This window comes from Nannobrachium achirus (assembly GCF_963921795.1).
Source record: "Nannobrachium achirus genome assembly, chromosome: 11".
NCBI lineage: Eukaryota > Metazoa > Chordata > Actinopteri > Myctophiformes > Myctophidae > Nannobrachium > Nannobrachium achirus.
In genome coordinates this window covers 46,744,411-46,888,589 of record NC_137820.1, presented here as the reverse complement: position 1 = coordinate 46,888,589, position 144,179 = coordinate 46,744,411, and the positions used below count along the sequence as shown (strand labels likewise).

General features: G+C 42.8%; 4 protein-coding genes across 11 annotated transcripts in view; 2 read left to right on the top strand and 2 right to left on the bottom strand.

The window, feature by feature from the left end:
- The window catches only part of agbl1 (AGBL carboxypeptidase 1), a gene marked incomplete at both ends in the record, with an annotated part of 227,131 nt that extends 223,777 nt beyond the window's left edge, over positions 1-3,354 (bottom strand). Inside the window, one exon of the mRNA XM_080737125.1 lies at positions 3,273-3,354. Coding sequence (XP_080593251.1) covers positions 3,273-3,354 — 82 coding nt within the window. The remainder of the gene's footprint in view (positions 1-3,272) is intronic.
- A 25,811-nt stretch (positions 3,355-29,165) lies between these two features.
- On the top strand, positions 29,166-36,017 carry ska1 (spindle and kinetochore associated complex subunit 1; the record flags this gene model as incomplete). Its single annotated transcript, XM_080736516.1, has 7 exons — positions 29,166-29,284; positions 32,417-32,505; positions 32,630-32,745; positions 33,572-33,663; positions 34,205-34,342; positions 34,893-35,062; positions 35,869-36,017. Coding segments are annotated over exons 1-7 (756 nt in total). The 5' UTR covers positions 29,166-29,282.
- A 9,516-nt stretch (positions 36,018-45,533) lies between these two features.
- enc2 (ectodermal-neural cortex 2) lies at positions 45,534-119,114 on the top strand. 5 transcript variants are annotated; one of them, XM_080736046.1, is made up of 13 exons: positions 45,549-45,651; positions 56,536-56,609; positions 65,255-65,486; positions 67,113-67,218; positions 70,163-70,408; positions 75,388-75,477; positions 76,346-76,509; positions 77,719-77,866; positions 78,770-78,966; positions 79,910-80,015; positions 81,912-82,055; positions 82,694-83,120; positions 114,839-119,114. In XM_080736046.1, the coding sequence occupies exons 2-12, from the start codon at positions 56,546-56,548 to the stop codon at positions 83,078-83,080; spliced, it is 1,884 nt and encodes a 627-aa protein (XP_080592172.1). In that variant the 5' UTR covers positions 45,549-45,651; positions 56,536-56,545; the 3' UTR covers positions 83,081-83,120; positions 114,839-119,114. The 5 variants fall into 5 exon arrangements, with proteins under 5 accessions (XP_080592175.1, XP_080592172.1, XP_080592174.1 ...); XM_080736048.1 differs by lacking the exon at positions 114,839-119,114 and adding an exon at positions 88,263-88,461; XM_080736047.1 differs by lacking the exon at positions 45,549-45,651 and adding an exon at positions 47,704-47,755.
- Positions 119,115-141,099: 21,985 nt separating this feature from the next.
- Positions 141,100-144,179, bottom strand: part of LOC308294721 (uncharacterized protein) — a 97,216-nt gene continuing 94,136 nt past the window's right edge. For all 4 annotated transcript variants that reach the window (XM_080737518.1, XM_080737519.1, XM_080737520.1 and 1 more), the window contains exon 38: positions 141,100-144,179. This exon is cut by the window's right edge. The gene's annotated coding sequence lies outside the window, so the exon portion shown is untranslated.

Genomic DNA, 144,179 nt, shown 5'->3' with positions numbered 1-144,179 from the left:
GTAGTGAAAAATGTGTGTTAACAATTGTGAAAAACTGTAACACGTCATCTTCACCAGTAAGGACATCACAACTTCACAAGCACAATGTTGGTGTGACGTGCTGGTTTGTGGTCATGCATAGTTTATCAATTTCAATGCAATTCTAATAAGTTGGCATTTCAGTCTGGAGCTTTGGGCTGTGGCAGCAAATTGAAAGCCTGCGACAGGCTAGTACCGGTGCATCCCATAAGGTGGAGTGACAGGAGCATTGTAATTGGGTAGTAAGTGGTTTGATCCCATAAGCCGGATGGGCAGGTGTCTAATCGGCTAACTCGTTAGCCAGGAGGGATGATTGCTCTGCTATTATTAATTCATGAAAATGACAGTTGTCGTTAGCCATTTAAAAAAATATATATTTGGGAATTGAGGGCTTTAGCCTGCCGTCAGTGTGCACAAGAAATATGACACTGATCGGCCTCGAAGTTTGCGAGATTAGCTGCAGACAGCCATATGGACAGACAGACAGACGCCCACAGCTGAATGCAATATCTCTGCCTGCCTGGCGGAGATAACGAGCAGATTGCCATGAAACCTGCTGAGTGCCTTCATGCTCCTTGGAAGACGAACCCCAAAGCCTAATTTATACTGTGTAAGACAACTCCTGTGAGCCAGGTTCTTTGGCTCCTGAACATAATTTGGAACATCTCGCAGGCTGCGAGCCACTTGGCTCATACTTCCTGTCTGAAATTTCTAGCAGATCACACCGCGTCATTAATGACTGGGAGCTTTAACAGTGAGCCCATCTATTGAGCATAAATGCCCAGAGCTATGAGCCATAGCTCTTATACAGTATAAACTAAGCTAGACAATATGAGTAACCCCATAACATATCCTCTAATGCCAACCCCAGGCCAAATTAACGACTTTTTCACACAATATATCTCGTAATCTACTGCCACCCTTCAGCCAATTTCCAGTTGGGTGTAACTCCTCGAGTCTGTCAGCGTCTGTCACAGTCTAGTGGCGGCCCCGTCTGTTGTTTATCACACGTTGCTATGGAAGCGGCAATCGATTGCAGCTCGGCACCTGGGTGTGGACTGTCCAGTTGCAAATGGTGTTGTGGTGGTTTCAAGTTGCATTGCTTATCATTGGTCATGAGGAAGCTGCGGGAGAAATATAGTTTGTACGACAGTCATCACAATTCGGGGGCTAAATCTGTGGGAGAAGTAGCAAAAAGTGTGTTTGAAGAAAAAGGCTAAATGGCGGGCACATATGGGCGAGGCGGCCGAGGCCTGGCGGAGAAAGTTATACTGAGCACGTGACTGACACATGAGTAGTACATGGAGTACGTGGAGAGAGATAGATAGATCGATCTTATGCATTAAAGATGGTGTGTGAAATAGGGATGGGACGATACGCGATATTATCGTTTATCGTGATAAAAAACACTCACGATAATCGCATCGTGGAGATTTCATTTATCGTGATATCGTCCTCCGTCATGCACTGGGATCAATTCAGCTTTTATTTGCCGAGCTGCATATCTGGTATCACTTAAACGCCTCTATAATTGGTAAAAGGTACTTGTTGATAGTCTTTTTTATTTTGTATCAACTGTTTTTGCCAAAAAATAGCCTATCTACTGTCTTTACCAAAAAATAGCACATCTACAAGCTCACAACGAGTCACGTTTGTGACGCGTTGTGAGCTTGTAGATCTGCTATTTTTTGGCAAATGTTCCGCCCCAGGATAATGGATTTTGATTATCGCGATAATATCGTAAATCGCGATTTCTTTTGTCACAATAATCGTGATATGACATTTTCATTACGTCCCATCCCTAGTGTGAAATACTATCTTTGAGTATATGGCTAGACTAAAGCTAAAGGCTAAAATATGACAGGTTTTAGTTGTGAGGGTCGCAGCCTATGGCAACACATGATACAACCATTGAGCAATCAAGTAGCACCTTACACAAGAACAAACACATGTATACACTCATGTAGGCTACTTGTGCTCACCTCACAGCTGCTCTGGTCACGTACGGTACAGTATTTACATTCACAGACTCAAACACATGTACCCAGTGTTGGGCAAGCTACTCTATAAGTGTAATAATAAGTAATAATTACTCTTTTCTTACCTTTAAAATGTAATTATATTACCTTACCTATTACTTGATATCAAAACTAAAGTAATTAGTTATGCTAATGTGTGTGTGTGTGTGTGTGTGTGTGTGTGTGTGTGTGTGTGTGTGTGTGTGTGTGTGTGTGTGTGTGTGTGTGTGTGTGTGTGTGTGTGTGTGTGTGTGTGTGTGTGTGCGCGCGCGTGTGTGCGTGCGTGTGTGTCGGATGCCAGCCAAAAGACGTTGGTGTGAAATTTCTCTTGGAATTTCTCTAGGCGTGCTATATCTTCATTGCATGCTGTGCTTCAAATGCATTTTTGGGAGTTTCGTCCATTCATAAATTGATACCAGATTACATTGTCTCCTCAAGTTCCTGTCTGTCGCTAATGTGTCTGTTTGCATTCACTCTACATAGAATGAATCGTTTACATTCCATGCTTTGCTTCTTTGCATGTATTGTAAATTAGCACATGCATCTAAATGTGCACGTGCTAAGCAGTCAAACTATATGTTGTTTGCATAACTGTGAAATTTCTAATTAATAAAGTTTGATATTTGCGTCCTATAATGCCAGGCTTCCTGATGCCACACTTCATTGAATAACAAGACCAGAGAATCCACTCTCACATTCAGGACATAACTCAGACACATAGCCGAGATAGCAACGGCACTAGACGGCGCGCTCCGGAGAAATTAGCCCCGGTTTCCAATCACGGGTGAAATAGGGTTTAATCTGATTGCCACTCCTGGGCCAAACACATATGGTAATCAGGTTTCAAATGTAAAATTAATGGATACTCCTATCCAGAATACAAAATGTGACTCTAAACAACCTTTTTGTGATTCCTTTTGCATCTTGGTACAGGGCTATTCAGCATTCAAGATGCTGGCTCAACTGATTGATTGACTGACTGACTCACTGTCTGTCTGTCTGTCTGTGACTCTCCTTCTTATTGTCTCTCTTGCTCTCTCACACAGACACACACACATGCACACGCACACAGACGCACATACAGACAGATACAATCTTTCTTAGTGCAGTTAAGACACACATCTCCCATTTTCATAACGTTTACACACACACACACACACACCCACATGTACAGTAGTATGTGGCTTCCTTCCTGCGTGCATGTGAGTGTGCGTGCATGCATGTGTGCGTGTCTACCTTTGCAGGATGGAGGGAAGCTGGTCGCCAGCTCTCGCAGTGTTCCATTCCAGGTGAAATTACTACGACCATAACTAAACATGGCTGCAGCTTAACACGTCTGGTATCTCCAAACTCGTTATATTAATGCACTGGTAGTACGATATGCGTGTCTCTCTACGGTATCTACCCTGTCTGTTAATCTGTCTGGAGGTCAGTCTGTCTGTTTGCCAGGGATTAATTTCTATAATTGCTAGGCAACCCCCTCATAATAAAAATAAAAATATGTAGATTGCTTCACCCTCTTCTGCCCCCCTTTCCTCGAGAGTGAGGGAGTTTTGAGTTGGGTAAGAAGGTAAGAGTCAGATGAGAGGGTGTGTGTGTGTGTGTGTGTGTGTGTGTGTGTGTGTGTGTGTGTGTGTGTGTGTGTGTGTGTGTGTGTGTGTGTGTGTGTGTGTGTGTGTGTTGCACCTGGCCGAGCTTTAAAAACTGCCCTTGTGCCTGACGCTTGCCCATTGGACGGACGGCCAAATGTCAAACAGCGATTCTTGTCTTGTGTTGTATACGACCTGCGTGTGTTGTGTGCGGGTGGGTCTGAGGGAGGGTAGAAGTGAATGTATACGTTTGTGTGTGTGTGTGTGTGGGGAGGGGGGGTATAAGTGCACAGTTAGCCGTGTGAGAGTGTAAATCACCTCTGTCAACAGCTTGAGTCCTAGGCACTGCTGAACCCTTCTGATACTCTGCTGTGAAAGGCATTAAACTGAAGGCTCTGTGTGTGTGTGTGTGTGTGTGTGTGTGTGTGTGTGTGTGTGTGTGTGTGTGTGTGTGTGTGTGTGTGTGTGTGTGTGTGTGTGTGTGTGTGTGTGTGTGTACGTGCGTGCGTGCGTGCGTGTGTGGAGGAGTGCCGAAGAGAGGATAAAGTAAGAGAAGAGTCAAGGGAAACACACACTGGACGCGGAGGCGGCGCGAAAGCGGCACGTCAAAACATACGGCCCCATTATTTTCAATGAACTAACCCACACCGGCGGCGTCAGACGCGCGCATCCGCGGGTCTGCCGCGCCGATATGCCGCTGTTCTATTTTTCCAGCGTTGCCGCACGGTGAACATGTTCTCCCATGGTTCTCCCCACCAGGAGAAATGGATGTGCTGTGTGGCCCGCCACATTCAGTTGGGGTTACCGCGCGGCACTTAACGTGCGTCGATACCGTGACGCGACGCTGTGCAGCCATCCGCGTTCAGTGTGTGCTCCCCTTAAGACAAAAAAGAAAAATAACTAGAAGCTAAAACTATTGTGGCCTCCTGGTGGCACTACAATAGGCCATTGTGAAAAGGGTGCCATGTCTTCTTCGGCCTTTCACAGCAATCGGGCGCTGCATGCATGATTTGAGGCATTTTGTCCCAAAAATGTCTTTTGCAAAAGTGGACCTGCTGGTGGTGCTTTGAAAATGCCCCTGTGCCTAACGCTAACCCAATGTCAAACAGCGATTCCGGCTTGTATACGACGTGGGTGTGTTCTGTGTGTGAGGGAGGGTAGAAGTGAACATATATAAGTGTGAAAAGGGTGGCATTCTTTCTTTGACCTATTGGGAAATACAAGCAAAAGTTCACAGAAATCACGTTCATGATTTGTTTTGTTCAAAACGGACCAATCCTGCAAAGTTATTATACTGTAGGTAAAAACATGAATCTGCCTTTTATAGCGCCATCATGAGGCTGATTTGTACATTTTTCAGTGGCATTTCTTCCTCTGCCTAGTGGGAATGCGTGCATTTCACCAAAATTGCACGCTTTGTTAATGATTTGAGGCATTTTGTTCAAAACGGACTAATCCTGCAAACAGATCCAAGTTGATCACATAACAGTAGAGATAGGCCTACTTTCTACACATTCGCGTGATTTTTGGAAGAGAAGAGTGAGTCGTGTGTGTGTGTGTGTGTGTGTGTGTGTGTGTGTGTGTGTGTGTGTGTGTGTGTGTGTGTGTGTGTGTGTGTGCGCAAAAGAGAGAGAGATAAAACGTAAGAGAGAGAGCGCACAAGGAGGGTGATCGAAGCGTGATTCATAATTTGTCACAATGCATGTAGTTCTGCTATGTTGACACACGACACCACCGTGCAACAGAGCATACATTAGACTCGAGACAGAAAGACTGGTCAAGCAACAAGAGGCAGAAAAAGAGTTGCTATGCGCAGAAAGCAGAGCTGCATGGCCCGGCGGCCGCTGCCTGCAACGCTGCTGTTTATTTGTCTTTGAAGAAGGCAGGAGTAGTGTTGCATGCCCCGGGCTTTCCCCCCCTCCTGCAGAGCGACATAAATAGTCCACAATTAAAATAGGCATACTGTACTTGGCCTGCAATACACACGCATGGTTCCATAAATATTCCCTTTGAAGTCAGATTGCCATTTGTGAGATGGAAAAAATACTGCTATCTATCCTGCTCTATCACCACCAGCGACATCGAACACACACACACACACACACACACACACACCCACACACCTGTGCGAAGTATATTTGCCACTGCTGCCAAGAGCCGTGGTGCATCCAACGTGCCACGCAGCATTAACGTGCATCTGGAACATTTAAGGTGGTGTAAGTGACATGTGGGTATGTGCTAGTGTCACAGTGACGCTGTACTGGGAGCCAACCCAGGGCACAGTCAGGAGGGGAGAGAGGCACACCACCTATGTAGACCAGGGGATTTCAAAGTGGGTGACGGGGCACCCTGGGGTGCCGCGACGGCAGTCCAGGGATGCCGCGAGATCATTTGATAGTGTTTGGAATTCATTTGAACACTTAAAAAAAGATTTAGTATTTTAGTATTTTAGTATTTAAACTTGAAGTACAAAGTTATTCTCAGTCAGTTCCAACCAAAATGGCTATTATCTCAATGTTTTCCTCGCAACATAATCACTAAAATATCGTCACTGTCGGGCAGAAACCTTGTATCTCCAAGTTTCAAATGTGTACGTCTTTTGGTAAACCAAAGCCCTGCTTCATCATACAAGACTGTCGCACAAAACTAGTGAAAACAGCCGATCTACAAGCACACAACTCTGCTGTTTTCACTAGTTTAGTACATTTTATAGATGATAAATACAAAACAAACGGTTTTGGACATACAAGGTTTCCACCCGACAACGACGATATGCTATAAATATAAGGTGCTGGGAGTGAAAATTATAATGTATGTAGGGGTGCCTCGGATTAAAAAGATATTTATGGGGTGCCCTGAGACAAAAAAATAAAAAAGGTTTGGGAACCCCTGATGTAGACACACTGCAGTGCGACAGCCACACTAAGTGGCACACCACCTACAGTAAAGTGCGACAGTGGAGCTAACAACAGAAGGGGAGAGAGGCACGCCACCTACACTGCTGTGCACACTGCTGTGTGACAGCGGCGCTAAGTGGCACACCACCTACACTACAGTAGGTAGACACACTGCGGTGCGACAGCAGAGATAACAGGAGGGGAAAAAAGGCACACCACCTACAGTATGTACACAGTAGGCCTGGGGTGGTATGGACATTTTGTTACCTCGATTACCGTCTTCCCATTTACCGTCGGTACTGCGGTAATTACCGCACCCCCGTATCTATTAATTAAGGTTCGGCGATAAGCCAAAATATTGCAAACATCTTCCCAAAAGTCGCCTCTCCACAGTGGAGAGGCGACACAGCCTGACTGCCCGAGTTATACTTCTCCGTACAGCACAGCGGGTCTGGCTTTCAAAGGAGCAGATCTACAAGCTCACAACACATCGCATCCGCGATGCGTTCTGAGCTTTTAGATCTGCACTGTCGGGTTACCATAGTAACGTAGGCTAGCTACTTGGGCTTTTCAGACACAAACAGCTGTGTGAACAAACCAGAAGAGGAAGGGTAGTCAGATCGTGTACAGTGATTCTGTAAACTCACGTCACGTCTCAACTCTCAAATCGCAGTGATTGAGTGCTGCTATATACAGGTTTTAGTTACAAGACTTGACAGAAAAGGTTATAAAATCGCTGACGCGCCGCTGGACGGAGCACAACGTGCGACGCGGTGGAGAAAGTAAAATAGTTTCATTTTCGGTTTTAGTCCACGCGGCCCGCGCTCCGCCAGTAATCCGTATGAATAAAAAAAGATATGCCACAACACAAGGTATGTATTAACATCCTTGTGTCGAGTGGATTACAGAGAAAGTTTATGCTGCTCCGTCATAGAGTTGTGCTCCGTACTCTACTGCCCTGCGTGCACTGTGCAGGTCTGTGTGTGAGTGACGTATGATGTGGCTTCCAACGTGTGGTACACGGCCCAGAGCAGAGTGGCATGGAGCGCATGCGGTCCTCGCTTCTCCCCCGTTTTAAAACTCGCTTGTTTTCCAATAAAAAATAGACCTTTTTTTGTCTTTTTACCGCGGTAAGCACAATGACACCGCGGTAGACCTCGGTATACCGCGGTACGGCGGTACGGCGGTTACCGCCTCCAACCCTAGTACACAGCGGAGCTAACAACAGCAGAGCTCAAGATCTTGATGCTAGACAGGAGGGTGTGGAAGGCAGCGATTCAGGAGTCCCGAGTCGGTGTTGTTGGTTGATGAGATTGCATCGCATCGTACATTTTTCAATTAAAGTATTTTTTTGATATAATCTCAATGGTATATTTTTTCAGAATTCACACAAATGTTTTCACACAAAGGGTTTTGTTAACACTTCCTGTGCCAATCTGTGCCAGTGTTAAGGGGGGGTGGGGCTGTGCCAAGGCCGCTTTATCTGTCCACAGACAAGTTATCCGTTACCATGGTTACCAGGTGAACAGGTGTCGCGATATCGGCTGGTGTGCGAAAACACTACATATCCCATGATGCAACTCGGCATCATGGAGCGTCTATTCTCCATAGGCTCCTATTCATTGCTGATGCAAACTAAAGAAATGGCTTTATCTCTTTTTCACCGCAACACTGCGACCGAATGTAAACAAACTGACGTCCATTTTAAAATCGTCATTTTCCACAACATGGACACGATCGTGGCTTCCGGGCTCTACAAAATAAAGCGTAAGTGAATAGTGGCAATCTACAGCCAAAATTAGCAAAATAATGGTATCCAATGTGTTGGTTAAAGCTCTACAGCTGGGTTTCTGTGCAGCTCAGTGGTTCTCAACCTTGTCTGGATCCCATCGTGGTTTTAAGGATGAATCAATTGATTGTGTTCTGGTTTGGATCAATGGAACTACACTAACATATACTTTAAGTTCTTATTTGTCAGTATCACAATGAAAACTATTTAAAAAATAGTTTTCATTGTGATAATGTGTGTAAAATACCACTTTTTTTTTTACTACACCCTCTTCTAGGGGTCCCTGGCACAAAACAGTTTCAGATGGGGGTTCGCAGCCAAATACATATCATTTTGGGGGTCCTTACAGAAAAGGTTTGAGAGCCAATGACTTGGACCACCTTTAAGCATGTCCTTAATGGAGGACCTTTCTGTCAAAGCATACGTATGACAGGTCATTCACACACACACGCACACTCACATGCGCGCGCACACACACACACACACACACACAGTAAATGTCACACACTATACATACATATTCTATATCACAGGTGTAGATGCCTAACCAATATCATAGCTATCATAAATCTTAGACCACACACACACACACACACACACACACACACACACACACACACACACACACACACACACACACACACACACACACACACACACACACACACACACACACACACACACACACACACACACACACACACACACACATCTTGGTGTTACAATTTTATTGCAAGAGCAGAAATGTCATCTATGAGGTGACAATGTCAACTTCAACAGCAAGCAGACAAGCTGACATTATGACAACCCTAACCCAAACGGGTCAATTTGGTTCCATTTGTACACTCTCTGAGTTACATACCCATAAGGGTCCATTTGGTTCCTAACTATCATTTAGCTGGGTCCCCGGACCCTATTTTGAGAACCAGTGATATAATGGACTATAGTTGTGTGTTGTTGTTGTTGGCTCAAGTATTGTCCATTAGCATTAGCATCATTATTAATTTATTTTTGATTCATTCTTTTTCATATTGAGAAGCCTGCAGATGTCACATGGAGATCCCTGTGTTCTTGGTTTATTCCAGACCCGTTGAAGAGAGAGTTACATCACTAGCACAGAGTACAGACTCCCATTGTAAGAATGGAAGGCGGAAATGCTCTGTCTATCTCAAAGAGGAAGTTCCAAATGCTTGGAAGGACATCAGTTGAGCAATTTCTAATTTATTGGTTTTCAAAGTGCCATGGATTGTAAAATATAAAAAATAAAAATATGTCATTGTTAAACCTTCAAACATTTAAAAAGATTTTCAGAAATAGCATGGCCGACCTAAAACAAAGCCGACCCAAACTCGTTTCCCAACGGGTCTGTGGCCTTAAGCTAGATGCAGAATAGACTAAAATCAAACCTTTGCTTCTGGGGGTCCCTGGAACAAAATATTTTGCGATGGGGGTCCGTGGCCAAATACATATCATCCTGGGGGTCCTTGACATGACAAAGTTTGAGAAAAAATGATAGCAACATAAGTTTATTTTCAGAAAACTGTTAGGATTTAGAAGACATTCGTAGAATGTGCTTATCAGTGGTTAAGGACCCCCAAAATGTGTTTTTGGCCGTGGACCCCCCATCTAGAAATATTTTGTTCCACGGATGGACCCCTATCGCAAAATATTTTGTTCCAGGGACCCCCAGAAGCAAAGATTAGATTTCGGTCTATTCTGCATCTAGCCACAGACCCGTTGGGAAACAAGTTTGGGGTCGACTTTGTTTTAGGTCGACCTTTCATGTATTCGGGAGGGGGGGGGGGGAGGGGGGGGGGTATCTACAAACCCACATCAGGTCACACTGCAACAGGGTGTTAGCTTGATGAAAGGCTATTTTGGTATTGTCGGATTGTCAGGGGTTTTTTCCGGCTGCATGCAGCCAGAGGTTGTGTCTATGTGGGTGTCCTTGGCATGGGAATGTCTGGGAACGCCCATCTTATATTGAAGAACCAACATGCAGTCTCTATGCATGATGGGATATGTTAGAGCAGTGTTTCTCAACCTTTTTTCTGCATGGGCACACTTTTCATGTCCCAAGAATCCATGGGCACACCAACATGATACGGGGGTGTAAAAATATCGTCACTGTCAGGAAGAAACCTTGTGTCTCCAAGTTTCAAATTTGTACGTTTCTTCGCAAAGTAAAGCCCTGCTTCATCATACAAGGCTGTCGCACAACAGTAGTGAAAACAGCAGATCTACAAGCACACAACGCCTCGCGGCGCGAGGCGTTGTGTGCTTGTAGATCGGCTGTTTTCACTAGATTAAATCATTTTTTAAATGATAAATACGACACTGGCTTTCAAGCAGTTTCAAGGGGCACACTTGACCATTCTCAGGGGCACACCAAAGGTCCCCAGGCACAGTGGTTGAGAAACACTGTGTTAGGGCCTTCACAACACCATTACCACATTTGACCTGACCATTCATTGTCGTACAAATAATTGCGATTAGATTTAATTGTGTTTCTGTCGTTAACGTTGGAACATTCTGAATACAAATTTCATTTGTTTGACTTTTGGGCTTCGTAAATCAAAAAATAGGACAGAAAAAAAATTAATATAATGAAATTACTGACCGGTACATACATTTATGCTTTTTTATAGCAGAAATAGCTGATCTACAAGCTTACAACGTGTCACAAATTGACGTGGTGTAAGCTCGTACATCTGCCATTTCTGCTATTTTGAAATTGTTTGAAAATGTAAGATCATTTTGCAACATGGAAATGATTACAATTATGCAAAAATAATTGTGATTTGGCGATTATGTAATGATTGTGACCGTCACAAATGTGATTTCAAGCACTCCCATCCGGGGAAGAAACTGTTTTTATAGAAAAGGAATCTGCTCAGGTTTTTTATTCCCCCGCCAGCAACAGCTAGCCTAGAGTAGAGCGAGGCATGCTCCTGGTCTGTCAATCAGTCCCAACCTTTGAAGGTGATATGTCGGGAACGTCTTGAGGGAATTTTCATGACATTTGGCACAGATGTCCGCTTGGACTCAAGGATGTTAACTTATTAGAAAGTTCAAAGGTCAAGGTCATTGTGAACCAGCTCCAGTTTGTCCCATGTTACATTGTCAACGCCATATCTCAGGCATGCCTTGAGGACATTTCCTGACGCATATCACTTTCTTCAAAGTCAGTGGTGGAAATAGTACTTCGTTTTTTTTTACTAAAGTAAAAGTATCAATACTGCAATGTAGAAAGTAGAAATACTTTGTTAGGAGTAAAAGTCCGGAACACACATGCACATGCACGTGCACACACACACACACTCGTCTCACACACACACACGCAGCTGTCCCACGTTTCCATCCAACCTTTTTGACACCTCTTGACACCAACAGACTGGCTAGCCATCCTTGTATGTGACAGTGACAGACAGAGAGCAAGAGTGCACCTTTATAAATGCCAGTCCACACTAATGCAACTACTTACAACTGCCATTTGGGATTGGGCTCCAATGCGAAGTGTGGACTGGTCTTAAGAGCTCACTGCGAGCTTGTAGATCTACTATTTTTGAAAAGTTGTGAAACTGTGCGCAAATCTTTACATTTGTAACTCAAACTTTGCATCTGGGGGGTCCCTGCCTGGGACGAAATATTTTGAGATGGGGGTCCGTGGTTAAATACATATCATTTTGGGGGTCCTTCACATAAATGAATAGCAGATCTACAAGCTCGCACTCGCACTCGGTGCCACACTGTGAGCTTGTAGATCTGCTATTTTTCAATAGTTAAAGCACAAAGTAATGCGTAATAATGTTTCCCCTAGTCTAAATGGGTTAAACCCCCTCCCCCTATGAGAACATTCATGGGGGCCCGCAGTGAATCCTTGTACCCAGGGCCCAGGATTTGGTGCGACACCCCTGGGTGTAGAACATCCCCTCTCAGTCCAAAGTCGATCAAAAAACAACCGTTTGACAAATGCTGCCAAGTGGAACACTGCAAATGAACATATAATGGCCCTGGCAGCTTATGAATACCCAGGTTTCCCACACATTTTAACCAATTCATTTCCAAAACTTTTCCAGAATATTTAACCCAATTTCCAGGACTATATAACAATTCAGCTCAATAACAAGTCGCTTAATCCTATGCCCAAAGACAGGTAGTGTATGCCAGTGGTTCTCAACCTTTTCAGGCTGTGACCCCCGAAATAATCATATTTTAACTGGGGACCCCCCACCCTGACGAGCACTAAGAGTTGAGGAATTTTGTATAACACGTTTCTATTGTGAAAATAGCAGATCTACATGCTCACAACGCCTCGCATTGTGAGCATGTAGGCTACTTAGTTACTTTACACCACTGAGAAGCGGTACAGTATGTCTTTTGTCTCCTGGAAGTGAGTTCATGTGACGCCAGGAGTCCTGGCGTCACATGAACTCACTTCCCAAACTCATTCTCAACACCTGCCTTGTCTCATTAGCGGTGGTATAAACGTACAGTAGCCTAGTATGCACTACTTAACAGGTGACAGTCACACACTGGACTACGGTATTCAGGGTTCCCACGGTCATGAAATTCCTGGAAATATTTTGAAATTAGAACAATATTTTTCCAGTACAGGAAAAGTTTTGGAATTGATCAAGGGTCCTGGAAGGTCCTGGAAAAAATAGCTATGCATTGTCTTTGGTTATTGATTTTGTTAATACCTCTGAAATTACAAATTAAACATTGGCCAAATTGTCAAATATTAGAGGCAGAAATTGTGAAAATAGCCGATCTACATGCTCACAATGCGAGGCGTGAGCATTTTCACAATAGAAACGTGTTATACAATATTCCTCAACTCTTAGTGCTCGTCAGGGTGGGGGGTCCCCAGTTAAAATATGATTATTTCGGGTGTCACAGCCTGAAAAGGTTGAGAACCACTGGCATACACTACCTGTCTTTGGGCATTGCGCATAGGATTAAGAGACTTGTTATTGAGCTGAATACCGTAGTCCAGTGTGTGACTGTCACCTGTTAAGTAGTGCATACTAGGCTACTGTACGTTTATACCACCGCTAATGAGACAAGGCAGGTGTTGAGAATGAGTTTGGGAAGTGAGTTCATGTGACGCCAGGACTCCTGGCGTCACATGAACTCACTTCCAGGAGACAAAAGACATACTGTACCGCTTCTCAGTGGTGTAAAGTAGATGTACAGTACTTAAATACATTTTCTTTATATATTTTTCTTCAGTATTTACAATTCTCAAACTTTAGTTACTTTTTAGATTTAGATTATTACAAAACACACAAACCACTTTATGTATATTTCAGCCTTCAAAAGATTTTGTATACGTTTTGAACTTGTGAAATGGTACATTCTGTACAATGAGTAATTTTGATGCATGGTACTTGATATTATACTATATATATATACATACCAGTAAGACTCCCTAATCGGGAGATAAGCGACCGTCATGTCGCATACACAAACTTTAGAAGGCAATCGTAGCCAATCAGGACGGAATATGGGAAATGGGACAGATCCATATAGGCTACTTGAGTACTCTTACTTGAGTCATTTCCTAGACTAGTACTTGTTCTATGAGCACATCTTCACTAAAGTAACAATACTTTTACTTGAGTAGGATTTTTCACCTCCACCTCTAGTGAGTACTACTTCCATCACTGGATATATGGCTATGGCTATATATGCTTTCGTCATGTTGAACGGAAAATCCATTTGTCTCATCAGTACCAGCTGCGTGCTCTGTTTTTAACGAGGCGTGTGCCACATTCTCAACAGACACAAGAAAGCATTTCGGGATGGCGATAAACTACAAGGAGTACCTGGACTGCTCCAGACTTCCTGAAGCAGTCCAACCACGCAGGATATGAACGTCATGATCACATGCCGGAATGATAGATTTGTGAATGACATGAACTGAATTTACAGCTGCACGGTCAATGTATAATTATTTTCAGTGTACAGATAACAGGACAACAATATACAATATCCCTATAATGCCAGTAGGCTATAAAGGGAGCAAAACATTTTAAAAAAGTGGAACCACCCTTACTTTTCCAGACCCGCGCATATTTTTCCAGGCACAAAACAAGGGCAGTAGATTGCTAAATTGCTACAATCAGGTGCTTTTTTGCTTGTAAATCTGCTATTTCAAAAAAAGGAAGGAAGGAAGAAAGTCATTTTGCAAATGTTTTAACCTTTACATGAACATGTTTGAGAACCACTGGTTTAAACAATACTCATACATTTGGAAGCAAGACCAATAAGCAAATACAGTTTAGAAACTAGAAAGATGCAATTCTGGGAAATTGCAAGTGTGGTTGCCCTGAGGAATCCACAGGGAAATGTATTCCGTCTTAGCATTTGTCCTTTTCATGCCCATGTATGGATCTCTCTGTATCTGTCAGTCCTTGTCCCTGTTTGAGTGGTACTAACCATTCCGTCCTTGTCCCTTTTATGCCCATATATGGAGATCCCTGCTGTCATCAATATTAAGCCCTTATCATGGAATTCCCATCATCATGTCAGTCATCTCCATATTTTGGAAAAGTTATTTTTTTGCATTTTCCCATTCAAGTCAATGGAGAAAATAAAGTGTATCCGGAAAGGAATGGATGGAAAGAAAAAAACACAAGCGATTTTACAGAAAAAAAACAAGCATAAAGTCGCTAAAATAAACAAACATGGCAACACTGACAACAATGACCTGCACACACCCTCATAGACCAAGAACAATGCAACAACACAGACAGAGGAGAGAAACAAGAGGGTGGAAGAGAGAGAGGACATACTTGTCATCCCCGGGGGCTTAACAGAACATCCTCTTGGTATGGAAACCACGCTCCAGCCACGTCTCGTGTTGCCTGCAGTTTACAACATCATTCAACAGATACAGGACCGCGGATTGGATTTCAACTTGAAAAATATACAGTTAAATCCAGAGTTAAATGTGGGACCGTTTACTGTAGCTGGGGGGGGGGGGGGGGGGTTAAGAGAAATGTTGCCAGTACAAAAGCAATTCCAAGGTAGGAGGGGATGAAGAGACTGGGAAAAGGTCACACTGAGACGTGCCAGGAAGATTAGCAGGCCATTTGCAGCAGCTATTAGGCAATATAGAGACATTTTGTTTGTTGATTTACAGCCTATAGTTTCTATGAAGCAAAACATAGTTCTCTTTCACTCTTTGCCGGAATAAGTAAATATAACATTTGGGCAAGTGGAGTTTGCTTTCAGTTTCAGGTTGCTCTTTTAGTTCGCTATAAACACAACTCAAGATGTCTGTGGAATTTAAAATAAGAGAGCACAGTTGACCTATAATATGCACGTTTCTTTTAAAGAATGGAGGGTTTTCACTGTTGCTAAACTACTTGTTAAAAAGAAAGATTGAGATATATGCCATAAATATTGAGGTATGTCCATACCGCGCAGCACCAGGATTTCGGAAGCAAAGTGAAAAATGAACTGTTAAAATGAACAGAAATTCAGATTTTACCTATCACGATTTACTTTTCAGGCAATTGGGCATGACATTTGGGCAAGTAAATCATGACCTGCATTTGCCTGACGAGCAAGTGCCTCTGAGACCTTAGTGTCAACCCCTGCTCTAGTTACTGTATGTGACTATTTACTCTGTTGTTTGTTGACTAGTAGGGTTCATACTATTATAGTCTTTTTGCCAGCCCTGGCTATCTAGGCTGGCTTGCCTACAGTATAGCTAGGGCTGTCATCATGGACTGCAGCTGTCAGGACGCAAGGAAGCTGTGAAGAGAAATAGCATTTCTACAACATACGGTGCAACTTCTCACGTTTGTGGTGACCCTATGGGCAGAGGTTAAAGTGCTTTTGGACGTGCGATTGTGCGTGCTATAGAAGCCCCTCAACATGCCATTCAAATTGAATTGCATTTGTAGCATTCAATGATTTTTGTAAGAAATATAGGCCCCTCACTCTCATTTATGGAATATCACGGTATCACGTCACGGTTTGGCAGTCATTGTCGAAAATCATAATCGCTCACGGCCTGGCGGACATACAGTAAATAGTGTAACTGATTTGTGGATCTGACCAGTACCTCATGAAATAGTATTAACCTAATTGCGATTGCATAACACAGAAGTCCAATCTACAGTAATCCTGAATGAATCATCAGATTGACAATGAACATTCAGATTGACAATGAACATTCATTCATTCATTTTATTTGTATAGCGCTTTTCCAAACCTAGTTCCAAAGTGCTTAAAACATAGGGGTAAATAAAAAAAAAAAAAGATAATTTTTTTAAACACAAAACATGTAAAACACCATATCCTTAGGAAAAACACTTTTAAAGGCAATTTAAAAGAGGACACTGACTCTGCTAGCCGATGATTATAGATACGTACAACAAACAGGATGGCTGGAAACATTCAGGGCACCTTAAGACTTAACGGTGACTCATGACCCGAGCCAAGGAATACATCGGAAAATGAATGTTGATTACACGACCAACCGTTCAAGGGTTAGAGGCCACAATGAGGCCCATTTGAAACATTTGGGGCAGAGTTTCTCCTAGTTCTTCTTAGGCCTACTGGGAGTGTGGGCGCAAAGTTTCACGACGTCCAAGAGATCAGCTTTTCACAAACACATACTGATAGAGTTGGGATCCTTAAGTATTTTAACGATTCCAGTTCCATAACGATTTGCTATTAAATATCCGATTCCTTAACAGTTCATTCGGTGACAAATAGACGGCCTCCGGCCTTTGCCCGTCTGTCCTGGCAAAGACAATTATACAATGCTGGGCATGAAAATGAGAGCTGCATTAGCTGTAAACTATAGCCATGACAATTGCACTGCACTTTGCACTTATTTATGCTGGGTGATTGGGATTTGCACAGTAAACACTGGCAAGAGAAGGATATCCATATCTAACCTGTCAAGAAAGAACTGAGAATGAGTGATGATCCATCATTAGCAAGTGAACAGTGGATTTCCACTTTTAAGCCCCCCGTATCTGTTGATAGAAAAGATCCACAGAGGCACGATTAAAAGCCTGGTGTTTAAATCCACCGCAACTGGAGCTGGTGTTGCGTATGTGCATGAAAAGCTTGGCAAGAAGAGTGTGCACTGAATGCACGACACGTGTGTGTGCGTTTTCCAAGGAAGAGAGTTAGGGTGAGAGGCTGACAGGAGACTGTGGTTATGTGTGCATGTATATGGGAGAATGTTGGGAAGGGGAGGCCGGGGGTAGAGGAAGGTTAAAGCAATATTTCACTTTGGCAGAACATTTTCACTTTTTAGAACACACACTCGCACCTCCCAGGAGCTCACTAAGAGCCATCCTCCACCACAGAGCCCAGATTTGCCCTTTGCCGAGTCAGCAAGCATGCAACCCAACTTGAAAATCAATCACGATGGCGGCATCGCTGTACTGCATCTTTGCACTGTGAAGCAGGGACATAATTGGCAATTATGTGTTTGTGGGACATCTCATCCTTCATTTAAAAGCATATATTTAATTGACTGGGGTCCCTCAGGGGTCTATCCATAGAGTTGTAATACATCAGGTTATCCAAAACTAGCGACCCCGCGTCTATCGAGTTCAATAGACAGGTGGTGTCATCTTATGAGCTATTACTTTCAAAGGTGTGATTCTATCAAATATAATTCTCTCCTTTGTCCCTTTGCACCAAATCTCGGACGAAAATAGCCGATCTACAAGCTCACAATGCATTTCAAACTTTATATCACGCCCACAATAAGGATGCTATAGCGTTCATGTGGATAATACTTTACTAATAACACCAACATATAGACAACATGCCTGGCCACGCCCCCTACTTCCGACCGGAAGCCCTTTTTTGGGCTTGATCGTAGCGCGATTTCCTGTTTACGTTCATCTGATCTGATTCTCCTCTTAACTAATGAGACGGGATTGTTTTACTTTGTAATTTTACTTTGTAACTTATGTTAACAATGTCACTTAATGGCAACACTCATCCACTCTGCTGATAAATAAATGAGTTGTGACGATACACACCTGTTCTGCCATCATTCAATGTTATGAGTTGGAGGAAAAAAAAAAGAGATCTCAATTGAAACAATTGCCATAGGCTTTCTTGGGCGTATGCTTTTAGTTGACCTTGTACTAGTGTACTGTCATGAAACTACCTTTTTTCATATGCAAACTTCTTAAAAAATAACGCTATTTAAATTGTTTCAAAAGCTTTATACCCTGTATATATATATATAAAATGTCACAATGCGACATAGCTTTTTACACAATGCTGTACTCCCTCCAACTGCATGTCATATTATATGTTCGCCATTTTAAACTGTTTTTATTTTATTTGACACTTGCTTTGGCAATATAAACATGTCTTCTCATGCCAATAAAGCTCCTTTGAATTGAATTGATATAGGCCTACAAATAAACAGATTTGTGTATTTGAAAGCAAGCATTGAACCTAATCAGTATTTCATGGAAGCGAATGTTGTATGATTTCTAGCTAGCAAACCTTTTCCCTTCAGAACGCTGGTTGATCATGTCAAACGTTGTCATCTCCATTCTCCTCTGTTCTGGGATGAAGTCACAGTTGGCTTGTGTTGTGTGATATGCATTAATGTTTTTACAAATAGGCCTGTCAACAACTCAACCCACTCCAGAATAGACATAATACACATTAGCCCACCTATTATGTGCATCCTATGCTGTGTTCATTTCACTATATCACTGTAAATCATCGATTTAATCCTAATCAAGGCAATATAAATATCCATTCATATTTAATGCTCATTTAATCATTAAATCCTAAACTGTCACGTCAAAACAATGAATACATTTGGCTTTAATAGATACAAAAACAAACTGGATTAATTGAAAATGACAAGTGTTTAAAAGCATTCCTTCAAAGCATCATTGGGAACATTCCTTATCTCAATAACACAATATACAGTACAACATTTGAAACCCTCAACAGTTAAAAAAAAAAGGCATGGACAAGTCAAAGAAAAGTGTGTATAAATATTTTATTGCAATAAATATGATGAGGAGACCCTCACATCTGGCTTCATTGGTCCTGGACGTACAGTACAGGTCTGAAAGACAGAAAACAATTGCATTCACAGATACAACACAACAGCGAAGAGCTTGTATTTCAATTATAATCAATGTTGTGTTGTCACAAGTGAAAATAACTTGTACTTAGTTGTAACAAGAGTAGTCCCCATACAGTAAAAGATCGTAGCTAACAAGGCTAATTAGCTAGCATGAGAGTTTTACCTTGTTGTTGTTGTTGTTGTTGTTGTGAGTCGTGCTGCTTCTCTGGGGAGTTTGCTGAGTTTAGGATATGTTAAGGATGTCATCAATACTATTAACTGGTGTAGATAGAATAAAAACATCGAAGATAGCGGTGCGCTTGCATATCAAGAGACCATGACCGCAGTCACCGCACCATCTGACAGCTGGAAAAAAAACCTCCGTTGGTTTAACCCTTTCAGTTCATTGTCATAATCTTTTACTGCAGCGCTGGGCAGTGTTGCCAAAATTTGTGAGAGAAATAAGCCAAACAAGCCAACTCTTGCAATATAAATAAGCAAAAAAAACAAGATAGTTTAGGTAAATAAATTGACTTGGCAACACGTTTATATGCATGCCTGACAGAGAGAACCCGGAAGTTCCCTTTCGACTTGGGGGCGGGGCGTCCCTCCTGCAATCGGCCAGGAATGTTGTCTATATGTGACAGGTATTTTTCTAACCATGGTGTCATGAATACATCCACACAGAACACAAATATTATGAGAGGATAAAGCTAAATCATTTAGATTTGTCATGGGAAATAAAGGCATCAACCTGTAGGAATCAGGCTATGTACTTGTATTTATTTTTGACAAAGAGATTTGATTAGATGATTAGATGGAGATAAGGAGCTGACCTAGTAGAGATCCCTGGGGGATCCCTTTATACAAAGCATAAATAAATAAGCGATTAACATTTTACCATTACATGACATTTCAACCATCCAGTCTTTTTTCGTGTGATTATTTCCCCCGGAAATATATTTTTTAACCGTTTGTCTATGTCTGATCATCATAGAATGTGAATATTCCGAGGCGATAAAGTGCTATTCAGGTCTATTTCAGTATTTTTCACTGGAAATAAAGGCATCAATCTCTGTGTCTGTGAATCAGCCATCATCAACTACAGTAGATGCTGTAGTGTGTGTGTGTGTGTGTGTGTGTGTGTGTGTGTGTGTGTGTGTGTGTGTGTGTGTGTGTGTGTGTGATCACTACAGTGAGGAAGAAAAACTATTTTGTAGAGTCACAGATGACCACAGATACCTTGACAATATCACAGGGCAACTGAAGACGGAACAGGAGCAGCGAGGTGGACGAGGAGAGGGACACCCGAGGGGGTTCAGGGCAGCTCTTCTGACGTGTGCAGCCATCAATCACAGGGTGTGAGTGTGTAATCCGAGCTACTGTTGGTAGCCCCTTTGCTTGGCATGCTACACATGACTGAAATAGCATTTTCCAAGAGGCCTGAAACCCAAGACCCTCTCTAGGCACACCGCCCAACCCTCTCTGACATAAATACACACACGCACGCACTCACACGCACACAGATCCCAAAACTACCTACTGTTATCTTCCCATCTACCTTTAGAATTTACAACAGAAATGTGCCCAAATGCCATCTCAAAACATCTCAAAACAGGAGAATAGAATACAAGAACGCTCGCCCCGGGTCTAATATCCGGCGACTTTGGAGCGGTCGCCACCAGGTATTCCTAAACGTAACCTCAGTAAAACGAATATGCCTAAACCTAACCTTATTCCTAAACCTAACCTCTGTAAAACTGTACCTAAACCTAACATTATTCCTAAATTTAACCTCAGTGAAACTATGCCAACACCCTAAGCGTATTCTTAACCTTAACCTCAGTAAAACGAATACCGCTGAGGGCGAGCAGTCCCCAAAAGAAATGGGGGGCGAGTGTGTCTTAGTGCGGTATGCTATGTCCAAAAAACAGCTCCCGTAGGATTTTTATGCTCAAATTTATTTTTGGTTGCAGATCTTGGTTCTTTCTATAGGGTCCCAAGTATCAGAAATTGATTTGGGGGGGGGGGGGGGGTCCATCAATTTTTGGACCTCCCAGAGCAGTACGCCAGCCAGTTAATGTCCAATTTTCATAATATTATAGTTATACTCTAATATATAGAGTAAGTTGATTTATTACTTTTAAAGCATACAGAAGAATATATATATATATATATATACATACATACATAGGTGTATATACACACACACACACACACACACACACACACACACACACACACACACACACACACACACACACACACACACACACACACACACACACACACACACACACACACACACACACACACACACACACACACACACAAAAAGAAAACAATGATTCTCTACGACCTCATGCACACCGGATCCGAATTGGCCGCGCGACGAGTGGCTGCGGCCGTGCGTCTTTTTCTCGATCGAACCCAGTTCGATTCGTGCGTCTTGTCGCATGCGGTAAAAAACTCATCACTCCTTCTATGACTCCTTTTGGGATCCGCAGCGCCGATTCCGCACAGCATTGCACACCAAATCCAATGCGTTTTATTCATGCAGCAAACGAAAAAAACGCAACTGTCCTGTGTGCAAAGGGCTTAACTCTGCATCTCAAAGGTTTCTGTTCTGATTTTCTAAGACTGGCCAGGTGCTGCCCCAACACTCCCCACATCCCAAACCTTCAGTCAAAAAAATACTTTTAATGTGGTTGTTAATCATTATTACACCTCATCTTACTGGTCTAGTCTACCTCAACAGCTTCCCAAAAGCTTCCAGATCGACAGAACGTAAAAAAGAGACAAGTGCTTTGAGGAGTTTGTTTCAGAACGTTTCATCTCCACAGCAAGACTCAGTTTGGGACAAAATGAAAAAAGAAAAGAAAAAAGACACAGTCATCAAAATGTGCGAGGAACGTGGCTGGCAAGATTTATAATCATCCAAGGCAGCCGACTAAGTTTTGTTCCTGAACTGGAAGAGATGTGAATGGTTCCCCTGTTCTCTGTGTGCTGTCGATTAAAACCTGTACATGCCCACAGACAAAGCCACTCTGATACAGTTGAAGATGCACAAGACAGAGTCCCTTGAAGTTGTCCCACAGATCTGGTAGGAAGATCCTCCAGGTGTCCTACTACAGCCTGACCTGATGGAGGAAGATCTTTCTGACAAAGTTCTAATAGTTGACATTCAACAAACACATCAAAACAATGATGGCTGTCATATTATGAGGGTTGAGTTGTCTTTGATCGACATTGAGTCAATATATGTAGAGCTTTTAAAAGAACAAGACTTGACAAAAAAGTCTTTAGAATATGAAATCCATCCAGAGCTTACTATGTCCATCAAGGAACTCCTATCTGCAGAAAAAGAAGAATCTGTCATGTGAAGAAGCTCTTTCCTGTCGTATGATACAGTACCTTCATCAAAGGACACACTCAATCACCTCCCTTGCTCTCCTCTCTGCAAATATTGTGGAGACTGTGCAAACGCTACAAGGGAGGACATTCTAGATGACAATGATGAATAGATCACCCAATGTATTTCTGAAATGACTGTCTTTAACAAAAACAAATGCTGTAAATAGATTGAGAATTCTAATAAACCTTCAAAAATTACACTCTCTGAATTCAATTGGACTATTAGTGGCATACATAGCTATAGTGTGTCTACAATGGATCCAATGGTGAGGAGGGTCTACAAGGGATCCAATGGTGAGGATAGAATGTAGCTTGTTCACTGAAATCAATAAAAGACACTTCCAGGAGCTTTGAAAGCACAGTAAACTAGGAGACAGGTCTCCACCAGGCTGGGTTGCCTACACTGGGCCCATTAACTTTGGACAGCTTGCATAGCCTATTTGAATAGACAAATCTGGCTGATACATCTTGATCACAACTAGAGATAATATGTACCGATTTATTTGAGTTTTGGGCAAACGTGTAGGAGTAGTAGCAAAACTGTGTTTTGAAGAAAATGCAAAATGAAAATTCTGGTCCAGATGACATGGGAGGGAGTAGTGCTATGATCCCAGGAATCAGGGGGAAAATATTTGGATTGTACAACCTATGGTTCAAGAGTTATGGGCCAAAATGTGAAGTGGCCTGTTATAGTCCCACCTTATCATCAAGTCACAGAAATAGATGCAAGAATCTTTTGAGAGGGTCAAAACTGAACTGAACCCAACAGAAAGTGAGGGAGGGGTCTGAAAATTTGAACCCTGTCATTTTCTGACAGTTCCCTATAAAAGCCAAAAATGAAGACAAAAAATATTATATATATATAATTATTAAAATGCTATTATGTTTCCAACATGGGGCATTTATATAAGCAAAAAGGCTTCAACAACATACTGTAATATTATTTAAATTAATTGGTAAATCTTGCATTTGTATAGTGCCTGCGCCCTGCGCCTTTATCCAAAGTGCATCATAATAGATTTCTCAAATTCTGCCCGAACCCGACCCAACATTTTCGGGCCGGGTAGTGCCTAAAATGTATTAGGGCCAAGTAGGGCCAGGCCTTAATTTTCAGGCCCGTTGAGAATTCTACTTCATAATGTGCTTACATTCCCTTATTTACACCCCGAATGGCAGAGTGTCCTTGCTCAAGGACACTTCGACACTAACCCAAGGGGAGCCAGGTATCTAACCTGGAATCTTCTGACTGCTCTACTATTGAACATATCTTTTATATAAACATTAATTTAAAGCAAGTCAAGTGAATTTCATTTGTTCTGCACATTTCATGCAGGTGCAAACTCAATGCTCTCAAAACGCTCATCCACACATGTGCAGAAAGCATTTAAAAACCCCACGCATCCACACGGTTCAGCATTAATTGCGACCGTCAGGGCGCAAGTTACTATGAAAAGCTCCACCGGCTGTCTGTCTGTCCGTCTGTCACGTCACACGTTTGCCCCTACTCTACCTCTGGCACTGTTGGCCCTATCAATGCCAAACTTTGCAGACACACTCCTTGGACGGCAAATCACAACCTCCAGCCCTGATTTCTCACCGATGATGGCCCTCTTCTAGCGCCACCATCAGGCCGATTTTTGCAAAACACATTTTTGGACACTGCTCCTACAGATTTTGGCCTAAAATCATGCAAAGCGGTACACAGTATCTCTAAAGTCATGTCATCAACATGGATCTGTCCCATTTCCCATATTCCCTCCTGATTGGCTACGATTGCCTTCAAAAGTTTGTGTATGCGATGTGACGGTTGCTATCTCAAGAATAGGGAGTCTTATTGGTGACTCTCCACACAAGCACACAAACAACTACCACATACACCCTCATAGTGTCTGGCAATGACAAATACAGTATTTTCTGGACTATAAGGCGCACCTGACTATAAGGCGCACTGTCAATGAATGGTCTATTTTCAAACTGTTTTAATATATAAGGCGCACCTGACTATAAGGCGCACATAATAGACGCTACCGTTGCGTTATGCATCCAACAGATGGAGCTGTGCTAAAGGGAATGTCAATGTCAATGAATGATCCATATATAAGGCGCACTGGATTATAAGACGCACTGTAGTTTTTTGAGAAAATTAAAGGCTTTTAAGTGCGCCTTATTCACGATATTCCTGGCCATTCTATGGAGGCTGCCATTTTCTTTTACAGAGGGTGTGTGCTTAAAAAAAACATCTTTTCACTTCCTCCCAAGTAAGGAAGTGACACGGAATTGTCTGTTGCCAGATTTTGCCAAAGAAATAAGCCTAACAGAAGCAACTAGGCTTTACTACTTTACATTTACAATTGAAAATAGCATATCAGCAAGCGCACAAATTGTGAGCTTGTATATTTGCTATTTAAAAAAAATATTGAGGGGAAAAAAAGAAATTTGAATATTTTTGAAAGATTTTAACAACATAAATCTGTGTGGAGGTCCCTGGCACCACATATTTTCAGATGGGGGTCTGCAACTGTGGACAAATATATTACACTGGGGTCCTTGTGAAAAGATTTGGGAACCACTGGTTTAAAAAATATTAGAAAGTGGAGGCACGGTGGCGCAGTGGTTAGCGCTTCGCCTCACAGCTAGAAGGTCCTGGGTTCGATTCCCGCCGGGGGACGCTGTGGGCACTGGCGGCGTGTTCCTCCTCCGCGTCATCAGCGCCCACACCCTAGGTGGGGTTGGCGATAGGGCCTTTCTGTGTGGAGTTTGCATGTTCTCCCCGTGTCTCCTAGGGTTGATACCCTCACAAAAACATGCACGTAATCCTGGTCTCAATAATGCCTCCCCCTGGCCAGCCGGGGCGCCTGATGGAGGGGAAAGGAACTGGTTGGAATAACGTGTTCCTTCCATGCGCTACGTCCAAACCAGGGAAATCTCCACTGTCAGGTGAAAAGAAGCAACTCCTCATGCATAGAAGGAAGCATGAGGTCAGTCTGTTGCCTCCCCAGGTTGGCAGAGGGAGAGCAGAGCCCAGGATTACATAGGCAATTGGCACTGGGTGAAAAAATGGGTTACAAAATTGTGGGATAAAAATTATAGAAGAAAAAAAAAAAAAATATTAGAAAGTAAGCCCAATAAACAACTACACAAATTGCTTATTATAAGCAGACATGGCAACACCGGTTCATTCAGAGCCAAGAGCCCAGAGCGCCTCTACTGACACTTTAATGCAAGGACACAGGAAACCAAATGATGTTTTTTATTTTCTTTCAGGATGTGAACAGGAAGCCGGGGGCGGGGCCAGGAATAACGTGAATAGTCCGGAAAATACGGTACACGCGCACACGCACATGCACACACAAAATCAGTCTTACATCTTTTCAAAAAGGACAGAGGGGGAGCATGGTGACCAAATGCTCCCTCACGAGAACTTTTGTTTGTGTATCTCGGGAACCACCCAACCGATGGACTTCAAAGTTAGTTTAGGGTAGTAATATAGAAGTATAGGGTTAAAGGTTTGTGTTTTGATTTAAGCCACAGCAAATGAAAATATGCAACCCTGAAACTCTATTTAGATATAAAACCTCTGTCAGAAGAGGTGGAAAGGCCTCTGAAACCATGTATACTCTATGTGACACAAACCCTTGACTGAAGCACGCGCCAACTGAATTCTTTCACAGAAGGCGGTATTTCATTGAGTGACACTATGGGGTCTGCTCTGCTCCTCGGATACATGTCCAACTTTACAGATTAAAACCAGTAGACTCCCTAATCATGAGATAAGCGACCGTCAGATCGAATGTATGCACAAATTGGCCTTAGCAACCTCATGGTGGCGCTAGAAGAGGGGCATGTGAGAGATCAGGGGCGGAGGTTGTGGTTTGCCAACCAAGGAGTTTGTGTGCAAAGTTTGGCATGGATAGGGGCAACGGTGCCGGAGATAAGAGTAGGGCCAAAAGTGTGACGCGACGGTACGGACAGACGGAGGGACTGACTGACGGACGGACAGCCGGTGGAGGTTTTCATAGTAACTTGCGACCTGACGGTCGCAACAACTGGGGAGATGTTCAAACTATTTTATGATGGGCGTCTGGGATTAAGGGATGAAAGGGATTGAAATAGAGGGACAGCAATGATGTCAGAGTTTATTTCATAGTGTCACTGGCTTGTCTTGCTCCCTCTCAGGTTTAAGGCAATGACAATGTAACCTTTGTTTTAAACCATAGCAGGCATTGACACTAAGGGTTGCCCAATGCCCACTAGCCCCTGGCAGGTAAATAAAAATGTCGGGCAGGTGGAGTTTGCTATCGGGTTGCCCGACAAGTGCGGGCAAGTGCTCGTTTGAGAGGGGATGCAAAGATATCTGTCTAAACACCTTAAACATGGCCAGAGTGCTCTGTCTTCTGATCTGTGCTGTCATTGTTGTTACACTTAAAAATATAAAATAACAAGTCATGTTATTAGTGTTATGTTATAGTCATATTTTATAGAGCATGTAGGTATTTGGTATATTTATTTATGACATGTTTTATCGCACAGCCCCAGAAAGAATAAAAAGTGTTAAAACTTTTTGGGCAAGTGCCCACTTGCCGGACGGGCAAGCGCCTCTGAGACCTTAGTGTCAACCCCTGCATAGGGTGTGTGCATGTGTGTGCGTGTGTGTACTAGGGTCTGAGAGAGTCTGACTGTAAACTGCAAGTGGTTTCAAATAGACTACCTTTTACCCTTTTTGTTATCCACAGCATGTCAATCGGCCCCCTGATGTGCTTAATTCATCTATCACCAGCGATATGAATAGATTCTGACACAGTTATCCATCACTAAATCTCTAATCCATTCCACTGTCATCACTGAGTTACAGTTACAGTTAAGCAAGGAAATGCTGATGTGAACAGTATGTATCCTATGTTGTCTTGAACTTCTTCGTGCCCAGGGCTGACAAAGGTTAGCCAAACCTGGCGCCATTCTTCTGGGCATGTCATTAGAGACAATAAAAGATATATATAGCCTATAAAAATAAATCTATTCAATATTTTTTTCCCAGATCTACAAGCTCAAATACAATCACAATGCAACACGCAAGCTTGTAGATTCAGAAATAATACTGATATCAGCTTTAAATGTGTTATTTAGCATGGTATTGGGTGAAATTCTTCAATCCTCTAATTGATCTCTGAGACAGCAAATTAAATATTACACATACAGTACATGTATAGGCTAAGATTATAAAAAAAAAAAAAAAAAAAAAAAACATCCTTGTCTGTATACTCACCTTAGCTTGACAGAGGGCATACTGTAAAGACCTTGGCCTGAGCAGACACAGTACAGCTTGGCATGGTCCATGGATCCAGTCACACATTTCCATCTCGCTGCACATTTCCATCTCGCTGGGCACAGCTAGGCGGTCTGATGGAGGAGGTGGTTTCACTTTTCACTGTAAATAGTTAATCAAATATAAGTCTATCAACAGCCTGAGACTAGGCCTGTCACAATTATTACATAATCACCCAACTTGACATAATTGCATATTCATTCATTTTAATGTTCAACTTTTTTTAATTCCCAGAAAAACAGCAGATCTACAAGTCGCAATGCAAAGCATTTTGAGCTTTTAGATTTTACAATGTAGGCATTTAGCAGCTAGAAGCTCTTATCAAAAGGTGCTACCTGTGCACCTTTTGCTTACAGCCAAGCCAAACAAGACTCTTCCAGCTGAACATATGTTAATTTTAGTAATTTAAGAACATTGGTTCTCAAAGTGGGGTCTGAGGACCCCCAGGCCAGGGGTCCTTGAGGGAGTTCCAGGGGGTCCCCAGCTAAATGATAGTTAGGAACCAAATGGATCCGGGCCTGTAACTCAGAGAGTGTGTAACCAAATGGACCCGCATTTGTACACTCTCAGAGTTAAAATTTGATTTTATAATATAAATTGGGGTCCCAAAGATAGAAATTCCATTACATGGGGGTCCGTAGCCTATTGTTTGTCAAACTGGGGGTCCCTGAAATTAAAATGGTTGAGAATCACTGCTAGAGTTGTAAAACTCTATGCCCTGCCCTGGCATATCTTTTCAAACGGAGGTTGTCAATTTCTGGGTCCTCGACATAAAAAAGTTTGAGAACCACTTATTTAGAACACATTACAGCTTATATTTAATATATAACGTGAAGTGAAATACTGAACGCTTGACAAATAAATAAAGAGGTAATTAGAGCGACGAACTATTTATACATTTGCAGTGGAGTCAGTGTAAAACAATGGTGTAAACTTGTAAAGTAAACTCACATGGACTCTGGAGGGATGCGGAAACACAACGCAGCCTTGGTGTCCCTGAAGGAAGCGGAAGCGTCATGCAGCTGCAGCGGGAAGTTACGAAATCATAATAATACAAGCTTTTTGAGTTCAAATCTGCGAACATAACAACTTAACAAGTTGTAACAATCAACGTTGATTCGAAGCAGCTGTGTCACATCATCCATCTCATGTAAGTTTACTGTGTTATGAATGCAAACATCATCTGACTCAGTTGGCAAGTGCACTTTTTAAGTTTTGATAGCAGCTGACTGGGCTAACGTTAGCGCTTTATGCGCTACAGTACAGGCTAGCTCTGGTCCATCGCTTTCACCTCCCGCATTGCTCCCGGTGAAGCTCTGACAGACCCGTCGGGAAACGCATGGACTCGAGATTGTCGGCCCCGCCGAGCGCTCAATACTAGTGAAAATAAACAAAACCGTTTCACTACTCACCAAACCAAAGGTCGTTTTGCGCTGTTGAAAGTCTATTCTCCGCGGTGGTGAACCTCTCAGCACCCCACCTACTCTGTAAAATACATTATTTTTGTCATGAAATAAAACGCACACACCTCAGGCCACCTAGCGGCCACCGCAGATACAATGGTTCACAACCCGGAAATAAGCGGCGGTCGAGTTGGATGCACTTTATTTCATGCCAAAAATAATGTATTTTACAGAGTAGGTGGGGTGCTGAGGGGTTCACCACCGCGGAGAATAGACTTTCAACAGCGCAAAACGACCTTTGGTTTGGTGAGTAGTGAAACGGTTTTGTTTATTTTCACTAGTATTGAGCGCTCGGCGGGGCCGACAATCTCGAGTCCATGCGTTTCCCGACGGGTCTGTCAGAGCTTCACCGGGAGCAATGCGGGAGGTGAAAGCGATGGACCAGAGCTAAGTACAGGCGGTCACCAGCACTTTCGCCTATAACAATTTCGCCTACACGCATTTGGTCTTTTCACGTGGCTTTTTCACCTTGGAGGAGAGACTTTTCACCAGGCCGTTCTGGTCGATTCACCGCTGTTGAAGAGCCATTTTGCCTACCCTCAGACTTTGCTTGCCAGTGGGGTGGTGTTACCTGTCAAACAACGGTGACGGCTATCCTATGCAATGCCACTCCATAGAAATCACATTAATACAGATAGAAGTTAGAAGAAATATTGGAATCCTTAAGGGCTTTGCACAGGGCAAAAAGTCAGCCCGGTCCTCCTAAAGCACAATGTTATTTCTCTCTGGTGCGTCCTCTCTGAGGCGCATGCAGAGAGCACAGACAGTCTGTGCTCTGTGGGCAGCTCAGAGCGCCAGTGGCGTCAGTTAAAAAAAAGCTAAGGTATGGCAACATATTGGTGTGACACCAGTCATGTTGCCATACCTTAGCAACAGGCACCATGAAAAGTACATTTTATTATGTCCCCCTGTAGGCACGTTATGACAGCTGCCATAGCTTGCCATACCCAATTGACGCCTCTGAAGAGCGCACGCAGCAAAGACAGAAGAAATGCTGGGCTTGTATTGTAGTTTGATAAAAGCTAATGAATGCCGTTTTACCCACCTACAGCCCCCGTCAGTCACTGTTTAATACATTTTTGTGTCGGCGCTCCTTCGCTTAAGCCTACAATCAATCAAACAACTCTGTGACTCCCTTTTTGCCGGTCTTTCAATCCGTTTATAGGCGCAGTTTATAAAAACGCATGAAGAGAATTGCACGCACATCCGTGGCCCAGGTGCTAGACAAGCAGAATCATGAACTAAGGACAAGTAGAGTCTGCACACTGGTTATGCTCCATAAAGTTTATTGCTCGTCAACGTTAATAAACGGAAATAAAAGTAATACAGTAAAAAAAAAACTACAAATACTAAACGGTCACTTCAACAAAATGGTCACTTTCTGAACTGAATATGGAACCATGGACAGCTAGGCGAAATGGCTCTTCAACGGCAGTGAAACGGCCAGATAGGTTAGGTGAAAACACTCACCTCCACGGCAAAAGTGCCCCGCGAAAAGACCTGGCGAAAATGTTATAGGCGATTATGCCTGACACCGTACAGGCGATGCAAAAACAAAGACGCCCGAATATAGACGATCTACAAGCTCACAATGCGTTGCTGTAACCTGTAGATCTGCGATCCGGTTTTGATTGATTGAAGACTTTATTAGAAGTTTGCAAAGGAAAAGGTACAGTGTCATGACTGTATCCAGAATGCAAGTTCCTTGGCTTGAAGGCATACCTTGAAGGGCATGAAACCATCTAGATTCTAGAGCACTGGTTCTCAAACACTGGTTCGGGTCCCATTTGTGGGTCCGGACACATTTTTATGGCTCCCTTAATTTTTGGTTTCCTACATTTTTGGTTTTAATTTCAAAAACATTTTAATAAAACATTCCCCCAAAAGCTAAGATTTTCATGAAATAAATGCTATGATTGAAGTAATTTCATTAATAAATTAATGAAAAATCTAAATAGCACTTCGCACTGCATTGTGAGCTTGTAGACCTGCTATTTTCACTAGTTTTTTGTCAAAATGTCTAATTTCTCTTTTTGGTATTGAGCTAAAGTTTGGGAACCACTGATCTAGAGGCTGATTTTGTAATTTTCAGTTTGTTTTTCAGTTCAGGTTTAAACTGGACTAATGGCAGATTACAAACATGCAGGTTATAGCGGCAGTAAACCCTAGGCTCAGTCGCAAATAAATAATGGGTTTGTTATAATTTAGGTGTGCCGTGTGCCGTACACCACACTGCCACTGCATGGTCAATGTTTGAACATTCACACACATAAACATGTTTAATCTGACATAGTTTCTAACTATTAACGTAAAACAAACTACAAAATCAGCCTAGGGTTTAAGCCATATAATACTCTGTTTTAATCCCCCTTTATAATTAATTATAAATCCATCTATGATAGTCCTGATCCAAGGCTAGGTTTCTTATCTCATGATTAATCATTTTCAGTTATCATCAGGTAGTTATAGAACTCCTACTAGATAGATAGATAGATAGATAGATAGATAGATACCTTTATTATCCTAGCTTGGGGAAATCCAAAGGCACATGACACATGCCATTTGTGAACATGTATCCCCTGTGATTATAATTACATCTAACCATGCTTCTCCTCCATTCACGTTTAGTGAATGTAGCCTTGGCAAGGAAAATTTGATGTCTTCAGGCGGTAACCATCGATCATCAGGTGTTTCGACCCTTGAACCGCTACACCCTCCTGATGGCAGGGTCGGCAGTGGTGGCCCATCTCACTGCCCATCTCCTCCTCCTGGCCAAGGCTAAACTCCCCTCTCCTAATGATGATATTTTTTTCTTTCAGGAAAATGAGTGAGTTGGAGGATTACACCCGATACCTAAATGACAAGATATCGTCATTAAAACACATGCTGGAGCTGTCAGTTGATGATGGTATGAGAAAGTCAATTTATGATGTCTTTGTTGTTGTTCTGTACACTGACACTAGTCAGAAAAAAAAACTTTTAACAATGTGTGGTATTGTTTTGTTTTTGTTTTTGCTCCATTCAACATGTAGGAAAAACAGGAAATAGGATTGGAAAGATTGCACAAGAAGTCGATACAATAGCAGGACTTCTTGATGAGTTTGAAAAACGCGTGGCTAAAGAAAACGTTCAACTGACACGTTTGAAGGTAATGTTGTCGTACAGCCAGCATGTTTGAGGAACTTGTCATATTTGAAGAGGGGGCCCCTCATCCTGATGAGCACTTGGAATTTAAGAGTTGAGGCATCCCATTCTTGGTTCCACAGATAAAATAAATATATATCCACGATTTTCCTACGCCCCATAGTGCATTGCGCAGACGTTTGCACCGATCTTCCGCCGCCGATTTACAAGCTCACAACGGGTTGCATCTGCGACGCGACGTGAGCTTGTATGTCTGCTGTTAAACCCGGAGGTTTGGTCCTGATAGTCTCCAGTAAACCCCCGGGGAAAATTGTGGATATGTGGGAAAAATAGCAGACCTACAAGCATGTAGATTGGCTATTTTGTTAATTACTTTTGACGCAGTAATAATAATAATAATAATAATAATAATAATAATAATAAAAACTCAACACTGCTCTTATGCATTATGGTCTTTTGTTTGATGTATTAAAAAGGCCTTAAAAGTCCTTTAAATTGCTACTTCACTGTCACCTGTGACCCCCAAAATGATCTGGGGACAAGGGATGAGAACCACTGATCTAATGTAGTGGTTCCCAAGCTTTTCTGGATCAGGGCCCACTTGAAAATATTGAAAACATGGCCCATCCATCTGACCACTTAACACGGTATCTAGTAAATATGTTCTTGGGTCAGAGATTTAAAAATATATTCAAAAGGGTGACCTAATGAATATAAGATTGGGGGTCCTTGAATTTGAAAAGGGTTGAGTTGAGTTATTGAACACTACTTACTAATATAATGTTTATTAAAGTTGGACCGTTTGTTGCATTATATTTGTTTTTTGGCAGGAAGTGGAGATGTTCTTCCAGAATAACCTGGAAGAGGGACGACATCTACAGGACAATATGCCAGAACACATGCCCAGGAAGAAAGCACCAGGGTAAGATTATTATTGGTTATAAAAAAAAAACAGAACACATTCTAATTGTTACATGTGACATGATGTGAGTGGTGAAAGCTTTCTATTATGTGTAATGATTGGACCCAGCTATACTTTCTGAGTGAAACAAATTGTGTGAATTGGTCTCATTAACTTGGCAACCGCAAAATGTTTAGCGTGTGGTTTGTTTTTTATGGCTAACACCAAGGGGATTGAACGCATTCATCCCGCAGTTAATTTAAATGTGGAAATATTAGCTTACTGCTCTAGCAAACTGGATGAAATTTGAACGTAACTGCTTAATAACATAAGTTTTCATGTGAAACAGCTGTGAGCTAACAACCGTGAACACGGCTCACTAAACTGTGAGCTAAAGTAGATTGGCCAAACATAATGAAAGGCATCATTTCACGCCAGGAAATGGGAATGTGTGATTGCTCTTTTTTTAAATTTGTAAAATAACTTTTCTGTGCTTGGAGAGTGGGCTTTGCCCTCCAGAAAGTATAATGTTGCGTGATCATGGATGTTTTTGAACTCTCAGGGGCAGTGAACCTCCACCCTGTCAGAAAGGACCGGCCGATCAGCAACCAGCTCAGCAAGAGAATATTAAAAAGCCAACTAAGCGTCCCATCAAGGAGATGGAGGTCATCACCATGCCAGAATATGAGGGCATCCCTGCGTGAGTAGAACCCCTGTGGAGGGCTTAGAGCTGCATTCATACTTGCAGATCTACAAGCTCACGTGTTTCAGTGCACCGCACGCACTGAAGTACCGTACAGTATATCAAGCTCCTTAACACTAAATATATCCCTTGCTAATGGATTTCCAGCAATATGTCTAGTTAAATAGAAATATTTTAAGCCTATTCAATTGTAGTAATCAAACTGTTTAGAGATGTGTCTGATAAAAACATTTTTAATAGTATGTTATTACAACTTCACTGATTGAAGTGAAAGGCTTGTCTTTGTTACATATTACAAAATTAAATGTGCTGTTTTACTACTGGGTAAACACGTTTGTGATGAGCATTTATGATTTCTAAGACATGTAAAAAATCTCTTAAACTTGTGTTAACCACCAACCTTATTTCAGGCATTTAGCCCCCTTAAAAAACAACTTTGAGAGAAATGGGAAGTGTAAAATGCAAACTTGTTTTGTAACTATAAACGTTGTCACTCAATAGAAACATGAGATGGCGTATGCTCATTCTAAGCACTGTCTCTCTCCAGGTACATGAAAGGACGTATAACATATGGCCAGCTGAATGCTTCGCTGCAGGTCATTAACACAGCTGTGACGGGCAAGTATAAGATCCTTCGCCAGCCAACAAAGAACCTGAACAACCATGAAAGGAAACTACAGCAGCGCTTCAAAGAGGAGGAGACAAAGGATACTAAAGGTACATTAAGTTAAAGGACAACTTTGGTTTTTACAACAAGGGTTCATATTTTAGATAGTACCGTAATTAGGGAAAAGAAAAAGTGAGTGTTAAAATGTTTTAATTTGCCTTGTTCTATTGTTTTATCGCGTTTACCGTGCTAAAATGTGGGGCATGCGTAAAGTGGCTAAATATGTCTTTTTAGACACAATAAGGTGCCCTACACACTACAGGCGGTTGCTGTCGGGGCTGCCGCTAGGATCAGCGGTGGCCGCACCGCGGTGAGACACAAACACACTTGTTCAGTGAGTAAACGCCGCGCGGTATTTCACAAATATGAACACAATCCATCTCTCACCGCCCGCGTACGCATGCACAAACGAGCACGCTCGCGGGGGATTTCACGGGACCGCGCCCGCTCTCCTCGCCGCCCCAAAACGTCGCTGCGCGGCTGAAAAAGCCGCCCGCCTCCCATTGAAAATGAATTGCTTGGAGGCGGTGACCGCGGCTAGTGTGGAACCCCCTTAAGCCAGCAGTTTCTTTATTGCTATTTACAGTAACACTTCTAGCCCCCCAATAGTCACATCCAACCATGAAAGGTTGCATGGAATCTTGGGATTGGGTTTATTCTGTGTAAAATGACATATTTAGCCACTTGTACGCATGCCCCCAAACACTGAAATAAGAATCCCTAAAACAATAGAAAGAAGTAAATGAAATCAATTTAACACTCATCACTCAACCTGACGAGTCATGACAGGAGGTCATGGATTTGGTATGCAGGTTGGAAATTAAACTATTCTTTTCGCTCTCTCTTCTCCCAACAGGCCAGTTTTTTGTGGTGGAGAACGACCTTTGTGAATTTGGTCAGATGAAGATGGACAAACGTTTCCAGAGCATTCTAAGCATGCTGAGACACTGCCAGCGCCTGCGGGAGGTTCGCGGGAAAGGCCTCACTCGCTACCTGTTACTGTGAGGACAGCGACTGCAAAACGTTCACTCACAATCTCACATGCATGTTAAAGCAAAATCACATTATTCCATAAATAAATATCCTTTTAAATATATGGCATTGAGAATTCTGAATTGAATTCAAAGATTAATTGTGCAAGTACAGTATCATTTATATCATTATATCATTTATAACCCCAAAATCAATCCTCCAGTTCTAGGCAACACAGAAGGGGGGGAACTAAGTTTTTATTTCCACACAACTCTTCTAAGGTATATTAATGACATAGTTCAATATTGGAAATGGGTGGTCTTCCCCTTTAACCACTTTCACTTATTACAAAATTCAAAACTCTACAAACTCGTGTGTCATAACACGTTGAGCTTGTAGATCTGCTATTTTTGCTACTTTCGTGTGACACTAATATGAGGAAGTTAGGGCATTCATTTACAGTACAGTTGCAATATGGAGATACAAGGTTTCTGCCCGACAGTGACAATATACAGATCCATCTAAAAACATTTGACTATTGTTTTTCCCTCAACAGAAAAAATAGAATTATTGAAATAATGTAATGGCAAAAGTGAGAATCCAGTAGTGCAGCTTACCATGGGTCAAGAAGGGGTTGCATGATGTCAAACCTTGAACTAAGTAGCAGTAACACTGCCTTCAGGCGTGTTTTGCATAGATTACATGCACTCTGACACAGTAAAAGTGTATAATGTGTAGTGTGCTTGATTGGTGTTGGCTCTGAGAGTGAGAATGAAGGTTTTTAGTGCTTTTCAAGAGTATAAATGCTTTGTATTTAGACCAATCGCCAGGAGGTGGCAGTATAAATGCACTTTTCATTTAGCTCTAGTGGTAAAGTCTAATGAGGATCAAAGTTAAACCTCACTAATGCAAGGGAGAATACAAGTATCTATTAGTGTTGAAATCTGAAGTTCCTGATTGTTTGGCATTTAGCAGATATTAAGTGCAAGAACAGGGTAAATGGCATTCCTAGTCAACAAATGAAAAGAAGAATCACAGGCCTATATGTAAGTAGAGAGCAAAGAAAAACAGAATTTAAGTAACTGGCAGTGTTGTAGTGCTAAATTTGGAAGTGTGGGCACTCCCCACGCACGCACGTGCACGCGCGTCAATGCGCGTGCACGCATGTGCGTCCGTGCACGTGCACATAACGTTTTTGCTGGCTTAAAACGGGTCTGCGCGGCAGCAGAAATAGCCTTAGACCAGTGGTTCTCAACCAATAATTTGATGACCGGATCATCAGCCAAACTTCCCATGCAAAATAGCTCCACAACTGATATTTCCAATTAATTAATCCATTTTCAAATCTTATATTACCATCTGCTGTTAGTCATGCTCATTTCAGCACGGCTGGCGAGCCTATTTCAACCAGTTGCTGGGTCAGAACGACCTGAAAATATAATATCAACTGACTTGACTTGAGAGAAGTGTGGGCACTCCGTACCCCCGCGTTCCCCCCCCACTACATCCCTGGTAACTGGGTACTAGGTTACTAGGTAAACAGACCTTGCATCTGTCTAAACAACTTATCTAAATAACATTCTTAATTGTGCAAGCAAAACAAATCTAAACGAGCACAGGTCTCCGCCAGGTCAGATAGGTTATTGTCGATACAGTGCTATAATAGGCCAATGTGAAAAGGGTGCCATGTCTTTTTCTGAATTTCATGGCAATCGTACGCTGCATGCATGATTTGAGGCATTTTGTTCCAAAAGTGTGTTTTGAAAACATAGTCTCTGCTATGCCTTTTGGCCTGGCGTACAAGGAACCAACATAATTGTAGATAATACAAGTAGAAGAGTGGGGGTGAGGCCATTCCACAGCTTGGGAGCCAGGATGGGAGGGATAAATGTCTCAGGATGTGTGGCTTGACATGTGCTGTTTTTATGTAATTAAAGTGGCACTATTTAATCTTAATAAATGAATACAAAGTTGACATAACTTATACAATTGAGGTGGTGGTATTTTTTTTCCTCTCCCTGCTCTTCTATTGAAACATTTAAATCGTGTCAAAGGTCATGTCTAACGTAGACACAGGATCTGACATGAATGTTGGTCCTGATGGTCAAGATAAAATGTATCCCCTGAGCAAGCAAGCAGGCTCTATTAGCTCAATGTTGAAGTCTACTATGAATTGAAGTTTCAGCTCCTGCACAGGAAACCGGTCACGAATCCTGGGTAGAAGACTAAAGTTACACTTTACTAATACTTTAATACTAATACTTTGGCCTGGCAGTACCAGCCGTTAGTCGGTACACACCATCACATTCTTGGACTCAAGTCGTCAGTTATCAGTGCCAGTTATATACATGGACCTTTCGGTGTGGACCCATATTTAGCCGTCATCATATCTGTGAATGAAACGTAATAAAGTGTTAAGAACAAGCCCAGATCATGGCTGTGGATTGGACCAGAGGGAGGAGGAGAAGAACACACATGCGGAGGAGGAAGACAGGTGTGTCGCACCAAATTCTGGGCCCTGGGTGCTTTAACTATTGAAAAATAGCAGATATACAAGCTCACAGCACGGCACCAGTGCCGCGCTGCGAGCTTGTAGATCTGCTATTTTTGAAAGATCGTGAATATTTTTGCAAGTCTTTGAATATTTCAAATCCTTCTAAGGTTTTTTGAAAAACCTATGTTTCTATGTCAGCGGTGCTCAAACTTTTTCATGTGAAGGACCCCCAAAATTATATGTATTTGGCCCCCATCTCAAAATATAGTTACAAATAATTGCTTAAAAAATACATATAAAGATTTGCACACATTTTCATTACTTTTCAAAAATAACAGATCTACAGTACAAGCTTGCAGCGCGGCACTCGGTGCCGCGCTGTGAGCTTGCATATCTGCTATTTTTCAATAGCTAAAGTATAAAATAATTCCAGGCCCCTCCACCTTGGGCCCAAGTAACTCACTCCCACTTTCCCCCCCCTTGTGACGCCTCTGGATGTGAGAACAGCTGAAGCAGCTATACATTTATGTGCACCATGCCAGGACTGTGCTTACTGTCACACTGCTGATTATGGGGTCTGACCCTGTGACCGCTCATTTGTAGTTAATTATAGCCCATTTAGCACTGCTTCGCAGTGTTGTCTGTCTGGCAGTCTATATACAGTATGTCTCTCTTCTCTTAACCACCGTCCTGAATTTGGGCAAATGTCATTAAAATCATTGAATATTTCCCAAAAGAAAGAAATAATCAGAAATTGTGAAAATAGCTGATCTACAAATCATTTCCCGACATGTTTTGAGCATGCAGATCAGCATTTCCTTTAGGCCAGCATCCCCCTATCCAATACCCAGGTCCCTTAACGCCCCCACCCCTAAAACAATTGAAATGTAGGCTTTAGTTTCTGCATTATATTATTCTGCTGCTTATATCATTTACAACAATAGTTCCCAAACACTGGGTAGGGATCATTTTTATGGGTTGTGATAAAATTATGATTTCAAAATATTTAAAAAAGAAAGAAAAATATAAATCTTTGATCAAAAAGTAAAAAAAAAAAAAAAACATCCAGAACCAAAAAGATATTTCAGATCCTCTCTGACCTAATTATTTAGTTGCAAACCTGTGTTGCAGCTTTATTTAATTTGTATTTTCTTTTCTTTTTGCACTATTATTAAGTAGGGCTTAAGTATTTAATTCACAATGTATTTTGAATTAGCGGAAAGGTTCGTGAAACACTGATTTATAAAACATCTCACTAAATACCATTATTAGCCTACTTCCCAGGGAGGGAAAAACGTTGTATAAAGATGTGTATATGCTTCAAATATGCCTAGACCATTGTATTATTATTCACTGTTAAACAATAGCTACAATTATTATAAATATGGAACATCAACATCTAACTGAGTCTGATCACAAGCAGAAATTAAATGATGCTAATTTCGTGCAGGTACAAAACAAGAGGAATTGTTATTAAAGGGATAGTTCACGCCAAAATATACTTTTTTTCTATCGATTTCTCACCCCATGGAGACTTGAGTTCATGGATATTTTTTTGTTTTTGTCGCATTCCTAAGCCAATAATTTGATGACCAGCAGTGGTCATAAAAAATCAAACCTCGGTTCGAAGTGAAGCGGTGAACTTTTATTCTATGTGTTCTAGAGCTATGAAATCTGTGTTCTAGATATAATACATTCTACTTTCTATGTGCTTTAGTTCTATATCTTTATGAATTCTGAATGAATGAATGATTTTATCAGGAGGGCCAAATTGTCATGTGAAGCTTGACCAATCCTCAAGTCTGGACGCACGATACACACAAAGGCACTCCTTGGAAGCGGCTTTCACCGCTTCAAAAAAAAGAAAAAGAACGTGAACGCAGCACAAACATCTGAGAATTTGTTTCCCTGCAGCGGTTGTGGCCGAGTTTTCCTGTCACGTATAGGCCTCATCACCAACGTGCCAGCAGCAGACGTGGACATCTCCGCCTCCCTAGATCTTCCATGATGATGATGTGTGGGAGTCCCTAAAACTTCAGACTATACTGAATAATTGCTAGCTTGCATAATGTCTTTATACTTGGGCTCAAGTCTAATATGTACAGGTCATCAGGTGTGTCGTCTTCTCCAAAGACGACGATACGATCTCCCGCCATACAACAGCACATACCATTCATTAGTAAAGGTCCTTTCCCCTTGGGCTCAACCTTCTTCCAGGAAAAGGTCTCTGGATTCAATTTCCACAGATCATTGAAGACCCGGTGATTGCCACCAAACTGGTCACAGTGTTCACCACCAAATATGTACAGCTCTCCTTTGTAGGCAAAAGCTGAATGAGCGTTACGTCTTTCTGGAAGGAGCTGTTCAGAAGGCATGCTCAGCCAGCAGTTGTTCTCTGTGTCAAAAACTCTGGTGTTGTTGTGGTAGAACCCCTTGCCCCCAAACACAAACATCTTTGTCCCGATGATTGTGGCAGAATGACATGACGAACCAAGTGGCGGCGTTCCTCTGATGTTAATTAAAGACCAAACGATTGTGGCGGTGTCCAACTTGTAGATGTCACTAGAGTATCCAGTCAGCTTCTTTCCTCCATAGATATACATGGCCGTCCCCAAGACACAGGCTGAGTGGTTGAACCTGGCCTCTGGAACAGCTCCAGAGATCTTGGGTTGGAACCAACTGCGGGTGTCGACGTCGAAAGCATACAACACATTGCAGTAAGGCAACCCTCCCCAGAGGTAGATGATGTATTCTATTAGCACAGCTGTGTGGCCCCAGCACATGGAGGGGATCTCTCCTCCTCTTCCAGGTGTAACTGCAGGGGGCAACTTCATCCAGCGCAAGGACATGGAGTTGAAGATGTGCACATTAATCCCGGCGTCATTGTATCCGTACCCTCCGAAGGTGTAGACCTCGTGTCCCACTGAAACAGCAGCATGACGGTATCCTTTTGGACCTCCCTGCACATGTACCGTCCAGCAGAACATTTCTCAGCGCTGCAGATCAAGCTCGATTTATCAAGTCTCAAGCTAATCGTTCCTATTGTGCACGCCAACAAAGTTTGACCAATACACAAAGCCGATGGTTTGGCCAATCATGGAAGCCGGTGACTGTTTAGTAATTCGATCACCAGCGCAATCACCGTCCAGGCTGGTTCTGGTAATCTGCAGTTCTACACAGCAATCTGTTCAGCGTATTGACAACTAGTTTTCACGGAAATTTACTTCATTCAGTCAGAATTGTTGGCGATAAGTGCTGAAATAAGCTTTATTTATTTGACAATTGATTTTAAAGGACATGGTTGTGATGACGACATTGTGATGCTACTGCGTGATGAAGTCATTACGTAGGCCTATAGCATAATGGTCACTCAAACTGACCTTCTTGTAGGATGTCAACAGCATGTCAGCACTCTTCTCTTTGGGTCCTCTGCAAGGCCAATGGCTTCACAGTCAAAGTGGGTGACAATGTTAGAGGAAACTAGAAAGATGCGAGTGTGGTTGCCCTGACGCAAGTCACAAGGAATCTGCTAGGAAATGTATTCTGTCTTACCATTTGTCCCTTTCATGTCCATATATGGATACATCTCTATCAGTCCTTTTCCCTATGCTAACCATTCCGTCTATGATGTCAGTCATTTCCATATTTGCGTAAAACATTCCCCCAAAAGCTAAACTTTTCATGAAACTCCACCACAAATATTTCAAATCGGCCTCATGGTGGTGCGCTATCTAGCTTCGGGTACCCATGTGTTGTTTTCTTTTGTTTTTGAAACATGGTCTTTCTGCTCGGTTTAAAGACACCAGCTGTATGGTTTCACGGTTTCCTTTCTGAGAATTAAAGTAAACTCAGAGAATCAAATAAAGGTCAGTGCTTATTATAGCATATAAGCATAATATGCAGCATCATAACAGTAATGGGTGACTGTGACCAATCTCTTTACCCATCAGTAATCCCTTTACATGCAATATGCATTCAAACCACCCATAAGTAAGTAATACCCCTGGGCATACATGGCTAGGCTATAGAAACTGGAGGTCATTTTCTATAGGTCAGTAAATCACACGGTTGGGTCATGATGAAAGCTGGGAGTAAACAACTCATGTGGAAGTCATCTGTCATGAGACCAGTGGACTAGACTCTCGAGGACCAGCAATCCAACTCAAGGAATATTGTTTTCTCTTAATCAGAATTACAACTTGTAGATCGTCTATTTTCAGCAAAGAGATTTGGTGTTGAGGGAAAAAAGGAGTGGTAGTATAGGGCTATAGACTTTTTCAAATTAGAAAAAATAGCTCTCACAACCATTTGTTTTATAAGGCTTATGTGGTTAACTGTAAAAATGTAGTTGTCAAATGGCCCCATATTGTTATGGTGGATTCAATGTCAACTGTCAAATCCCATCCATGTTGCACTGTAGGCAGAATCATGTGAGTTTGATCTCATCTGTATCCCAACTTAGTCACTAGATGGCATTATTCAGTCATGTATTTCATTAGCAGCACTGCCAAAGATGATAACACCAAAATACACCAGTGGTTCCCCAAAAGAGAAGATTTATGTTTTTTTGTTTTTTTTAAGGCTGAGTGTGCATGGTTGATTGATTAATGTAATACTTTATTAGAAGTTTGATATGAAAGAGTACTGGACAGTAGTTCACTGATACATTAAACTAACTAACTAAAATTAGTTGACCGCAGGAAAGCGGTTAGGCTTGTTTGCATTGGGGTCCCTTTGTACTCAATTCATACAACATAAAATTTAAATGAAAAAAAGGAAAAAATCATCATAAGATAGTCGTAAAACAGAATAAAAAAAAGATATGGCATTTACAGTAAAAAGGTCAGGGGGAGGTAAGCTTTGTCTTTTTTACCAGTTTTGACTTGCACCTGTAAGTGACTTTTCAGAGCGGTTTTGAAGGAGGGTAGGGATTTACACTCCTTTAAGGCAGTTGATAGGGCATTCCAGATTTTTGCAGCATAGCAGGAGAACTAATTTAACCCGAAGGGGCGACGCGACAGGGTTCCATTCACCTCCACCACCTGTTCTCTCCCGTCCAGGTAAGATTGCATCCAACTCACTCCTGTGCTATTAAGACTGACTGCTTTATCAATCAAATTAGAGTGATTTACAGTGTCAAATGCCTTCTGGGGGTCCAGCATGACCATGATGCCACAATTTTGTCCAAGTCCACCTCATGTTTGATGTGGTCGTTCAAACAGAGAAGGCATTTGTCAGTGGAATAGGATTCTCTGAAGCCAGATTTCAGATTTCTATTTTTCCATGACTTTTGAGATGGAACTAAGAATTGAAATGGGCGATAGTTGCCAGGGTCTAGATTGCTACCATTTTTGTGCAGGGGGGTTACTTACCTTATTAACAGAAGGTGGCAATGTTGGTTTTATAATGAAAGTTTCATTATTACACTAATTAAAGTAGGATATTACTTTTATGTTAATGTGGCAGATACATTCACATTAATAGGCTACATAATCTGTCTGAAATGACAGTGGTTTGTGTTGTCATGAAAACAAAGAAAAGCTACATGTAGGCCTATATTTTACTCCCCCCCTCTTTTGTGTACTGTAGAGTAGGCTATCTATTATATAGATAATTGATTGTTTTATTGTTTTCTCTGCCACCATCAATAAGGACTGTCCCTAAACTCACAGTACAAAAGGACCCCATTGTAAACACAAGCCATTGCTTTCTTTGGGTAGACTGTACTTTTCCTACGTGAACTTCTAATAAAGTAGGCTAAATTCAATAAATGAGCTTTATTGGCATGAGAAAACATACGTTAACATTGCCAAAGCAATGTCAAAATCAATCTGTCAATCAATCTGGGATCAATATTAGCCTTGCCGTTTGCATATCCGGTTGAGAGCGAATGCGGAAACGGCCAGTCTGTCTGTGCACGTATGTTTCTATGGTTTGTGTGCGTAGAAATGACCGGATACAGTAGGCGGGCTTTAGACCGGATCTAAGCGTCGAACAGTGATAAAAGAAAAAACAAGTCTTTCGGAAATAGGCGACCTATAAGCTCACAACTCATCGCGGATGCGATGCTTTGTGAGCTTGTACGTCGGCTATTTTCGGCGCGCGACACCGTCCTCGTGCGACGGAACATAAATTAGGCAGTCGGAACCCCGCCTGTTTTTCAAGAGAACTCAGCGTCACGGTCAGGTCTGCAAAACCCATTGGTTAAAGTGAGACGTCAATCACGTGTAAATGAAAAGCCACTGGTTGTTGATTCTTGTACAATTCAGTGTTGCCAAGGCTGCTTATTTTAAGCGACCTTGAGCTTGTTTTTCTGTAAAGTTGCTTACGTTTTTTGGGGGTGCTTGTTTCTAAAGTTAGTTAGTTGCTTGCTTGAGCCAGGGGCCGGGCCTATAGCCTACCAGATTTGTATTGTTAAAATGTTTAAACCTTATTATTATAGCTCTATGGTTTAAACACAAGTTCAAAGGCTAACCCTAACCCATGTTTCATTTTTTCCAAGACTTTCTTTTGAAAGTAGCAGACAAGCTCACTTTCGATTGATTCAATTCAAAAGTTCAATTCGAAAGTAAGGCTACGGTTCAATGCAAGGTCTGCTTTAAAGTATTTTATTTTTTTAAACCAAAGAAAGCTGTCTTAATTGTTTCCATTGGGGTCCTTTGTACTCAATTCATTGAACCGTGAAAGATTATAGACGAATAACAATAGCCGACCATGCAAAACATCAGGAAAAAATATGTACAGTAAACAAATCAGAAATAAAAAATATGTACACAAAATTATGTAAATGCATCTCACAATGCATCATCTGTGCATTGGGAGTTAACCTCTGACAATTACTTTTTTGGGTTATCCTTTTAGACCAATGTATGACTGTATAGCCTACTGTAGGCTACTCGTGCTGTTTGCATTTCTGTCTCAAAGTATTCAATCAATCAATCAATCAATCAATTTTCAAATAGACAATCAACGTAGCCTACTGACCCGGTTGCTTGTTTCTCTCGCATAATCTGGCAACGCTTGGTACAATCCTCAGCTTTTCGTCTGGAACCAGTCAGACAGGTTGGAATAAAAAAGACAGGCGGACTTTAAAGTACTGAGAGATGTTTTCACCAACTGAGCCGGTCCTTTACCCTGGTTGGATTTAACTTTTACACTTACAAAGCACGTTATGTGAGTATGAATTACATACATTGATATATGTGTTTAAATGTGGTCAGTCAGCACTGCCGGGAGGGAGGCACACACTCACTCACTCACACTCACTCACACAATGTGGATGATGTCTATTAATTGTTGTGAGGGACATAACTTCACGCTAATGTGTTTTTCGTTGAGTAAAAACTCAACTAACTCAAGTTTGTTGACGCATACTACCACCGTCCATTACCCACGGGACTTTTGTATATTCTGCTCTGTGTTCTTTCTGTTATTACACGTTTGTAATAGAGACTCGATCGGAACTACTGCTTCAGTGAAGTTGGTGTTTTTAGCATAGCTTAACCCGAACACCAACTCGCCGACTGTTGTTGTTATTGTTGTTGCTGTTGTTGGATAACAAAACTTGTTTGGTGTTTGTTTGTTTCTCGGCGATCTTTTGCACTTACACTTTAGGTACACAAGGCACAACCTTTTGATCTGCCTTGGGCTTTTTTTTAGCTGCTTTTATGAAAATGGTCATAGAAGACATAGCTTAGACCTAAGATAACAGACCACTACTTTTGTTTGGGCGCCTGAAATGGGACGTTCAGATTATTGTTATAAACAACTATAATGGAGAGGCCCATTTGTCGCACAAACTGATCAAAGTGTCGCCGTGACCGGATTCCTATTGTTTATAGTCTTCTTGGATCATAAGACTAGCCTATCATAAATAGGCTGCCTGTCGAGTCTGACTTTTGCTTTCACGTACGAAAGTCAGACTCGATAAAATACATATGGGACAGTCTTGATCCAAGGCTATGTTTAAATATTTGGAGGGTTAGCCTATAAACAATTTGGACCAACATGTCACAGTGAGATCGGAACAACTGACTCCAGTTGACTGATTATACCGGGGAATATCATATATTATTATCAGTTATTTTATGTCTAATGCGGCCGTACATCATGCACGTTCATAAAAGTATCTGGCATAAGGAGCTCTATTATAGCCTATACCTCACAACAGCATGTGGGGCTGCTGCCCATTTGTGGTTCTTTATGCTCTGTGATTACGCAACCACGATGGTTAATTATTCAAGGTTTCGGGGGGTTGCATGTCACAGTGAAACTGTAATTAAAGCAAATTGCATCGACATGCGCACTAGACAGAACAGTTGCCTCCAGTTTATTGGATATCGATCAATAGTGATTAGCGTCGATGCATAGGAATGCTGTTCTTTATTTCTCTCTCTCTCTCTCTCTCTCTCTCTCTCTCTCTCTCTCTCTCTCTCTCTCTCTCTCTCTCTCTCTCTCTCTCTCTCTCTCTCTCTCTCTCTCTCTCTCCCTGTCTGTCTCCCTGTCTGTCTCTCTCTCTCTCTCTCTCTCTCTCTCTCTCTCTCTCTCTCTCTCTCTCTCTCTCTCTCTCTCTGTTTTGTTGTTGCAATTTTAGCCTGCCTAGTGCCTACAGACAGTATATGAGCTGTGCTCTTGTGGGAACTTGTTTACCAATAGAACAAAGAGATATTTTACATAAGACTCAATAACCTATGTCTACTTGTTACATTTAAAAATCACATTAATATTAGAAAAACCAGTCACATTCATGTTGTGACTCCATGACCCCGAGGACCTTGTCAAAGGTTTGGTGGCAGGTGTCAAAAGATGTCTACATTAATATTAATGGTCTTCTGCGAAAAGCTGCCTGCTACCTTGGATCAAGACTATCACATGAGAGTTTTAAACCAAGGCTATACCTGCTAGACCTACACAAATTACTTAACTATTATCCCTCACCTAACCTATACTATATATGCCTCTCAATTTGCTATATCCAACTGTCCAATAATGTCTGATGGCCACATGTAGCTAGCTGAGCAAGTCAGATTGCCCCCGTTTTGGGTGGTTCTTAGCATGCACAAGGTTCCAATGTTCCACAGCTTCATTGATTTAGTTGTCAGCTAGCTAAACAAACAGATCAATAGCTAAAGCACTGGGATGATCAGTGGAAGGGGTGGAGGCAGCTGTTATACCATAGAACACACTTTAAGTAGAATAATAAATTAGAATAGTCATATGGAAAAAGTAAGATAGAGTGTAGATGTGCAGTACTGTAGAATATGGAATACTAAGTGAGGTATGGGCTGCATGATTATGACTGAAATTATAATCCTGATTGTTGTTTTTTTTTGCATAATATTGCAATCCTGATAATTGATAATAAGTTATTATTCTTCATGTGTGTGTTGCTCACCGCGTGTGTATTGTTAGATCATCTTTTTGCCTCTGTGGTGTTATTGTGCCTCTGTGAGCACATGGATGGGATGTACAACCCATTGTTCTGGTTAACCCTTCGTGTAACTAAGAAAAGGAAGGCAGGCCTGTAGCTGACCAAATAAGATGTTTGAATCATTTGCCTACTTTTATACTGATTACACATTTGTCAAACCTAAAAAAATAATAATAATTGTTCGGCCCAAAAGAGTAACCTTGACTAAGGTAATTGAGTTACATTTTGGACGAATAATCATGTTAACAACAGAACTGTAACAGCTTAAAATGCTTAATTTTACAGTAAATGGCCATTTCTTTCACATAATATGCAAAAACAATCGGAATCTGGATATTGAGCTCTGCAGTTCTGGTTGTGAGGAGCGCTTCTTCAGGCACATTGATCACTTGAATAATGTCATATTGCCACCTTATAACTGTGGGTGGATGCCATTAATTTCAGAGCCTTGTCAGCATCACACCTCTGTGATGCAGTGTTGCCACATCTGCTTATTGTAAGCGACTTTGGGCTTGTTTTTCTGTAAAGTCACATCGTAATAGTGGTTGTTCTTTTGGGGGGGCTTGTTTCTAAAGTGTAGTTGCCTATTTGGGCTTGCTTCCTAAATGTTGTTTAAACCAGCGGTTCAACATTTTTCATGTCATCGATCATAGATGCCCAAATTATTGTCCCTCCCTAACCGCCATCTGAAAATGTTCTGTACCAGGGGAGCCACATTTGTGTTCATCCAAATATTCACATTTTAATATACTTTTGGGGGAAAATAGCCTATTTACAAGCTCGCAATGCATCACATTGTGACACATTGTAAGCTTGTAATTTCCAAAAGGGCTTTTCTGTGTGGAGTTTTCATGTTCTCCTTGTGTCTCCTTGGGTATAGGTACCCTCTAGGGGTGTAACGATATAGTAACTGAATCGAAAAATAATAATTTGCAATGATCTACTTTATCGTTTGCAAAAGCAAAATATCGTACCACTTTAGCTTTGTATCGTATCTCGTTTTAAATGCGGGAATTGGTATCGAATCGTTTTGCAATGCAAATAATTGATTGTATGGAAACTAAATATTTGTGCCTTCTATTTGGCAATTTTAAGAGGAACTGTTTGGAATAACGTGTTCCTTCAATGCAATACGTCCAGCCAGGGATTCTCCCCCCTGTCAGGTGAAAAACACCGGCTTGGACTCCTCATGCATAGAAGGAAACATGAGGTCAGTCTGTTGGGAGTGTGGCGCCCAGGATGAAATTAGAAAATGGACACTGGGTGAAAAAAATGGGTTACAAAAATCGTGGGATAAAAATGTAAGAATACAGTGGTTGTGTGGCCTGCAGTCACATCGTTTTTGTAGACCTGGTTGCTTATTTCTGTCATAAAATCTGGCAACACTGCTCTCATCCAGCTCCTATTTAACTTAAAGTGAATACAAGGTTTTAGTCACGCTTGCTGCCTTCAACCATCTTTCTTTTAAGGCTATTTCAAGCGAAATCTTCAAAGTTTAAATATATTTTAGGCTATAAACGGCAACACCTCTCCGGCAGTCATTTTCAGGACAGCGAGAGATGATAAAAGACAGACACGTTGGCGGGGAAAGAGACAGAAAGTGGGACACAAGATGAGACAGCAAGCAACTCCCTTGAGTACATATCAGACGGTTTCTTTTTTTTCTCTCTTCACTGGACAGAAAGGAAATCAACATTTGGATGCATGCACACAAAACCCTTTGTTTGTTTTGTGTTACTATGCATAGGAGCACATCACATTGACTTGTCTTAATTCCTTTAATCCCTACGCTCTGACCTCAATATTCATTAATATAAATACCCTGCATTACACCCACCTTAACCTGGTTTCACATGTGTTCTGTTCCATTGTCAGCCCTGGGCTCATAGTCCCTTCAAAATGTTAATTTGTTACACCCAAAACATACATTTGCCATCACAGCCATATAGCATATAATAAGTGTACACACATTTTAAGGTCTCTTGGCAGATATAACACTCTGGTAAGATAAGACACAGTGTACCAGATGGTAGATCTGTCTCTCTCTCTCTCTGTCTCTCTCTCACTCACTCACACACACAGAAACACGCTTTAGGGTATACATGCATACTTTGGAAAATCTGCTGTAGTTGGCCATACCTTTAGATTGAAACAGCTTGTGCTGTTATTAGGTACTGAAACGCTGACCAGCATATGCAGGCTGAAGTGGAGCGTAGCATGCATGGCACAAAAGCTGTGTTTACATTTAGCCTACAATTTCTGCCTTTAACGGATGTCCAAGTATGTTGTCGCCTGACAACTTGGAATGTAGTTGTTGATGACAATAGTTGTTTTGAAAATGTGCTTAAATATTCTATCACTATTCTCCAGGTGTATCTTATAATGAAGGGTGAACAAATATGCACTCTAAAACACAGTGTACACAACACATGAAGGTGATAAAGCATCTTGCGAATCCAGAATCCATGCATGCCACACACTTGACATGACATACAATGCAAACGAATGTTTCGATGTTCTCAAATCTGCCTCTTTTTTTCGTTACCACCGAACTCTGACTTCTCTGGTGCTGTATCCGCTTATCATTAAAATATACAGGCAAAAGTTTATTGTATCTTTACATGCTTTATTTCAAGAACAAACGTTTCGGATGTCCAGCCTTCGTCCAGCCTTAAATCTACCTTCACACAAGCCTGATGTTTTTAGTATGATCCTGTATCTGAATTTAATTTCTATACCTACAGTATAATGCTTAAATTCTGCACACAGACCTCCATGTGGACACTATATAACTTCTGACTGAACAGATCCACTGTGCAGGAAAACTTTCACCCATGCATTCTCCTTCTCTCTCATGTGCACACACACACATTTAAAATACGTATTTATGTCCACATCAACAGAAGTACGAGATTGGCTTGTACAAAAGGGAAGAACTCATTGTTCCGCATGTCCGTTGTTCCGAGTAGGATGACCGTCGGCACGTTAGCTACTCACCAGCGTCGGCAGGTTAGCTACTCACCAGCGTCGGCAGGTTAGCTACTCACCAGGGTCGGCAGGTTAGTTACTCACCCCCATCGGCAGGTTAGCTGCTCACCAGCGTTAGTTTTACTGAGGTTAGGGCTAGGGTTAAGGTTAGGTTTAGGTCGTCGGCATACCCGCCCATCGGCATATTGACGTGGACCCGTACAAAAGACATAAACACAGCCAGTGCAGTCAGACAATAGCAAAACAGCCAGTTAAGTGCCTATAAGGCAGAACATTGTTACATACAGTACAGTTTACATAGTACTTGTCAGACCACATCAATCAGGGATAAAGGAAACGACGCCTCCTCTAAATTGAGCGGCCTCCTATAATTCATGGGTTTCATTTGTAGTCCTACAGCGGCCATGTTGAGGACCAACACAGGTGTTTCCATTGACTGATTGACATAGAACTAATGTTCTACGCCAATCAGAACACCCGTGTTGGTCCTCAAAATGGCCGCTGTAGGACTACAGGAGAGTGTTTTTTTGCAGGGCTTTCAGTCCGAGTGTATCAAAAAAGCAACTGGGTTAAGGCAGCGGAAGCTTGTGATTGGCTTTGCGGAGGTGCCGAAAGTCGGGGGGACGCCGGACGGAGATACACATAAACCTAACCTTAACCCTAACCTCAGTAAAACTAACGCTGGTGAATCCTAACCTGGTGAAATGCTAACCTTCCGACACTGGTGAACGCTAACCTGGTGAAATGCTAAGCTGGTGAATTTTACCCTGGTCGTGCCAACGGGAGGTTGTCTCCACCTTAACCGAGGTGCATCTTTGATACACTCAAGACTGAACTACCTGCAAAAAATACTCTCCTGTAGGACTACAAGTGAAACCCATGAATAGCTGATACTGAGCAGTACCTTGCAAACTGGTTGGCCCTCCTCTTGGAGGCTCTCACAACCAACTTGTGCACGTGCACCCTAGCTACCAAAGATAAACTAAAAGTTTACATCTGTAGCCTAACTGTGAGATGGTCTGCTCTAGCTGCTGACATTTTAGCACTTTGGTCAGAAAGGCTTCCTCTAGTCTAAGTTGTAATCAAAAGTGCAGCTGAAGTGCAGGAAGGCTTTCACGCACCTCTATTCATTCTCTTCACACACACGCACGCACGTCGCACGCTCCTAATTCTCCTAAAATAGGGCCCCTTCTTCCACACGAATGTGTCTATGTGCATACTCACTCTCTTACTCACTCTCATTTACACACACACACGGTAGTGGCACTAGGCAACCAGGCCAGCGGTGCAGCTATGCTCCCAGCGGGTAAATAAGTTAGGCAGGCTGACTGACTACCAGTCTCAATACAAGGCAAGGGTTCATTCAACTACACTCACACATACACACCAGTCTCTTTCTATACAGGAGTCCCAAGTCTATTCACTTTCTGTGTTGATATTCCACTGGCGAAGTGAGCTAGCCAGAGACAGGAGAGAGTGGATTGTGTGTGTGTGTGTGTGTGTGTGTGTGTGTGTGTGTGTGTGTGTGTGTGTGTGTGTGTGTGTGTGTGTGTGTGTGTGTGTGTGTGTGTGTGTGTGTGTGCGTGCGTGCGTGCGTGCGTGCGTGCGTGCGTGCGTGCGTGCGTGCGTGCGTGCGTGCGTGCGTGCGTGCGTGCGTGCGTGCGTGCGTGCGTGCGTGCGTGCGTGCGTGCGTGCGTGCGTGTATGTGTATTGTGTATGTGTGCGCGCGTGCGTGAGAGACAAAGAGAGAGAGAGAGACAGACAGACAGGAGGGAAAGAGAATTTACACTGTAGGTGGCAGCTACAGTAGGTGGCTAATTCTCTGTCTCTGTGTCACACAGTGCATGTCAACTCTCCCAGTAGCCTGGGCAACAACGTGTGTGTGTGTGTGTGTGTGTGTGTGTGTGTGTGTGTGTGTGTGTGTGTGTGTGTGTGTGTGTGTGTGTGTGTGTGTGTGTGTGTGTGTGTGTGTGTGTGTGTGTGTGTGTGTGTGTGTGTGTGTGTGTGTGTGTGTGTGTGGCCTGCTTGTACTGTAGATGTTAGTTCTGAAAAACTCTTGTCGGGTGGAAACCTCACATGTCCAAAACTGTGACTTTTCAGGATTCAAATAAAAAAAGAAAAAAGTAGAAGTTTCGAGCGGGGACTGCCCGACAAGTCCGGCATCCCAATACTCCGACTACGTGGCTACGCGTGCGGTTAAGCTTAGGCACCGTTTCGAGCTACTTTTGATGCTTTTGTGTGACGCTGTAGTATGATTAAGTTTAATTTAATTTATGAAAAAACACAAGTTTGAATATGGAGTAGAGAGAGGTCTCTGCCTGACAACAGGGATACTGTACAGTATACTGTAGCAACAACTAAATGACACGGAGGTGTTCCCAGCTTGAAAGGTACAACAATTTATAGGTAACAGGTCTTAATCCATTCAGAACGGGTACACATTATGGTGTATTATTATTTTATGCTTTAACTATTAAAAAATAGCAGATATACAAGCTCACAGCGAGCTTGTAAATCTGCTATTTTTGAAAAATCGTGAACATTTGAATTTTGACCCGATTCTATAAGTGTCTTTTGAATCCTTCTAAGGTTTTTTGAAAAACCTATGTTTCTATGTCAGCAATCTGGCTTAACGTCGTCAAAGAAAAGGTCACTCAACTGGAGCTCAGTTAGTCTGTTCTTGAGAGACTACTATGTCAGTGGTTCTCAAACCTTTACATGTGAAGGACCCCCAAAATGATATGTATTTGGCCACTGACTCCCATGAAATATTTAGTTCCAGGGACCACCCAGAAGCAAAATTTGAGTTACAGACGTTCGCTTTAAAAATACAAATATTCAAAGATTTGCACACATTTTCACAACTTTTTCAAAAATAGCAGATCTACAAGCTTGCAGCGCGGCACTCGGCGCCGCGCTGTGAGCTTGTATATCTGCTATTTTTCAATAGTTAAAGCATTCAATAATCCTAGCCCTTTTAATGGGTTAACATTTTTTGACAGGGCTGGTAGTCTGGCTATAGTACTGTGCCAGCTACCTTGGCTATAATGTCCTGATATGTCCTACAATGTACAACGTTGTGAATGTGGCTATTGGTGTTCAACTTTCCATTTGTCATCGTGGCCTCCACCGCATGTTTGTTGCCCATCCCTAGGGAATTTCCAGCAGCTATACGTAGTATCAGCCCAAATGCTGCTAAATTGCATCTGTGGCTGCTAGATGTCTGTGGCTGCTGTAGATTTGTCTACACTCTATTTGTCAGTTGGGGCTGAACGTGGTGGTTATTTTTTCTTGGGGGAGGGGGGGGGGGGGGGGGTGGAGATGGACAGGAAACGGAGAGAGAGCAGGGGAAGAGACAAGCAGTAAAGATCGTCGGGAATGGGACTCGAACTCGCACCACGGGGCTAACACTTTGATGTGGCACTTAGTCATCATCATTTGGAGGTCCTGTTCTATTCTATAACAACATTCCTGACGGGTATAGCCTAAATCAGGGGTCTTCAATATTTTCAGGCCAAGGACCCCTTAGTTGAGAGAGAGATGATGCAGGGACCCCCACAAGCTTTTCATAGATGTTTCATTGTTTGACAGCAAGATTATCAGTGTATTTTGGATTCATGTCACTTTGTGTTTTTCAGCCTGAAAAGCTGCCAAATACTTCCTATCTGCTTGGATTTATCACCGCAGACTGTACTTTGATAGGGCCTTAACAATATAGTAACGATCTACATAGTAATGATCTACTATATCGTCAAGGTGGGTTTGTCCATATGCGTTGAAATATAACGTTGATGTATTTGCTAGATAATCACAGTGTTTACTTCCATAATAATAGATCTTTTACACATTTTACACAGATTTCATTCTTTGCTAAATAGTTTGCTAAATAGTATCGCTGTTAAAATGTATCGTTGCACCCCTACTATTTACGGCATGCAACACCAGCGTATAAAGTAGAAATCAGGCTTCAGCTACTGGTTCTAAACCTTATGGGTATGCTGGCCTTCGAATGATCCTGGGAGGCACTCTCTCTCCCATCATTATCGGAGGCTACATGTACGGTGTACATCAGCCTTAAAGACATCCATGAACTATTATGTTATTCCACTGAGGATTCTGTATTTTTGTATCAATGTTCTTTGGCCTTCTAATTAGACTGGAGAAAATATTGTTTCACATTAGCCTTGAGCTTTATTAAAAAAGTTAAGTATATACTGTAAGTACTTGCTGCAGTACAGTACATACGGTAGTTATTTTCCTTGCTAGTCGGCCTCAGAGGCTATTAAGGTAAGAGTGTCTGGATGAATGCTCTTACACTAGAGCTGGGTGGTGTGAAGATATTATACCTTCCATGGAGAATGTCTACTACCTCTGTAAATCTCCTTTAGGTATAGGGATGCTCATAAAATAATAATAATAAAATAAATAAGTTAATGGTTAATTCATACAAAAATGCATGATTTACAATGGATTATTGTCTGCTGTGTTATTTCTATGTAGCCAAATGTACATTTTATAATAAATCAATTAACTGGATTTTCAATAAATGACATTCCGGTATATCGGCTATAGCTTGGGAACGGTCTAAAACTATACTCTTTTTGAGATGGATTAGCTTAATGAATTAGTTAGTTTGTTGACATACCATCATGATAGAAGATCATGATGGTATGTCTATGTAAGATAGTCCACTTTATACAACCACTTTATATTGATCGTGCTGATCAAGCATTTTGACTGACTAAGAGAGGTGTTACATTATAATTATATATAACAAAATGGCTATTAGTCGCTTAGCAACGTGTGCAACCAGAGCAAATTAGCTCTTCTTCATCAAACCTTGATATCTCAGTGTTTGATTCACAGTATGATATGAAAACAGTTAGTCTAAACTCTAGGGCAGGGGTCTTCCACAGGGCGTTACTACAGGGGGTCCTCTAAATCTTTGTGTGTTTTCCTCCAGAGTACTTTAGCCAAAAATAGCCGATCTACAAGCTCACAATGCCAGATTAGGCAAAGGGGTTTAGTGTAGAGGGGGAAAAGAACAGACTAAGTACAGAGTGAAAGGTCAAGTTTAAATAAGTATTGGCGGTTCAGGTGGTTAAATATCTGAAAACACAAATTGACATGAATCTAAAATACACTGATGATTGTGCTGTCAAACAATGAAACTATATGGAATCTATGAACAGGTTGTGGGGGTCCGTGATCTCTCAGCTAAGGGGTCCTTGGCCTGAAAACGTTTTGCTCTAGGGTATGTACTATGTATAAAAGATGATAGAACACTTGAGGCTGTGTGGAGAGCATCATGGCTAGGGTTATGGAATCCGGAACCCGAGGAACCGGTGTCTACTGTCTACAAGAAAGAGACAGAGGAGAAAGTGGTACAGTCAGCTGGGGCATTTAATAAGACCACTGTGGCCTCAGGCCATGCCATTGGTTTCACGGGCACAAGGCCAAACTGAGGGGCAACGGCAGCCATGGCCTCCCTGAAATTCCTGCCCAGCTTGTAACAGAGCACTTCTATAATGCAGTATTGATACTGATATGAGTATGTTTTCCACCACTGCTTGCTGCTGACGTATACTACCAGTATGTACATTATTAACGTGTGGACTGTAATATGTTTGTGTCTATAGCTGTGCGGGGATGCAGAGCCCCCCCCACCTCCTGACTGTCAGTGCGTGTGCCTGGGTCAGCAGTCTTTGTCGCCGTAAGTTAGCCTGCCATCGGAATGAAAGCCCCCAACCCTGAGAAGTCCTCCTCCTCCTCCTCCTCTTATGCCTGTCTTTTCCCCTCCCTCTCTCCCTCGCTCTCTCCCTCGCTCCATCCCTCCCATCAGCGGTCTGTCCGTGAACGTGAGCCTGCTGCCACTGGAATGAAGCCCCCTCCCTCCCTCCGTCTCTGCTGCTGCTGCTGCTGCCACCCCTCCCTTCTCTCGTGTTCCTTTGTTTTACTTCCCTGCAAGATTTGCCGTGTTTCTGTGATTTCAAACCCCTTCGCCAGTTGCCCCAGCCCTCTTACACCATGACAGCGCAGCACCAAGTACACACACACACACACGCGCGTACACACACACACACACACACACACACACACACACACACACAGCTTGTTGCCATAAACATATACAGTATTTGGTCTGTCGTACAGCCTTTCAACACTCCACACAGATCAGTTTGTTTGTGTGTGATGTGGTGTGTGCGTGCGTGTTTAGGAATGGGACGATATGAAAATTACACGTCACAATCATTTGTGGCAAAAAGTAGGCTATTGCGATTAACGATAGTAAAAGCGATAAACTAAATGTGCTCAAAACTTAAAATACCACTTTTGATAACCACTTGAATCCCCGGCATCCCTGTTCTGGGGAACATTTGCCAAAAAATTCCAATCTACAAGTTCACAACGCGTTGAGCTTGTAGATCTGCTATTTTTGGCAAATCGATGTGTAAGAGCGTTGCCAAATGCTCTCTTTACTGGTCCGTTTGACGAGTCTAGACGGTTTAAGTGGTACTGAATTTGCAGCTCAAAAAAAGCTATTCGCCCTACTGTATGACGGAGGACAATTTCACGAGGAATTAAAATCACTGCGATACGATTATTGAGAGTGTGCTTTTTTATCACAATAAACGATAATAGCGATTATCTTCCCATCCCTAGTGTGTGTGTGTGTGTGTGTGTGTGTGTGTGTGTGTGTGTGTGTGTGTGTGTGTGTGTGTGCTTTTGTCCCGCCCCACCCCCAACATTGTGGTTCCTGTCAAGCCTGCATTGTGATCTGTAAAACACACACACACACACACACACACACACACACACGCGCGCGCGCACGCACACGCACTAACACACACAGCTGACCCCGAACAAGCAGCCATGGCCCCAAAACTGCATGTCAGCACATCCAGACAGACGCATGCAGAGTGCAGACATGTCACCCCCTCTCCCCACGCTCACACACGTGTGCACGCACACACACACACACACACACACACACACACACACACACACACACACACACACACACACACACACACACACACACACACACACACACACACACACACACACACACACACACACACACACACACACACACACACACACACACACACACACACACACACACAGAGCAGTGAAGCTGCTGAAACAGGGGTTTCTTCTGATCTCTTTGTAGTGGTTTGTTTGTGTCCCGCGGCACACAGCACATACAAACGTTCATCCATTCATTAAAAGAGGCGTACGACAACAACCTCATCTCAGAGTTTCTTGTGGGAGTGCAGTGTTTCAGTGGGGGGTTGGGTATGGGCTTTACCATTCTAATATCATTCTGGATTTACTCCCACTGCTATTCTTAACATCAGCTTCAGTTCCTCCCGACTGGGATGACCTGTGGCTGAACATATTGGTACCCTTCCAAGACTTAGTTTCCCCCCTTCTTTTTAACTCATGAATTATGTTTAAACTGACAGAAGTATGTGGTATCCATCATTCTTTCTTAAACATTGAATAGAACGGTAACTTTGCCACTTGTTAGACTTCTTAACCCTATATAGTCATCCTCCAGGGGTCTTTGCTCAGCCCACTCTTTTTTTCTCCCTCTACACCAACTCTCTTTGCCTATTCTGCTATGTTTAGGGTCCTGCTGGTGGCTAAGACACAGCTTTCTGACACTGTGCCAAAATGCCTTGATAAGTCTTCTGATTTTGTTTTGTCCTGTCTAGATGCCCAAAATATCACCAAGCCTGAGCCTCCTCCATGTTAGGCATGGAGACACCACGGTAGCGTATTTACCGGCTACGACAGTGTTTTATTTTGCCACGGACTGCCCATACCTTCTTCTGATTGGTTGAAATGAAAGAACAGGAACTGGCTGTTTCTACCTCATTTTCTTCACAGAGTATAGTTTTTGTATGTGGCGGAGGCGCGCTGTCTGAAGCAAACTTGATCCTCGAGAGGCACAGCCGAGAGTAGCCGTGCCGAACGTCGCGAAGTCTGCTTCAGCTGACTCGGCGCTGTCCGAGTAATGCCCTGATAGGGACCAAATCGTAAATGATGTTTTCGACTACTGGCCAATCACAGCATGTCTTTTCCGGGACAGCTGTCGTAGATTGTTTTTTATGCAGATTATGCACCACAATAGGCATGGTGGTCTTTTCTTTTAATGCTTCTTTTTGTCTCTTGTGAACATGATGAGTCTGTGTGTGAATTACCAAAAAGCTCCAATAGTTTTTCATCTGTCCAGAGTAAGCCTATATTCCCCCAGAAGGCCCGGGTCTTGTCAATAACATGCATTTTGGCAATGTCCACTCCAGTCAGGTTTCTTTTTTGAAGTGGGGTGTGTTTTCATCCATGACCTGCTGGCACAAACACTGTTGATTACATGTGACAAGTAACAGATGTGTACAAAGATGGCCTTGTTTGTCAGGCCACACGTTTCTTTATTGGCTGTACACATGGCAACAGCTCTCTGCTCGCTTTTTTACCCATATTCACAGACATACACATGCCTTTCAATCCGTCTCTCAGCTCAGTTTTGACCTAAAAACACACACTTGGTGCAGTGCCCAAGTCCAATACTTAAAGCTCTACTGGTTGCTGATGGCCAGGGGGAAAGTGAAGACATGTGCTGCTCAATAAGACTGATGTCCAAACGGGTCCATATAGTTGATAATTAATATTTATTATCTGTATAAGTCCTATAACTTTTGGCATACAAATACAATAAAACAAATAGAGACAGTCAAACAGGATACAGACCACAAGCCAACGTGAATACGTCATCAATTAACAGAATAGCTCTTACACTTAGCTTTAACAATTTAAACCCCATATGGTTGAGTGGAGTCCCACAGGGCTCTATATTCGTTTTCTGATATTGTGGGGAAAGCTTCAGCTGAAAATAACAGCTTGGCAAGCTCACAAGCTCGTCGATGTGCTATTGTCTGTGAAAGCTTTCCGCACAATACAGATGCTGGGGTTAAATTATAGACAGGGAAGCAGGTAAATGCTGGGTGTCACAATGTAGCATTCTCATAAACAATACGTTTTATACCGTATACGCATATTGGAAATCGTGTCTGAACATTTCCCATACTCAATTACTCATTTTTTTCCCCCAAATGATTTTCCCCTCCCCCCACCAAAAAATTGAAATATATTCTTAATACATATTAAAACAAACACATCTAAGAAATTCCATAAATTAAAATATATTATATATATAATTAAGAAGTAGTGAAAATAGCAGATCCACAAGCTTTCACTAGTTGGGTCCCGGGAAAACATCTAATTTCTCTTTTGGGTCTCGAGTTAAAAAGTTTGGGAACCACTTGATCTATGCCAGTTGCCAGGGCGCAAGTCCAGGAGGGTGGAGATTATGTTGTCGCCCCTGTTTGTGTTTTTCTCTCTGTCTCTATGTAGCTAATCTCCTGGACCGTTCAGCATCAAGACTTTTCAGGCGTACTCGTAGTAGGCCAAGCCAAGGCAGACACACCACCACTCCTGATTTTTCAAATCGATGTGCTTCAATGCGAGATTGCGATATAGCCAACACCAAATTGGGGCTCTTGAATCTCTGCCTTCCACGATCTCCCACGTCAAGCGCCAAGTGTCTTGAGCTGTGCAACGTTGGCTCTTCTGTCGCTCGCAATGCATCACCTACATAAGGTGGTGCGCCTCTTTCCTTCTCTGGCTGTGCCCTGGGTTGGCTTCCACAGTGTTCGTTTGCTTCAATGCCACCAGTTCCGTCCGGATGCCTCATGCAGTGCGAAGCCAGCCTCATTCTTCTCTCTCTCTGATGTTGTCTATGACATGGTGGTAGGTCCTCGTAGAGGTTGATATTTATGATGTGGCACCATGTGACACCTATTCGACACCTATGTGTAGCATTCTTGTGTTAACTCCAATTAGGCCTGTCACAATTATTACATAATCACCTAAGTGCAATTATTTGAGATAATCGCAATCTTTTTGGCATAATTTCCATTTTGAAAATGTTTCATATATTTCCAAACATTCTCAAAAATAGTGGAAAAAACAGATCTACAAATGATTTAAGTTATTTATCATATCTGCCCAGTACACCTTTTGTTTACGAAGCCTAAAAGCCAAAGAGAAAATGTATTTCTATTCATAATGTTCCACTGTCCAATGACAGAAGAAATGCAATAAAATTGTTACTCACAATTATTTGAGCAACAATTAGTCGTCAAGTAAAATGTCATAATGGTGACAGCCCTACTACAGTATTCGTAGCATTCTTGTGTTGACTCCATCCAGGGCCCTTTCCTGTTGTTCGTGGGTCCATTTCTCAGCCCCATAGTGACAGACTCCTCTGTGTTTTCAAATAAATCAATCTGGATTCCTTGGATCATGACGTAGATGGGTCTCCAAATATACCATTTATGTTGGCAGCTGTAAATATACCTGGGAGGCTCGCCCATGCATGTGAAGCATAAGTGTGGAAAACACAGAGCTTTTTGCAGTTTGTCTTGCTTCTTTTTGACCGTTCAATATCTTTCTGACAGATCTTGGGTCAACTTTACTCTTGCAGTCATGTCCAGAGAGGTTGGCTGCAGCCTGCAGTCTCATGGGCCTTCAGCGCCTTAATACGTGGAACTCTCGTTCTTTCAAACGACCGTCATTTCGACCAAGGAGCGTCGAGAGGGTTAGCGACTCACCCCACAGAGGTTAGGGTTAGGGTAAGGGTTTGGGTTGGGTGTCGAAAAGATGACACGTAGTAACAGCGAAGCGCTCCCCCTTAATACTGGCAGTGGTCACGAAAACATCACTCTTTTGGAGATAGTCTTGTTGCTTACATTGACCATGTCAGGCTTAGTAGCCTGCCTTTTTTTCTCATCTCGTCACTGCATGGCCACTCTCTGGTTTTCCTTCTGTTTTCCATTTCAGTGTGATTCACAGTGGCACAAAACAACAGAGTGAGTCATTTCCCCCTTTAATAAACTGGCTGCTTGATGAGTGATTATAAGATTGAGAACACCTGTAGCCTGCTTTAACCCAATAGTCTGCTTAAAGTATCACCACAACTTCGAAAAGGGTACGGTAATTGTGGACAAGCTATTTTAGGTTATTTTTGTAGAATAATTCTGCTAAGTATTGTAGTTTGTTCCACTACAAAACAAAGACAGGAATGTGTAAAATATATTTGAATTCATACATTCCTCAGGGAACATTAAGCATTATGTTAATAAAATGCAAGGGTACCAATATGTTCGGCCATCTCAATTGGGCGGTCTAGGATTAGTGCATGCAAGGAGTTTCTTGAAGAGATAGCTTCACATTTTGAAAGTTGTTTTTTTGTCCTCAACAGCCAAATGTTGCTGTAGGGAAAGGACGGATAATCGTTATTATTGTTAATTGCTCACAATAATCATATTGTGGAGAATTTATCGTGAATTTGTCCGTCATACACGACTGGACATGAGTTGGCTCTATGCAACCTTTTCTCCATCTAGTCCAAATCGCCATGCTAGTGATTCTCAAACTTCTAAATTTCAAGGAACCACCATAACTCTGAGAGTGTACAAATGGAACCAAATGGACCGGTACACTCTCAGAGTTACAGACCTATAAGGGTTCATTTGGAACCCCCTATAGGAACTGTTAAAGGGAATGGTTAAGGAATTGGACCATTAAGAGGGAATCATTCAGGAACCGGAATCACCCTAGTCGAGTCAGTAGCCAAACATTACATCCCACACAACTGACCTAATCCAATAATGTGTGTAATGAATGAGATGTGGAGTGTCTATTGGTGTTCTCTAATGGCCTGACATGCCTCCAAAATGAAAGCTCTGTGGCAAAACAAATGAATATATTATGAAGGAATATGATATGAGCAGCTGTCTAACAGTCCTGGAGATTGAAAGCAAATGTTCATATTCATTTAGTGGTGGTGAGACACCATAATGTGATCTTTGCCACACACACAAAAAAGACACAAACTCGTGTTTGTCTTTCTTGAAAGAAATTTGGAAATGAGAACGGTTTTAGGGTTGAGTGACATGCTGTGGAAAATGCAACGGGACGATGGTCATGGAATGCTGCTTAGCATGACTCCAAGAGAAAACCAAGAGAAAAAATAAAATAAGTACTGAAAGCTGTTTGGCAGAACGACAGAATACAAAATGAAATGTGAAACTTACTGTCAGATGCAAACTGTTAAGAAAAGTTACATACCCACCCACACAAATTCAGCTTGCCAACCTTCTTTTTTTTTTTTTTTTTTTTTTTTTGCAAGATTGAAAAATAAACAATCTGGACTGGATTAAAGAAACACACAAAGGAATAATGGTGTACAAAGTAACCTTGTCCAGTGAGCCCAGACTAACGGTCTAAGTCAATAGAATACAAGAACGCTCGCCCCCCAAAACAAGCTCTTCCCTCGTCAAATCCGGTGACCTCGGAACGGTTGCCAACGTAACTTCAGTAAAACTATGCCTAAACCTAACCTTAATCCAAACCGCAGGGGGAAAAAAACGAGGACAAGTGTTTTTTGGGGTGAGCGGTCTGGTTACCAGTCAATGCAGTTTGTTATTGATTAGGCTATATTGTTTCCACTATCATACTTAAACCATGATCTACAAAGTTAGAACTTGGCATCTATAGTGTCTGTCCACCAAATGAAGTTGTGCCATTTTATCCTATTTCGATGTGTTCCAGCTTTCCTCTGATTAATAATTCATGGTTACCAGTCCTGTATAATGTGTCCTAACGTGACCAGCAGCTATTCTGATCGCAGAGGGAGACAGAAAGATAAGAGGGAGAGATGGCAGGAAAAAACATGCTAAGTTACCAGGTTTACAGCTCTGGGGGGGAAAAAAAGATCAGAAGATGGAAAATGGAAAACATAATAGGAAAGGGACAAGAAAGTAAAGAAACCAAGAAATTCTTACTAGTCTAGAGAGGGAAGACAAAAAATATGACATGACTCATGAGGAGGTGGAAAATAGAAGATGACAAGAAAAAGATAATTGTTGTTGTCCTGCAGAAACCTCTTATCTCCATATTCTAACGTGTGTGTGTGTTTATTATTTTGTAAATGAACACCCTACTTGATCATTCTACAGCGTCACACTAAAGTATCAAAAATAGCAGATCTACAAGATCGAAAACTGGTTACTTTTGAATTTGAATCTTGAAAAGTTACCGTTTTGGAAATTTGAGGTTTCCGCCCGACAGAGATGGATATGGAAAGAATAGACTGGAAGCGAGGAGGGAGACTGAGGCTTGAGATGAAAGGACAGAAGAGCCAGAGAGAGCTGAAGCTGGAAGAGACAAGAGACTGGGGGCTTGATTTTAAAGAACAGAGTGAGAGCATTGAAGCTGCTTCTCTGGGCACCGCTTTGATCTTTTTCCTGTTCTACTAAAGTCTCACGAGTCTCACTATTCTGAGTAGAGAAACAAGGCAGCATTTAGTCTCACAAGTCAATCCCTGGGCTTGTGTGTGTTGTCTTCATCATAATTGAAAGGATGTAATGTTAATGAAGGGGGAGGTTAGTCTGAAGACAGGTGCCAGACAGTGTCCTTAGATACCATCTGATCATAGATGATCGATTGGATTGTTCCTACCAGATACCTTACCGATAAACAACTTTTCTTTGAAATTACCAAATTGTATTTTGCCACACAGCTTGCTTTAATTTTTGCACTGCATTTGGTATTAATAATGACTCATTTCTCACATGGCCCTCTTCTAGCGCCACCATGAGGCCCATTCTTGCAAAACACATTTTTGGACACTGCTCCTACAGATTTTGCCCTAAAATCATGCAAAGCGGTACACAGTATCTCATGTAGTCATGTCATCAACATGTAGTCATGTCATCAACATGGATCTGTCCCATTTCCCATATTCCCTCCTGATTGGTTACCATTGCCTTCTAAAGTTTGTTTATGCGACCTGACGGTCGCTTATCTCCCGATTAGGGAGTCTTACTGGTTCTAGTTATTACCGTACTTGTGTTTGTAATTGATGGACTAAAAGGTTATGAAGTTATGTCACTGCTACTCCAGCTACTGTCGTTGTGTAAGGTGATGGTATAACTTAGGAGAGGCATTGTTTTGTTTTTGTTTTCTTCAGTTTCCTGATGTATTACCATTACCATGGTAAACTGTAAAGGTCATATGAGTTTAGCGTGGGACTCAATCTGTATCAGTGTAGTTTAGAGTGGGAGTCTGTAGCATTGTGGTTTCGAGTGGGAGTCTTTAGCAGGGTAGTATATTGAGAGTTGAGAAAAGTCTAACTACAACCGAAGCTACAACTCCCTATAGTGCCAAAAAAAAAATAATAAAAAAAAAAAAAAATGTATTTCCTTTTCTTCTCCTTCCTCCCTCTAGTGGGCGAGATCAGTCCCAGTGATTCCCTGGAGGTGCCAAACGAAGCTGCCATGTCGGTGAGCGTGCACGAGAACCGCAAATCGCGCACCAGCACCGGTTCTATGAACATCTCTCTTTTCCACAAGCCCTCGCACCCCGACAGCGTTCTGACACACCTGAACACGCTGAGGAAACAGTGCATGTTCACCGACGTCACGCTGTGGGCTGGGGAGCGCTCCTTCCCGTGTCACAGGTAAGACCTCAAGACGCCTTCAACGGAGTCCAGTTCAAAATGTGTCTGGTGGTTAGTCTCGCGTAGCCAACTAGACAACTATTCCACTATCTCCGAATGCGATATACCTGTAGAGTCTGGAACTACACCTCCCGAAAGCCGAGACTGTCAGTCATCTGTTCCCTTCACGAAAATATACCTCAAAATATCTTTAAATTAGTTTTAATTTCCATTCTGCTAAGCAGCAAGCTACTTTATATATGATTAGATGATTTTGATTCATATTCGGATAAATTTGCGCGACTGTAAAGGCGAAATGGAAGTGGGGAGGAGGCGTCACATCCGCTCTATCGCTTGATCATTTTTCAGAGCGTCCGTGCTTCGCGGAAACTTCTGGTGGTGGTGTATATCCCTATGTGTGATACCATTTCAATTTTAAAACTCAAAGTGAAATGAAATCGCTAGCACAGGACTAACTTTAGATGGTAGGTCAATGGAATCCATGAATTAATAATGGATTTTTGTAATAATCACATCCTTTTTGGGGGTCTTTTTTTTTTGTACAAGCAGGTCAGAGCAGGGACAACTTAGCACTCCCAAAGCTGCATTCAGGCCTTTTCAGGCAGTTAGTGCCAACGGCCAACTATACTCAGTCAGACACCATTCCAGTGAGGCAGGCAAGGTGCTGCAGGCAGTTTGGCAGACAGAGAGACGAGCTGCGTTGAACTTGTGAAGCCATCATCAGTGTTGTCATATTTTGTGAGAGAAAGCAACAACCAGGTCTATGAAAACAAGGCCAAAAGAAGCAACCCATAGGCCACATGAGCACTTTAAACCTACAGTGCTATTTAAAAATAGCCAATCTACAAGCTAACAACACGTTGACATGTTGTGAGCATTGTTGAAGCATTTTAACAACACAAATCTGGTACGGGCCGGTCTCTGGCATGAAATATTTTCAGATGGGTGTCCGTGGACAAATACATATTAACATGGGGGTCCTTGACATGGAAATGGTTGAGAGCCACTGGTTTTAACAACATTTAGGAAGTAATCCCAAATAAGCAACTACACTTCAGAAACCACAACCATTAACTACCAATATTTACAAGCACAACTGTGCAGCAAAACAAAACCAAAGTCGCTTAATAAGCGGACATGGCAACCCTGACCATCATGCATGTGCTCACCTCAGGACAGGTACCTGCTCCAGGTTGAGCAGAGTTGCCACAGAGTTGACAAATCATTATGCTATATCTTGTTTGACCTTCACTATATGGGAAGCACAGCAAGGAGAGCAGCCAGGTTTGATCAGGTGTTTCTAGTCATGAGTTGACTTTTCAGATTTATGTAAAATGTCTCCTAACAGTTTTCTGAAACACCTATTTTCAAACATGTTGCCTCTTTATTATTGGACAATTTGGCCAATGTTTGTCTGTTTTTATAGTGTAGTTTGGTGATTACCTTTGAAGCAGAAATGCTCTTTTCTATTTTCTTACTTTTTTTAAAGGTATTGAAAATGTCATAAAAGTCCTTACATTTACTGTCATCCGGACCCCCCCCCCTACAATCAAGTGGGGACCACAAGCAGAGAGCCACTGCTTTATGACACCGACTGACTGAAAGTGTCCTCTATCTTTGTTCCAGGGCGGTCCTAGCAGCATGTAGTCGGTATTTTGAAGCCATGTTCAGTGGAGGACTGAGGGAAAGTCTGGACAGCGAGGTGAACTTCAGAGACAGCATACACCCTGAGGTAATATGCTACTCCTAATGATGCAGGCCATATCCGCTGGTTATGCAATACCCACTTGTAGTATTCATTCAGAGGCTAGTTTATGATGCCTGCACAGGGATCTCCATTTACAGTGTGTGTTTAGAAAATCAAACCTCGGTTCGAAGTGGAGCGGTGAATTTGAGCAGCTGTACCCCATGTGAGTGAGTGAGTGAGTGTAAACTGTGCCTGTGAGTGAGTGGTGAGTGTGCCTGGCATGCACAAAACAGCGCCCCTCCTTTAACTAGTGTGTTGTGTGTGGCCACTCAAGGTATTGCCAGGCTACGGACACGGCCAGCCAGCCACCCACCCAGCCACCCACGGACATACCCACGGATATACCTGTTTATTGGGAGCGCTTTCACCGCTCCAAAAACAACCTCATATAATTACAACTGGTATAGTGTGGCACAATAGTGACGCATAGCTTGGCTGAGCCGTGGAGCCGATTGGTTTTGCCAGTCAAATTGTGGTATTCTTTGGAAAATGGTCAACATATTGAAGTTGACCATGAGTCAAATTCAATATGTTCTATATCGTGAGTTATTAAAGTTCACCCTAAACATGTATTGACCTAGGCAGCGCTAAGTCTTTTTCTTTAACACCGTCATTCTCCCAGTCACAAAAACAGTGAGAGAGTGAGAGAGGCTATGTGTTTGTATGATGTCAATTGATTGTATAGTGGTATAATTAATCTAAAGCATTATCCTAATGCTTAAGAACATAATATTTCCTCTGTGGCCATATAAACATTTCCATCCTGTTAAGAGGCTCTTTTGCTGAAATGTTTTTATTGACTTGTCATCCATGTGAGTCATTTCTGTGGTTTTAGAAATGCTGAATGCACTCTGCTTTCTAAGGAAAATCCCAACAACGATATTAGCAAAGTAACTTTCCATTGGATTTCGATCTTAAAAAATGACTAAAAGGTCTAAAAGGTTTTCTAAAACGTTTGACGTAAATGGCAAGCTAATATTTCTGTCATTGCTCCACCGTCGGAAATACTTCACTGAAAAACAAAACCGATGTATTTTATGCACGACGTCTCTCATATCTCATCACTGTTAACATTGTTTGCATTGATATGTTTGGCTTTTAAAATGAACAGTTATTATGTCTGTCAGGCCGGATGGCTGAAGATTGTGTTTTCACCCCTGTCTGTTCGTGTGCACGTGTGTCTGTCTGTCTCTCAATGTTCAGCACTGCTGGACTGATCCTGAGTGAAGCATTGCATCACACTCCCAGTAGGCCAGAAAGAACCCCCCTCCCCACACATACACACATTTTCCAAATTGCCTCATGTTGGCACAATAACAGGTTGCTTTATGTTTTGACCTATAACTCTTTAACTCTTAACCAGGGTTCGAACCAGGGTTTTTTATTTACGGGTATAAAGTCGGCCAAAAACGTGTATTTTCCTATATTTCCTATGTATTTTTCTTTTCACAATATTAATTCGGGTGTCTTTGGCGCTTCACATTGGCTATGTTGACAACTCCAGGCAGTCATTTCTGTTCATATATTAACTCACCATTTGCTCCAGTCCATTCCTTGCTTTCCCAACTCCTCCATCTGAGCTCTGAGGCGCACCACAGACATATGCGTGAAACATCTTCTCCTTATCGTCTGAGAATGGCCACTGGGAGCGCCGTACTAATGCATTGTCAATGGAAGGTTGTTTGGTGTTTTGTCGTTGCCGTGTCTCTTGGCCAAAAGACAGGCTGCGGTTGAGCCAGGGACACAAAACCAAACAACCTTGCATTGACAATGCATTAGTACGGCGCCCCCAGTGGCCATTCTCAGGCGATAAGATTCGATGCGTGACGCACATGTGTGAGCGCGGCCTGAGCCATCCAAAAGTTATTGTTAAAGTCCGACTCCTCCTCTATTGCAGCCTCAGGTCCAGGAGCAGCGGTGGAGCCGGAGAAGCCAAAATGTTCACGGCTTGTCCCTTTTGGCGGCGGTCTTTTTATAGGTGGCATACTGGCATTCCGGTCAGGTCTACTCACTGTTGTGTTGGCTTTTAGTGTTGGCTTTATCCATCGTGTTTTTTGTTGTCTTTTTTTCTACTTCTTCTTCTACTTCTGTTTGCTGTTGTGGCACCTGGTCTCTTCTTCTACCCCCACCTGGGTTAGTAGCAGTCGATCGAGCGCTCATGGGCGACACATGTTGGTTTAGAGGTGAAATGCAGCCTTTTTCACAGAACTTAATAAACTACCCCGGTTCTTTTGCAAAACTGTTTTTTATTTTATTTAGTATATCTAGTTAACATAAATAATACCAATTCTTGCAATGGAAAATGCATGTATTATGTGTGGGAAAAGCCTCTTCCCGTGAAATAGTCAACCACTATTTTGTTCCCGGGTGCTTCTGTGTTTATTCCCACTAACAACAACAGTACATGTTGGCAGTGGTGCAAACAGATCCTGCTGTTATCAGAATATAAGTAGTATATACCCACTTGTCATACCAAAAAGAAAAGAAAATGAGCTTTTGAGAAGCTAGTGTAAGGATGTGCAGTCACAGTAAATATGCTGCAGCTTGTTAGAAGGCCCACATAAGGAGCAAGTGTGTGGTGTCTGCTTCTAAAGCTGACAGTCTGCCAACGACAAGAGAAAGTAGTGGAAGTAGCACATAAAGCCTTTTTATTGCAGGTTTTGATTATTACATCTTCCTCACTTGTCATCTGATGAAGATGTAATAATCGAAATGTTAGTCTGCACCTGCAATAAAAATACTTTAACTGCCTGTGTGCTCCACTACCTTTCCCCTCTTATTGCAACAGAAGGTCTTAGTATGTGAAATGGCACATCATGTCTCCGTCTGGACATGTACACTTTATCCGTCCACCCACAAGGCGATTGTAACATAGGATTATGTTTTGATGACTCAATCTAACTGTAAGCCCTCGAATCACCCCTCACAGGTGTTGGAGCTTCTGCTGGACTTTGCGTATTCCTCCCGAGTCATCATCAACGAGGAGAACGCAGAGTCGTTACTGGAGGCGGGGGACATGTTGCAGTTCCACGACATCAGAGACGCCGCCGCCGAGTTCCTGGAGAAGAACCTCCACTCCTCCAACTGTCTAGGAATGATGCTGCTGTCGGACGCCCATCAGTGTAAAAGGCTCTACGAGCTGTCATGGCGGATGTGTCTAGTACACTACGAAACGGTAAACATGTGTGTTGACAGCAGAACATTCTTTATCTCATATCGTTGCTGTCAGGCAGAAACCTCCCATCTCTGTATCGTCGTTGTCGGGTGGAAATCTTGTATATCCAAAACCGTTGTTTTGTATTTATCATTTTAAAAATGATTTAAACTAGACTAAACAGCCGATCTATAAGCACACAACGCCGTTGTGTGCTTGTAGATCTGCTGTTTTCACTACTTTTGCGCGACGGCCTTGTATGATGAAGCAGGGCTTTACTTCGTGAGAAAAATTACAAATTTGAAACTTGGAGATACAAGGTTTCTGCCCGACAGCGACGATATTTTAACTGTTTGTGTTTTTTGGAAAATAACGCCCTTCATAGTACTTCATAGTACTAGTGTAACACAAAAGCATGAAAAGTAGCAGATACGCAAGCCCAAAACGAGGCGTGATGCAACGCGTTTCGAGCTTGTCGATCTGGTACTTCAATTTTTCAATTCGATTCCTGAGAAGTAACTGTTTTGGACATATGAGGTTTCCACCCGACAGATACGATATGAAGAAGCTGTCTGACCCAAGAACCATGACAGAACTGACATAGTGTGTTGGGAAGATTACAAAGTAAACGTCAGAAATACATTTCAGACACTGAGAAGAACGGGCTGACTGATTTTCACTGCCAACATAAAACGGGAAAAGATACATCCCCGCTGTCCAATACAACATATTAAATTGCATTACTGGCAACATAAAGGCAAGCGACGTAATAAATAAAAAATAACACCATAACTCAACTTTGAAGAGAAATTTATGGTTCTGTGTTTTTTTCTGAATCCTTACAGACCGTTCCCACTCTTAATAATAATAAGCAGTGCTTAATTTGTGCCGGAACAAGCCGGATCTTGTTCCGCTACCTTGCTTTTACGGACCGGGACCTATTTGATTGGATCCGCCACCTATTCGATTTGGAATCAAGGATCCGGGACCTTCCCTGCACAAAAAGAACAGATCTACAAGCTATCCACCCATATCAACCAGAGATGCAATATGGCTTGTAGGTCTGTCAGCGCAGCAACTTGCGCACAGTTATGACGCGGCCGTTGACTGGATCAGATTCAGCTGCGCTGCGCTGTGGCTGTGCTGAAGGCTGTCTAACGGCCGGGAGCCGAGAGGGGGACAGACCTGTTACCAGCCCGGCACGCTTACATGTGTGGATCATGCGACGTTTACATTTAAAAAGCAATCGATTGCTTTAAATCTGGAGCGGAGCGTGGACAATAAAAGCACGGTTTTGTGCACGTTATGATAAAGCATTTGCATATCACCCGCAGCACATTCAAATCTCAAGCACTGACTGTTGCTGTTAGCCAGTTAGCGTAGCCTAGCCTTCACGTTAGCCAAACAAACTGGAGCTCTGGTCGTTAACGTTATGTGCTCACTGCTCAGCCTCTCCCCTGTTAATAAATAAAACTACACTTTGACGTGTACTCAACGAAACAGACTGTTTTAGGGAGCAGCTGAATGCCCAATATAGTGGGAACACCCAGCTAGAGCCCCCCACCTCATGTCTAAAATACACTTTTTAGCCAGAATCCAGAAAAGAAAATATTTATTATTTAAGCCAGGATAATATAGGCAGGGGTCTTCAACAGGGGGTTGCTCAGAGTCCTCAAGAGTTACTACAGGGGTCAATAAATCACACAAGGTAACACAGTAAATCACTACTGACTTAAACCCCTATCCCTTTATTCTGAGGGGTAGGGTGTAGGGGAAAGAGCAGACCATACAGAGCATGGGGTAAAATTACTGACAGTTTAAATGTCTGGTAAATGCACTGATCACAGCTGTCAAATAAAGTTTGTATGACTGATTGGAGACTTATTTTTCCAATAAATTGGATTCTGTTTTAAAAGGAGCTGGCTAAACAGATCACATCTATTTTCTTTTGCCGGTTAAAAAAAAGTAATATAACTTAATATAGGCCTATTATAGATATTACTGTTGATTCCGCAATAATGTTATACTTGGTGTATTCGGAAAATGTGCACCGGGTGTGCATGCACGCGTGCATGTGCGTGCAGGTGTACGTGCACGCGTGCATGTGCGTGCATGTGCGCGTGTGCACACAAAACCCAGGATCCCCCACCTTTTCATTGACAAATTAAGCACTGATAATAAGGGAGGACTGGATTGACTTAACCGCTGAGGGCTGCACTTTTCCTGCCCATTCGAAGTTCAGTGAAATGTGTTTAATTAATTGCATATGTAATATATCTAATCTCAAAGATGACATCATGCTAGCAGAGAGGCAGAGAATGTAATTAGATTGAGCTGGATTTTCTTAAGTCATGTGCCAGCAGCACCAAGAATGAGAGGCAGGATTACTGCTGCTGGGGCTCTCCATTTTAACCCTAGTAGTATATGTACAGTAGCTTACAGTGGTGGAAAAAGTACTCATATATTTTACTTAAGTAAAACTACCAATATAGAAATACTCTGTTACAAGCAGTGCTGTATGGGTCGTGTCACACGCATACACGCCGTCCCGAATCTTTTTGAGCAGGAGCACGCGCACGGACAATCGGACATGCATCGATGTAAAACAACCCTTAAAGTCGCAACTGCAATGGAAGTGCTCCTCTTGTTACACTTCCGTATGGTGAAGCATTTCCTAGTGAAACGGGCCAGGAAGACGGGACATAGCGCTGGGAGGAATGTGATTTGACGGTCAAAAAGTAGGCGGGCCATAACTCATTGAAGACATTATAATTATGTAAAGACGGGCGGGCTGACAATCGACGCTGCGTGTCACAGCGTCGCTCCCATATATTGTAACAAGGCAGCGGCTACGGAAACAATTTGTGTTCATAGGAGACGTGGCTTGTGATTGGCTGAACCGGAGGTAGGCCAGCGCTCAGCTGTGCGGAGACGCCGGAGTGGATGAACGGGGAGGCGGGGGAAGGGGGGAGCCACGTGAACCAGTGTGGTGGGGGAGTAGTTGAAGTTGAAGTTGATCAATCTCTCAATCATTCTGACCTCATGAATTATTAAGTAGAGCCAACGTACGTCATCACGCATGACGTTTTTGTCCATGGGCTGTATTTGTTTGGTTATACACAAACAGGAATATTTCACTTTTTTAGTAACTAGTAAGTAGTAACTACATTTTTCAAATATTTGGAGTGGAGTAAAGTAGCCTACAGTATTTGCATACAAGATGTAGTGGCGTAGAAGTAAAAGTATTGGAAACACTCAAGTAAAGGACAAATACCTACAAAATGTACATAAGTATAGTAGTAGTAGTAGTATTAGTTGCGACCGAAGGTCGCATATACTCTGAAGAACCGTGTCGCTTGAGTGTCCTTCCTTCCTTCCGTATCCTCGTGACCGTCCGTATCCTCTGTGATGTCAGTGTGATGTCAGCGAGTTGTGACATCACTTACTGTACAGGGCGGCTACACGAAATGTGGATAACACTATATATGGAGATAGTCCAGTCCATCATGGCATATGGGACTAACGTCATAGAAAGTAGCCATTGTTAGGCCGGAGTCGTTGGCTGTCTAAACATGGAGATGTGGATAACACTATATATGGAGATAGTCTAGTCCAATATGTCATATGGGACTACCGTCATAGACAGTAGCCATTGTTAATCCGGAGTCAATGGCTGACTGTCTGTACAGGAAGTAATGTCACATGACATACTTTTTATGCCCATATATGAGTCCTAACATGGAGATGTTGATAACACTATATATGGAGATAGTCTAGTCCAATATGTCATATGGAACTACCGTCATAGACAGTAGCCATTGTTAGGCCGGAGTCAATGGCTGTCTGTCTGACTGTCTGTACAGGAAGTGATGTCACATGACATACTTTTTATGCCCATATATGAGTCCTTCTGTACCACATCTCCATGTTTAGGCAAACTCCCCACAGAAAGGCCCTATCGCCAACCCAACCTAGGGTGTGAGCGATAGGGCCTTTCTGTGTGGAGTTTGCATGTTCTCCCCGTGTCTCCTAGGGTTGATACCCTCACAAAAACATGAACAAACTCCCCCCAGAATGACAACAACTAGAATCGTCAGAGAAACGCTGTGGTTGGCCAGATGGTCAAGAATTGGCGCGACCTCGCCCTTTAGGGCGAGGTCATTTGGACCTATACATGGAGAAATGGAGCAAACCTCTTTGGCCTAAACATGGAGATGTGGTACAGAATGACTCATATATGGGCATAAAAAGTATGTCATGTCACATCACTTCCTGTACAGACAGTCAGACAGACAGCCATTGACTCCGGCCTAACAATGGCTACTGTCTATGACGGTAGTCCCATATGACATGATGATGGACTGGACAATCTCCATATATAGTGTTCTCCACATCTCCATGTTTAGGCCCTATCGCTCACACCCTAGGTGGGGTTGGCGATAGGGCCTTTCTGTGTGGAGTTTACATGTTCTCCCCGTGTCTCCTAGGGTTGATACCCTCACAAAAACATGAACAAACTCGCCCCAGAATGATAACAACTAGAATCGTCAGAGAAACGCTGTGGTTGGCCAGATAGTCAAGAATTGGCACATGTCACCCTGAGGTCGCATTCCACCCTCAGGTGTCTTACTAGTACTTCTTACTTTACACCACTGGTAGCTTAAAGGGTCTTTCCTATTTGGTTCCGAGGCTAGAATGGCTTAAGACAGGGACTCTCAAACGGTTTCGTGCCAAGGAATCCCCAAATTTGATATATTTGTCCACGGAACCCCCATCTGAAAATGATTTGTGCCAAATACCCCCCCAGAACAGATGTTTTTTGTTTAAATATATATATATATATAATAGGAATAATAAAAAGTGGGATGTGTATTCGCTACACATACAAATTGGACGGCGTTCCAAACATGACCCACTGTTTGGGAAACAGTGGTATAGAGGGTTGAAGTGGTCTTGGTTTCTAATAACCTCTATAATGCTCTCAACATGTCGTCACCCAGGTTAGAGACACAGAGGATTTCTACAGTCTCTCTAAAGACAAGCTGCTGGAACTGGTACTCAGTGATGAGCTGGAGATAGAAGATGAGCAGGTAGTTTTCTTTAATACCTTCCTTTGTCCCTGCCTTCCTTTCATATTCCCTTTGTCCCTAATTATGAACCTACAGTATCTTCGTATGTCTTTGTCAGGCAGAAACCTTGTATCTCCAAGTTTCAACTGTGTCTGTTTTTTGGTAAATTAAAGCCCTACTTCATCGTACAAAAGTGTTGCACAAAATGAGTGAAAATAGCAGATCTAAAAGCAACGTGTTGTGTGCTTGTAGATTGTGTATTTCCACTATTTTAAATCATAAAAAAAAGAAAAAGAAAAAAAGAAAAGAAAAATACGTTTTTGGACATACAAGGTTTCCACCCGACAACAAAAATGGGTGAAGTTGGCCTTTAACCGGGAAAGCATTTATGTTATTTTAGATTAGGGTTGGCTATTCAAAAATAGCAGATATACAAGCTTGTAGATCTGCTATTTTCAAAGGATTTTTATTCATTTTATGCATTTGAAAACTTGGGACATTCTGCATAATGAGTACTTTTACTTTTGTACTTTAAGTGTATTTTGATACAAAAACTTTAAGACTTTTACTCGAGTAAATGTTGAATTACGCACTTTTACTTCTAAGGGTGCACACACACCAAAATAGCTATGAGAGTGGAATCCGCATTCCGCCAATGCATTTCAATGAGAATGAAGCGGTTTCATGCCAGTAGAGGATTTCTGCAAAACGCTCCCTTTATCTTTGAAACGCATTGACGGAATGGGGATTCCACTCTCATAGGTACTTTGGTGCAGCCTAACAGTGTGTTTCTACATTGCAGTATTGATACCTTTACTTAAGTAAGAAGGTCGGGTACTTTTTTCCACCACTGACATAATGTTAATAAATGGCGTTGTTTCTGAACCAGGTGGTGTTCAACTCGGTGATGCGCTGGGTCCGCTACGACTTGGAGGGCAGACGCCACCATCTGCCCGACCTGCTGCGTGGCATCAGGCTGGCACTGCTGCCCTCTGAGTGTTTATTGGAGGCTGTGGCCTGCGAGGAGCTGGTCATGGCTGACCGGAGGAGCAGGTACCACAAACACTGTGTGTGTGTGTGTGTGTGTGTGTGTGTGTGTGTGTGTGTGTGTGTGTGTGTGTGTGTGTGTGTGTGTGTGTGTGTGTGTGTGTGTGTGTGTGTGTGTGTGTGTGTGTGTGTGCGCGCGCGCGCGCGTGCATGCGCGTGTGTTTTTTCAAATGTATAAAAAAACGTTTGAAAATAGCAGATCTATGCAACGCATTGTGAGCTTTAGCTTTTAGACTGGCTTTTTTCAAATGGTTGAAATGTATATATAGGGCTGAAGTGGTTAATTTATTGGTGGTTGGTGGTTAAGTAACTAAAGTCTTCAAATAATTGGAATGTAGTAAAAAAAAGTGTGTGTGTGTGTGTGTGTGTGTGTGTGTGTGTGCGTGGGTGCGTGCGTGCGTGCGTGTGTCTTTCCATGTGCGTTTGAGCATGGCCTATTTTTCATCACCTCAAGGACAGGCATAGTGAGTGTATAGACATAATAGCTAACCTAGATAGCACCTGGCCGGGGTCCTTTTGATGCTGGCAAACATGGACATCTATCTATCCTAACCCCAGAGCAGAGATAGCAGCAGGCACCCAGCTTTAACCCATTAAGACCTGAGGCTATAGAAAAATCACTATAGTTCTCACACTTTCCTGGCCGATAGTCTGGATCTCTGTGTGGAACCTGCATTTCCATAGCCTGGGATCCCTTCACTTTTCAGGGTTTGATCCAGTCGGTAGTGGAAACCACTTTACGGCATGTTGTAGTCCTCAAAGGACTACAATTTGGCCATTCAGTTTTAACCCAAAATAATTCCCCTGTGCTCAAGGACATAGCTTTAGGGCCTACCTAATAAACCCCTTGATGTAGCGTAGTTTTGCTTTTGGAACATTTGTTTGGTATATATGCATCTTTTAGTCCAACTCGTAGCGACTGGCAAGACTACACTTAACTAGGCTACTAGAGCATTTTAATAGGGATTGGGGAAACAAACGGGGGGAGCCAAAACAAAGCGCTGCCGCTTGTGGTTTCCGCCTAGACCAGATCAAACGGCCTGTTATAAACAAATACCAGGCTTTCCTCAGAGAAAGCCTGGTGACGCGAGGTTAATAGCATTTATTTTTTTGCAATGGCAGATTTATATGGTTTCCAGGTTATAGACTTAGCCTACTCTACCTTTAAATGGAAATGTTTGCAACTCAAACTCAGTAACATGTTTAACTGTGCAGGTTAATCGTTGAGGAGGCCATGCAGTGCAAGAAGAAGATCCTCCAGAACGACGGCGTTGTGACCAGTCCCTGTGCCAGACCTCGCAAGGCAGGACACACCCTGCTCATACTGGGAGGACAGACCTTCATGTGTGACAAGATATACCAGGTACAAACACAATAATTTGATGACCAGCAGTGGTTCCCTATGGAGAGTTTCCTCAAATTATTGGCTTAGGAATATCCATGAATTCAAGTCTCCATGGGTTGAGTAACCAATAGAAGAAAAGTCATTTTGGGGGTGATCTATCCCTTTAATGTGTTTAAATCAAGTCTGTAATCTGCTGGGGGCGCCCGCTGGCCTGGTGGTCAAGGCGCGTACCATATACTAGGCTATGATGCCTGCTGGCGTCGCTGGTTCGATTCCCGATCCGGACGACCTTTGCCACATGTCATTCCCCATCTCTCTCCCCATTTCCTGTCAGTCTACTGTCTATCGAATAAAGGCATAAAAAGCCCAAAAACAAATCTTTAAAAAAAAAAAAAAAAAAAAGTCTGTAATCTGCTAGCAGAGAGCACTTTAGAAAGTAGGTTTGTCTACAGCAGTTGCATCAACGGGGCAGATTGACATGCTTGCAACAGAAAGACAAACAAGGGTAGGGTGACCAAATTCATGACAGCAGAACTGCTTCAGCACAACCTCACCACGCATGCGTATTGATGCATTGGAGCGAGGCATTAAGGAACCTTTTAAACCCATTGAATTGCAGGACATTGTTCTGTTCATGCAGGATGCGGGACAAATGTCCCATTTACTGGGATTGTCCCGGAATGTGCAAAGTTGGGTGGTCAGAAGTCACCCTAAACATAACCTGCAAGCTCGAAACGTGTCGCTTTGCGCCACATTTTGAGCTTGCAGATCTGCTTCTTTTTTTTGCTATTTTTCAAATTGAAAGGAACTGTTTTGGACATATGAGGTTTCCACCTGACAGACACGTCATATCGATTTTTCTTTTTTAAATAATCGATTAAGTCGCAGCCCTGACCGTGTGTTCTGTTGTACTGTACACAGGTGGATCATAAAGCCAAGGAGATCATCCCCAAGGCAGACCTTCCCAGCCCCAGGAAGGAGTTCAGTGCCTGCGCCATCGGCTGCAAGGTCTACGTGACGGGGGGACGAGGGTCGGAGAACGGAGTGTCCAAAGACGTGTGGATCTACGACACGGTCCACGAGGAGTGGTCCAAGGGAGCCCCCATGCTTATAGCCAGGTAGGACATCAGTAGTATAATAGAGCAGTGGTCCTCAACCTTTTCAGGCCGCGACCCCCATAAATAATCAGGGGACCCCCTTCACCCTGACAAGCACTAAGAGTTATATTTTGTATAACACGGTTTGTGAAAATAGCAGATCTACATCAGCTATTTCATGCCACGGTATAACCTTAGAGATGTGCTGTCACATATTGTCACTGTTGGGCAGAAACCTCTTATTTCCATATTTCAACTTCTTAGGTGTTTTCGCAGATTAATGTCCTACTTGGCCGTGTCACACAAAAGGAGTGAAAATAGCCGATCTATAATTCCTCAATGCATCACGATGCGTTGCGTTGTGAACTTGTGGATCTGCTATTTCCACTATTTTTGAGCGGTGGTCACACCGTCTCCTATGTGTGTAACTATGTAACTCTGTAGCATGAGCTGCAATGCCGCTGGGTGACCAGACCAGTGGCAGGCCTGGGTGACAAGTGGCGCTGTTGATTCACACACACACACACACACACACACACACACACACACACACACACACACACACACACACACACACACACACACACACACACACACACACACACACACACACACACACACACACACACACACACACACACACACACACACACACACGCGCGCGCGCGCGCGCGCGCGCGCAAGCACGCACACACACACACAGGGTATAGCTTAACAAAATTAACTAAGGGAGGCACGGCAAGATTGTTTATGTAGCGCATTTCAACAACAAGGCAATTCAATGTGCTTTAAAGGAAACGCATTATAAAATGTCATTGAAAAACACTTTCTGCGGACATCAGCAGCTAACAAATAGAAACAAACAAATAGAAATGACATGTTTTTTTTTATTTGTTTCGCCGGTGGTTCCCATGCATTTCCCCTGGTTAATGTCCCTCTTTCCCTGCTGTTGTCTGTGTGCCAGGTTTGGTCATGGGTCAGCGGAGCTGGAGAACAGCCTGTACGTGGTAGGAGGCCATACAGCTATAGCAGGGGTATTCCCTGCCTCGCCATCCGTCTCCTTGAAGCAGGTAAGAATCAGCACTGTGTGCGTTGTGTGCATGTATGCAACCTCTACCACTAATTAATGCTGCATGTTCAGACAAGCAGAAGTGTAGAATTAACCACATTAAACACTAGTAAGACGCCTCAGGGCGACATGCGAAAGGGCGAGGTCGCGCCAATTCTTGCCTATCTGGCCAGTGATGTATATCGGACCAGTTACCCAATCTCAACAGCGCCTGTTGAGATTGGCAGAACATGCCCATATATGGGCATTACCAAATATGGGCATTCCCACATATGCCCTTTATATTGATCACATCGGTACAGGGATCTCCATATATGGGCATAGAACGGACAAGGACGTAATTAATTTGCAAGTGTGATCTGGGAATGCCTTAATATTGATGACAATGGGACAGGGATCTCCATATATGGGCATAAAATAGACAAGGATGTAATTCATTTGTAAGTGACTGACTGAAGGACTGACATAGACAGACGGAGACAAGCTGCAACATTTCTAATGGTATACTGCGACCGAAGGTCGCAATTAACCTAATCTACATGCTACTATTGGCTGCATAATTGCTGATAGTAATACTACTAATACAATCAAAACAATAATAATAATTGACGATATACTGGCCAAACCAATGTATATGTATTGTACAGGCTTTAATCTAAACCTAATTGATTTGACTGATAAAGGGGCTTCAAAAGTTCTTGTGAACTCTTAAGTTCTTGTGTAGTCTTAAAACCTTCCATGAAAGTGTGAAGTTTAAATTCTTTTTTTTTCTTCTTTCTTTTGAATTGCTAAATAAGTGTCCACCTATTACGTGTAGCCGGGCCTGAATGGCAATCTTTGTCACTGCGGTAACGACTATTATTACACGGCTTGGTTGAATGCTTGATTCTGAGTAGTCAATCACTGAATTCAGCGGTGTGTCATTTCTGGATAATGAACACTCATGAACGCTCAATAACAGACAGGCTGTCTTATCAAAGGCTCAGAGAACCTGGCTGCCCTGCTTGAATGTTATTCTGTATCCAACATGACAGTCATACAAACAAACACATAATGTCATGTACTGCTAAACATTGCTCTCAAGAATGTTTTTGAAAACATTTGAAGCGAGAAATATTTGATCAACACTTCCTTGTTTTCCGAGGCGACTGTGTAAAACAATTCCAACACTTATGGAATACTTTCTTTACAGTAATCAAGGAAATAACTTTGTTTATCAAGTAGCCGTGTAATAAACCTGTGTAATATTCTTCAACAACCACCAGTGCACTGACAGGTATCCCTTGCATATGGGCTGGGGCGAGAGGCCAGGACTGGGGAGATTGTGCCCTACAGGCTCCCCTACCCTCTCCTGCCGGTCCTCACCTGCAGGAGAGTCAGTAGGGTACAATAGCAGCGGCAGGTGCAACACAGACATGGGTGGGGAAGGTCAATTTTCCTAATTAATTTAGACTGGGTTACCAGCCTGCTACGCTAGTATATTCAGTGGATTGGTTTTATCATTTCGCTTCTCAGTCTGGCCAGGCTCCTATCTCCATTCTGTGGTCTGTGGTGCGGGGTGGAACAAATACACCAGTGTGTTTTGGCTGGCTGATGACTTAGCTACCCCAACCCTACTCTTGATTCATTGGAACAACATCCAATCAGCAACGACGTCGCCTACGTAACAGGTGACTTTCGGAAATACGAGTCGAATGGAGGCTTGACAGAAGTGACAAAACCAATCCACTGAACGCAGCGTAGCAGGCTGGTACCCAGGCTGGTACCCAGGCTGGTATCCAGGCTATAAATAATTGAATTGGGGAGAAAAGGGGTAACAAAATGTGTAAATAAATGTTTTCTTTCCTATGCTGAAGTAATACTATACTAAAAGATTCTTTGTATGATATTCTCCCAGGTGGAACGGTATGACCCTCTGAGTAATAAATGGACTATGATGGCCCCTCTAAGAGATGGAGTCAGTAATGCAGCTGTGGTCAGTGCCAAACTAAAACTGTTTGTGTTTGGAGGCACCACCATACACAGAGACAAGGCTTCTAAGGTGAGTGGATTTGACCCCAAAGCACTGGAGATGAAGTCCTCTTTCTTTAGCATGCCATGTGAATTCTGGACTTTTACTTGTAACAGAATGTTGTTTACATCACTGGTTCTCAACCTGTGGGTCGGGACCCCCAAATTATTTTGAGGGGTCCCCAGATGATTAGCTTAATGTGAAACATTGTTTTCTCACTCAACAGTAAACAAACCAACATATATTTTAAGTGTATTGAGGGTATCTGTACAGACACAAGTGACAATGTAAGGACTTTTTAATACCTCTAAAATGACAAACTAAACATTGGCTAAATTGTCAAATATTAGAGGCAGAAATTGTGAAAATAGCCGATCTACATGCTCACAACGCCTCGCATTGCGAGGCGTTGTGAGCATGTAGATCTGCTATTTTCACAATAGAACCGTGTTATACAAAATGTAATGCCTAAACTCTTAGTGCTTGTCAGGGTGGTGGGGTCCCCAGTTAAAATGTGATTATTTTGGGGGTCGTGGCCTAAAAAGGTTGAGAACCACTGGTTTACATTGCAGTACTGACAGTTTTACTTACAGTATCTAAAGTAAAAATACGTGAGTACTTTTTCCACCACTGCAACAAACCAACTGGGTCCTCCCCCCCCCGTGCAGGTCCAGTGCTACGACCCGGTGGGCAACCGGTGGAACATCGCCGCCGAGTGCCCCCAGCCGTGGCGCTACACGGCGGCCGCCGTCCTCGGCAGCCAGATCTTCATCATGGGCGGCGACACCGAGTTCACCGCCGCCTCGGCGTACCGCTTCGACTGCGACGCCAACCAGTGGACGCGCGTGGGCGACATGACGTCCAAGCGGATGAGCTGCCACGCCGTGGCCTCCGGGAACAAGCTGTACGTGGTGGGGGGATACTTCGGCACGCAGCGGTGTAAAACGCTGGACTGCTACGACCCCACCTCCGACAGCTGGAACTCCATCACCACCGTGCCTTACTCCCTGATCCCCACCGCCTTCGTTAGCACCTGGAAACACCTGCCCGCCTAGCCGGGAGGACGCAACCCCTACCGGGAAGGACTCACTGCAGGTAAACCACGGGCTGGATGGGTGTATGATTGATTGATTGACTGATTGATTGATTAATTGATTCATTGATTCATTGATTCATTGATTCTTTATTAGACAGAAAAGTAAACAGTACGAGGTACAGATAGACATTTGGGATAAAAGGATAAAACCAAAAAGTCCTGGGGTCCTATGTATTCAATTCATCAACAACAACATTTTTGAAGTAGATAGTCAGGTATTTGGGCACTTGGAGCACCTTTGTTGACAAAAGAGGAAATCCTGCCCAAAGAATCTTGTTCTTTGATTTACTTTTTTGATCACATTTGATGCCATTCTTTCATTGACTACGATATTCTGTGGAACAGTTTAACAACATTGGTGTCATGCACAGAGAATGTAAACAGATCTGTAGAGCCTACACTTAACTTCCTTGTGTGCGATACATCTGCCAAATTCCAGTACTTCCGTTTAGAGACTCAACAGGCTAGGTCTCGCCCATCGTGGATTTATAGTTAGGGGTGTTGTGAGAGAATTTGCACACAGCAATGGCTACAGTATGGGAGACTATAACAGGTATTTGGGTTGGTGAATTAGTGTTTAGTTGGGGCTTTAACATATGTTTTCAGTGAGTGTTAGTATTTGTAGAAGAAAACAACAGCCTCCCTAGAGAGACTTGGTACAGTACCTACCGCGCACGCACATGCACGCAAGCACGCACCCTGTTTACACACACTTCCTGCTCCCTTTCTCACACACACACACACACACACACACACACACACACACACACACACACACACACACACACACACACACACACACACACACACACACACACACACACACACACACACACACACACACACACACACACACACACACACGACTCCCACTTATGCATTGCACGCATGTACACCCAGCAAGCAGAGCCTTGGGTGCCCTCTCTTTCCCCCCAACCCCCCACAGCTTTGTCTGCTCAACATGCTATTAGCTCCATGCTGTGAACTACGGGGGGTGCGTGGGGGGGGGGGGCACGACGTGCACGCGCTGAGGTACAAATGCAGTTATCAAGAGGAGGAGAGAAGTGTGGCGTGTATCAAGCCAATGGATAGAGTAGTGCTGGGCGACATGACTTCAAATCAAGCATTAAACATATTTAACTATATATAACATGTTTTCCCGGTAATATCGATGGTAATATCAATGCTAAAGAGAGAATAGGAACACTTTGACTCTGAAGACCCTATAGCCTCAACTGACTCAACTCTGTCCCAGCCGTCCTCTAAGACGCTGTATTATCAACTTCTTAGAGAAGATCTACTTTACGAGAAGAATCGGCCTGTCCAGCGATACTTGGTGTTGTTTGATGCCAGCACTAATAACATTAGCCCTATCCCCCCAAATCATGTTCTGCTCCATTGTACAAAATGTATGACGGAAGCTTTTGAAAATTGTGTGAGTCAACAGTCTGGCTCGAGAGAGCCCACCCCACAACCATTATTTATTAGAATTGTTTTAATTATAAGAGAGTATAAAGTAAAGTTGTATAAGAGCAAGCTCATCGAGATGAAGTCACAAAGTCACTGGCATCTCTTCTCCGAGCTGGCTAGTGTAGCCGCCGGCGCCGTTATATTCCAGTAAAGTCATTTGAGGTCCACAAACTTAAAGTGATGCTACAGTATATAGTATACCTGTACAAGATTGCAAGCGTGGCAGTTGGCACAGTAGCTGCTCTTGTTGGCTGCGAGCGGGACTCGCTCTGTGCTTTCATTTCCAATTAATTTTCTTCCTCTGTCATCTTAATCACTCTTTGGATGTGGAAGATTTGGTGTTGCACTGAAACGTGTGACCCATTGGATTCGGTGACGTAAGAAGTTCACAGGTTAAGATTATATTAGATAGGATAAATATAACATGAATATAGAGCCATCTGCTTCATTTGCATTTTGTTTGTCTGTTTTGCTAAGCAAAGAAAGCAAATGCAGAGAGCATGATTCCTCGTTCCTTGCCCACAGCGCATCATCTTCTGCTCCCATATGAAGACGCGAAAGTCACTTTCTGTCCGGCCTATTCGCAACACTTCGAGTTGTGATGGGAAGTCACCATTATACTGAAAAAACAGAGAAATATTAACTGAACCTAATAGACTTAAAGCTGTACTGTGGAAGCTGCTCAACTAGTGGTCAGTAGCGGTATTGCTTTTTTCGGCCGGAGTCGCCGCTGTGACGGTTCCCTCAGTAGGAGGTACTGTAGGCCTTTAGGCCATATAGGGTTTTATGGTTATGTATTGGTCACTCCCTTGGTTATAGTTATTTGCTTTGTATTAATTTGTGTTCTTCTCCTGCCCATAGGACTGGGGAGCAGCATTGATTGACTGACGATCATTGATGATCTGATTGGCGTGCACCTGGGCCCGGGTCCACGCCTATAAAAGCCTGCTTCCCCAGTCCTCTCCCAGTCCTCTCCCAGCTCTCCTCACTCCAGCTCCTCTCCCACCATTCCCCTTATTTGTTATTTCTGTTAGCACATGCAACACTCACACACTACATCTCTCACTCATCCATACATGCACTTCACTACTGATCTGACTGACTTCCACACCTCACTCTTCATTTTGGTATGTTTCATTAACTTTAATTATTTAAATAAATTGTTTAAACTTTGTTTTGACTGCGTCTCCCCCAGTTTTTGTTATGTTCCATGTAAACCCTAGACCAGGAACATAACAAGTGGGGGCTCGCGCCGGTAAATTTTGACTTTTTTGCAGTGAGTTTGGGGAATCAAGTGATTCTCCCTTCTGCATTTGTTTGCTAGTGCTGCGCTGCAATAGTAGAGTCAATTGGCTAAATTCTGCAGTAGTAGAGTCAATTGGCTAATTTGGGCGTCGGTTAATGGCTCGTTGGCGCTGTGGTTTAGTGAAAGCAGTGTCTTCATTTGGGAATCATTCCGGGGGTTCCTTTGTCCTGTTTGATCAACAGTCCGGTGAGTACAGAAAGCGCTGCTATGCTTTTTGGTCTGGACTTTAAGTTTGGGAGATGCAGTTAACTTTTTGGGTTGAATGTAACCGGAGTTCCATTGGTTAAGTTTCATTAGTATTTGGTTAAGTTTGGTGGGGAGGTTTTCCTGGTTTATTGTGCTGCTAAAGTGAAAGTTAAAGAGTTTCCTGGCTGGTTTTAATTCAGTTTTCATACAAGTGTCCCTGTGAGGTGCGTTTTTTTATTTTCCAGCTACTGGGGTTAAAATAATGCAAGTCGTTTAGGCCCGGGTGGTTTAGGTGCACGGGGCGGCTGGAGATTGCGGGTGCGTGCCGGTGTGTGCGTACCCCGTCTCGGGAGCGCAGCCAGGTGGTGTACGCAGGTCGCCAGCTAGTGGTTGCCTTTCCTACCCCTGGGTTAAGCTAGGCCTTTGCGGTGGCCTTCATGTGCATAAATACCCACCGTTAACCAGCACATCCAGTCGGGTGGAGTTAGCGGGGTGGTTTAAATAGTGGGGCACTTGTATTTTGTGTTTTGTTTAACCAGCTAGGGGACTGTTAAAGCGCACTTTAGCCAGGATGGTTACAGTAGATGAATTTGTAGATTCTCCTTCTGAGGAACTGTTAAGTCAGTGCACCAAAGACCAATTACTTAAAATAGCAGAAAACTATAACATTGAAATTGGGCCAGTTGACAAGAGATTAAAGGAGACTTTATTTCGATTGTTGAGAGAGAATTTATTTGAAAAAGATGTTCCTGTTCATAAGGGACAAGGGGCAATGTCTACTCCAACAAAGTCAGATGTCACAGCGGTGGCGCCGCCGTTTGTGATGCCTGTAGTGTCGGCAGGGTTGACATTTGAACAACAAAAAGAGTTAATTTTGTTGCAAGCTAAATTACAAGCAGATCAGGAAAAGGTGAGGCTAGACACACAGAGTGCTCAAGAGAAAGTGAGACTAGAGCAGGAAAGAGTGAGACTAGAAACTCAGTATGCAATTGAAAAAATGAAACATGATACTGAACAAGCTAAAATACAGGTTGAGCAGAACAAGTTAGATTTGATAAGGGATGGTAAGATGGAACCTGCTGCACAAGTATCTCCTAGACCTGCAGATCAGTCCGAGGGGTCGTTTGACATAAATGGAAATCTCCGTCTGGTGCCCAAGTTTTCAGAACGGGATCCAGAGACATTTTTTGTAATGTTTGAGCGTGTGGCTAACCTGCGTAAATGGCCTGATTCGGCGCGCACATTGCTGTTACAGTGTGTCTTAACCGGCAGGGCGCAAGAGGTTTTTTCGGCAATGAGTGTGGCTGACAGTCAAAAATATTCCTGTGTTAAAGCAACAGTGCTTAAAGCGTACGAGCTCGTCCCCGAGGCATACCGCCAGCGGTTCAGGTTTTCTAAGAAACATGACAAGCAGTGTCATTTGGAATTTGCACGTGATTTAACTACGTCTTTTAACCGCTGGTGCAACGCCTCGGAGGTAACAGAGTTTGAAGAGTTGTGTGACTTGATGATTTTGGAGCAGTTTAAAAATTCTGTTCCTGCTCGAGTGGCGACGTATATTAATGAGCAGAAAGCGCGCACTGCTGCAGACGCGGCAGCGCTCGCTGATGATTTTGTCTTGACGCACCGTGAAGAGTTTAATGCGGGAGGTGGCAATCATGCTGCCAATGAGTCACATGGCCGATATGATAAACCTCATCCTGTCGAAGCTAAAAGTAACAGCAGTGGTAATGTGCGTGAGTCAGAAAAGGTCTGCAGTCATTGTCATAGGCGGGGCCACTGGAGATCAGATTGTTTTAAGTTGAACGGTTACCCAAAGACTGACAATTTTAACGCAGGTGATCGGCAACCAAAAGGGGCTGGCATGTCCGCTCCAGTTCATCCGGTGTCCACTTGTGTTACACCACATTTCGGTCAAAATAAAGATGCAGTAGTTGCAGCAGTAGATTCTTACCGTCCATTTATCATGAAGGGTTCTGTCTCTTTGGTGCAAGGTGGGGAAGAAGTACCTGTAACTATTTTGAGAGACACAGGGGCTTTTGACTCATTTATTCAGGCTGGTGTTCTTCCTTTAACCAATGATTCTGACACGGGTGACAAAGTTCATATCCGGGGCATAGACATGAACATACTGTTGGTTCCCTTGCATAAAGTGATGCTTAAATGTGAATTGTTCCAGGGAGAAGCAAAGCTTGCTGTGCGTCCAGCACTGCCGATTCCTGGTGTGACGGTCATCCTGGGTAACGACCTGGTTGGTGCTCGGGTGTGGGCAGAGGGTCCACCGCCGGCAGTGGTGACGTCCATTCCCCTGGTGACGGGGGAAGCTAATAAAAGTGACCGTGACTGTCCAAAGGTCAAAGTATCTGAGAAGTTTCAAAGTATCAAAACTGACAAGCCTATAGAAAAGTTGGCATTAGTTCAGGATAAGATAAAACCGGTGTGTGGCGTTAAAGCTGAGTGCCGGGTGTTTAGTCCAGGAGACCAGGTCCTGGCTTTACTTCCAATGGTTATATCACCATTTCATAGAATTTCAAAGTTCTCTGGTCCACACAAGGTGGTGAAAAAGGTCTCAGAGCAAAGTTACATGATCTCAACACCCAATCGTCAGAATTCCACCCAACTATGCCATGTAAATTTGCTTAAAAAATATTGTCACTAAACCCGATGATTTTCCGCTGTCCAGATTCTCCATTTAGGCTCAGTTGGTCCTTCTTTTGTCCTGTCATCATCCCTTAAGTTCTTCATTGACATCAGTTGCCGGGGTGATGGCCTGCAGGGGGGGTTAGCCATTGGAGGAGCAGTGGTTGGGTTTGGTAATACAGTGCTGGTGTTTATTTGGGATTCTGTTTTTATACTTTATTATTACTACTGACCAGTGTCATGTTAAAGTTTAAAATTGGGTTATATAGCACCTCTAATTCTAGAGTTTGGAGACCCAAAAATGTGTGCATGACTTGTGTTCTCTTACCCTAAAATGTCTACTGGGTTTTCTCCATTTTAGGCCATCAGGTTTGTCATCTCTTAAAAGTGCTCCAATGTACAAGGGTGCTGAGGTGATAGGCAGGATGGTGTGGCGGGGTGGAGTTGAGGTAGATATAGGGGATGAGTGGTACAGGTAGTATGTAATACAACATTTAAAGTACAATATTCAAAGTAACAGGGTGTCCGGTGATCCCTTTGGGACCCCGTCTTTATGGGGGGGGGTGTGACGGTTCCCTCAGTAGGAGGTACTGTAGGCCTTTAGGCCATATAGGGTTTTATGGTTATGTATTGGTCACTCCCTTGGTTATAGTTATTTGCTTTGTATTAATTTGTGTTCTTCTCCTGCCCATAGGACTGGGGAGCAGCATTGATTGACTGACGATCATTGATGATCTGATTGGCGTGCACCTGGGCCCGGGTCCACGCCTATAAAAGCCTGCTTCCCCAGTCCTCTCCCAGTCCTCTCCCAGCTCTCCTCACTCCAGCTCCTCTCCCACCATTCCCCTTATTTGTTATTTCTGTTAGCACATGCAACACTCACACACTACATCTCTCACTCATCCATACATGCACTTCACTACTGATCTGACTGACTTCCACACCTCACTCTTCATTTTGGTATGTTTCATTAACTTTAATTATTTAAATAAATTGTTTAAACTTTGTTTTGACTGCGTCTCCCCCAGTTTTTGTTATGTTCCATGTAAACCCTAGACCAGGAACATAACACCGCGGACCACCGGAACGGGGGTCCGCGGACCACCGCGGCCGTCACAAGCACCTCCGCCTCGCCGATACGCATCCGTAGAGCCGTCTCCCGTCATTTTTAGACCAGGATTGAGGGAGTAGCAAGCAAGATTCCTTCACCAATGTAAACACAGTTGCTGAGGGAAGCTACTTCCTTTAGAGACAGCAAGACTCGCTGTGATTGGCCGGTGGTGTATGATCTGCGCTGTGATTAGCCGGTAGTGTATCATGTGGGAGATGACATCATTTTGCCGGGAAATTCTCCCCCCCTCACAACTCATAGAAAACATATAAAGAGAAGGCTTCAGAAGTTGAAAATAACAGAGTGGGTGTTCTAAAACTTAAGCGATTTAACAGTTAGGACAATTTTAAGATTTGTTTTATAAAAAAAGTTACATGGTATAACTTTAATGTCATCTTTTCAAAATGCATATTTACCGTATAGTTTGTGTTTATATGCTTATTTCGCAATACCTATTGCGCAATCCTCTGTAGTGCAATGTGTCATTATCATCACCCACGTCTCAGGTTACAAGAGGGAAGGGGGGGGTCAGCTGCACAGGGGGGGGGGAGAGAGAGAGAGAGAGAGAGAGAGAGAGAGAGAGAGAGAGAGGTACAGTACAGTACAGTACAGTACAGTACAGTACAGTACAGTAAGATACAGTAGATTACAGTACAGTAAATACGGTACAGCAAGGTACAGTAGAGTACAGTACAATACGGTACAGCAAGGTACAGTAGAGTACAGCAAAGTACAGTACAATACGGTACAGTAGAGTACAGCAAAGTACAGTACAATACGTAAAGTCGTACAGTAGAGTACAGCAAAGTACAGTACAATACGGTACAGCAAGGTACAGTAGAGTACAGCAAAGTACAGTACAATACGGTACAGTCAGAGAGAGAGAGGTACAGTACAGTAAGGTACAGTACAGTAAGGTACAGTAGAGTACAGTACAGTAAGATACAGTAGATTACAGTACAGTAAGATACAGTAGATTACAGTACAGTACAATACGGTACAGCAAGGTACAGTAGAGTACAGCAAAGTACAGTACAATACGGTACAGTCAGGTACAGTAGAGTACAGCAGAGTACAGTACAATACGGTACAGTCAGGTACAGTAGAGTACAGCAGAGTACAGTACAATACGGTACAGTCAGGTACAGTAGAGTACAGCAGAGTACAGTACAATACGGTACAGTCGTACAGTAGAGTACAGCAAAGTACAGTACAATACGGTACAGCAAGGTACAGTAGAGTACAGCAAAGTACAGTACAATACGGTACAGTCAGGTACAGTAGAGTACAGCAAAGTACAGTACAATACGGTACAGTCAGGTACAGTAGAGTACAGCAAAGTACAGTAAGGTAAAGTAGAGTACAGTAGAGTACAGCAAAGTACAGTAAGGAAAAGTAGAGTACAGTAGAGTACATTAAAGTACAGTACAGTAAGGTATAGTAAGGTACAGTAGAGTACATTAAAGTACAGTACAGTAAGGTACAGTAAGGTACAGTAGAGTACATTAAAGTACAGTACAGTAAGGTACAGTAGAGTACATTAAAGTACAGTACAGTAAGGTACAGTAGAGTACAGTAAAGTACAGTACAGTAAGTGGATGGATGGATGGATGGATGGATGGATGGATGTGGATGGATGCATGGATGGATGTGGATGGATGGATGGATGGATGGCTGGATGGATGGATGCATGGATGGATGGATGGATGGATGGATGGATGGATGGATGGATGGATGTGGATGGATGGATGGATGGATGGATGCATGTGGATGGGTGGATGAATGTGGATGGATGGATGTGGATGGATGGATTGATGTGGATGGATGGATGGATGGATGGATGGATGGATGGATGTGGATGGATGGATGGATGTGGATGGATGGATGGATGTGGATGATGGATGGATGGATGGATGGATGGATGGATGGATGTGGATGGATGGATGGATGTGGATGGATGCATGTATGTGGATGGATGGATGGATGTGGATGGATGCATGTATGTGGATGGATGTGGATGGATGGATGGATGGATGTGGATGGATGGATGGATGGATGGATGGATGTGGATGGATGGATGGATGGATGGATGGATGGATGTGGATGGATGGATGGATGGATGTGGATGGATGGATGGATGTGGATGGATGGATGGATGGATGTGGATGGATGGATGGATGGATGTGGGTGGATCACTGCTGTGAGCGCCTGCAAAGCAGACGCGATCTCTAGATGTTCGGGCCGCGAACCTCTAGTTCAGTGCTACTCAACCCGCGGCCCGCGGGCCGCATGCGGCCCTTTCCGCATGTCTGTGCGGCCCGTCATGATCATGCCAAAAGAAATATGATTTTTCTAAGCCTGTCAAAGTTAACGCGAAACGCAAAACGCGGTGATGTTTGACCCTCGGTGCACTCCGTAGTTAGGGATAAGAGTCAGGAAGCGAATGCAGTAGCAGTGCAGAGATGCAGGCGGCTACACTAGAGCTAACAGTACAACGAGACAGTCAGACAGACAAATATGCGGAGATTTTGCAGCAGACAACCACAGTGGGGCTCACTGGAGCGGAGACGCATGACGGTCGTGCGATATGACCGGCCGCGAATCCCGCGATCGTCATGTTTCAGTCTAATGAAGACCTAGCCCTTGTCTCCGCTGCTTGTCTCTCCCTCCGCGACTCCGCCAGTCAGCTCCGACTATAACTCTATGGCACCGACAGTCCAAGCATTCCAACAGATCGCGCTGCAGCCAAGGAACTATGCTTATTAACACAAATCTCCTCCAACGAGCTGTTGTGTTTTACAAAGCTCAAAGCATCAAACTGTTTTACAAGTACAGTGCATCTGAGGGGGAGTTGAACGTACTTGAGTTATTTTTCCATACAATAACTCTCTTCACCAAAAATAGCCGATCTACAAGCTCACAATGCATCTTGTGGTGAGCTTGTAGATCGGCTATGTCCCCCAAGAATAGGGATGCTGGGGTTTGAGTGATTGAATAATAAGTATAAACGTTTATTTATTTTAAATCTGTCCTATTAATGAAAAGGAGTGTTAGTGGCATGAGAAAACATACCTTTTCATTGCCAAAGTTCACTAGCTTTGCATACCCAGACACAGGGGAGGTTACAAAAAGGTTGAACCAGAACTGTTCATTTTCACTTCACATTTTGTGAATAAAGCCTAATTTGATAAAAAAATTCAAATGTCATCAATTTCATCATTCCATCCATGACAATCTTTTGGTTCAATGAGGTTTGGCCTGGCTTATGGAAATGTGGCTGTTTTCTGTGCGTTTCCTTAATTATTAGACTGTGTACTGTACAAAATCAATGTAAACGTCCAAAATAGGACCGTCATTTTTAGCTTGCGGCCCTTTGGACTTTTGGTATTTTGCTGAGTGGCCCCTGAGCCATCTCAAGTTGAGTAGCCCTGCTCTAGTTTATACAATATACTAGAGGTTTGTTTGCATTTTTTTATTTTGGTGCTAGTGTGATTTTAAGACCTTTAAAGTCAAGCAAAGAGCGAAGGGAGAGATACAAAATCCTGATTCCTCATTCCTCACGCTTGGCAAACAGGATTAACTGATAAAGATGATGTGGCAATATTTTGACTTGTATCGTGGCCAGGTAGTTGTACCACCCAAAGGTGGCTCTACCAATACAACCCAACCTCTACCAAAGTTCAGCATCATTTAACTGGGGACCCCCCAAAATAATCATATTTTAACTGGGGACCCCCCCACCCTGACGAGCACTAAGAGTTGAGAAATTACATTTTCGGTTCTATTGTGAAAATAGCAGATCTACATGCTCAGTGAGCATGTAGATCGGCTATTTTCACAATTTCTGCCTCTAATATTTGACAATTTTGCCAATGTTTAACACCTTCTAAGCCTGGCCGCACTCCCTCGGACTTCCTACTGGGTCCCATCAGCCAATCGTCTATTCCCGTACTTCGCCGTAATTTATGAAATTAATCATAATTTTTTGAAAAATACAGTCGCAGGTCGTGCTCTGTCTCTTTAAGAGACGTTGTGCAATCGGATCACGTCAGAAACGTGATGACGTCATCGGCTGGCTCTGCCACTGGCTCCACGAGCGGCCATTACGTTCCCCTTCACTGTGTGTGCTGCAGCCTGGTTTAGCCCATCCCCTTGTCTTTTTCGACCAGACGACAGGCGAAATCAAGGCTTCGGAATGAGTGGAATACATGGAATTAGATCGATGTGCGTGCGACGAGGACGTAATGTACTTTCGAACGCTGTTTTTTCTCGCGGATTACCCCATCTCGCTCCATGCAAATGAACGGCAGAAATACAGCCAGCAGCAGCTTCTAAGTAAGTGGCCGCCCAAACACGTAGTGTGTGCACGTCCTGCTGGCTTGCACTGAACGACCCGCGCGCGTTGTTTATCATTTGGTGTGTTTGTTTTTTAAAATATGTTTATAAATAAAACGCTGATTGCACGGCAGTACCGGGGTTCAGGGGGTTCTGCCGCGGCTTAGAAGGTGTTTAATTAGTCACTTCAGAAGTATTAAAAAGTCCTTAAATTGTCACTTTAGAAATGTGCCTGTAAACTTTATGTTGGTTTGTTTACTGTTGAGTGAGAAAACAATGTTTCACATTAAGTTAATCATCTGGGGGACCCCCCAAAATAATTTGGGGGACTCCCCTGGGGGTCCCGACCCACAGGCTGAGAACCACTGCTTTAAGAGTTAATATCAGCTCCAGTCATGTAATGAGCTGCCAGAGAGACAGAGACTATAGATAGATGCAGCGGTGGTGAGCGGTCAAAACTATTTCCATATGTTTCCTGCAAGCAAGATGTTCCCATGTTCCCATTAAGTGAACAGTGCTGACTCGGCTGCTTAGCGGCGTCTCCCCGACAGAGTCCTGGCCCGCTCCATTACTTAATGTGTGACAGCAGCAATCCAAGGAAAATCCCTGAGGAGGATTCCTAGTACATCTTCTTTTAATACTCGTAATACTCTAATAGCCTTCCTTCTAATATTATCATTTTTTCCCTGGACCCGGTTCACTCTGCAGTTTGCACACACAGTAAGTAACAGTGTTGAAAGTGTCGAGTTGAAATCGTAGAAGAATTTTAGATTAGAGTCAGATTAATTACAGATTAGAATCATACTAACCAATCACAACAGTAGCAAAGCAGATAACGTAGTCGTTATTGGTGTTGTTATGTGGCTGGCTAGCCTGTTGCTTGCTACTTGCTAACCAAAGAAACAGGCAGAATAGGAGCGCTACGAAACTAGTAATCAAAGTGAACACAGTAAAACATGATGTTTCATTACGAGATCGTGTTACCGCGGTGAGCGACGCAATGTTTATGTTTGGGAATGTGCGGTATGGTCCGGCGGCGGCGCTGGGTTACTTGGAATCGCACCTGATTTGGGAAAACCCCACCCACGCTGCTCACAAGCCCCAACGTCTTCGAGTTGAAGTGACGCTGATTTGCTTGGTTGGAATTTCAACCGAGGAAAACCACTTCAATGAGAGCATAGCCAGACCTGAATCGCAGGAACAATTTTTTAAAGGGGCGTGGCTAGCGATTCAGGGTCTGGAACCAGGCTAGTCCTGTTGCCTTTTTCTATTTCCTCCTCCTTTCCAAAGACAGTCTCCTGCCTGTCCCTTTGGGCGCCCTATAATGTCCTTTCAACACTTCCTCATTGTGTTCCCTGTGGACACAATCAGCATGCGTTCCCTCAGGGCCTTCCAGATCCCAGTCTACCGCCAGCTGTTCCCTCTGACAGTGTTCTAAAGTGCCTAACGACCCCTTCCCTGCAGGCATTCATTAGAACCGGCCCCAGCGGGTTGCTAATGCTGATGGAATGGCCCGTAGGCATAAGAATAAGAAGGGAAGTAGACTTGTTATTGTTGTCAGTTTGAAACCTGTACACCAGTAATTGTCAAATGTTTTGGTGCCAACTGCTGATATTTGGCCACAGAGTGGACCCCCCCATTAGCTACAGTAAGCTAATGTCCTGTAGTTATTATGGTGATTGGTGAAGGGAAAACAAATACTTGCAGAAATGATCTTGTGGGTTTCTCTCTCCCTTTATGCTCAGCTTGACCAACTTAAAGGAGTAGATCACCCAAAATGACTTATTTTCTATCAATTACACACCCCGTTTTTTGAGCGGGTCATCGGTCAATAGGAGACTTAGTAAGAGTCTCCTCCTGGAAACTCCCTCAAATTATTGGCTCAGGAATGCGACAAAAGAACTAAAAATCTCCATCATCTCAAGGCTCATCTCATGGGTGTGCAATTCATAGAAAAAAGTATTTTTTTGGGTGAACGACGCATAGGGAAAATAACTGATCTACAACCTCACAACGGGTTGAATCGGGACATGTTGTGAGCTTGTAGGTTGGATATTTTAGTTTTTAAAGTTTTCAGTTCACCTGTAATGACATGCAGTTAAGACAGACTAAACTGATTGATCGGTCATAGACAGCGTATCCTAACCTACAAGATAACCATCAAATAGCCGGCCGCGGAAACGTCCAATAGTTTTGCCTTGTCAAGAACAGTTCTATTAACTTTTTCGCCGCCGTTGACGGTGAGGATTGTCATTGAAAGGGTTAATACCATGGCGCCGTTGACGGTGAGGACTGTGAATCTTACTGTATATACAGTAAAGATATTATTACTTACTTAATGTCGCTCCGGTCCCGCTCGCATCGGTAATGTCGGCGATTTGTTTACAACGCACGTTGGGCGTGCACGCGAAGTGAAGCTCCTCAATGTTAAGTCAATGGCGAGGCCCATAAAGAAACTTCATTTAAACAAAATAGCCATTTTGAGACATTTTGCAGCAGATCTAAATGTAAACAAGGCAAAAGGCAGGGCGCAGCCATCTTCATCTTCTTGTCGCACACTGTCATGTGACTAGATGACGTAATCGTTGCCGTCAAGTGATAATCCAAAAAAACAAAAACAACCCCCTTCCGGCCCTTCAAAATAATAGCGGCGGCCGACGGAGGAAACGACGTGGCGCCGAGGCACCAAGCAACCTTCAGATTAAGAGGCAGCAGATGTGTTAAGGATGATTGTGGTGAAATAGCACAATCTTCACTCACATTATTTGTAGTCTTTTCTTATTAGACAAACACTGAACAGCCTTAATAATGATTAAATTATTACCACAGCATAATTTTAGGGTCCCATCAAAAACGCACATTCCATATTGTAATGGTCTTTGAGGCAAAAGGAGAAGCTTAGGCTACAAAACATGTCTTCTTTAGTGTGTGTGTGTGTGTGTGTGTGTGTGTGTGTGTGTGTGTGTGTGTGTGTGTGTGTGTGTGTGTGTGTGTGCGCGCATGCAGGTGAGGGTGTGATGTACAGTGCAGAATAGGTGATGCGTGCAGTGTACCATGAGTCAACAACAGCCCTCTCCTCCACCCCCTTCCTCTTCAATCATTATCATCTGTTCTCCTCCTCCTCCTCCCTCTAGCTCTCAGCTCCTCTCTCCTTGCCTCTGTCTCTCCTCTTTGCTCATCTGCAGTCGTTCAAAAATTCATGTTGTGAAACTGGATTCCCAGAGCAGTCTCTCTGTCTCTCTCTCTGACTGTCTCTCTCTCTGGTCCATACCCATATTTCATTTACGCATTTCACACTTACAGTATCTTATTTATATAATCCCTTTTTACACACCACGCACACGCACACACACACACACACCTTTCACTACATTTCCTCTCTCTAGCATTTTATCTCTCCATGTCTCATGCACACGCGCGCACACACACACACACACACACACACACTCACACTCACACTCACTCACACTCACACTCACACTCACACTCACACACACACACACACACACACACACACACACACACACACACACACACACACACACACACACACACACACACAACACACTACACACTTTTCTCCTTTGTGTGTGTATTTTTAGAGCCAGGTCCAGAGCATGCCGGCTCTGTCAAAACAAGCTCAGCTCTGTCAAGACTCTTCCTGACGTTAAAAGGGTCGTCGTGCGTTCAGGAAGACATGGCTAATCCTCTGGAAAACAAACGTTTGTCACCTTCCTCTGGTCTGTTCCATTAAATTGTCATTTTGGGCTTGCTTTGTATACACAGAAACATTTCAGTTCCTCTGTCGAGCAAATACATCTGTTGTTTTTTTTTTCCAGCCTGGGGCTGACGCCACCCACCTGCTATTCACATCACTAACCACTTAAACCCCAGCATCCGTATTGTGAGGAAAGCTGGAAATAGCAGATCGACAAGCAGGGGTGTGGCACCAAATTCTGGGCCCTGGGTACAAGGATTCACTGCGGGCCCCCCATGAATGTTCTTCATAGGCGGAGGCGGCTTAACCCATTTAGACCAGGAACGCATTATTATGCATTATGTTGTGCTTTAACTATTGAAAAATAGCAGATATACAAGCTCACAGTGCGGCACCGAGTGCTCAATGCTCTTCTAAGGTTTTTTGAAAAATCTATGTTTCAAAAATCTATGTTTCTATGTCAGTGGTGCTCAAACTTTTTCATGTGAAGGACCCCCAAAATGATAATGTATTTGGCCACAGACCCCCATCTCAAAATATTTAGTTTCAGGGACCCCCCACCCCCAGAAGCAAAATTTGAGATTTGCGCACATTTTCATGACTATTTTTCAATAGCTAAAGTATAAGCTTTACCCCACAGTAACAGAAGACTAACTAGTATAGAGCCCTGAGGGACTCCGTTCAACCATATTTAAGTGGTTGAGACTATAGGCTCATTTTAAAAGCTTTTAAAGAACACAACATGTTGCATTACAACGCAAGGATGTGATCTGCTATTTTCACTGCTTCTGTGCAACACATTTGTATGATAAAGAAGGGCATTCATTTACAAATAAGTAAATAACCATGAAAAGTTGAAACATGGAGATATGAGGTTTCTGCCTGGCTGCAACGATAGTATTGATATAATTTACATTACTTTTTGTTGTTGTTGCTATGTATAAAACAAAGCATGTTTACATCATTTCACCAGAAATACAGTATGTACTGTAGACCCAAAGATACATTGCCTTTACAGTATGTAAACTTTTATTACAGTACCTCCATTTGGAAATAATTTATCTTCGATATTTTATTTTCGAGAGTTAATACGCAGAATGTGCATGAAAGACAAGTTACCATGAACTCATTATAATCATTGTTAATGAATTCAACTTGCTTGAATGGCTGCAACTATCGATCATTTTCTCAGCGATTATTCTACTGATAATTGTTTGGAAAAGTGTGTTTTTATCCACAAGTTTCCGCGGGAGTTTACTGGAGACTATCCGGACCAAACTTCCGGGTTTAACAGCAGACATACAAGCTCACGTCGCGTTGCAGATGCAACCCGTTGAGAGCTTGTAAATCGGCGCCGGAAGATCGATGCAAACGTTTGCGCAATGCACTATGGGGCGTAGGAAACTCGTGGATAGATTTTTTTATACTTTGTCACACTGCAGCGTTGTGAAGGGGGGAAAAGGGGAGAAACTGGAGATCTACAACCTCACAATGCATTGCGATGTACTAATTTCACATCATTTTTGTAAATGATTTGAAAATGATTGAGATGACATCATGTGTGAGGAGAGAAGGCTGCCAAACACAAACCTTTGGCCACTTCCAAACCACACTTTTCCCCAGAGAACAGGAGCCAATGAGCTCATGACAGATGACAGTTAAACACACACTAACTGACCGCATTAAAAGTGCTCGCTGTTCCCACTCCAACTGGATCTGACTGACTACTTATTGCATTTAGCCAATATGCTTGTTTATGTCAGAAGACTGCTCTTCACTTGCCATCATAAAAACTAAACACAGAAGCAGGGCGGATGAAAGCAAGAAAGCCTATGGCTTGTTTCCATTGGGGTCCTTTGTACTCAACTTACAAGAAAAAAAGCCCCCTTCTGGAAAATGTGGGGAATAATGTAAAGTATCCATGATTTTAACATGCAAGGTACATCATTATCAGACTTATCCTTCAAGCTGTTGTTTAGCCACAATATTAATCTGTAAGGTGGCCAGTGTCAAGGGCTGTCTTTCAGTAAGGCTGGACTGGAACAAAAGATTTGACAGTGACATTTAATTGCCTATCAAATCAAGAAGGCTATTAGCCTGCACATATACTGGACCCCTGAATATAGGTGAAGTGAATGGATGGGCTCCTTTGTTCCTAGTGTCAAAAATATGTTTGATCAAGTAAGTTTCAAATACTTTTAGATTTTAGATTTTTAGTGTTCTGCTCTCTCCACTGCTGTTCAACGGTGTGTGATTTCCCTGATGCCTTCATTAAAGAATCAGCCTCCAGCAGCTGTTCTGGGCTGCCGGGCTAAAAAGCAGCAGCTTCCCAAAGTTTAGTTCATCCAGTCCTTCTTTTCAGGGACGTGCAGAGAATGTTAGAGAGGCAGGGGCTGAAATTTCTAAAAGGGCCTTTTGGTGAAAATATCGAAAATAGCAGACCTCCAAGCTCACACGTTGTGAGCTTGGAGGTTGGCTATTTTCGGTGCTTGATACCACACTGAACTACGCATTATCAAGTAAATACTGGAGATGTGCCGTGCGGCATGGATTTCTACACAGAGAGGGAGATTCTTTCTTAAGATGCTGCATTCAGCCAGTGTCGCGTGAAAATATCTGATCTACAAGCTCACACTGCACTGTAAGGCCTTTTGAGCTTGTAAATCAGAGATTTTCACTAAAATTATTGAATGTTTCAAAATAAATTGTGGCCATACCACCGTGGCCTACTGGCAGCATCCGTACCAAAGTTTGATGTGCATCAGTCACAGTTCACTAGATTAACTACAACTACTACGACGCGTTGTGAGCTTGCAGGGTGTTGTGTCCATTGTGGTCCTATGTATTAAATTCATCAACATAGCATAACAAATGTACACAGTAATGCATGTCATCAAGCCATCAACAAATACAAAACACTATTATGTACAAAGGAGAAAAGGGAAAAGGGTTGCAGTAAATGACACCTCCTTTCATTTACATTTACCTCCCCTTGTGGTCTACTGATAGATGGGTTTTCAGGCCAATTTTGAAAGAAACCAGTGATACACATATTTTAATGGATGGTGTCAGGGCATTCTCCATCTCTCTCTCTCTGTCTCCCCCCATCTCTCTGCCAGTCTGGGCAGCTAGATTAGCGGCTATAGTGATTTAATGGTCATCCTCTGTGAATGGATCGGACAATTGATCAGTGGATGGCAGGACGGGTGGATCAGTTGATCATCGACGGCAGTATGTATGGATCACTCTTTAAGGGTGGATATGTGGAATGGATAGATTAGAGATGGGATTTATGGCTAATTTTCACAATGCCTCACGTTGCGACGCATTGTGAGCTTGTAGATCTGCTATTTTCAAATTATTTTTCTATCTTTTATTCATTGGAAAACTTGTGAAATGGGACATTCTGCATAATGACTACTATTGGTATTTTAAGTACATTTTGATACTTTTACTCAAGTACATTTTAATTCCGAACTTCGAGTTGTGGCAGAGTATTTCTACATCGATGCTTTTACTTATGTAAAGAATTTGATTTATTTTCCACCACTGTTCATTAGAAAGGAACGGCTCCCTACTGCGAACCGGATCCCATCGTTCATTTCAAAGAGCCGTTCAAAAGACTCAATTCGTTCGCGAACGTCCCACCTCTAGGATGGATGGATGGATGACTAAATGACGGGTGAACATTGCTGCCTGGGGCCAAGATGGATGGATGAACGGCAGCCTGTCTGACAGGCTGGGCTGATGAAGGGATCGATGGATGTGTGCTCTGATGGATGGAGTTCCGTAGCTGTCTAAGACAGTCCATGTCAAGCTTCCCCTACATTGATACGCATTTGACCTTATGGAGCGTGGATAAGGGAAGATTATTTATTTTCTTGCGTTAATAATTTTACAGCAATTGGGCATGTCATCATAGTAGTCAGGAGATATTAATAAAACCTGGGAATAAATTTGTTACCAAACGGTTTCTTCACCAATGTGTTTGTAAAGGTGTCCTTGGGCTAAAAATGGAACCCATACAACTGTGAAAAGTGATGACTCATCACTAAACCATCGTTTTCTTTGGGCTGTTAGCCAAATGAATGTTTTTCATGCAAAACAAATGCTTGAAATGGATTCAGAATAATTAAAAACACCTAGTTAGACCCCTCACATCCTACTTAAAGCAGATTTTTTTGGTAGTATAGTGTATTGTAAGTGAATGAGACACAGAATTACCCTAGCTGTTAAAGATTCTCCTAGGGATTTTGAATTTCAATCTTTGATAGATATGTAAGTAAGTAAGTAAGTAAATTTTATTTATAAAGCACCTTTCAAAACAATGTTACAAGGTGCTGTACAGTAAACAGCATTAAAAACAAGCAATAAGAAACAATAAGAACAAGCAATATAAAACAATGTAATGTATGTAGATATGTTACTAGACACCTTTACAAACACATTGGTGAAGAAATCGTTTGGTAACAAATTTATTCCCAGCTTTGACAGATATCCTGATAATATTCCCTGACTATAGGACGAACTGCTACTTTGAGTTGCCTGACAGCAACAATGTAATCGTTCATTAACCGCAACCGAGGCAAACGTTTGTAATAATCATGATATTGCCCCAAAAGTCTAGGTTTGGTTTTGGCAAAAGACCAGGCCCTGGTTTCAGCAGGACAATTACACCTCCAGGTGTCTGGTAAATGGTTCCAGTGGACATTGCGTTGTGTCTGGCAGTTCTTCCAGCTCCCTCCCATCATCCATAAAGATCACCTGACTGACACATCATGTAGTAGACCTTTATAAAACGCAGTGCTGAGCACAAGCACCACTCCTACCCACTAAGAGCCAGGATAACAACCACATCACCAGGCCATTAGGGCCCGCTCAGACCACACAGCGTCTGACTGGGGTTTTATAGCAAAGGTCATCATTTATTCAACACCAAAACAAAAGGCAATGCCAGGAACTTTAGAAGCTGCCCCTAACCATTGTCATTAATCTGTTTTTAACACCTGTATAGCAGCAAAGTAAAACCACTTGAGCATTCTGAAATGCAGCTTCTCTCTATGGAGAGTGTTTTCTTAATGCAACACGGCAAGACACGGAAAGGGGAGAAGGAGTGGATAAATGAAGAGTGGTTGAAAGAGTGAGGGAGAAAACAGAAGCGACACACTGAGAAGCTTGGCCCCTAGTACGTTCAATATTCTAGTCCAGTGGTTTGTCCAGGAAGTTTCGAAGCCGCCCCTAATAACCGTTGTCATTAATCCGTTTTTGTATTAGCAGCAAAGTAAAACCACTTGACTTTCCTCGATAAAAAAACGTGCAGCTTCTCTCTTTTTGAGACCGAGTGTGTATGTATGTCTGTATATCCGTATGAGCATGGCCCCAACAGCTGCAATACCGCTGGGTGACCAACCTTCAAGTGGCGCTGTTGAGCAGCCTTGAAGTGAATGGACAGGATTCCTCTGGGTCGTATAGCTTAATGAAATTAACTCATCAGAGGCACTGCTCACTTCACACTGGGAGTGATCTTTTCATTTCAAGGACCCCCATAACTCTCAGTTACAGACCTGTAATAAGGGTCCATTTGGAACCCCTCTCAAGGAACACCCCTGAGGTACCCTGGACTCCACTTTTTGAGAACCGCTGTTGTAGTCGCTTCTGATTATCCTTTTGAGTAATATATCCAATTCACCAAATGAATAGATATCCAATAACAATGACATGGACAATCAGTTTACTTTGGCAATCAATCAGTCACATCTTATTCTAATTGCATTAGAATGTATGGCCGTGCATGGGTTGGAAATGGATTTAGGCTATTAACCAGTGGTGGACAAAAGTGCTTTTATAGTGCTTTTCTGAGTACCCAAGTATTCAAAAGAACATTTCCAAAAATATAAAGACATAGTGAAAAAAACTATCTACAATATTTCCACTTCAAATAGATTTTTGAGTGAAAGACATGTGCTTTAAATAACAAAATCACTTTTTATCATCATTAAAAATCACTTCATTCAACTATTTACATGCATGTTCGCAGCTCATCGGCTAAGTTGTTTCGTCCTTTCCAACATTTTTGGTTGTTTATACTGAGGGTAGCAATAATTATGGAGGAGAGTGTTTTTTCTTTTCTTTTTTTCATCTCTTGTGGGCAAGGCATTGTGGTAAAGACAGGAAAGGGCACTCCAAGGAACAAAGCAGCGTTCTCTCTTTCTCTCTCTCTCGCTCTCTCTCTGTCTACAGCCTGGTTGTTTGAGCACTGTACACAATATTTAACACGCTGACGATAGAGAGAGCCTACTCTAGTTGGGGGAAGAAGAAAGAAGAAGAAGAAACAAAAGAAGCGCTCGCTGGAAGAGCAGCACAAACAGATCTGTCTCGGTTTAAGTCTCGAGTGACACATGTGCGAGAACAAAGACAGACTAATTGAGATTTTTGTCAAGCGACAGAGAGGGATTCAGGAGAACGTGACTGAGTGGCTACTGGCTGTCTGTCTGCCTGTCTGTCTGCCTGCCTGTCTGCCTGTCTGAGTCAGTGTTGCGTTGTGAGCTTGCAGATCAATTTCATATAAGCGTACTGCTAGCCAGGGACAGCGCGTCCTGCGAAGCTTGGCCAATGGGACCCTGCCTGGGCGTACAACAAACTTTGAGCCGTTTGTGCCAAAATGTAAGCCATATCTAGGGCAGACGTAGGCGACTTTAGACTTTAGGGCCCAGACATTTTTGAACACGTTTTTCCCACCAGTTTGGGAACCGGACAAAGCCAGATTTTAGAGCTTAGCTCTTTCCAAAATATTTTGAGATGGGGATCCGTGGCCAAATACATATCATTTCGGGGGTCCTTCACATGAAAATGTTTGAGCACCACTGACATAGAAACATAGGTTTTCTTTTTTAAATACATAGGCTATTCAAAGACTGCACAAATTTTGAAGATTTTTCAAAAATAGTAGATATACAAGCTCACAGCGCGGCACCGAGTGCCGCGCTGTGAGCTTGTATATCTATTCTTCAATAGTTAAAGCACAAAATAATGCGTAATAATGCGTTCCCAGTCTAAATGGGTTAAACCCCCTCCCACTATGAAGAACATTCAGTGAGTCCTTGTACCCAGGGCCCAGAGTTTGGTGCTACACCCCTGTGAGGGACCAGTGTGTTGTGTAAACAGAAATGTAGGGAAGTGGAACTTGACCTGACACCACTTCACATTCCTGTCTGCTGAATGTTCAGCTGATGTCACTGTTGTTTCTGTCCCATTCCGAAAGCTCTGCCTGCAGAGACACAGACGGAGAGAGAGAGAGAGGGAGAGAGAGAGGGAGAGAGAGAGTGAGAGGGAGAGAGACATAGAGAGAGAGGGAGAGGGTAGTAGTAGGGCTGGGTTATGCATCGATATTATATCGATATTGTCTGGGATTTTAGATATCATCATGTCATATCAAGTGTTGTCTTTATCCTGGTTTTAAAAACCGGGAAAGCATCTGTCATTTTAGATTTCAATCACCTTAACCATATTTTATACTGTGGCTATTCAAAATAAATAGCAGATATATATACAAGCTTGTAGATCCGCGAACATTCATGCAAATCGTTGAGTATCTATACATTTATATCTTTAAAGCAAAAATTTTCAACTCAAATCTTTGCTTCTGGGGGTCCTTGGAACGCAATATTTTGAGATGGAGGTCTGCGACAAATGCATATCATTTTGGGGGTTCTTGACATGAAAACGTTTGAGCACCACTCATATAGCAACATATGTTTTTTTTTTTCAGGGGGAAAACAAGATTTAGAAGACATTTGTAAAATCGGCCTCAGGTCTTAATGAGTTCAATAGATTAGCTGATGTTTGTGTTTGATTGACTGAGAATTTTGGACTAGGGTTTTACTAGCATCTCTATATCAGGGGTCTTCAATGTTTTCAGGCCAAGGACCCCTAATAGCTGAGAGAGAGAGATGAAGCAGGGACCCCCACTACATAACGTAAAAAAAAAAAGTATATTCAACCACTTGAACTGTCAATACCTACTAGTCTACTCTTATTTTCCTTCTACACCAAACCTCTCTGCCGAAAGATAGCCGATCTACAAGCTCACAACGCCTCGCATGCGAGGCGTTGTGAGCTTGTAGATCTGCTATTTTTTGGCTAATGTTCCACTAAGAATAGGGATGGTTCAAGTGATTAATGTAAAAAACATGATCATATCACACAAATATTTGGCGGCCCCCCTGTAGTAACTCTGAGGACCCCCTGGGGGTCCCGGACCCCTGTTGAAGACCTCTGCTCAGATGCTGCTGCAGCAGAGATGTTAACACTAAACGCTTTTCCAGGCCCTGCATCCTCATCCCAGGCAGCATGGCATCCCAGCTGCCCACACAGAGCAGTCTGTTGGCAGCGCCACGGCCAAACCAAAACAACAGCAACAATCCTCACTTAGCCTGGCTGCCATGCCGTCTGAATATCATCCTGTTTGTGTGTAATGGATGCTGCCTCATCTCAGCGCTACACACTATACAGCCTAAACCCTCGCACACGCAGCTGACTCAGTGCTGGAAGAAGCACTCTGATCTTGTACTTAAAGCAGGGGTCTTCAACGTTTTCAGGCCAGGTACCCCTTAGTCGAGAGAGAGATGAAGCAGGGACCCCCACAACCTTTTCATAGATTCCATATACACTAGTTTCATCGTTTGACAGCACAATCATCAGTGTATTTTGGATTCATGTCAATTTTTGTTTTCATATATTTAACCATTGAGCAGTCATTACCTAATAAACTTGACCTTTTACTATGTACTTAGTCTGCTCTTTTTCCCTTCTACACCATACCTCTTTGCCGAAAATAGCCGATCTACAAGCTCACAACGCCTCGCGCTGCGAGGCGTTGTGGGCTTGTAGATCTGTTATTTTTGGCTACAGTTCTCAGAATATGGACGCTAGGGTTCAAGTGGTTCATATAAAAAAGGAGGATAAAAGCTTATATCACACAAAGATTTGGAGGACCCCCTGTAGTAACTCTGAGGACCCCCTGTTGAATACCCCTGACTTAAAGGACGACTTCACCCTTTTACAACCTATCTTCATATCGTTGCTGCCTGTGTTTTTTTGTTTTTGTAAATTAATGTCCCTACTTTTTTTTTTAACGATAGGTTTATTGTTTTTAATCAAAATTATTAAGACATGACAAACTTTACACAAACTTTAGACAGAACCAAGACAACACTAGTTGATATACTGTATAGCGTCACAATCATTTTAACCACTTTATCCATTTATACGTTGGCTGTGCAGAAACAGCACATCTACAAGCTCACTTCGTCCCACGCTGCATCTTTGGAATTCTTTCGAAATAATATTGAAAAAGTTTGGGTCCGCAGTCAAACACATATCAATTTGGGGGCTTTCAACTGGCCATTATATTAGCTAGCTTACCTCGCGTGGAAGGTGTGGCTAGCGGAGCACACAGACAGAGGTGGAGAGAGTTGGCACGATATGCCGGCACCGCTGGAATACTAATTAGAGGCTTACAAATGGGGACAGATGTTTGCCCCCGTTTGCAAGGGGATGATTGGCACAGCTGGTGGATGAGCTCGTTTACAAGCTGTTGTTGGTTGGAGTCGCTAATAGAGCTCCGATACAGTAGAGCTGGTAAAGTATATGGACAAAATCACATTATCAACACTTATTTGGTCCAAATATATGCTTATATGGGCTTGTAGATCTGCTATTAACTAGTAAGACGCTAGACGCCTCAGGGACATGCGACCTCGTCCTAAAGGGAGAGGTTGCAGGTCGCATGTCGCCAATTGATCGGATCAGTAACCCATATGGAGAGCCCTGGTATCCATATATGGAGATCCATGTACTGTATATGGAGATATGCTGTAAGAGCCCAAGCATGCTTACTCAGTTATTCGTTATGTGAAAGTGATGTCTATGACATCTGACATCATACCCTTTTATGCCCATACATGGAGATCCCTGTCTGTAGAACCAGCTGTTAGTGTGGCATGTGGCCGATGTGGCCTCCATATATGGGCATTACCATATGAAGTCCTGTTAGATATGGGCTTAATATTGATGACATCAGGGAACTCCATATTATGGGCATAAAAGGGATTCTGTTAGTGTGACATCACAGTGAAGCCAGAGCGTGATGTCAGAGCGGCAAACCCCTTCTGTTAAGAGTGGTTCCCCTGACATCACAGTGATGTCAGAGCATGATGTCAGAGCAACAAACCCATAGAACCACAGTGTCAGGCGTTAGAGACAGAGATACAGACAAGCTGTGACCGTTCACATACTAAACTGCAACCTTAGGCTGCTCAACAGTGCCACTTGGTCAGCCAGGCCTGGCACTGGTCACCCAGCGGTATTGCAGCTGTTCGTGCTGCATAGGGACACGGGGACACACCAAGTCAAAAGTAGGAAGCAGCTATCACCGCTCCAAAAAACAAAAATTAAAATAAAGTTGAAATATGGAGATACAAGGTTTCTGTTTGATATTGACGATATGAAGCTCTTTTAGAATGTCTAAACTGTCTCATCATCACTACAAAAAAAAACACGCAGTCACTCTCTCACACACACACACACACACACACACACACACACACACACACACACACACACACACACACACACACACACACACACACACACACACACACACACACACACACACACACACACACACACACACACACACACAGCCTAGTTCCATAGCTCATATTTTCCACTCATTTTCCAGCTCTCTCAAAAAGCTGCTTTTGGAGATTGGTGTCACATTCTACATAATTGAACCAATTTGAACAGGCTCCATGCTTATGGCTTTACGCCTGCAGATTGGTATGCTAATACTTGACAGTAGATTAGCCCATGGCTTATGACACATAGGACCAAACCAGCACGTTATAAGCTTCTTAGAGTTCAGTTGCAGCATGCTGTGTGTGTGTGAGAGAGAGAGAGAGAGAGAGAGAGAGAGAGAGAGGGATGGAAGTTAAAAGATCTTGACTTTTATATTCAGACAGCTTTATTTTGAGCCTAAAAACTCACTCATAACCTCAAGTCATAAGCATCTCTTCATGTGTATGTATACTGTAGTTAGATGTTTGACAAAGTGTGTGTGCGTGGCTGCGTGCCCATTTATGCCCATACAGTACATGGAGATCCCTGTCTGAACCAGCCGCACAGATATGGGCTGTCTTCCTCCATATATGGGCATTCCCATATGAAGTCCTGTTACATATGGGCTTAATATTGATGACATTGGCGATCTCCATATATGGGCACAGGGCCGTAGCGCGCCTAATCGGCGCTCTAGGCGAGCTCTCTCGAATTTGCGCGCGCGCGATTTTTGCGTGTTTTGCCTTGAATTTAGTCGGTTTTGGGTCGGTTTTGGGCTGGTTTGGGTCCACTCCCTCCATTTCGGCGCCCCCTCTAGGCTGGCGCTCTAGGCGACCGCCTAGTCCGCCTATAGCTAAAAACGGCCCTGTATGGGCATACAAGGGATTCTGTTAGAGTGGTTCCCATGACATCACAACATACGATATATATCGATGACATCAGGGATCTTCATATAATATGGGCATAAAAGGGACCCCAGCGTCGGAGTAACTCATGCTGTCTGAGACTGAAAGGTTCTGGAAACAAGAGAACAATAAGATTTGACAGTACATACTGGCAGTGGCGTCAGTGGCGTCAGTTCAGAAAAAGCTAAGGTATGGCAACATGACTGGTGTCGTGCAAGACACCAGTCATGTTGCCATACCTTAGCAACAAGGCATGATACATTTATTTTAAGAAGTACATTTTATTTTTCCCCCGTTTCTACGGTTTCTTGGGCTGGATATGGCAGCCTGGAACAGTTGTTCAAGTGCAGCTAAACTTGGCGTGTTAGTAAACGTGCCACAATTAACAATAATGCATTGCACCTGTGCAGCTGACCTGCGGAACCTGGGAATAAAGGCTACTATTTTGTCAAGATGGGGAGAATAAAAATGTGGAGAATATAATTATAATACTGTACCTTGTTAAAGTGACCATTTTGTTACATTTTGCATTTGTAGTTATTTTACTGTAATTTAATTAATAACATAATAACCAGCACAGATAAACCAAGAGACATTCATGGATTTATATTTAAAAGTAACTTTTATTTTCCCCCCTGGACCCAGGGTATGGCAGCTGCATACCCCTGCCATAACCCAATTGACGCCCCTGCATACTGGCTAGGAGACCCTATGCAGGGCAGGCTCCAGGCTGCCCATTGCAGTGATGCTTGGCTTGCAGATCTGCTACATGGTTCTACTACTGATCATGGTTGGAAGCTATAATGAGGGATTGTAAGAAGACTCTTCTCTGAGGAGTCCTTTCCCAGACTGGTCTTGTAGAACCTGGTAAAGGTGCTTCATATCGTTGCTGTTGGGCAGTAACCTCTTATGACCACATTCTAACTTTTTCTTCTTCTTTTTTGTGTAAATGAATGCCCTATTATACAACAGGTAGTCGGGCACTCAATGAAAAACAGGCTCTCCAACTGTGAATGTAATCAGCACTACTGCACTGTCTCATCAAATAAATAAATCAGCTGCGTTGGTCACGAAAGAGAAAAAGCGCGCCTCGCTCCCCACACTATGCTAGGCAGCTAGTCTAGCAGTTTTCATGTGAAATTCAGGGACATAGTATAGCTAAATGTGTCATAAAAAAATTACAAATTCCTATTGCATATCTTAAATACAATGAAATTAAATTCACGTGTTGTTGTTTTTTTAGGGCAACAGTTGTATAATAGCAATATTACTCGAGCCCGAGCCCGCAGGGCGTGTAATATTGCTTAATTTGATCATACTACAGTGTCACACACAAACGTATCAAAAGTAGTTGATCCACAAGCTCGAAACGTGGTGCAAAGTGTCGCGTTTTGATCTGCTACTTTTGAATTCTTTTACATATTAGAGGTTTTCACCCGTGACGATATATAAAAATATATGGAGGCTTCTGGGGTTCAAGTGGTTAAACCTCCGGAGCTGATGAATGGGGAGAGAGAGAGAGACAGAGAGAGAGAGAGAGAGAGAGAGAGAGAGAGAGAGAGAGAGAGAGAGAGAGAGAGAGAGAGAGAGAGAGAGATACTGTAAGTGGGGTGAGCGTCAGCCAGGAGAGGAGGATTACTGGGGAGAGGAGAAATGAGAAGGGAACCTAATAGAGAGAGCTGTAATCTACTTAAAAAACACACCCTGCTACTGGAGAGCATGGTGGAGAGGAGAGGAGAGGAGAGGAGAGGAGAGGAGAGGAGAGGAGAGGAGAGGAGAGGAACTGAGTAGTGTTGGGCAATATTACTTAGGAGAGTAATATGTTACTTATTGCGACCGAAGGTCGCAGTTTAGTATGAGAAACGGCAAATCATGTCTCCAGCCGATCCCTGATGTCAATCATCAGTATTAAGCCCATTATCTAACTTCATATGGGAATACCCATATATGGAGGAAGACAGCCCATATCTGTGTAGCTGGTTCTACATCAGGGATCTCCATATATGGGCATAACAGGGATTGTCAGATGTCATAGACGTCACAGGACTTTCACATCTTACAATAAATGCGAGAAATCTCTGTGAGTATGTGAGTATGTGACCACATGAATCAACACAAACTTCGGCACGCGCGTTCCCCGCCGCAGCAGGGAGTGCAGGTGCCCTGCCTCGACCCGACCCGATACGCAGTTTTCCGGAACCGGCACTCGCGTTCCCCGCCGCAGCGGGGAGTGCATTGCCCGGCCTCGACCCGACCCAATACGCTGTTTTCCAGAACCGCTCTCGACCCGACCCGATATGCTGTTTTCCGGCGGTCGCAATTACAGATAATGTGATGGAACATGTAATGAACTTGTAGATAAGCTATTTTGTATATCTAAACATAACATAATGGTTAAAGTAATATTGTCTTCCCGGTCTTAAGTGTTTAAGTGTAAAGTGAAGGTACTATATAATGTAGTAACCTAGGCTGAAGTCATCACTGGACATTGTTTTAGTGTATTCTTAAGTTACACTACGGTCAATATCAGCACTTAACTTACTGTTGGGATTTTGAATGAACAAAACAGAATTTGGATATGCAGTACATGTGCATGTGCGTGTGTGTGTGTGTGTGTGTGTGTGTGTGTGTGTGTGTGTGTGTGTGTGTGTGTGTGTGTGTGTGTGTGTGTGTGTGTGTGTGTGTGTGTATGTGCGTGCATGTGTGTGTGCATGTGCATGTGTGCGTGTGCGTGTGTGCACACTGTTGTGCTGCTGCTCCCATAACGGATAATAGCTCTCTGAGCATGGATCATTTACACTGTATGGAGAGTGCTGACAAAGGTGTGTGTGTGTGTGTGTGTGTGTGTGTGTGTGTGTGTGTGTGTGTGTGTGTGTGTGTGTGTGTGTGTGTGTGTGTGTGTGTGTGTGTGTGTGTGTGTGTGTGTGTGCGCGCGCGCGTGTGTTTGCGTGCGTGTGCGCGCACGTGTGTGTGTGTTGTTTAGAGGAAGAGAGCGGCAGACAGGAAGTGTGTGTGTGTTTATGTGAGAGCATGCAGCAGAAGTACCAAGGCTTTCCTTTATGCCTGCGGCAAAAAATGCCAAAAGAATGCATCTCACGCATGTACCCTGTACGTACAGTATGCTGTGTGTGTGTGTGTGTGTGTGTGTGTGTGTGTGTGTGTGTGTGTGTGTGTGTGTGTGTGTGTGTGTGTGTGTGTGTGTGTGTGTGTGTGTGTGTGTTTTGTTGTGTTCACGCTAAGAAACTGAAGCAAACAAGGCAAGGTCTCTCAAGACGAAATTTGAGATATATATTATTTTTCTTTCTCACAAATGCCCCTCTCTTTCTCTCTCTCTCCATTCCTGTCGTCTATTGATGAACAGAGGCTGAGATATCAATGCAGCTTTGTGATTGTGGTTCCAGGTCCTACACAAGAAAATGGTTGTCTTGCGGTTTGGCTTAGGGATTAGAAATAGTCATGCCTGATTTATAGCCCACGTACATAGTTGCGCACTTGTGTCGTGCACCCCAAAAATTGCAGATCTATAAGCTCACAACGCTATTTTGGTTTAATAGTTTAGGTTATTTGTTTATTAAATAATGTCATTCATAAAATCATTGTCTTAAAATGTTGATGTTGAAGTATACAAATCTGTGTGTGTGTGTGTGTGTGTGTGTGTGTGTGTGTGTGTGTGTGTGTGTGTGTGTGTGTGTGTGTGTGTGTGTGTGTGTGTGTGTGTGTGTGTGTGTGTGTTGTGTGTGAAAGAGAGAGAGAGAGTTAGAGAGAGAGTGAGAGAGAGAGAGATAATAAAATAAGCCGACACCTATCGACTATTTTTTCAGCGATTATCCTTTCGATGCCTATTTAAATTAATTGCATAATAGAGAAACAGGCTTAAAACGTATTTTTAAGCAATCGTATATTTATATTGTTGCTGTACTTTGTTATTGTTGCAGCATCAAAAGTAGCAGATCTACAAGCTTGCTGATCTGTTTCTTTCGATGGTTTTGAATTTGATCCTGTAAAGTAACAGTTTTGTTCCCACCTGACAGGCGATATTTTGCATGATACCGGGCAGAGCTCTATTTTATACATCATCACACAACGGTGTAATGCAAAAAACATTGAAAATGAACTCGCTACAAGCAAGCTCACATTGCAACACTGTTTTTGGAGCTGTGTGGAGCTCCCTATACGTGGCCGTGTGTGTGGGTCTGTCTGTCTGTCTGTCTGTTTGTCTGTTTGTCTGTCTGTTTGTCTGTCTGTCTCCGGGTATGTAGCCTGCAGTAACCTTTTCTGGCCAGTGGCCACACATGTTAAGGGAGGGGCGCTGTTGCACACACACACACACACACACACACACACACACACACACACACACACACACACACACACACACACACACACACACACACACACACACACACACACACACACACACACACACACACACACACACAGCTCCACTTCGAACAGAGGTTCGATTTTTTTGAACATGTCCAAAATAGGATTCCGAACGTTGTTTTTAAATAATTGATCAAATCAATCAGTTCAATTAACGGTTCCTCTAATAGTCAATAATAACACTCTCTTCGTCACTTTTCCTTCTGTCTCAACTCCAATTCTTCCCCTCTCTTTCTCTGTGAGGAAGCATTTATGACTAAAGTCATTAAATACCTCATCACAGAGCTAGGTCATAGGAGCAATCTACTTGTGTTTATCTTTGGCAGACATGTGCATATGTTGGTTGCAAGAGGCTTCCAACAACTTGGGAATGCCAAGAAAGCAACTAAAAGGTTTACACAATTCTGTGCAATCTCTTCTATCATTGGTAGCTGCCAAATATGGCAAAGACACTGTTACTTATACCCTGCCTGAGGGGTGTTTGGGTAATTGTCCAAGATTTGCAGTTTATTGTTTGTAGCAGTGGTTCTCAACCTGTGGATCCAGGGGGGTCCCCAAATTATTTTGGGGGGTCCTCCGATGATTAACTTAATGTGCAACATTAACAGTTAACAAAACAACATAAAGTTTAAGTGTATAGAGGGTATCTGCACATTTCTAAAGTGACAATTTAAGGACTTTAAAACCTCTAAAATGACATATTGGCCAAACGGTCAAATATTAGAGGCAGAAATTGTGAAAATAGCCCATCTACATGTTCACAACGTCTCACTTTTTTGCGAGGCGTTGGGAACATGTAGATCTGCTATTTTCACAATATAACAAATATGTATATAAATATAACAAGATTTGATGCCTCAACTCTTAGTGCTCATCAGGGTCCCCAGTTAAAATATGATTATTTTAGGGGTCGCGGCCTGAAAAGGTTGAGAACCACTGGTTTATAGCACTGTGTAAATATTGCAGCGGCTCTTGCTGTAAATATTTGTGTCCTTGTTTTGTGTACATAAATAAGTTATAAAAATGTGCGTGTCTCTCTGTCTCAGGTGGTGTGTTGTCCAGTCGACGGGGACAGACATAATGTGAGGACTCCATTCTTCAGTCTGACAGACAAGACAACTTTTGGGGGCGTGTCTCAACTTCACGCGGGACGCACCTGCTGTTCTTCCCCGTGTCGGCATGGCGACCGCAGGACCCGACGACAGAACCAATTGTAACTGTTGCCAAAATCAGTCCAATCAAAAAACACACAGACTCTGAGTGGGGCGAGCGTGGACCAGTCACAGACCAGGATCAAATGCCATTGGCTACGCTATTTACAAAGCTCCTCCCCCTTGCGTTAAAAAGCACAAAGAGAGGATTCTTCTCGACACAACGCTTCCTGAGGTCAGGCTTCTCCGACCACTGGTGGTACGAGTAGTACATTTACTTGAGTTCTGTATTTAAGGACTTTTTTGAAGTATTTTCTTTGTTTTGTGCAAGCTGATGACTTTCACTCTGCTACATTTTAAATAGAAATATTTATACTTTTGACTCCACTACGTTTATAGGGACTCTTGGGACTTCAAAGTGTATTATGAATTAACCACTTAGCGTTCGGTCACACTTAACTTTAATTCTGCCTATGCGGTGGATTCTGCCAATGCTTTTAAATAGGAACGGAGCAGTTTGTTACCACCCGCTCTGTTCCCATTGAATCCAATGTATATCTGCTATTTGTGAATAGCCAACATTAACATCTAAATAGACACAGATGCTTTCCCTGTTTTAATGGGTTAAAGTACTGTAGTACTTGCTTTTAAAAAAATATGTAAGTGTTCAAAGGTATCCGCTATGTTTGAAATGGGGCTTAAAGTAAAATACTTTTGGAGTGAAAGCCATAAGTATACAAAAAACTCAAATACTTTAAATAAAGTACAGATACTCAAGTAAATGTACTTGGGTTACTGTCCACTACTGGCACATGGACAGTACAGTACTGAACACACAAGCTACTGGGGAGGCCATGCTGAATTTATACAAATCCTTATTTGTTGAAAGACCGACTACTAGAACATTCCACTTCTGTACAACTCCAGCAGAAGCGTATAATCTTTTTTTTTCTCCTTCCTTTTTTTAAGAAGACGCCACATTTGTTACGATCAGCAACATCTATCTGGTAAAACAGTGGTTCTCAACCTGTGGGCTGGGCCGTGAGGAGGATATTGCTTAATGGGCCCCCAAATAATTGGCAAAACATTTAACATTGTGTGTTTTTCAAAGAAATGTTTGAAAAAAGGAGTTTTCATTGTCCTCTGATCCAAGACGCAACGCCATCGATTGATCAATCATTAACCCATTTAGGACGGGAACCCCTATTGGTAACTATACTGTTCAAGATGGGAACCCTTTTGGGTTTGTTGTTGCTGCTATGTAGACCTACAGTCCTACCTACAGTACACTACAACCTCAGGTTCTAAATGGGTTAAAATAAATGTAACATGCTCTGAAAATAGCACGGCGTGGCCCACCCATTAACACGTGTTTTGTGGTCAGATGGGTGGGCCGTGAACACTTCAAGTGAGCCCCCAATCTAGACAAAGGTTGAGGACCACGGTATTATGTTAATGTCCTGTCCTAAATAACTTGCTTGAGGACTGATATCATGAACAAAGACACATCAGGAAAACAATTATCTCTGACCTAAACTGTTCTTTATAAAAAAAAACGCCCGTTTTTAAAACCTTATCGAGGGTTTGTGCTTTAGAGATACTATGTGTTGACTATGCTTCCAAAAGCAAAACGTATGCACGGATGGGATTTATGCTCTAGACCGGCCACATTAATGCATCGCCATCTTGTAATCACCTATTTACAAATACTTGCCTGGCTGACTCGGCTCAACAAGAATGGTTTTGTGCAAGCCAGATTACTGTAAACAGAAAAAAGCATGGGCGCTTGCCTAAAGTCTTTAAAATTGCATCTAACTATTACCTGATTAATGATCCCAAAAGGTATAAGCTGTGAGTTCTTACATACATATCACAAAATGTATTTGAATGACCAAAGAGATTTGGTCTAGACGGAAAAGGTGGTCAAAGTGGAGTTGCAGCTCAAGTCCAGTTCTCTTAAGACCACAGGGGTTTAAGTGCTCGTTAAAAGGTCTCAGAAATTGCCCAGTAGGCTGTTCTTGTATGCATACAAAACATTCCTCATTCAAACCAATGGTGTGTACTGTTAGAAGTAAGCTAATGACACTGTTTGCTGCCATAGCGGTAAAACAGACCAATGCTGTCTGCGTCAGAGTAACGGTTTGGCTCCACATTGTAGCGACGGCTCTCTGCTGAAATGAAATATAAAAGACTAAAAAGTAGACGCCTCTTTAGGTTTAGTTGTTCACTTCTTTCACTCACCCGGAATGCAGTCAATCAATCAATCAATCAATCCAGAAAGTTGACCGAAGTACAGTGTTATTATTAACACCTAGTGTTATTATAATTACAACGTAAATAACAAACCGCTGTGGTGGTTGTTGTTGGTGTAGCTCACCTGCTCTTCTATTAAAAACATTTACATCTCTCGTCTCTGTCGGGTGGAAACCTCATATGTCCAAAACTGTTACTTTTCAGGATGCAAATTCAAAAGTGTCAAAAGTAGCAGATCTACAAGCTTGAAACACGTTACTTATGTGGATCTGCTATGCTTGATGCTTTTGTGTGTTTCCCGATAGCGATGATATCCTGTAATTGGGTTAGGGTTAGAACAACTACTGGCTGACAAGTGGTACTGCATGAAACTGTAATTCCTCCTTCAGCCAAACGGGCATTCCATTACGCTGGGGTGGGGTGGGGGGACCCGGGTTCGAGACCCAGGTAGGACATAAAAGTAAATAAAAAAACGTAGATCTCTCAGTGGCAGAGATTGAAGCCTATACGGTATGACACGTGGACACTGTCATGTAGTGGCTCTCAAACAATTTCATGTCAAGAACCCCCAAATTTAGATTTGGTCGCGGATCTTTTGTGCCAGGGACCCCCAGAAGAGAAGATTTGCGTTAAAAGAAATCCACAGGCCTAGTGCAGTGGTTCTCAAACCTTTTAATGTCAAGCGCTGGCCTAGAGCAATGCACAGAGCCTGACAGTGTCTTCTTCAAGAAACTCCCAAATTAAATAATAGTATGCATCATCTGTGGGAAATACCCACCCCTATTAAAGTCTCAAGTTACATTCATGGTCCTATTGCAATGTCTTGTATTATGGGTGTGCTGTATTTGAAGGGCCGTAAGCAACTGAAATACTGCCACTGTCAAGCTCTAAATCTAAAACATATTGATGATGTATTCAGTGAATTGTTATACAAACCAATATGGGTAGTACAAAACACTTGTCATACATGTCCTGCCGAAACCGTCACTATTGGAGTGTCGTGGAGCAAAAGAGTTGAAGCGCAAACCGGTCGAGGTACTTGTTGGAGGTGACCCTGTAGGTCAATGGTTCTCAAACGTATACCAGATCCAATTGCCCTGGGTTAACTGGTCATAAAAGTCATTTCAACATATCATTGAAGAAACCTCTTATCTCTATATTTTTACATTTTGCGTTTTTTTTTTTTCGTACTTAATCTTACTACAGTGTCACACAGTCACACTAAAGTATCAAAAGTAGTTGCAGCGAAAAGTAACAGTTTTGGACATGACATGAGGACAGAGACGATATTCAACAAGTCTTCTTGTTTTCTTGTTTCATAGATTTTTTTATGCATTAACACATGACCAATGATTTTTCTACATAAAGAATGTCATCTCAGTTCCACTTCGGCACTTAAGCCCCTAGCTATTTTACAGTAGACTTGGTCTTATGACGGTGTGGCATAGCATGGTTTCTGCAGGACGATGATAACCATTGTTGTGAGTCCATTTCACTGTTCTGTGTGATGATGTCATACTATCATTATTTGCTAGTGTTATAAAACATTTGCACCTTGTCCCTTTCTCCCCCCCATTTGATATAAGGATCTACCGTGAGGGTATTACAAGTTTGATATTGTAAGCTTTTCTCTGAATCAACGGATTTATTTTGTGGAGTTGGGATTTCAGACCATATTGCACAAAGCTGAAGGAAGCTCTGACCCACCCCAAAAAAAAACAAGACAAAACAAAAAACCCTCTTCAATCTGCTGGAACTTTTTTAGGATCCGAAGATAAAAGACGAAGAACTGATTTGAAAAAGAGGACTTTTTTCTGTTTTAAGAACTGAACTGAAGAAAAGAAAAAAAAAACTGGAGGAACTTCTTTTTATTTTCAGAATGAAAATGCTAGGAATGTTTTTTACTGGAGAAATAAAAGCGTTGACTCACTTTTTAAATAAAAAACTGTGTTTTTCTTTGTGAGCAGACAAGACGGAGCCAAGGATTAGACAGTCATATTTCACGTTTGCAGCATTTTCAATTTTAAGTGCACCTAACCTCTGTAGGCCAGCCGGAACATTAAAAAAACAGATTTATATTTAGCTGCGTGCAGGTGTCGTGCACCCAGAAAATAGCTCACAAAAAACTTTGTGAGCTTGTAGATCTGCTATTTTCTGGTGCGGGCAGTGCAGTGTAGAGAAGTATTAAATCCCTTACAGTAACAGTAGCTCAGGATCTGCAGTTATGAAACCCGGCAGATCCTGTCCGTACGTCAGTGAGCTGACCTGTTGTGACATCACATTGTTGACTCAATGACCAAGACAGCCTGTTCTGACAACCATATATGGAGCCTATTAGTGTAATCTAGTACGGATCCACGACATGTCTACGGTCGAATCGACCAATACCGATGTTGCAATAGGCCTACATGTTTCCAGTAGGATTGACCTTACACCATACAGTATAAGGGCACGGTCTGGTCACACCTCACTTTTATTCTACCCACAGTATGAGGGTGGACTCTACCAATGCTTTTCAATGGGCATGGAGAAGTCTTTTGCAGAAATCCGCAAATGGCAGCAAACCGCTCCATTCCCATTGAAATGCATTGGCATAGATAGAATTAAACGGTTACATGTCTCCATTCAGACATGTCTCCTTTCCGACATGTCTCCATTCAGACACTAACCCTATCTCTAACCCTAACCCTAAACCTTAGGCCCATGGGAGTGTTGCCACTCCGACAATAAGAAGTCACTGTCGGAATGGAGATATGTCTGAATGGAGACATGTTCCCAATTAAACTTCTATGTTACCGTACCCTAAGGGTGTTGTCACACAGAACTTGAGTGACAGCCGCTGACCGCCACGCCTGCGTGCATGGCCGCGTGCTTGTGTGCCTGCCTGTGGCCATCTTTTTGCAAAATTGTTTTGGTTTTCAATGGAAATGGAGCTTTTTCACGGAAAGCTGCGCAATGGCAACAAAACGCTGTTCCAATTGAAAAGCACGTTTGGGGAGCGTGTCGCTGTTTCTACATGTCATCTTTTCGACAACCAAACCTAACCCAAACGCTAACCTCCGTGGGGTGAGTGGCAATACCTGCCGACGCTCCGTCGAAATGTTGCGTTGTCGAAAGATTTTGCAGGTTAACGGTGTCAAGAAATGTAGCCTTTCATGAAACTTCACAATGCAAAAGCTTTCCGGTTCGATACTCTGTCCTTTGAGCCAGACAGGGAACAGAAACCACAGCATCCATATTCTGGGGGGAACATTAGCCAAAGAAAATGCCGCACTACAAGCTCCCAAAGCGTCAAGTTTGTGACACGTGTGGCAGTGATCACCCTCCCCGTACCCAGGGTGGCCTCCTACCCCTGCAGTACAATACTGTACAATCCAGTGTCACACATATCCCTCCACTGCACCAGCTCTCCTCTCTGTGGCAGCGTGCCAGGGCTCCCTGGGGAGAGCATGACGGACAAAGACGATCCAAGGGCGAAGGCTACAGGCATCTCCTGGTGGCAGCAGCAGATCGGCTCTGTCGGGTGGAAACCTTCCATGTCCAAAACCTTCCTGTTTATTTTATTTTAAAACCAATTTATAATAGTGAAAATAGCCGATCTACAAGCAGACAACGCCTCACACCGCGAGGCATTGTGTGCTTGTAGATCGGCTATTTTCACTTATTTTGTGCGACACTTTTGTATGATGAAGTAGGGCTTTAATTTACGAAAAAACATACAAATTTGAAACTTGGAGATACAAGGTTTCTGCCCGACATTGACGATATCGCTGTCGCCGGGCAGAAACCTCCTATACTGTATCTCCAAAATTCTAACTTTTTTTGTGTTTTCATAAATCAACGCCCTACTTGATCACACTACAGGGTCACACGAAAGTAGCTGATCCGCAAGCTCTAAACAAGCTTGTTTCGAGCTCAGTAAAGGGTCACCCTCCCTCTTCGAGCTTGTAGATCTGCTATTTATGATAGTTTTAGAAAATTGAATGCTGAAAAGTACAAGTTTTGGACATACAGTACAGTATGACTTTTCCACTTGACAGAGACGATCTCTCTCTCTCTCTCTCTCTCTCTCTTCCCTGAATCTGCATTCTCTCTCATTATGTTGTTCCCTGTCTACTGTATATACTCTCTATCTATCATTTCTTTCACCTTCTATTTCTCTCCATTTCCTCCATCTGTCTTCCTGCTTCCACGCAGGTTCATTCTGCACCCGTTTCTCCCCCTCAGTCTCTCACTTGAGAGCGTGTGCATCTGAAAGATGATACACCATGTTCAGCGCGCGCGCACACACACACACACACACACACACACACACACACACACACACACACACACACACACACACACACACACACACACACACACACACACACACACACACACACACACACACACACACACACACACACACACACACACACACACACACACACACACAGGTGGAGTGGTAAATACTGTATGCCAGCATGCCAGGTGATCCCCTCTCTCTCTGCCATCTCCCTCCTCTCTTCCTCATAACTGTCTCTCTCTCCACCTCCCTCTGCTCTCCATCCCTCCCTCCTTCTCTTTCATCTCTTGCCATCTCTCTCTCTCATCTCTCTCCATCACTCCCTCCGATCTATCTCTCTCTGTCTCTCCATCACTCAATCCTATCTCTCTACTGCAGGGGTCTTCAACGTTTTCAGGCCGAGGACCCCTTAGTTGAGAGAGAGATGAAGCAGGGACCCCCACAACCTTTACATAGATTTCTTAGTTTCATTCTTTGACAGCACAATCATCAGTGTATTTTATGTCAATTTGTGTTTTCAGATACTTAACCACTTGAACTGTCGATACTTATAAAACTTGACCTTTCACTCTGTACTTAGTCTGCTCTTTTTCCCCTCTAAACCAAAGCTCTTTGCCGAAAATAGCCGATCTACAAGCTCACAACGCCTCGCGCTGCTAGATTTGCTATTTTTGGCTAAAGTTCTCCGAATATGGATGCTAGGGTTCAAGTGGTTAGTATAAAAAAGGAGAAAAAAAGGTTTCATCACACAAAGATTTGGAGGACCCCCTGTTGTAACTCTGAGGACCCCCTAGGGGTCCCGGACCCCATGTTGAAGACCCCTGCCCTAATGTATGTCTCTCCAAATCTCCCCCTCTTCTCTGCTCTTTCCTTCACTCCATCTCTCTCTCTCTCTCTCTCTCTCTCTCTCTCTCTCTCTCTCTCTCTCTCTCTCTCTCTCTCTCTCTCTCTCTCTCTCTCTCTCTCTCTCTCTCTCTCTCGACGCTGTGGTATGATCAAGTAAGTGTTAATTTACCAACAAACCACAGAAAGTTTGAATATGGAGATAAGAGGTCTCTGCCTGACAGCAAGGATAATCAAGCAGACATCTTCTCCACCCACTCTCTCTCTCTCTCTCTCTCTCTCTCTCTCTCTCTGCATCCTACTGTGCCCTCTGACACCCATGTGTGCAGGTGCTCGTGTACACACACACACACACACACACACACACACACACACACACACACACACACACACACACACACACACACACACACACACACACACACACACACACACACACACACACACACACACACACACACACACACACACACACACACACACACACACACACACGCGCGAAGGAACGTATTAACGTGTGCACGCGTTAATACGTTCCTTCATTATTCTCAGCTCTTGCGCTACAGACAAGTTGTGAGTCTCAGCTTGCTCAAGCTGTCTTTGCTGCTGCATTAATTTCTTTCCGCCATTGTCACTCACTCGCTATCTAAACGTTGTTATAGTAACATGATTTTATAGGCGAGATTATATTCTGAGTATTCAAATGAATACAGGTTTGTTAGTTTGTTCCACAGCGTGGCAAACAAACCAACGAGTTTCACCGGAACCCCGGTATATCATATGATTATTCAAATTATTTAATATAATAAAATTATACAAATTCAAATATTTATATTTATTGTGGATCTGCTACTTTTGATGCTTTTGTGTGACACTGTAGGGGAGAGTATCGATATTTCGATGTGCCGTCGTTTCGAGGTCCCAGTAGTCCGAGGCTAACCTGCCGATGCTGGTGAATGCTAACCTACCGACGCTGGCGAACGCTAACTTACAAACACAGGTGAATGCTAACCTGGTGAATGTTAACCCAAAGCCTAAAGTCTAACCCTAACCGGACTACTGGGACCTTGAAACAACGGGACATCGAAATATGTAGATTTTGCCACGCTGTAGCATGATCAAGTCGAGCATTAATTTATGAAAACACAAAAAGAATAATGGAGAGGAGGTTGACAACATCCATATGCAGTGGATTACATTTTAGATGTTGGTCGTGTATCAGGTGTTTCTCAGCAACTAGTTAAAGATGCTTGTTTTTGCCGGTTACACATGCACACACACACACACACACACACACACACACACACACACACACACACACACACACACACACACACACACACACACACACACACACACACACACACACACACACACACACACACACACACACACACACACACACACACACACACACACAGTTGGCATGAACGGTAATACTGGCGCTTTTTAGACCTTTCATAATTAAACATCTTAGAATCATGTATATTTCAGCTCTCTCCCTCTCCCCCTCCCTCTCCCTCTTCTGTGCATCGTCTCTTCCCCTCCCATCCATTCCCATCTCTGTTGTTCTTGACTATGGGATTTCAAACTATTCTACAGTTTATCTATAGAATCTGTGTCATTTTAGATTTTAGCTACAGTATATAGCAACATAACAACTCTGACAAATCTGACATTATTATTTTTGGTCCCCTCAGTTCAAAAACCACCAGAAAGACAGTCCTGGCCCTTGGCAGCTCATGTGACCTCCACCTGTCAATCTGCAGTGGAAAAAGTACTCAAAAGGTATGAGTAGGTGTTCATACTCTATACTTTATGAAGATAAAGAGACAGTGAATAAGTAGTTAACCTACAATATAAACTGACTTGGCAGGCAGCCAGTGAGGTCAGGAACAAACAAGTGGGTGTACACACGCACGCACACGCACGCACACACACACACACACACACACACACACACACACACACACACACACACACAGAAAGAGTGGCGGGGTAATGCTAAGCAGTGAGGGACACATTAATGTAACAGCACAAAGACAAACAATGCCTATACTGCTGACCTATACAGATCACTCTCATGTGTACACACTACACGCCAGTGGTGTGTTCTTGAAATTGTTTGAGGGCATACGCTCCGTGGCTATTCCTGTGACCAGGGCATACGGCAGTGCATAATGCCTAACAGATACGCTACTTTGAAAGGTTCACGAGGGCAGACGCTATTCATATATTCTTTCCCGACAGCAGACGCTGTATACGTGCGTTACAAGTAGAACACAGCACACACACACACACACACACACACACACACACACACACACACACACACACACACACACACACACACACACACACACACACACACACACACACACACACACACACACACACACACACACACACACACACACACACACACACACAGTACAAGCCACTAAAGAGAGATGATAAGATGTCTGGCTTTGGTTTTATGGGATCAGCTCATCTGTTATTAAGAGCTGATGACCAGAGACAACAGATCAATAACATATGTTGGCCATAACATCTACTCCCTCTCCCTCTCTCTCACACACAACCATTATGGTGTCCTTGAACAGAGTTTATACACGGGCCATACATTATGTTCCCCATATACACACACACTTACTGTACATACAGTACATACATGCACAACATGAGGTCCCACGTGGCCCATAATAAACACTGACACAGCTCAGTGCAACGAGTCAACTGCCCATTAACCATCCCCACAAACTGACCTCAGTGCAGCTAATGTATCTGTAAACAGTGTCCAACTGTCCATATACAGCCCTTTGTATACTGTAGATAACAGCGAATATAGCTTCTATCAGCACTGTTCTGTCTTGCGCAAATGCGTGCACACACAAACAAAAATTAGGATATACATAATTAATGAGTACATTTTATTTTTTGAAAATGGCTCACATTCTTTAGAAAAAATATTGCCTTTTAGTTCCGTAGTTAAAAAACTATTTACTCAATATAATTGACCAATGTCTCATTCTTTTGCTGTGATTCTGTGCTTTCATATGACATGAGGGGGTGTGTTTATTTTTTCTTTTCTTTTTCTGAAACCAAATAATGTCTGTGCGTCCGTCCGTCCGTCCGTCCGTCCGTCCGTCCGTCCATGCATGCGTGCGTGCCTGCCTGCCTGTCTGCCTGCATGTGTGTGTTTGTGTGTGATTCCTAGGGAGGATTTGGTAGCATGAAATCAAAGGGCAGGAGAGAAGACAAAATTTGGGTTAGGAAGGTTGGTGTGTGTTGTTCAGACCATACCAGTCTACCCAACCTTTTATCCAAACAAGTATATTGTCTCTGTTGGGTGGAAACCTCATATGTCCTAAACTGTTACTTTTCAGGATTCTGCCAGAAAGGAAATAAAGCACCCAAATCGAAGTGTGCAGTTGCTGGGCAGAAACAATTATTGAAAGAGCACAGAAGTCTCCAGCGTACGGATCCAGTGTGCGGACTCTGTTCTCAGCTATTATTATCCAACCCTCAGTCATCTCCAAGCTTGCCTAGTATAATGTTTCACTCAAACCCCTTCAACCGATCCAGAAAGTTGTGGCATATACTGTCTGTAACCTGCTCTTCAACCTCCCAAAATGTTCACATCTCTCCACGTCTCTATAGCACCCTGGCCACAGTAGGCGATGTGAATGGCATGAACCTTTAGACACCGGAAGTGGCGGAAGTGCTGCGGTTGCAGTCATGCGTTGCAGTCTGTTTACATACGCTAGCGAAACAAACCCAAATAGATTGTAGCTCTTAAAGGCCCACTTCACCTCTGGGACAACCAGCCTGGCTACGCGAGACCACGTCTCTAGTGGTGTCCAGTTGGTGTCAACTTAGCTAACTATGTTTATCTGTGTGTCCGTTCCTTCTGTACCCCCCTTCACCCAGGCCAAAAGCTCTAAGGCTAGTCTCTTCTCCCTTCTGGCTCCTTATAGACAGACATAAACAGTTTGCTTGACCACAAATGCCAAGAATGCTGTTTAGATAGCATGTTGTTTAGACAGATGCTACATTATGGCTGATGTTTACCCGTACGGCCAGTCACTGTGTAGCACTTCATTTGCTTTTCTTTGCACTCTATTTATGCGAGCGTTTCCTCTGTCATTTATTGACCACAGAGTTCATGCCATTTTCACTCTGCTTTAGCACTTTGTAAATTGCGCCGGATAAGAGCAATGCCTAGGATTCAATTGTATAACTTTTACTGCCTAGACCCACTCGTGACCTTATTGTGAATTAAACTATATCCATATTAGAAAAGTATTGAGGGATTGTGGATTTCAGCGGCATGAATATAGACGGCTCTGGAGCGACATGAAGAATGACTTCATCTATAATTGCATTTGCCTCAGTGTGTGATGTGGGTGTTATTCCACAGCCTACTGACCTCATTCCCACTATCTATATGAGACTGGACGTTAGCCAGACAGTCACACACACACACACACACACACACACACACACACACACACACACACACACACACACACACACACACACACACACACACACACACACACACACACACACACACACACACACACACACACAGTTGTATTACTATACTTGTGAGGACATCAACATTTACCCTAAGCCAGGGGTCATGCAGGGACCCCACACAACCTTATCAGAGATTCCATATAGTTTCATTGTTTGACAGCACAATCATCAGTGTATTTTGGATTCATGTCAATTTGTGTTTTCAAATATTTAACCACTTGAACCATTAATACTTAATAAACTTGACCTTTCACTCTGTACTTAGTCTGCTCTTTTCCCCATCTACACCAAACCTCTTTGCCGAAAATAGCCGATCTACAAGCGCGTTGCGAGGCGTTGTGAGCTTGTAGATCGGCTATTTTTGGCTAAAGTTCTCAGAATAGGGTTCAAGTGGTTAATATAAAATCACTCAAAGATTTGGAGGACCCCCTGTAGTAACTCTGAGGACCCCATAGGGGTCCCGGACCCCCTGTTGAAGACCCCTGTCCTACGTCTAAAGCTGAAAAGTGCAGATCTACAAGTCCACGAGCCCCCCCCCCCCCCCCCCCCCACACACACACACACACACACACACACACACACACACACACTTGTCTTTTTGTGTTATCTTTTGCGTATTTGTGTATAACTCTGCATCTGTACTTTTTGAACTGTTAATAAGGTATTCAATCAATCAATCAATTCATTTAAAGTACTACGCTACCCCATCATGCAGCATTCTTAAAATCACTGCTATCCTTTTCAATTCCTCTAGACTAGAATGTAGAGGGCCCCCTAGAGGCTGCCTTTCACCCCTACACCCAATGTATTTGAACCAAGCAACTCTCAACAGCCGGGGCTAAAGAACTATTTGTCAAATGTAATTAGAAGGTGAGTTGATGGAGAGGAGGGCATATTGTATTCACTGAATGAGACTGGGACAGTTGTTCTCAAATTGGGTGGTTCCAGGAGTCAGCTGGGAACCAAATCTGTAACTCTGGGGGCGCCTTTTCCACCAAATGAACCGTGGTTCAAGAACCAGTGCCGTTCAACTATCTTGGAACCTTGGTTCGTTCTTGCAAAACGGCCGTGAAACGGCTTGCGTTTCCACCAGATTGAACCAGAGGAACCAAGGATTTTGTGTTTCCCGTTCCAAACCAACTTTTACAGTTCGGAACAAACTCGGTTCTCGGTGGAAAAGCTCATCTCTGGTTCATCCCATAGGCAAGAGAAAGAACCCTGAGAGTGTACAAATGGAACCAAATGGTTAACTCCGAGAGTGTATTAACGGAACCAAAATGGACCCTCCTTACAGGTTCATTTGGTTCCATCTGTACACAATCAGAATTATGGGGGTCCATGTCCATAATGCATACCTGTCTGGGGGGGTCCCTGAAATGACAAAGAACTACTAGGCCATGAGGCTCGCCAGAATGATTATAGGGTTCATCCTTCAGGGAGCATGTGCACTGCACAGCGTGCACATTCTTAGTGTTAGGGGGGATACGAGACTAAATGGCCAACAACCCTCCTATGATTGTAACACTAATGTGCCCCTAGGAATTATGGGACAGCCCCAGGCACAACACGATTGGCCAGGCTTCATGGGGGTCAGAGAGTTCTCTCACACACACACACACACACACACACACACACACACACACACACACACACACACACACACACACACACACACACACACACACACACACACACACACACACACACACACACACACACATACACACACACACACACACACACACACACACACACACACACACACACACAATAGTGCATTATTCATGACTGTTCCCATCTATAAATGCAAAGGAACATGGAGCACATTCAGTACTTTACAGTACTTCTCCCTAGGAACTTGACATACAGTTCGACTGTGTGTGTGTGTGTGTGTGTGTGTGTGTGTGTGTGTGTGTGTGTGTGTGTGTGTGTGTGTGTGTGTGTGTGTGTGTGTGTGTGTGTGTGTGTGGACCACTGGGAGAAAAAAACGACAGTTTCATCACATAATAGTAACAGTGGATTTGACTTAAATCTATCCACAAGTTTCCCCGGGGGTTTACTGGAGACTATCAGGACCAAACTTCCGGGTTTAACAGCAGACATACAAGCTCACGTCTCGTCGCAGATGAAACCCGTAGTGAGCTTGTAAATCGGCGGCGGAACCTCGGTGCAGACGTTTGCGCAATGCACTATGGGGCGTTGGAAACTCGTGGATAGACAAGACAAGTATATTGTGTCTATACGTTAGAGCAGGGGTTCCCAAACTTTTTTGGCTCAGGGCACCCCTATACATATTATTTTCATCCGAGGCACCCCTACATTATATTCGTAATTTTCATATTACATTTATGGCATATTTTAGTGATTATGTAGCAAGGAAAACATTGAAATAATAGCCATTTTGAAAATAACTTTGAACTTCAAGTTTAAAATGATACTAAATATTTTTAGTATCATGTCCAAATAAATTCTAAATATTATCAAATGATCTCGCGGCACCCCAGGACTGCCGTCACGGCACCCCAGGGTGTCCCGTCACCCACTTTGAAAACCCCTGCGTTAAGAGCATTACTATGCAAATGAGTCAATTAAACACACCCTGGGATCAGAGGCAAAGAAGCCTGTTTGGGAATATTTTGCCAGAATAGTGGAGAACTAACTAGCTTGCTCAAAGGCACAATTAAAGCCAGGAAGAACCAAGGATCAAACTGGGAACCTTCTGTTTCACAAATGGCTGCCCTATAACTCCTAGCCACTTAAACCCCAGCATCCGTATTGTGGGGAAAGCTTCGGCTATTTTCAGCGGGAGAGTGTTTTTTTTGCAGGTCGTTCAGTCCGAATGTATCAAATAAAATCGAACCTCTGTTCGAAGTGGAGCTGTGTGTGTGTGTGTGTGTGTGTGTGTGTGTATTGCAGTTGATGCTCAGGGCAGGCTAGACTCAACAGCACCTCTCTGGTCACCCAGGATCATGTGTACCGATTTTTGTGACATTTGAAGAAAATATGTAGGAAAAGGAGCAAAAAGTGTGTTTTGGAGAAAATTCAAGATGGCGGAAAATCTATCCTGGCGCAAATGGGCGTGGCCTATATGGGGAGATGCGTCTTGACCCAAGGAATCCAGGGAAAAAAGAATTTTAATTTTCCGATCTACGGTTCAAGAGTTACGGGGCAAAACGTAAAGTGGGCCGTTATAGCGCCACCATGAGGCCGAGTGATGTAATTATTTTTCGATTCATTCTTAAAATCATTATGAATCTCCTCTCCGAGGTTTGAAACTGTAGCTCCAATGGTTTACGAGAGAAAAATACTTGAAAGTGATTTCTTGCATTGTCCCATAATAAGTCAATGGGGACAATTAAGCGTCGTTTTTTGCCGATTACGTCGGCATGGTAAGGCGGATCGGAAACGAAAGGTAATAGAACACCATTCCCGGCCGAGCCGCACATTTTGATGTATATATTGCGCGAGTGGCGTAAATGGTGCGGCACTAGTTACGCGCCGAAGTTTAGGCTACATACACGGACGGAGACAGACAGACAGACAGACCCACACACACGGCCACGTATAGGGAGCTTGTGTTCCACACAGCTCCAAAAAGCAACTGGGTTAACCCATTTAGGCCTAACCTATAGAATAGGGCTAAATCAGAAATTAGCCTACAAAACAAATATGTTGCTACATACTGTACACATGTACTGTAAGCCCCTCCCAAACAGCAAAATGTGTTCCCGGCATAAGGCAGCGGTAGCTTGTGATTGGCTGCGCGGAGGTGACGAAAGTCGGGGGAGGACGGAGATACACCTAAACCTAACCTTAACCCTAACCTCAGTAAAACCTACGCTGGTGAATGCTAACCTGGTGAAATGTTAACCTGCCGACGCTGGTGAATGCTAACCTGGCGAGTGTTAAACTGGTCTGACCAACGGTGCTTAACCCTGTTGCTTTTTTGATACACTCGGACTGAAAGACCTGCAAAAAACACTCTCCCATTTTCAGCGAAAGCTTTCCCAACAATAACAGAAAACACTAGAGACACCAGTACAGAGCCCTGAGGGACTCCAGGCAACCATAATAGCTTCTCCATCATTTTACTTTTTGTGTTTCTTCTTCTGTAAATGAATGCCCTACTTCAGGGGTTCTCAAACCTTTTTAGGCCGTGACCCCCAAAATAAACATATTTGAACTGGGGATCCTCCCCCTGACAAGCACTTGGAATTGTAGGTATTACATTTAATGTGAATTCGGTTCCACATATAGATAGATATTGTGAAAATAGACAAACTACATGCTCACAACACCTCGCACTGCGAGGTGTTGTGAGGTGTTGTGAGCATGTAGATCTGCTATTTTCACAATGTTTGCCTCTTGTTTACTTAATATTTGACAATTTGGCCAGTTTGGTATTGAAACAGTCTTGAAAGTCCTTAAATTGTCACTTTATAAATGTGCAGATACCCTGTGTATACACATACTGTATACTGGGTGTTTGGTTTGTTTACCGTTGGGTGAAAAAACGAATTACATTAATCTAATCATCTGGGGACCCCACAAAAGAATTTGGGGACCCCACTTGGGGTCCCAACCCCAAGTTTGAGAACCACTGCTCTACTTTATCAGAGTGACACAAAAGTATCCGAAATAGCAGATCCACAAGATTGAAAGACGACACGAAGTGCACTTTGAGCTTGACGATCTCCTTTTTTTTTTTTTTTTTTCAATCCTGATAAGACGGTTTTGGGCACAATGAGGTTTCTACCCTACAGACGATTTACAGCAGGTTTGCAGGTGACGTCACACAACCCACTATAGTCCTACACCTGTCCTGTCAAGCACGGTATGCTTGAGCTGCTTCAATGCTTAATTTTTTGTCCTTGCAAAAATTTATTTTGCACGAAGCAGCCATCAGGACTGTACACGAGTAAGACGCCTCACGCTGATGTATATCGGACCAGTTACCCATATATGGAGACCCCTGCATGATAGTCAACAATGTGATGTCAGTCATGCCCATATATGGACATTACCAAATATGAGCATTCCCAGATATGCGCTTAATATTGATGACATCGGGACAGGGATCTCAGTCCATATATGGGCATATAACGGACAAGGACGTAATTAATTTGCAAGTGTGACTTGTGATGACATCAGCGATCTCCATATATGGGCATAAAAGGGACATCAAGCCAGAGCATGATGTCAGAGTGGCAAACCCATCTGTTAAGAGTGGTTCCCCTGACATCACAGTGACATCAGAGCATGACGTCAGAGCGACAAACCCATAGAACCACAGTGTCAAGTGTGACGTACAGACAGACACAGATACGCGGACAAGATGTGCCGGTTTTCATAGTAAACACTACACAGCTCCTCTAAAGAAAAATAGAATAGATAAAGCCCACTTGTGGGGACGAAATTTGTTGTAATGATCTCAGAGCCCCATCCTGCAATATCGGTACCACATAGAAATGTTTCCGAAAATATATTTTTCATCCGTTCATTTTGGTTTTCATTGACAGCGAATATATTTGACTAGCATTCTCACACTGTAAATGGCACTTGTTCTGCGGTGTCCATGTTTCCTTACCAGAAGCACATGTAATTAATTGAGCTCCATTGTCCTATGTCCTGATAGCTGCTGTTAATGATACCAGCATGGTCTTGTACTTGCAGATGATCCTGGTGTATGTGTGTGCACACACGTTTGTGTGTATGTGTGTGCACGTGCGCGTGTGTGGGCGTGCGCGCGTGCGTGCGTGCGTGTCTGTACCTGCAAGCGTGTGTGTGTGTGTTTGTGTGTGTGTGCGCGCGTGCGTGCGTGTGTGTGTGTGTTCGCACCTCACACAGGGCAGCCAGATGTTCACTTGGAACATTGTGGGATAGACATCTCCTCCAATCGGAATCTTCATCCATCTCCACACACACACACACACACACACACACACACACACACACACACACACACACACACACACACACACACACACACACACACACACACACACACACACACACACACACACACACACACACACACACACACACACACACCTCTGACCCTGAAACCCAGACTGTTTCATGTACATTTAACATTTTTCAAAAATATTCAAAAACACGAGGCGCGAGGCGTGTGAGCTTGAAGATCAGCTATTTTCACAATATTAATCTTCTTTGGAACCAAAATGTAAATGGTAAATAAAAATGGTGCATTTATATAACACCTTTAACCAAGGTGCTTTACAATTTGTGCATCACATTCACTCATTCGCACACACATTAATACACTGATTGCAGAGGAAACCATGCAAGGCACCCAACCTGCTCATCAGGAGCAATTGCTCAAGGACTGTTCGACACTACACTCTGGGGGAGCCTGGGATCGAACCGGAAACGTCCTGGTTCCCAAACGGCCGCTCTACCACTGAGCCACTGTCACCCCACTGTAAAATGTAATGCTTATGCTTCCACTCCAGGGGTTTCAACGTTTTCAGGCCAAGGACCCCTTAGTTGAGAGAGTTGAAGCAGGGACCCCCACAACCTTCTCATAGATTCCATATCGTTTGACAACACAATCATCAGTGTATTTTGGATTCATGTCAATTTGTGTTTTCAGATATTTAACCACTTGAACTGTCAATATATAATAAACTTGACGTCACTCTTTACTTGGTCTGCTCTTTTTCCCCTCTACACCAAACCTCTTTGCATCACTCAAAGATTTGGAGGACCCCCTGTAGTAACTCTGACCCCTGCTCCACAAATGAGATTATTTTGTGGGTGGGAACCACTGCCTTAAGGTTATGAATGAAATGTGTGATTCAGCACAATGTTGCTCACCTCCTCTGGTTTCTTGGGTCAGGAACCGTCGGGTGATACATCTGCTGAAACAGAGCCTTTTCCCAGCTGCCATTTTGACACGTAAACACAGTTAATAAAAGATTAGCTGGTAACAAACTAATCAGACACACGGACACACGGACGGACGGACAGGAGCGAAAACATACTCTCCTGGCGGAGACAATAACATTATGGTTGTTGTCTTTCGTATGGTTATTGTCACTGTGCCAATATCATGGACAGGTTAGCTCCTGCTGCATGTTAACACACAGAAATGCAACACACACCCAATTAGTATCATTACCTTCAGCTGTGAGGGCGCCTGTCAAATAGCTGCTGTGAAAAGGTTAATTGCTTGTGAACCAGCACTCCCTCTTTCTTTGGTGTTGCCCAAGTGGCACCTAAACCTATTATATAAAGAAGAAGAAGAGAAAAAAGAAAAAAAAAAAAATATATATATATACATATGCCTAACCCTAACCTTAATCCTAAACCTAACCTCCCACACGATGCCTAATCCTAACTCTAAACTCACAAACACTATGCCTAAACCTAACCTCACAGAAACTATGCCTAAACCGGGTGCATCTCTCCACTCCGACATGTCTCCTTTCCGACATGTCTCCATTCCGACACTAACCCTATCTCTAACCCTAACCCTAAACATAACCCCTATGGGAGTGTCGCCACTCCCAAGTAAATTTCGGAGTGGCGACATGTCGGAATGGAGAGAGCCTCCCGCCTACACCTATAACATCAAAACCTTATCCACCTGGGCAAAAATTAGGGAAAAGAGCAGGGACGTGCAGAGAATGTTATAGAGGCAGGGGCTGAAATTTATAAAAGGGCCTTTGGTGATTTTAGGAGGAGGAGATCTGACTCAAAGACAGACTGACCCGCACACTGCCGCTTGTCCGTTTCAGAGAATTTATTAAAGCAACGTTTCGGTCACCAGACCTTTCTCAAGCTATTTTCACAGTGGCTGACAATCACTATATGCATTTCCACTGGTACCACCAACCAATCAGAAACGGTGATCAATCATTTAAAACAGCTGTTACTGGTCATGTGACCTGGTTAAAAGTACAGTGTCTTATTATGATGTCCTTATAGTATCATTTGTAACATTGTAAAATAAAACAATAATAAACAACAATACGAGGAATAACAATCATGCCACAAATAATACAAAGAAATCAACAAATCAACAATTATATCATAATGTCCTACTCCCTAATTGAGAGTGGAAAAAGAAAAGAAAAGAAAAGAAAGGAAAACAAAAGAGATACCGATATATACACAGGGACCGGATATGAAGTGAAGATTAAACCTTTAGATACCTTAAATTATAACATTACATTCAATAGTAGTTCATCATTAAGCCCTTTGGGGTGTAGGGTTTGTAGGGTATGAATCCAGTATGCTTCACGGCGTTTAAGTAGGAGATCATGGTTACCACCTCTCCTGGGTAGACTGACTTGATCTATGCCAATGAAACGAAAAGTAGAAATGTCATGTTTACAGTCATTAAAATGGATAGCAACTGGATAATCACGGTCATTTCTGCGAATAGAGCTCTTGTGTTCACTAATTCTCTGTTTCAACTGTCTAGTAGTTTTACCGATATATGCCAGACCACACGGGCATCTGATCATATACACTACATGGGTCGAGATACAGGTGATTATACTGTTAATCTTCAACTTCTTTCCGGTATGTGGATGATTAAAAAATGTTGTCTTGTGTGTATTACCACACATGGTAATACACACAAGACAACATTTTTTAATCATCCACATACCGGAAAGAAGTTGAAGATTAACAGTATAATCACCTGTATCCCGACCCATGTAGTGTATATGATCAGATGCCCGTGTGGTCTGGCATATATCGGTAAAACTACTAGACAGTTGAAACAGAGAATTAGTGAACACAAGAGCTCTATTCGCAGAAATGACCGTGATTATCCAGTTGCTATCCATTTTAATGACTGTAAACATGACATTTCTACTTTTCGTTTCATTGGCATAGATCAAGTCAGTCTACCCAGGAGAGGTGGTAACCATGATCTCCTACTTAAACGCCGTGAAGCATACTGGATTCATACCCTACAAACCCTACACCCCAAAGGGCTTAATGATGAACTACTATTGAATGTAATGTTATAATTTAAGGTATCTAAAGGTTTAATCTTCACTTCATATCCGGTCCCTGTGTATATATCGGTATCTCTTTTGTTTTCCTTTCTTTTCTTTTCTTTTCTTTTTCCACTCTCAATTAGGGAGTAGGACATTATGATATAATTGTTGATTTGTTGATTTCTTTGTATTATTTGTGGCATGATTGTTATTCCTCGTATTGTTGTTTATTATTGTTTTATTTTACAATGTTACAAATGATACTATAAGGACATCATAATAAGACACTGTACTTTTAACCAGGTCACATGACCAGTAACAGCTGTTTTAAATGATTGATCACCGTTTCTGATTGGTTGGTGGTACCAGTGGAAATGCATATAGTGATTGTCAGCCACTGTGAAAATAGCTTGAGAAAGGTCTGGTGACCGAAACGTTGCTTTAATAAATTCTCTGAAACGGACAAGCGGCAGTGTGCGGGTCAGTCTGTCTTTGAGTCAGATCTCCTCCTCCTAATGTTTTGTTACCAACGCACCTGCTAAGAGAGGAACTGGGTGTGCGTAAGCCTTCCCTTCAACCTTTGGTGATTTTGAAAATAGCTCAAAGCTCACAACGTCCCCTCTCTGTCCCCATGGCAAAAAAGTGGACCCTTGGCGACACAGCCTTCGGTGTGGCAGCCCCCACCCTGTGGAACTCTCTGCCATTGGAGATTCGCCATGCCCGAACGCTAGACTCTTTTAAGGCTGCCTTGAAAAGAGACTTATTCACTCAGGCTTATGGCACTTAGTTTTGTTTAGTTTGTATAGGATTTTTTTAAAGCGCCTTGGGTTTTTGAAAGGTGCTATATAAATGCAAGTTATTATTATTATTATCAAGATGCATGCATTCAAGTTCAGGAGAGTTTGGACAAGGCAATTCTCTTCTCTTGCTGCCTTCAGGTATGGCATAGAAAGAGTCATTTACATTTCTTTCACCATAGTGAAAATTGCATTCATGGTCTGGAGAGGGCACTTTTTACAGAGGTAAAAGGGCAGGGGCTCAAGCCCCCTTTGATGTCTATGTGTGCACGTGCCTGGAAAAGAGAGAGTCCACTTCCCTTGTGAACCACTGGTTTAGTACGTAAATCAAAGATGGTGGGCTATCTTTCTAGGATCTTCCTCAGACGAGCCTTCCATCGTCGCTTCCAGTCATCCCGGTTCTCCATACATCCGGCCAGTTCGTTGGTGCTTTGCGCTCAACATATAGTATGGGACGTCCTCCTCGTGACCGGTGCCCATGTGTTGGTTCCCACAGCATCAGTTTACTGGCTGGCAGCTCTTAGTCTTGGTGTCTTTGGCAGTGTCCTGCAAGTCTCATTCTATAATGCCACACGACACAGGGGCACGCCACGAGCATCAGACCATGCTGGGAAGTAGAAAACAATGGAAAGCTGCAACTCAGCACCAAAGACCAATCTAATGTAGGAATATAATGTTGTCTATGTATTGTCTAATCTAAAAGGACATGTCATGCATCACCACACTGCTTCTTTAATCATATTTGGGAGTAGCTGTTGGCGGATGCAATGTTTCCTTTTCTATCAAGATGATCCTATATGTGCTTTTCAGGGTTGAAGAAACTGCTGATGTTTTCTTTTTTCTTTTATATTATTATTTGAATTAAGGAGACTAAAATGCATCAAAATGAGAGTTAGTGTATAGAAGCTGTCACGTCAAGATGAAATCTAAGGATTGCTATAATAATTCACACTGACTCTGCTGCACACAGTACAATGAGCATACAGTTTTGCTACCATGAGCAGCAATACAACGTGCTGCATGCACCTTTTAACCAATTGCGACCGTTTACTATGAAAACGGTCACAGCTTGTCTGTGTATCTCTGTCACGCCTGACACTGTGGTTCTATGGGTTTGTCGCTCTGACATCATGCTCTGATGATGTCAGGGGAACCACTCTTAACAGTATGGGTTTGTCGCTCTGACATCACGCTCTGGCTTGATGTCCCTTTTATGCCCATATGCATATGGAGATCGCTGATGTCATCACGAGTCACACTTGCAAATTATTACGTCCTTGTCCGTTTCATGCCCAAAAATGGCCATATATGGGCATGTTCTGACATCACATTGTTGATTAGCATGCAGGGGTTTGGTGCAACTGGTCCGATATACATCACTGGCCAGATGGCCAAGAATTGGCGCGGGCGAGGTCGCATGTCGCCCTGAGGCGTCTTACTAGTACTTACATCTCAGATTCAAATAACGTATTATACATTACAATGATATGAACTATAGTTACTTTGCTGATTTGAATTATTACAAAACATACATTAATCACTATTTCAGTGCTATTTCAACTTTGGATATTTGTCACGATGCGACGCAGTGAGCTTATAGGCCTATAGATCTGCGATTTTCAAAAGATTAAAAAAAATCTATTCCATACCTTGTGAAACGGAACATTCTGCATAAGTACTTTCTACTTTTGGTACTTTCTTTAATTACTTTACTGGACTGAAGACTCACCTTTTCAGACTCCACCTAAACCCTTAGCACTACTGAAAAAATCAATGACCATACATGAAGCTAGTTAGCATTTGTTTTTAGGTTTTTTTAGAAACCTTTTTTTTCTTTACGGATTATATTGGTGTTTTTTCTAGATAGATATTCCTATGCATTTGTTATATTGCTGTTGATGTACTGACATATAATCTTGTTTATTATTGTGATGTTTTCATCTGCTTATTGTAAATCGCTTTGGATTAAAAGCATCTGCTAAATGCCTAAACTGTAAACTGTACTTTTGATACCAATAATTGTACTTTTACTCAAGTAAATTAAAAATGTTACTTTCTGCAAAGCAGTATTGATACAAAAAAATATGTAGGCCTACTTTTTACACCACTGCTTTTAACTCCATGGCTATGATATACCTTCTAATGGACAGCACTCTATGAAAGAAGCTTCATCAGCACTGTACTGGATCAATTAACATGAAGGGAGAGGGGAAGAGAAAGAGAGAAACAGAGGAGGGGGGGAGGATTTGGCAATTCTGCTATAATTATTAACCTTCATGCCAATAAAGCACTCTGCACGGAATTGAGAGAAAATTACATCCAGGGGAAATGAATGGGCTTGATGATGAGTCAGAAATTAAAACGAAATAGGATTTACACACGTATGACCAAGAAACCTGTAGGCTACTGTACAGTATAGCGCGCATGTGTGTGCGTGCGTGTCATGCGTGGTTGAAAGTGAGATTGCAAAAACAAAAGCATTGACAGCTAGTGTAAGAGAAAGACAGGGTCAGTGTGTGTGTGTGTGTGTGTGTGTGTGTGTGTGTGTGTGTGTGTGTGTGTGCGCGCGCACGTGCACAGGAGCATGTTGAAAGGGGGTAAATGATGAGCCTTGAGCATTGCCTCATTACTACAACCCCAGGGAGAGAAAGACCTCCTCTGTGTGTGATGGATGAAGATTACTTTATTTACGACTCCACCCATTCACATTCATCACCAAGCAGAGAAGAGAAGAGAAGAGAAGAGAAGAGAAGAGAAGAGAAGAGAAGAGAAGAGAAGAGATTAAGGGAGGAGAGGTGGAGAGAAGAGAAGAGATTCAAGAGAGGAGAGGATACATTACTTTAACAATAATCCATAATGAGAAGCACTTAAATGCCAACATTCTATGCTCTAAGAAGTGTCAATAGAGAATCTATTGAAGGATTCATGGAGGCCTGCATTCTGACCTCATTGTACACAGTGAACAGACCAGCCTGCATAGAAACACAAATCCAGCCCTGCATCTATTACTGACTTAACCATAGGGCAGAAACAAAACCACATATCTGCATATTCCATGCGTTGTGAGCTTGTAGATCTGCTGCTATGCTAGATTTGAAAAAAATGTAAGTGTTTCTGTGGGTTTTCTGAATAGCCTACTGAACCAATGAAACGTATGAACGAGTGTTTGAGACTAACAACTACAGATTGGATCCATTGGATTTCATTTTCCTGAAATGTAAGGCTTCTGGACAATACAAGGTTTCTACCCGACAGTGATGATACACAGAACCATGACACAGAGTAGTCCACTGAGATTAGCACACCAATGATGAGTGTGTAAACTGATATCATGACTCATACCCACTGAGGTTATGCCTGATTTGTACATGATGGTACGAGTCAGTCGCGCGCCGGAAATAGCAGCTCTACCAGATCACACCAAGAAGCGCCCGCGTCCCGTTGTGAGCTTGTAGAGCTGCTATTTGCGGCTCCGTCGTACGAGGAAGTGTAAATAAGAAGATAGAGAAGGGTTGCTCATCGTCTCTTTAAGCTGCATGTAGCAGTTGAGGTTTTACTTATAATGAAGAACTGATATGCAGTATAGCAATATCAGTGTGTGGATCAATAGAGTGGTTAGTGAGCCCGTCTGGGCAGCCAGAGGCCCTGGTTGTCCCAGGTTCCAGGCACGTGCACATAGATATTGAGCCCCTGCCCTTTTACCCGTCTGTATAACTGCCCTCTCCAGTCCATGAATGCAGTTTTTAATATCGTGAAAGAAATGCAAATGCCCTCTTTCCATGCCATACCTGAAGGCAGCATTCAAGATAATTGCCTTGTCCAAACTCTCCTGAACTTGAATTCAGCATCTTATGTCAGTATCCAAGTCAGTGTGGTATCAAGCACCAAAGATTCATGGGTTGCATTTGTAGTCCTACACCAGCCATGTTGAGGACCAACACAGGTGTTCTGATTGGCGTAGAACATTAGTTCTATGCCAATTAGACAAATTGAAAAACCGTGTTGGTCCTCAACATGGCCTTTTAGGACTACAAATGCAACCTATGAATAGCCGTCCACCAAGCTCACACCGCTTCATGCTGCGACGTGTTGTGAGCTTGGAGGTCTGCTATTTTCGATATTTTCCCTTTTTAGAAATTTCAGCCCCTGCCCCTATAACATTCTCTGCAAGTCCCTGCCAGGTTTGATTCCAGGCCAGCAATAATGTATCCATGTGTGTCCTTAGCAAGACTATTAATTGCCCCCCAGAGCGCTGCACACGCTGAAATAAGACCCCCTTAACTAATTTGTGCACTCTCAGAGTTACAGACCTGTATACAAGGTACATTTGGAACCTCTCAAAGAACCCTGAGGGTCCATGGACCCCACTTTGAGAACCGCTTATGTAGGCTACAGCAATCCTTAAGAGACAGGCTTTGACTAGATCAGAAAATAAAAGTTTCACATATAGACAAACGGTTCAACAGCCATAGTTATTTATTGAAGAGGAAGAATTAATGTACATGTCTAATAGATTATGCCTCCAAAACAGGCAGAGTACAGATAAATAAAGCATTATTATTTATTTATAAAAACAATCACGGATCATCCCACGAGAAGAACAAAATCCACAGTCATCAAACATTTTTGAAAATTCAAAATTTGTACACAGAACATTATTTACATCATTTTGTTTGCTTTGCCCTTTTTTCTCTTTTCTTTGTACATGAAAATAAAAATAAAACGTTGTACCTTCTTTGTTCTTTTTTAAGTACAAATAACATTGTAAAAAGCTCTGGCATACAGTGCAAAACTGTAAGGTCTAGTAATAATGATCTCTCAAAGCAACTGTTAATAGTTTAGTAATTCTTCTAGTGCATCTTTTTAATGGGAACACAATTCTTGCTGATGAGTGCATTACACCCCCTCCCAGAGGTGATGCTTTCAGCACACAGGATATTTGGTTTGTCACTTTATGATTCAACCACAGAATTATAGATATTACAAAAATAAAATGATTATAAAGAAGGAAAGAATTAAAAAAAAGTTTGTTGATTTTTGATCCTTGGCATTGGGTTGTTGTATTTATTTCATTTGAAGGACTGCCATAACCACACCTATACGATGTGAGAACAAAAAAGAATCTCGCCCACTTCTTTTACACCTGTAAACCACATGTGCTGTGAGCTTGTAGATCGGCTATTTTGGTGTAGAGCAGTCAGTGGTTTTCAACCTTTTCAGGCCACCCCCCACCAAAAAAACTAGGGACCCCCACTTGGAGTTGAGGCATTACATTTAGTTTGACTCGGATAAATGTTGTGAAAATAGCAGATCTACAAGCATATCTAGATTTTTTTTTTCACAATGTTTGCCTCTTTCTTAAATTATTTGACAATTTGGCCAATGTTTGACCAGTTTTATAGTATAGTTTATTGATTACTTTTGATGCAGTAAATGTTTTTTCTTTTTCTTTCTTTTGACATATTAAAAAGGTCTGAAAAGTCCCTTTAAATTCTTAAATTGTCACTTCACTGTTATCTGCCCCCCCCCCCCCCCCCGGCCCTAAATCACAGGTTGAGAACCACTGAACTAAGTAGCATATTGTCACTGTCCGGCAGAAACCTTGTATCTTCAAGTTTCAAATTTAGTTTTGTAGTAAATTAAAGCCCTACTTCATCATACAAAAGTCATGAAAATAGCACATCTACAAGCACACAACGCCTCGCATAGCGATAAAATGAAGACTTTGGACATACAAGGTTTCCAAACGACGCTATACAGGCTTGAAGTGGTCAAAAGGTCTCTATGTGAATGAAGGCACAACAGAACAGAAGAGGCTAGTGTTGGCTGGGTTCTGTAACTAAACATCAGAACATGTGCTCTTTGGTAGTGAGTCACACGGAACAGTACAAGTCCTCTGAGGAAACAGACATGCAGGGTGAAATGTTTTACACGTTGACATTGACAAGGGCGTTTTTTTTTTTCCATCAAAGATTGAGAAGTGCATGTGTTCCTGTGTTGTGGCAGCAGTTGAATACATTTATGAATAATAACTAAAAGGTGGGAGACAGATGGCAGCAGACAATTGGATGCATACTGACATGAGTCAATATGCAATGTCTGTGTGCTTGAATCAAGGCTAGGCAAAATAATTATAAAGAAATAATAACATTTCAAATAACAAGCGAGCATAAAAAGTATTTTCCAATTATGTTTTCTCTTTTTTTTTTACGCTTTCAATAAATTAACCCAACAAAGTTAATGAAAAGTGGAGCAAATGCATTCCTAACACAAGGCTATTCATGCAATTCCTTTATACAGGTGGTCAAAGCATCTGTTTGTGTGGTTGTAGTCTGTGACATTTGGTGGCACTCAGTAGTAGGAGATGTCAAATTATAATCACTGCCACAGTGCCCCCCAGGGGGTGAAAAGTGTAAGGACAACTCAACAGTGAACAAAGATGAACAAAATACAATTGTGATTGTTTTGGCAGAGCTATACTCAGTAGCAAGACTGCAGACGTGATTCTCAGTCTCACTGATTGTCTGTAAAAATTGCCACGTGGCAGCATAATTCATTATATGTAACATTGATATTGCATAATTTAATAGGAAAACTAATCACAAATTATTTTCAATTGTGTGAATTCAGACTTGTGTATTTTCCACCATGAAATGGGACATTCAGTGGTATTCATGGGTTGCATTTGTAGTCCTACACCGGCCATGTAGAGGACCAACATGATTGGCGTAGAACATTAGTTCTATGTAGTTCTAAAAGTACCTCAACATGGCCGTTTAGGACTACAAATGCAACCCATGAATTGTAACCCAGTGTTTCTCAAAGTGGATTCCATGGAATCTGTGGGTTCCATTGGGGGGGGGGGGGGTCTAAATGGACCCATACAAGTCTGTAACTCTGACAGTGTCAGAGTTAAGGGGAGACCTTGAAATGTAAAAGTTTGAGAAACACTGCAGTAACCAACACTATGTTTCAGTGGTTCTCAAAGTGGGGTCCAGGGACACCCGGGGTTCCTTGAGGGGGGTTCCTGGTGGACCCTCATGTCTAGAAGCGCCATCCCATTGATGTCTTCACAAGTACAGTAATACAAGCGTGTGTGTGTGTGTGTGTGTGTGTGTGTGTGTGTGTGTGTGTGTGTGTGTGTGTGTGTGTGTGTGTGTGTGTGCGTGTGTGTGTGAGAGAGCGTATTTTATCAACACTAGAAGGAACCGCAGGAGAAAATCAATAATTTGGTACTACAACATTGCAGAAAAGCAATGCATATTTTCATCAACAAAACTATAGAGAACTATATAAAGAAAGAATATAAGTTGATGCATGGATCATCAAACCACTTTCCGTTCCATTATTCAGGATTTCTCTCAAATCCAAAAGTGTAGAATCCCCTGATCTATTATTGTGACATTTTATTCAAATTAAAAGTCAACTAAACCACACACAAACACGACACTTAACCTTTTTTCTTTCTAAAAAACCTTTTACACATTTATTTTGAAGGTAAAAGCACGAGATTGTCTGGGTTTTTTTTAAAGCTGGAA

Coding starts and splice junctions, on each gene's coding strand:
- enc2 (XM_080736046.1), top strand. CDS start 56,546: ATGCAGAGCCCCCCCCACCTCCTGACTGTCAGTGCGTGTGCCTGGGTC. Junction 76,510..77,718: donor ATGGCTGACCGGAGGAGCAG/GTACCACAAACA, acceptor TTAACTGTGCAG/GTTAATCGTTGAGGAGGCCA. Junction 77,867..78,769: donor TGTGTGACAAGATATACCAG/GTACAAACACAA, acceptor TACTGTACACAG/GTGGATCATAAAGCCAAGGA.